A 143,448-nucleotide genomic window follows, 5' to 3' on the forward strand; every position below is an offset into this window, starting at 1 on the left:
TTCTCCTAGGTGCATACTCTATAGAGGTGCTTATACACATTGTGCTATGATGTATATACAAGAATGGGAATAGCCCAGCTATGAAAAATGAATGATACCTGCATAAAACAACATGGATGATATCTTAAAAACTAAGCAAGTGACACATAAGGAATAATACAGTTTGTCCCATTCATATGAGTGGGTTGTCTAAGGGATGGGGAGGGAGATTCTAGAGCACTAGAGCATCTATTTTGACCTGAGGGGTGGGTGATTTTATAGGTGCTTGTTATATAATTGTTGTAAAAGTATATAATTATGTTTTAAGAACTTAAAATTAGGTATGACAACATGAAAATTTAAGACCAATGAGCCCTTTAAAATGCTCATCTTAGTTTACCATGTCCCCCTTTTAAAAAAAAAATATTTTTGTTGATTTCAGAGGAGGAGAGAGATAGAAACATCAATGATGAGAGAGAATCATTGATTGGCTACCTCCTGCACACCACACGGGATTGAGCCCACAACCCGGGCATGTGCCCTGACTAGGAATCAAACTGTGACTTCCTAGTTCAAAGGTCAATGCTCAACCACTGAGCCATGCTGTAACATACCCTTTTAAAAATCATCATTAGAATGAGTTACAATAGTTTTTCTTTTATGGATACCAAAAGGTTGGGGAGAAGATAAACTTAGGAAGAATTTAAATGTGTACATTTTTATTGGTTTACAAAGTCATTTAGTCGCTTATAAGTGAAAGACTTATAACTAAAAAAAGCAATTTCAACATTCATCCTCTGGTTAGCTGTGAAGGAGTGTTTCTTGACTGCTGCACAAAAGTATGTATAAAATGGTGGTCAGTCCATGGATTTAGTTGTGAGGGCTACAGAATTGGAGGGAGGGAGAGAGTGTTGATTCTGAGAAATCATGTCTATTGGGTTCTGATAAATCAGGTGACATTCATTTCTCTCAAAGAGACTTTGTGTTTAGTTCTAAGGTGTTTTTGAGAATGAAAAACACATAATAGACCTGTTTCAGATGTAAACTCTGCTTATTACATGGATATGCTAATGAATCAACCGGACCATCAATTAAAGTCTTCTTCCTTTTGGAGTGTTAGATGTAAGTAAAGCAAAAGATAAACTAATATCTGATCTGACAAAAGACATTTAGATTTTAAAATTTTAATTATAATGTGGTTTCTTTTTCTTCGCTCAAACATGAACTTGAAAAATACCAGAATAAAAGTGAATATATTAATATCCAAAATTTTGAATTCAACCATACTTTATTATGAAATTTGTTGGTCACACAACCACATTTCTGAGAAAATACTTTTTTTTAAAATATGTATTTTTTATTGATTTCAGAGAGGAAGGGAGAGAGAGGGAGAGAGAGAGAGAAACATCAATGATGAGAGAGAATCATTGATTGGTTGCCTCCTGCACGCCCCCTTCTGGGGATCAAGCCCACAACCCGGGCATGTGCCCTTGACAGGAATTGAACCCAGGACCCTTCAGTCCGCAGGCCAACACTCTCTCCACTGACCCAAACCAGCTAGGGCTTTTTTGGTATTTTTAAAAGCACTAAGAATCCATTCAAGATGCAATTATTTTGGTAATTTAATTTTTTTCCCTTAAAATATTCTTTGTAACAGAACAGAAGAAAGATGTTTTAGGATATATATATAAAAAAATAACATTTTCTCCTTAAACTCTCAATGTTCCACACACTAAGCACATCCTGTTAGACTTCTTGAGTATTAAATGCATCTTCTATCCTTGGTCTTTCTGCATTTAGCATTTTTGGGAAGTATGTTTTTACCCACAGCATATGGTATGAGCTGCTGATTCAGTACTGAGTGGTTCTTTAAGCTTGTTAGTTTTTCTGTTGATTAAAATGGATGCACAGAAGAAAACGGTGTACAGATCAGTCAGAAGAAAAACTAGCCCTTGGTCCGAAATAAACGAAACACTGTTGATCAACTTATGGGGAAAACAAACAAGTAAAGGGAATTTTCATATACAAAGAAGATTTTTACTGCCTTCCTAGTGTGTTTGGGTTAAGGAGATAGAGTGGCCAGGGAAGGTGATGAAAATGCCCAGAATGATACACATATTTTTAGACTAAAACGAAGTGGAGCCCAACTTAATAGTTTTCTGCTTGTCCTCCCTGTTCTTGACACACACAGCTGCTGCTTTCTCTGGTTGTGCTGCTTTAGAACTTGCCTGTTTTGCCAGTTTCCCGATGTCTGAGCATTCTGGTGCAGTGCTGAGCTAGAAAATGTCTCATTGTCATGGCAGTGTCTCCGGTTCTCTGAGGGGGGACGGGAAGCCCTTGTCTGGACTTGGTACAGCAGCTTCCCCGCCTCCCTGGAAGCAGAGCGTCCATGGTGTCAGACAACATTCAGAACATGGTCCAAATTCAACGTAAGTTGGCATATTTTTGCTTTGTCATGTGGTTTGTCCAAACAGAAGTGCCCACACACATCTTTAACCCAGCGATCTGGGAAATTCGGCAGTGGCATAACCGTCTGGGATGTTGGCGGCCTTCACTGGACCATCCTGCTCTTATTTTTAGCCTTGGTGAATAGAAGACTACGTTGCCACTGTCTTTGGTTCACCTCCAAGAGTGAAGAGAAATTAGAAACTCCCTGAAAGGGTTAAATTTAGAAGGAGGGAAAATTCTGTCTGGACAGTTTCTTATTCTAACAAAAGAACAATGACAATGAATTTGTCGGCGTGGCAGAATCAACCAGTAATTACAACCATAGCAATTAACCTATATTATACTACTACTAGAGGGCGGTTGCACGAATTTGTGCACTGGTGGGGTCCCTCAGCCTGGCCTGTGGGATTGGGCCAAAACCGGCTCTCCGACATCCCCTGAGGGGTCCCAGATTGCAAGAGAGCTGAGGGACCCCACCAGTGCACAATTGGGGCTGGGGAGGGACCGCGGGAGGGATCCAGGGTGTGTCCGGCCCATCTTTCTCAGTCCTGATTGGTCGGACCCCAGCAGCAAGCTAACCTACTAGTTGGAGCGTCTGCCCCCTGGTGGTCAGTGTGTGTCATAGTGACTGGTTGAACAGTCAAATGAACGATCGGACACTTAGCATATTAGGCTTTTATATATACAGTAGGTCCTCAGGTTACATCGGAGATCTGTTCCAACTGCACAATGTAATGCGATTTTCACTGTAAGTCAGAACCCACCTACATAAGCACCTATGTCACTCACATGGAGCACATACACAGCAGCAATGAAGTGAAACAGTAAAAAAATTTGAAAAGAAAGATAACAATTCCTGACCTTGTGGTAAATAAATAATAAAAAACAAAAAGCACATATGTACATACATTGAATGGCAGAACTTTTTTTTTATAAATGGGAGATGGCAACGTAACCACGAAACGATATACGTCGAGTCCAACGTAACCCGAGGGCTGTCTATATAGATTATGCTTTGATTGGTTGAACCGACAACAGGACGACCATACACTTAGCATATTAGGCTTTTATTATATAGGATTACTATTGTGTTTATTTCCTAGAATTTTGTTGACACCAGTTATAATGATCAGTTTAATATTATGAATAATTTTGAATGGAGATAGCTTAAAACCAAATTAAGTATAGTTCAGTCTAACTAATACAACTATTTTTAGTTCAGCAACTGATCTGAAATTTTAATATACATCATCCATCCAGCAAGATGTCTTTCATTCATTTTTCTTCACATAATGAGCTTTTATTGCTAAACATTTTTCTTCACATAATGAGGTTTTATTGCTAAACATTGCCTGGCTCAGCCAAATCAATCATGAAAATGACTTTCCACATTGAACCCTTAATATTACAATGTGCATGAACAATCCGGCAACATTAAATACTTTGTGAGCATCTGAAAAGGTCCAGGCAGGGGCTTCTGAAAGGTTCCTCCTCTTAATACTAAAAGGCAGGTACGTACTTCTATTATCTGTGCTCCATAAATGAGAACCCTGGGTTCAGATTCAGTAACTTGCCCAGGTCACAGCTGGTAAGTGGCAGAGCTGCGATTTGATCCGCAGCAACTTGTCTCTGAGAGCTGTCTTTTTTTTTTTTTTTTTTCATTCAGAGGCTTAAAATACAGTTAGGAATCTGAGATACACACATGTGATAAATTTAGTCTTTCTAAATAAGTCTAAAAGAGGGGTGTGGGCAATGCAATGGGAGTTGAGCAAAGTAAAGGGAGTGTGGTGCAGATGTTTGTATTTCTGATTCTGCATGGAAGCTGGCACTCCTGTGGAAGGCTTGTCTCCGGGCACCAAGGCATTCACCTGAGCCCCTGCTGCCCACCTGGGAAACAGCAATTAAGAAGCTGCATTGTGCCGAAACCGGTTTGGCTCAGTGGATAGAGCGTCGGTCTGCGGACTGAAAGGTCCCAGGTTCGATTCCGGTCAAGGGCATGTACATTGGTTGCGGGCACATCCCCGGTGGGGGGTGTGCAGGAGGCAGCTGGTCGATGTATCTCTCTCATCGATGTTTCTGGCTCTCTATCCCTCTCCCTTTCTCTCTGTGAAAAATCAATAAAATATATTTAAAAAAAAAAAAAAAGAAGCTGCATTGTTTCTCAAGTCCACCAGTCACCAAGTGCTGACATCGAATCAAGCGATTGCATCACACTGTGTTTGGACAAAGGATTATGTTTAAATGAAAAGAGAGGTCAGCCAGAAGCCTGGAAAATGAGGAGTTAGGCCCTGACTGGTTTGGCTCAGCGGATAGAGCGTCAGCCTGTGGACTGAAGGGTCCCAGGTTCGATTCTGGTCAAGGGCATGTACCTTGGTTGCGGGCACATCCCCAGTGGGAGGAGTGCATGAGGTGGCTGATCGATGTTTCTAACTATCCCTCTCCCTTCCTCTCTGTAAACAATCAATAAAATATATTTAAAAAAAAGAAAAAGAAAATGAGGAGTTAGAATTAAATGTCAACAGTGTTTGGAGGAAGATGCTAAAGCTGGTGGACTCCAATCTTTTGGTCACTTGACTTTGAGGTTATGTTTTGTTCTGTCCTGAGCCAGGAATATTTTAGCCAGCCCATGGGGAATAACCATGGGGGTCTTCTCCATCACTCAATATGTGCTTGTGAGTCTGCACAGGCCTGGACATAATGGATTAAAGTGGGCAGCAATGTGGTGTGTCAGGAAGGCTGTTTGAGTTGTGTTCATCCTTGCTTTGCCACTTAGCAGGTGTCTTGAAATTATCCCTCCTTGGATTTTCACCCCTCTTGTGTAATTTAAGGGGGTTGAATTATTTGAGTTCTAAATTGCCACACCAGGGCAAGGCAGGTGTGGGGTACAGAGAATAGTGGGGTTAAGGTGAATGCCCTAATCTGAAAGCATTAAAAAATTTAAAAACACTGCTGGCCAAGAAAATGGTTTGCAGTTCTGATTTTGTTCAAGGGCCACCACTTTGTGTTCTCTGGGGTGGTATTTAATGTTTCATGATTATATGAAACTACAGGCCCGGTGTATGAAAATTCGTGCACTTGGGAGGGGGCGGTCCCTCAGCCTGGCCTGCGCCCTCCTGCAGTCCCGGAGCCCTTGGAGAATGTCCACCTGCCAGCTTAGACCCGATCCCCAGGGGACATCCCTCTGGCAGCTCGGGAGCCCTTGGAGGATGTCCGATTAACAGCTTAGGCCCGCTCAGCCTAAGCCACAGTTGGACATCCTTAGTGCTGCCGCAGAGGCGGAAGAGGCTCCTGCCACCACCACTGCACTCGCAGCCATCAGCCCGGCTTGTGGCTGAGCGGAGCTCCCCCGTGGGAGTGCACTGACCACCTCTTGCGTTGAGTGTCTGCTCCCTGGTGGAGCGACCAGTCGTTCCTCCATTAGGGTCAATTTGCATATTACTCTTTTATGATATAGGACTAGAGGCCTGGTGCACGAAATTTGTGCATGGGGGAGGTTCCTCAACCCAGCCTGCACCCTCTCGTAATCCAGGACCCCTCGGGTAGGGTCCCTAGGCCTGGCCGGCGATCAGGGCCTATGTCAGGGCTTTCCTTCCCCCAGCTGACGGCAGCTGGCCCTGCCCCCGCTGCTGCCACTGCTTGCCATCTGTGCGGCGCTGCCCCCCCCCCCATCCCTCCACAGGTTGCCTCCCTCTGTGGGTGACAGGCATAGGGTGCGATTGCTTGGCTGGCCTGGGCCTCCCTCTGCAGGGAAATTGTTGGCCAGCCCCGCACACCCACCACAGTGGCTGGTGGCCTAGGCCTCCCTCTGTGGGGCGATCGATCGCGGGGCCCCTAGATGGATCGCCCCATAGAGGGGGGCCCCGCCCACCTGCCACAGCGCCACCAGCCAGGTGGCTTGGGCCTCCCTCTGTGGCCTGGGCCTTCCTCTTTGGGGCGATTGATTGCGGAGCCCCCCCATCGATTGCCCCGCAGAGGATGGCCTGGGCCTCCCTCTATGGGGCGATCGTGGGGCGATGGCGGGGCCCCCGACCAATCGCATCGCACCCACCTTGGCTGGCCTGGTGCCAGTGCTTGTCACAGAGTGGTCGTCTGGACGTTCAGTCGATTTGCATATTACACTTTCATTATTATAGATGATTTTTCCATAGATGCTATAAAAGAGCTCAAACCTTGGTTGCAATTATTCTATGCCAGCATCCGAGTGGTCCCTGCCCTCATCCCTCCCTTTTTTAGTGCCGTGTTAATAATCTAACTCCCAATGCTCTAATCAGCAACAGAACACTTTGCTGCTTTACTTTTTTTTATTCACTGTGGTCCAAGTACGTTGAGGCCTTGGAAGTATTCACTGATAATTCTTTTCCCTGAAATCCTTTTAGTGGCCCCTTCACTAGACTCAGACATGGAGAAAAAAAGACCCAATGAATTCCAAGCCGACAGAATCGGGGAGGATCTCTGAGATGGGCGAGGCAAGCTGGTTAGATCAGAGCAGCACTTCCAAGCCTCAGCTCCAGGAGCTTAAGTCTAGGTTTGGGGCGAGTCCATCGTAGGGATGAGGAGATAGTGCAGGATTGGGTATGACATAAGTAACCTTCAAGATTGAAAACTAGTAACTTGAAACAAATCTAGGCAGCAACCAGTTGGAGGACAGGAATCCTGGGAGGATGGATACCAGTCACAAATGGAACAAACGGGCTTGCTGTGTTTGTGTTAAGAGGAATTTGGGGTTGAGTTATTAAAAGCTACAAAGAAACAGCAATTGGGGAAAAGGGGGGAGTGGGTGGGATTATTAACTCCTGGAATATCAAGATGTTATTTTTAAAAGTAAATATCATGATAGTAAACTGTGAATTTACTCATTTAGTTATAATAATTTAAACACCAACAGTGATTTAAGAAAAATAGTTAACAACTCTGCATATTGGGATGGGGAAGGGTGTAAGAATAAATCTGCCACTCTGTGTAAGATAATGTCTAAAATTAGAAGTTATGAAATAACAGTATACGCATGTAATTTTAAAGTGTGGGAATAAATGCTAGAGTATTCTCAGCCGAAAGTGGCTGCCACTGGGGCAGCATGAAAAGGAGCTGCTGTTTTTCATTATAAATCTCATGTTACTACCATTAGATTTTCAAAAAATTATGTTTACTACTTTGATAAAAGTCAAATTTAAATTGAAAATTAACAGAAAGAAAACCGTCTAAAAGTATATATAGTGATCTTTGCATGTTAACATTTTTTGCATTACTGCATAACATGTACTTTTCTTGGAGACCATCTAAATTGATAGAGAAAAATCTAAATTAAATCAAGGAGTATTTAATATCACAAAATATCTTCAAGCACCCTTAAAATTGTGATTAAAAATAATTTACTTCCCTGGCCAGTTTGGAGGAAGGTGCAAGGATGCAATTTCCTACCTTTAAGAAAACATGAAGGTTGTACACATTGCTTCCACTTGCATCTTGGCCAGAACTGAGTTACGTATCCACACCGAGAGAGCTTGGGAAATAAAGTCCTTTAGCTATCCTCTCTACCCCGTAGGGGCAGTTGACCAAAGCTCATTTTGGGAATGGTAAGGGATTTTAAAAAAAAATACATTTTTATTGATTTCAGAGAGGAAAGGAGAGGGAGAGGAAAATAGAAACATCAGTGATAGAGGGTCATTGATTGGCTGCCTCTTGCACACCCCACACTGGAGATCGGGCACATGCCCTGACCGGGAATCGAACCATACCTTCTGGTTCGTAGGATGACGCTGGACGATGGCAAGGGATTTTTAATTTGGTGCTTGTAAATGCTTTGGATGATGATGTTTCCTCTTCTAACCACTGTCTTTGCAGCCCCACCTGGTATACTTCCCCTCAAGGCATCCTCTGGCTTCTGTTCTTCTCTTTTCCTTATAATTAACTTCTTCGGACTTGACTCCACTCTGTGATCACTGTTTCTATGGAATCCAACTAATCTAAAAACTCAGGACCTTGTCTGTCTCGCCCACAGTTCTGAGCACAGCAGACATGAAGTCCCTTCTCAGGAAACAGTTGTACACAGTGCAATCCCTGTGGACCTGGATTATTGACACTGATACCCCCCAACATACATAAGTTTCCCTCTGTCAGAGGGGAGGGGTGTTGGGGGCTGTGTGAGAAGGGAAGGGATTAAGAAAACAACTCAGACACAGACAACAGTATGGTAATTATCAGAAGGAAAGGGGGTGGGGGAAATGGAGGAGAGTACAGGGGGGATAAAGGGTGATGGAAGGACAATTGACTTTGGGTGGTGAACACACTACAATATACAGATGATGGATTGTAGAATTGTGCACCTGAAACCTATATAATTAACTAATGTCACCCCAATAAATTCAATTTAAAAATTGGTAATACATTTTTATGTATTCGGAAATTATTTCTCCCCTTTTCCTGGGATCGATTAACTTAGCTGGAAATAAGGAACCTGATCTGATTTTTTTGAGCACCAGATCTACGTGGTAATTACTGAGCTTCACCTTGCTTGTAGACTTTCAGAAGGACCATTATACTTATTAAGATGATCCCCTTCTCTCATCCCTCCTCCCACCAGGTTTTCCCTTGGTCTGAGAACGAGTGGTCGGCAAACTGCGGCTCTCGAGCCACATACGGCTCTCGAGCCACATGCGGCTCACGAGCCTCGGTTTGCCGCTCTGTTGACTAATGAGTTTGCCGACCGCTGGGCTAGAAAATAAAGGAACTAGAAGAAAGAGCAGTTTCTTTTGTCTAGAAATTGTGCCATAGTTCTAAAGGGCAGCGCTGTAAATACTGTAGTCCCTTTGGGGAAGAAATTGTGCTTCAAGGACACCTCGCTGCAGAGCAAACTCTGGGGGAAGTTCAGGACTTACATGTCATTGGCCAAATTCCTCCCTTCCCAGAATCCTGCTGACAATCTCAGGGTTACCTCACAGGGTTTTTTGAGGCCATTTCTGCTTTCTTCTGACTTCTCAGTAGATATTTGTGGCTCTCTTAATGACATTATCTCTCAGACCGCTTGGAATCAATCCATGTCTGTCTCTTGGTTCCTCCTTATCTGAGACAGACTCCTGTTTGTCCTCAGCTGGTCTTACTTGTTTCAAAGGCAGCCCTTCCTCCGTGTGTCTCGGGAGTTAGTGAGCAATTCCATCTACATGGCTAGGGACACTTGGTGAGCTGGTGGAGGCATCACAATGACAGAGCTAGTCCCACGGTGACTCCTGCTCAGATTCTATGGTCACCAGAGGTCCCAGCTGACGGCTCAAAAGAGGGCACCGTCCCTTGGGAGCCCTGCTGACGGAGCCTCTTCCGGCTTTAAGACGTCCTCTTGTGGGCTAGCAGCCCTACAGCCGTGTTAGGAATGGCCCAACTTCCTTGGCTTGAAGCGGAGTTGCTTTCATTCCACATGTAGATTTTACCCTCTCAGGTTCCTTTTCTGGGGCCTCCAAATCTACCATCCTGGCCCCATAGTCTTCCCAGGCAGCCTACGGACCAAATTTCTGAAACATCCTGACCACTTTGAATGGTCTGATGTCGGTTCTTTCTCATTCACAAGCAATTTAATCTTGCAATTAAGCCCAGGCCCAGCGACTTCCTGATCTTCACTCTGCGTGGCCTCCTGTCGTGGCCTCAGTCCTTCCCTGCCTGCCTCTGGCCAGGCCCCACTTTCATTACTTTAGCGCCAGCTCCAACACTGGCTGGGGCTCAAGCCCAAGAGGGCTTCGTTTCTTGCAGCTGTGACAGTCCTTGGATGATCAGAGCTGGGGGGGGTCTTCAGACGACACCATCACATTCAAATACTTGACCAGATATGAGGAAACCGAGGTCGCACCGGTGGTCGGAGGTGGAATTGCCAAGAATGAAGATGGGAAGCACCTGTGTGCCACATCCCTCTGTGTCGGGGCAGGCTGTACTGGATGACCTCCACTAAGCCGTCCCCAAATTCTAATCTGTGTTGACAGTGAGGTGATAGCTGATATTTTGTCTGTTCACCATCCCCTCCCAACATTTCTTGGTGAAGCCTCTCAATGCAGATCTGAAGGGGCTGCCAGTCACTGGGCCTGCTGTCCTGGCCACAGAGATGGGCCAGTGAACCAAGCTGTGCCGCCAGGTTATAGGCCAGTGATGGGCAACCTTTTGAGCTTGGTGTGTCAAACTTCGCCAAAAGACTGAGCATAACTCGGGTTGTGTGTCACTTTGAGGAAAAAACATTATTTCGCGATATTTATAGTTTAAATAACATAACTGTATAATTGTTATGTATAATTGTATTTAATAAACCTCAGCGGCCGCGTGTCATCAGAAATGGCTACGCGTGTCAGTGCTGACACGCGCGTCATAGGTTCGCCATCACTGTTACAGGCTCTCCTTCCTCCAAGATGGTGAAATTGGGGTGTGGCTTGCCTGGAGCTGTCTGTGGGCATGCCTCTCACCTCCCTTCCCCTTCCCCTACCCCACCCAGCCACCCCAGGGAGCCCATCAGCAGTGGGGAAACAAATTGAGTGGGCCCACAGAGGGGAGAGCTATTAGGGGTGGGTGGGGGAAAGGTGCAAAAGTGAGCTGGCCACGGTAATTGGAGTCCTTGGGGTTTCTGAGTCACTAAGCCCACCAATTTCCTTTTGGCTTTTGTTGCTTGTGTCCAAAGGGTCCCTGGGTGACTCATGTACTAAGTGAGCCAGAATGAAAAGCCATGACCACCAACTCCTAATGGGCCTCAAAAGAGGCTCCGAGACTCATGCTTCTGTGAATTACTCAGATTCCAGATGCACCACGTACATCCACTGATGTGAGGGTTTTTTTTTTTATTATTGATTTTTTACAGAGAGGGATAGAGAGTTAGAAACACCGATGAGAGAGAAACATCGACTCAGCTGCCTCCTGCACACACCCCACTGGGGATGTGCCCACAACCAAGGTACATGCCCTTGACCGGAATCGAACCTGGGACCCTTGAGTCTGCAGGCCGACGCTCTATCCACTGAGCCAAACCATTTAGGGCTGATGTGAGTGGTTTTGCAGCATCGTGCAAACCATAAATATGGCATCCCATACATGCATTTGATCAAGTGGGGTCATGTCAGTAACATGTGACTGGACTTCTAGATTGTTACTTTTAAGAGAAAAATAACCATTTCTACACTGTTCTCTCTGTACAGCATCCAGCACATGGCCACACGGGACACTCAAGTAGAATGGAACACAGTCATGCACGGTCTCTGCTCTGCTCTGGACCTCAGGCACCTACCTTCATTTTCCACATCTGTAAAGTGAGGATAGTAACAAATCTATTTAATTTACTTGTCTATTTGCTAATTATTTTGCTTTCAGGTGAGAGAAAGCCAACCCATATTAACTTACACAAAACGAGCTGTCTGGGGTAGGCGCTGCTGATCTCAGGCAGTGGCCTTGCCTTCCCTCTCTCCTCCCGGCCTCGGTGGTGTCTGCCTTGTCCTTGGGTTCCTTTATGTGAGGGGGGTCATGGCCACCAACAGACAGCAACGGGGTCAAATCCCTCCAACTCTCAGTCCAGACGGAAGAGGGCCTCTCTCTTCAGGGTCCACGTTTAAAGTCCCAGGAAGGATTCCAATCACCTTGAAAGGGCAGCCCTGCCAGAACCATGCCAAACAGGGGTGGAGAGGTTCCCCAGGGGTGATGGGGAGGACCGTGCTCCAAAGAAGTGAAGAAGGGGTGCTGGACTGAGGAAATCAGCCCATAGCCACACGTTTCCTTTTTTATATGTATATATTTTTATTGATTTCAGAGAAGGGAGAGGGAGAGAGAGATAGAAACATCAATGATGAGAGAGAATCGTTGATCAGCTGCCTTCTGCACGCCCCACACTGGGGATCCAGCCTACAACCTGGGCATGTGCCCTGACTGGGAATACGAACCGTGACCTCCTGGTTCATAGATCAACACTCAACCACTGAGCCACGCCAGCTGAGCTCCACACACTTCTTTCTAGGAGACTTGAGAGGTTAGAACAGATGCTGCGTGGGAGAAACTGAGTAGTGTCTGGTTCCTAGCAAGTGTCAGCTGCTGCTATCATGGTGGTGGTGGTGGTGGTGGTGATGGGGGACGGGGAGGAGGAAGAGGCAAAGTAGAAGGAACAGGAGCAGGGATGTGGTATATCTGCCCCTTGCATGAGGGCAGCCAGCTAGTGGCTGAGTGGCTACACTCCAGCCTTCCCTCCACCATATGCCCTGCCCCAGGCTTTGTGCGCTCAGAGGGCACCTGGTTCTGACTCCCACAGAGGCCTGTATGAGCCAGCAATGGCCTGAGGAATAAGAGTATCTCTTTGTGCTGAACTCACAAAAGCCAGCACTGAGAAAATGACTCGAGTCACGTAAAGGCTGAACTGGAGCATGAGTGTGTCGTGAAACGAGAAAGCATTTTGGGAAATCATTCTAGGAGCCAGAATCATTGAGCCCGGGGTGTTAGTGAAGGGCGTGGGCCTTAGCTTGGGGACCCAGGGAGGCCCTGGACCCAGGGGAACTACTGCGTGTGGACAGCAAAGGGGAAGGGAACAAGAATCAAGGAGCAGCCTGGTTTGCGCCATTACTTCTGCACATAATCTCATTTAATCCCCACACAAACCTGTAATCTATTCAGACACAGAAATGGAGGCTCAGAAAAGGGAAGTCGCTTGCTTGGGGTCACTGAGCTACTGAGTGATAGAGGGACCGGCTTCCCACCATGCCTTGTGCCTCCTGTGCTCCCAGAGAGCATGCTGACGTGGTAAGGTGGGCAATTTCCCCACTTACCTGCGGATTAGACTCAGAGAGCGGAGGGGCCTGCCTGAACACACGAACACATGGCTGGTAAGTGGCAGAGCTGTGTCTTCTGTCTCTAAATCCACAAACGAGCAACTCGACCAGCAGCATCTGCGGCATTTTCTTGGCAGCGTCCTACAGGAATCTTGCAGTCAGATCCCTCCTGCAGGGGTGACTCGTGGCCTGCAGAGACGATGCAGTGTTCCATTCATCATGTTGGCAGGTACTTGCTTTTCTGTGGCAACAACATTTCTCTTTCATCTGCTGAGAAATGCAACTCCATGCTGTTTATGAGGCACTTTTCGTAGGGAGATATTTTCCCCCTAAATCTTACTGGGGTTGACTTAAGTGTGAGCAGGACTCAGGGGGTGGGGAGAGGAATTTAAGGGGCTGCTGACACTGCAAAACTCTCCCTTTACTGACTCACCTGCACCCTGTTGTGTGGGGAATCTCTGGCCTGAGGCAGCTGTCTTTAATGTATCCATCATCTCCTCATTTAGCTCATTTTGTTGGCTTCGAAATCCCTCATGGACGGTCCAATTAAAATCTTGGAAGGAATCTGGGCTCTGAACACAGTCCTCAGTGGAGCAACTAATTGCTGAACACAGTAAAATAAAAGGGGAGACAAAGCCATGGCCCAGGTTAGGATAATTAGAATCTGAGGCTTCATCCTTGTGTAAAACGGGGGTAAATGTCCTATGGTCTCCATTAGAGAAGGAGAAATGTTTTATCAAATAAAATGTAATCCTGGTAATTTTCTTCTATTGGAGTTTGAAGAGAGGCCTGGGAGTGCTTAATCTCCCAACACTTTCTCTGTGCCTCCTTTATACTTTTCACTTTCTGCCAAGTTATTTATATCCTGGTCCTAACGTTTAATTTTTCCTTCTAAGATCGTATGTTTCTATGATCTGTGTCTCTGGACAACTTGCAGAAGCTTTTACATGGAAGGTGCTCAATGAATGATGTAATATAAATGCAGGGATGGATGGATGGATGGATGGATGGATGGATGGATGGATGGATGGATAGATGGATGGTTGCATGGATGGATGGTTGAATGGATGGTTGGGTGGGTTGATGGATGGCTCCTGATAGTAATATTGACACAGGAAAAGTAGAACTTGTGGATTGATAAGGGGAGGTAAGAAGGGGAATTGATATTCATTCGAATGCCTGTGCCGGACACTGTGTCTGGCATTTTATAACCATCGTCTCAGTTAATTCTCACACTGATGGAGTAAGGTAGGTCCATTTTCCCATTTCAAGGTGTTGAAACTGATGCTCAGAGAGCTTAAGAAATTTGCTTAATGGGACCCTCATCTAGGTCAGTCTGAATAGAAAAACCCACCATTCAGGCTCAGATATGATGGAGGGTCTGCAGTAGGGGCTGAGGGAAGAGCCGGCCTCCCCAAGATCTGGTCACTCAGGTGTCAGCCTCAGAAGCCTGTTCCCCTCCTTGGTGTGAGAGGAATCTGAGGACAGGTGTGGCCACGTTCTCAACAGACCTGTCCCAGAATGCTGTGTGCTGGGACAGGTGGAGCCCAGGCCAGGGCTGGCTGGCCCTGCCTGTCTTGGCCCTTCTCCCCTTCCAGGCCCCTCAGCCCTGCCCTCCCCACAGGCAGCAGACTGCACCCTTCCACATGCTTCTCCCAGAGTGTAAAAGCTGAGGGCAGGCCTCAGAGGAGGAGGGAGAGGAGGCCTCATTGCGGGACCCGGGCTGCCCAGGAGCACTGTTGGCCAGGCCTGACTTCAAGCTGATGTCACTGAGACAGGGCCGGGAGCCAACGGGCAGAGGGCGTGGGAGCCCGGACTGCGTCCTTGGTGTGACTGCCCAGTGTGACTGTGGTCTGCCCTGCCAGAGCCTTCTGGTTCCAAAGTCTCCCCAGCCTGGCCGTGAGCCTGTCCCTCACAGAGTCCTGTCTCGGCTACGGGGGGCTGATGCTCTGTCAGCGGGCCCAGCGCTGGTGGAACAAGCGGCCGTGACTGCTCTGTCCCCTTTGAGGCTGGGCCTGTGAGCCTTTGACAAACCACAAAGCTGCTTACCTTTGTGCCCACCCCACCCCTCCCCACTAGCCCCCTTTCCCGTCCTCTTGAGGTACCAGCGAGGCCTACTATTTCTGCCTGTAGCTTTGTCATAAACAGCCCTCTGCAGGGCTCTGTTATCAGTCATTTATTTGCTTGGCCATGTAAGTGGAAACCACAATATCTCCTTTCTCCCTGGTTGTTTACACCTCCAGTCACATTATGGAGAGAAATGTTTCTGTCAGTAAAATCATAGTAATCCGCCTCATTTTTCTTCATATGGCCTTTAAAAGTAGACATTATTATTTCACACATGTCATCTTTTGGGCATGGATTATTATAACCCAGTGGGGTTTTTTTGGAGGGGAGGGGGATTTGGTTTTTATTTTAGAGAGAGAGGAAAGAAGAGGGGGAGAGAGAGAGACAGACATCGATAGGGAGATCAGTTGCCTCCCGTATGGCCCCCAACTGGGGATCCAACTCATAACCTAGGTATGTGCCCTGACTGGGAATCGAACTGTGACCTTTTAGTGCATAGGATGATGGTCCAACCAACTGAGCCACAGCAGCCAGGGCTATATAACCCTGTTTTACTTGTGTCCTTGTGGGGGCTCATTTGCTTACCTGGCGACTCTGGCAGGCCCAGGCAGGACTGGCATACGTGTGTGTACAGGGACCCTCAGGGGTCCTTGTGGCCTTCTACTGGGTGCGAGGTGCCTGGTACACATCCCCAAGATGGAGGAAAGAGATCGCCCCTCCCGTCCAGCAGGGATTGACAAAGGCAGAGAGGAAAGTCCCTGTGAGGCTGCAAAGACTGAAGGCTCTTGCACTGGACCTTGGAATTCTGTGGGGAGAGGTACTTTTGGGTATGACACTGTGTAGAGCCAGTGGGCAGAGGATTTAGGAGCCAGGTGGACTAAGGTTACCTGGGGTTAGACCTTGAAGGCCTTGAAGTGAGCAATGGAGATGAAATGTTAGGAGAGAGGTAACCCACAAACCCAAGAGTGTAGCATCCCTTTGGGGGTAGGGGTCAGGGCCATGTTCTCCTGGCTCTGACTGGTGTGGTGGGAAAAGCAGAGGCTCTTTGCCAGGGGTGCCAGCTGATCTGCTTCTAGTTCAGCTTTTCCCACATTCAACCAGGAGGCTGGGCGCGTCGCTTCTCTTCTCTGCCCAGGCTCCTCCTCTGTGACACAGGAGGGTCAGACTAAACCAGGGCTGAGGGTGGCCTGTGCCAGCATCTCCCTTTCGGGAGAGAGTGGCCGACCCAGGCTGGAATCTGGCCTTGTCCACCGGCTGCTTTCCTGTGTGGCTCTAAGCAGCGTACCCAAGCAGGGAATGAAAGGCCAGTGATGCTTGGCTTGCTCCTCCCGTGGCCAGATGGCTTGGAGGGGGTGGGGGGTGTTGTTTGCTCACATGAGGCTGCGGGGGGGGGGGGCGGGGGGGCGGGGGGGGAGTTGATGCCTTCAGGGAAAGAGGTGAGGGGGACTGCCACATCCAGACAAGGATGCACCCTAAGACGTCTCTGGACCCCAAAGCTTGGTTCTGCCTCCAGTGCTTTTGCAACATTCTTGTTGACTTGTTTAGGATGAATAAAATGGCCAAAATAATAATTTCTCCCTTTTTATTACTTTGATTTTTAACCAGTGGAAATGGAAACCCCTTATTAGGGAGGGTGGGGTGAGGATAGGCGAGCTGAGAAGGGCAAACACTCCAAGGTTCTGAAATAGAGATGCTCTCTCTCAGGCTCTCGGCCAGTAGAAATCTCCCTCCCGCCCTCTTGCTCTGGATGCTCCAAAGAGAAGCAAGGAAGTTGGAACATGAAGGAGGCAGACAGACTGAGAGACTCATGCGAATGTTGGGTATTTGGTCAGTAATATTAGAAGCTGGGGGTGGGGGGCAGAGGCCTTGTCACATAAATATGAAGTCAACAAATATTAAGCATTTGTTAGAAATTTATCAGGGGATGACTAGAAATTTGTTTTTTAAGGGAAGAGCTTACATTCAGCTTCAGTTCCCTGAAGCCAGAAGTCAGCAAGATTGATCCACGATGCCCTCAAATGGCCTCTTCCGTGGCCTTTATCTGAGTAGTGTGGTTCCCTTCCCCCTTTGCCAGGAGCCAAGGCTCTTCCCTCCCGCTCCATCAGAAACTGGTCTCAGGGGAGGCTCCCCTGTCAGTCATTTACACTTTAGTGTGAATAGGTCACTGTACTCTCTCCCGGGGATGTCTGCATTCCACGACTGGACTTGCCCATGAACGGGGCTATTGCTGTAAAAGGCATTTCAGACCTCAAGGAGCAAGGAAGGAGTTTTTTTGGGGTGGGGGTGGGGGTGGGGTAAAGAAACAGTGTTGGCCCTAATTTTTTCAGTTTCAAGGTAACCTAACTCACCCCTTAGGCAAAGGTGGAAATTACTGGCTCACACCGGTAGGAAGAAAGCTGAGGAGGCTCCCAGATGTGGAGGGAGAACTGCAGGTGCCAGGCCTCCGTGGCCACAGCTGGGCTCAGGCTGGCAGCTAGGCCTGCCTCTGCTCCCCTTTGCACAGTGGCCCCCCCCCTGTCTTCCTACAGGCAGACGCCCCACATGGCAGACGAGAACTGTGACCTGGGTATGGAAAGATGGACTTGACGAACCTGATCCGGAGCAATTTTAGGTGGAGGAGCAGAGAGGATGGGGTGTGGGTTAAAGGTTATAAACTCTGGTGTTAATTGCCTGAGCACTTGAAATGTGGTTAGTGCAACTGAAGAGCTAAATTTTACATTTAATTTAAATTCACTTAAAATGAAATAGCACTGTGTGTGGTCAGTGGCTGCTGCCTTGAATAGCATAGCTGTAGAGACTGGACTTTATTTGCTTTAGAGCAGTGGTCGGCAAACTCATTAGTCAACAGAGCCAAATATCAACAGTACGACGATTGAAATTTCTTTGGAGAGCCAAATTTTTTAAACTTAAACTTCTTCTAACGCCACTTCTTCAACATAGACTCGCCCAGGCCGTGGTATTTTGTGGAAGAGCCACAGTCAAGGGGCCAAAGAGCTGCATGTGGCTCGCAAGCCGCGGCTTGCCGACCACTGCTTTAGAGGAAGCGGAGACCAAGGACAGTAGAGACCTGCAGCTCACAAGGCCTCGCGCAGGGTTGGGTATGTGTGTTGAAGCCACAGCTTTCCGCAGGAAGCTGGCCAGTCCTCAGCGGGACACGTGTCCTTCCCTCCTGCATCCAGATGGCGGGCCTGCTCAGCTCAGTGTGTGGAGAAGGAACTGGCACAAACTGTGCACGTTGGGTCAGGCGCTTGGCAGATATTTGCTAAAGGTGGTTCTTCATAGGAACCCGTGGAACACTATTATTTCTCCTCCCCTCCCTCCTGAGCCTCGGAGTGAGAGTCAAGAGGCCAGCTCGTCCCACCTGCCCCCCTGTTTTGCTGACATGGGGAGGAGCCTTGGTGAGGGGAAGAGATCTGCTCAAAGTCCCAGAAGTGAGCAGAGCACTGGTTGCCTACGGTTAAGCCTTTAGAGATTCTACCAGCCCCTCCTGTGAGCATTTCCCTCAGAATGGAGTAGGCAGGGCCAGGAGTGTGATGTCTTTGCCCAGACGCCAATTCTTACAGTCACGGGAGCACTGTGCGGACTCCAGGCCTGTGGTTCTACACACGGTTCCCGTCCCTGTCTCATGTCCACTCCTTCTGCCTGACACTTCCTGGCCCACCAGCAGGCTCACTGGGGCGCCCTCTGGGCTCAGCTTGGACAGCTGTCTCTGAGAGCCTTCCCTGACCACCCTGACCGGCCTGCCCGTCCCTGGGTGCGCCAGCAGCCCAGACGGCCCTGTGACCTCCTGCCATACTCGGTGCCCTGTCGGCCTCTCATGAGTCTGCAGTTCAGGGACAGTGAGTCTTTCTCACCCTGTCTCTCCAGCCTCTAGCACGGGGTGCCTGGCCCCCAGTTAGACAAACACTTAATCTCTCTGACCGAGGACCAAATGGGAGAAAAGTACCAAATTCCTAGGATTGATAAGGGGTAGTGAGATGAATATGCAAATCTCTTGACTGGGCCTGACTGGGTAAACGGAAGTTCTCTTTTCCTATCTTCTCATTAGGAAAAGATATTTTCACAGAAAGCTAACTGACCGTGGAAGGGAGTGGGCTGGTGGTCCATCCAGGGATGCTGGCTGGGGGTCTAAACTGCCAGAGGAACCACAAATCACGGGCCTTAGGTCTTGGAAGGCAGGTAAGCACCACTCCCTGCAGCCGGAACACCTGCCTGAGCTGATTACACAGCTGGGGCAGGAGTCCCGAAGGGAGAGGAGGGCTGTTGGGTGACCTGAGCCCAGACCCCCCTGCTGCCTGCCACAGCTGGCTGGAAGCAGGACCTCAGCTGGAAGCAGGGAAATGGGGAGGTTTCTTTCCAGAAGGACTGTAGGCCCATGTTTTACAAACGGCTGGGGGTGATTCATAGGAAGGTCATGAAATCAGTTAAGTACCTTTGACCAGCATTAAAAAGACCAAAAGACCAGCGTGGACGTTACTGCAGTTGAATGAAATGTTTTGGGTTGCAGGAGGCTAGGGAGTGATTTTGCAGATCGAGGTGGGTAGTAGGGTCAGGACTTGCGTGACCTGCCAATTACTTCTCATCTCCAAGACAACCTGAAGGAAAAGGATGATGGCCTGGGAGGGGGCTGTGGAGGGGAGGGAGAGAGCCTCGGAGGAGCGTGCACTATTTGGCACTACTCTGATGGTGCTGAAGGGGGTGCCAATAAGGACAGGTTTGCAAAGGCATTGTGGGCAGCCTTCTTCCCAGCCGGCCCTGCAGAAAGGCTCCCCTGCAGAGGTGACAGGGACTGCCTGGTCCCTTATTGGTATGAAATTCCTCTAACCATGGTGGCACTGCATTTATGGAGCAGTTTATAGTTTTCAGACTTCCCAGCCTCTCATTTACTTTTGATCAGACTCCTGGGAGGTGAGGGACACTGCGGGTCTGAGCAAGCACAGTGACGGCCCGGCGCAGGACTAGAAATCAGACGCCGAACGTCAACAGGAGAGCTCTTTCCACACCACAGGGTGAGTGCTCTGTGTTCAAGTGCAGGTTCAAGACCTCGGGTGACCATTAGAATCACCTTGGCAGCTTCCCCCAAATTCCAGTGCCTGCCTGTGCTCCTCCTCATGCCATTGAAATCGGAATCTCGGGGGTCGGGGGTGGGGGAGGGAGGAGCCGGGGCATCAGTATCTTTAAAGCTGCCTTTGGAAAGACCAGTGCACAGCCAGAGCTGGAAGCCAGGGCCACTTCCTCCAACTCCCCCAGCTCGTTTCCTGGGCACCCCTGCCTTCTTTCCGGCCCTGGCTCTCCGATGCTGGCCTTGGCCCATCTGCCCAAGCTGCCCGCAAGGTTCATTGTTGCCCCCACCAGCCCCTCGGGGAGCTGCCACCCAAGCCCAGTCCTCCAGACAGAAGTCCCCGGGGGGCCCAGAGAGGAGGTGTGAGCAGGGAGATGGGAGGCAGGTGGCTCCCACAGACAGAAAGCAAACAGCTCAGGGGGTGGCAGGCTACATTTTATTCACCGTTAATTCAGACACCAAGCCCTCTCTTGGAGTGCTGCTCAGAAAAATAAATGTGTTGTTTAAGAAACCCTGCAGGCCTGCCCCGCATGCTCTACCCACCCCTCCTGAGAGAACATGAAGCATAGAAAATAATTTGTAAAGCCAGGGGGAGCTTCCCTAAGGAGGAGGGGGACGGGGAGAGGCTAGAAGACAGGGGAAGAGGGCCTGGGTCAGGTTAGTGCAGAAATCTCTTGCTTCTCAATGCATAACGAGACCGGCTGGCTGCGCGAGCCTGAAGGTGCGTGCCACGCTGCTCCAGGGGCAAGAGTCCAGGCCCGAGTCCACGAGTCCACGCTGGGTTCAGCAGCTCTCCGGCCCTCCCCACCCCAGGGAATGGAGCGGGCGAGCGCGTTATATAACCACTGCGACAGAGGCCCCAGCAGCCTCTTCCGGACTCAGCAGTGCCTGCCCGAAGCGATCTGTCCGGAGGTGCTTTCCAGACAGTGTGCCTGTGGAATTGTGCTTTTTGTTGGTTAAGAATGTAAGAAGTTACAGTAAGATGAAACCACCTGGCCCACAGCTCTCTGTGGGCTGCCCTCAGCCTCGGTTCCCCAGAACCTCGGGGCTCCTTTGGCCATGAGAACTCAGTCACCCCTCACCCCAAAGCACACAGGAAGAGGGCCCCTGCCAGGAGGCCTGACCGAGGGGTGCAGGAGCCTGGGTGAATTCAGCAGCTATTTGCCAGGGCTTGACTCGGGTTTGGACGCTGGCTTCTGTGTAAAACACAAATTCATGCAACGTGTGCGTGGAACTCCCCCAGGCAGAGAAGAATTTTCCAGGCTCTAGTAGATCTCCGGGGAGTTAAAAATGAGAAATCTTTCTTCTTAAAGTGACACAGACTAGGATGTTTCCTTGGGGAATGGAGCTAGTCGCTCTTTGTAAGGCTGGTGTGTGTGTGTGTGTGTGTGTGTGTGTGTGTGTGTGTGTGTGTGTGTTACTGTGATGTGTGAGGCTCCTGGCAAATGCTCAGCACTGTCAGGCATTGTCCACTGCCCGAGACCTCTGCCTCCTTTACCAGGCCAGGAGGCTCCGGCTTCAGTCAAAGGACATAAGGGCCTGACCTCCTGGCCTTATTAGTAAGCAAGGGCCCCATGGGTGAGTCGTCTGGGGTCAGAAGACCCGGCTATTCGCCAAGACTCTCTGAGTGGCCATAGAGGGTGGCAAGGGCTCCTTAAGAGGTCATGCCATCTTTGCCCCTCAGCCCCAGCATCCCAGCATTGGAGGGGGTGAGTATGGGCCTAAGGTTAGGAAGTGACTCCTGGTGCCTGGGGGAGTTGTAGACTGCAGTGAGCAGACAGCTGTGGGTCAAACAATCCCTTTAGGTGTGGTCTAGGCTCCATTAATCCCCCTGAACTTGGGAGCCTGGCTTTTCCCAGGAAGCATTTCCTGGCATCTGGGGAGCCTTTTGGCCTGAGGTGACGGACCATGATGTACCGAGATGGGGGAGGGACCAGAAGAACATGGGCAAAAAAACACACGTGCCACTGGATCCTGAGCTGCCCCTGTACGTTGGCGGACGGGTGTTCTTCTGGAGGTGGCTTAGAGGGAAGGGTTATTCCCGGCCCCCTCAAACCTACGGTTCCTTCAGAAGCTTGCCCGAGCTGCCCACCGTGGCCTCCTCTCAAAGGCAACGTGTCGGGAAAGAAGTGAAAACAGCGAAGGCAGAGGCATGCGCACCGTAGGGTAGACTTCCGGAAGCACTGCGGACAGAGAAGCCTGCCAAAGGGGCTTCCGAGTTGTTCTTTTCTGGAGGCAGGTCCTGTTCCCTTCGGCGGGGATGGGATCCTGCACAGTCATGTGTGTGGTCACGGGGATCGCCTGGGCACCTCTTCGGCCTGTCTGCCTCAGAGAGCCTGGCCCGCTGGGTCTCCGGCCTCCTGGGCTGTCCCTGGTGCTCACTCCCTCTGGGTTGGCTGCTGTTTGCCAGCTATTCAGACCTCACCATCTAGATGCCTCTATCATGGGGATCTCTACTTCCCCCTCTGGATGGCTCAGATCCCCAACTTGTTTCTCGTTGCCTAGGTGACACGTCTAATTGGGTGCTTTTTAATCTTTCCTTCTTTTAAGGGATGAATCTGACACTTTGTTTCTAGGCCCTGTGAGAGGGCCCTGCCCTAGAGAACGTGTGCCTGTGTGTGCAGTCCCTTCAGTGTGACCACAGCGTCCCTCAGACTCCGGGCGGGGGTGGGGGTGGGGGTGGGGCAGGCTGGGGTGGGGATGCTCAGGAGCTTGCCTGACAGTCACAGTGGGTCCTGGAAGCATGGCTCTCCAGAAGCCTACCCTTCAGGATTTAGCAACACGGACCTCTCTCCTGGCCACGCTGCCTCCTTGGCTTCGTCCCCAGTTTAGGGACTGTGCTTAAAAACCTATTTCAGCCCAAATTAGAAATTATCCAGAGTAGCTGGAGAGTCATTTTTTTTCCTTCTGCCATGAACTAGAAGGGAAAAGGGGAGGCTGACATTCAAGTGTGACTCTTAATAGTGTATGTGCATGGTGTGTGTGTGTGTGTGTGTGTGTGTGTGTTCCAGACACATATGCTTTCCTCCCTGCCAGGGAGGGAGGTTTCACAGCTTTCAATGCCTCTCGGGCAGACGGTGGTGTGAGGCGTCTGGTGCTGTCTAAGACTTCCTGTCAGAAGCTGTATATATGTACATTGCTGGGTCATACCATGTCTGACTAAACTCTGGCATTTGTCCTTGGGCTCATCATCTTTCCAGATGAGGAAAATGAGCTGAAAGTTTTGTTCCTTCATAGTCCAAGACCTCTCCCGCCCTTCCTTTCAATACAGGAGGGGGATCTGGCCCTCCTCCAGGTCAGTGACCCCTGTGTGGCAGAGGGAGCGTGTGGGAGAACCTGTCCCTCAGCTTGAGGATCATCCAGAGCAAAGCTGGAATCCTAAAATTGTTTCCATCTACCTGTTCCCCAGCTCCCTCCCTCCCGGCTTCCTCCACCTCCAGTACCGACTCTGTGGGGGAAACACATTCACTTGATTATCTGTGGGGGCCACATAGGGTTTAGAATGGGATGTGCCCCCAAAACAGGATGGGCTCTGAAGCCCAATTCTCTGACATGTGTAAAATGGCTGCTTTGGGTTCCTGGTGCCCCCAGGGTGCGGCTGGCAGAGCCCTATTCATCAGAGGAGGAGGGTGGGCTGGGGCTGTGCTCTGCGCCCTCAGGCTCTCTCTAAAAGGGAAAAATGTTGAACTGATCAAGAGTTAAGGAGGAAACAGAACCCACACTAACAAAGCAGAGCCTTGTCTGAGAAGACGCACATTCCTGGTTAATGATGAGAAGCGATCTGGTGGGTGGTGCTGGTGAGAGAAAGGAGGGTTTGGGGGGGGGGGGGGTTCAGAGATATGCATGGAGCCTCTGAGATCAGGCAGGTGACGCAGAGCGGGGCTCCTGCCGCCCAGAGCTCCCCTCCGGCAGGCCACCCTGGTTTCCTTCATTACAAGTAGCTGCCCTGGGTACTGTGCTGAGGGAAATACAGGCTGAGAAAGGCCAGCGAAGCCCCTTACCCCTGCCATTTCCAAAGCTCGGAAACGCCACAGTCTCCGCGTTGGTGCTTGTTTCATCTCATTGCGTAATACTACACCGCTTGTGTGTAGCGGCTGTGCTATATATACACATCAGGAGGTAACAGATGGCTCTCCCCACCCCCACCTGTCAAAACTGTGACTATATCACTTCTGACGACCAGAAGGAAGCTGCTAGGCTGGGCCAGGATTCTAAATGCTGCGGAGGTAACTCAGAGCCATGTGAAGTTGCACCATATGTTTTGGGGTTGCCGGCTGCTTATGCCCATGGGGACCGGGTTTAATGCCAGTCTGCACAACCCAGGACTGGCACTCTCCTGGCTGCAGTATGCCTCGCGTGAGGGTCTGGGTGCCACTTTTTCTCTCCCTGGAGGAGAATCTGCTGGGGGGGCCACGGTTCTCCAAGAGGGGACCCACAAGGAAAACAGGTTCCCCCAAAACCTGCCCCTGATAACATCAGGCCTGTCCAAAGAGTATTTCCTTTTTTAAAAAAAAAAAATTTTTTTTTTGGTTTCATTTTATTGGATAAAGATTAAGAAAGCGCCAGCGTCTGAGAGAAGGAAAGCAAGCCACGCCGGGTGGCACGCCAGCCTGGGGGTCCCTGGCGCACGCGGCGCGGCGGCAGGCGGGCGGGCGGGCGGTCTACCTGGAGGCACTGGTCTCGGCCAGGCGGTTGTTCATGATGCCCAGCGCGCCCACGCCGCCCGAGAAGCCGTTCTGGCGCGTGTTGACGCACACGCTGCGCGGGTAGCCGTTGGCCGTCTCGGACAGCTGCTTCTGCAGCAGCGCCAGCGACACCTTGTTGGAGGCGGTGAGGTCGCGCATGGAGATGAGCTCGCCCGACAGGCGGCGGCCCTCGGCGTCGCTGTCGCAGGTCGCGGGGTCGACGCCGAGCGCAGTCAGGCGGCGGCGCAGCCTGGAGCCCGGGGTGATGGCGTTGCGCCGGGCCAGGGGCGCGCCCGGCGCCGGGCAGCAGCGCGCGCAGCAGCGGCAGCTCAGCTTGCGCAGCATCCAGTTGAGCACCTGCTTGATGAGGATGGAGATGACATTGAAGAGCGAGTAGATGCAGCACACGCCGAGCAGGATGAAGAGGAAGTTCCCGAGGCGGTACAGCCCCTGGTTCCGGTAGGCGGCGTGCTGGCTGCTCACCAGGTCCCCGAAGCCGATGGTGCTGAAGGTGACGAAGCAGAAGTAGAGCGAGTCCACGTAGTCCCAGCCCTCCACGCTGGTGTACATGGCCGAGGCGCAGCACGACAGCAGCACGGCGAACAGGCCCAGAATCAGCAGCACGTGGTACACCGACGGCTTCCAGCCCGCCAGGCAGTCGGCCTCCGAGAGCGCAGAGCCGCGGCCGAAGGTGGCGGGCAGCAAGCCGCTGCGGCGCAGCTGGTGCTCCCGGCAGGCGCGCATGATGAAGGCCAGCAGCGAGATGATGCGCTCCAGGAAGAGGTTGAAGAACAGGATGGTCCCAGCGCAGCCGAACAGCCCGTAGGCGATGAGGAAGGCCTTCCCACCCACAGTGGCGGGGGTGGTCATGCCGAAACCTGTGGAGACAGGGCAAGGGTCAGGGAGGTCCTGGCTGGGCCGGAGGCCCCTGCGGGGTGGGCGCTATGTGTGCGCAGGTGATGACATGGCTCCTGTCTGGAGTGGTATCATCACTCAAGTGGAGGGGAATCCGTGTTTAGACATGTCTCTCCCTTAGAGGCACTAGACATTGTTTCTGATCTTGGCAGCCCATAAACTGTTGGAGGAGACATGGCCCCTCCTGTTGGGGATCTATAAACCAAAATGGGCGAGGCAAGATGGTCACCAGGAAGGACCCATCAGGACACAACAGAAACCACTGCACAGGTGCAAACCACTGAGATGCCGCAAAGCAAGTGTCACCGGCTCTTCCACCCCATCCAGTCGGTTTTTTTAATGTAACAGTGGCACACCTGGGCCTTGTTAGGGATAGAGTTCCATAAAGGCTTCATTTTATAAGGGATTTCTGGGGACCAGGTAGAGTGTGTTCAGTCCAGGTAGCTATATCTGATGGTCTCTGAAAAGGGGTTTATGAAACTGTGAACGAAAGAAGCCACCTGCTAACCTGACAAACTCAGGGGAGGCCTGTGTGGCAGTCTTGAAAACTCAGAGACCTAAAATAACCACAAAAGATGGTCTGAAAATTAAATATTTAGCTACAAACAGGTTATAGTGGACAGTCATGTCCTAGGCCGATATTTTCCCTGACAACGATCAACTTAGATCTTTCCTGAGCCCATTTGCCTTTTTGCCTCTAAGATAACATATCTGTGAGATGTCTGGGTAGCTTGTAACTTCCTTCTTTTGCTGGAGCCCCTGGGGCACAACCAAATGTAGTGGGCGCCAGGACAGATGCCTCAAATTCCTTCATTATCATGTTAATTGTTCCTGTACCCACCTAAGTATGTGTCCATCATTTTACTTTTTATCCAATCCCAGGGGTTTCCCACCGTTTGACTTTACCCCACCTCTTTAATCCGTCACCAATGAATTTCATGTAGCCCACCTATGTCCCTCCTTTGATGGCAATGTATAAATACAGATGTAACCCACCATTCTTCGGAGCATTATCTCAATTCATTGAGGTTCTGCTTCCCGGCATATGTCGACAGTTTGGCTCAAATAAACTCACTAAAATTCTTTACAGGTTTCAATGGTTTTTTTTCGTTAACAAAACTGACAAGAGGATTGTTTGAGAAGGAGGCCACAATCCTCAGCGAGTAAACATGGCTGCCACTGAGCGTCAGCTTCTTCTCGCCCAAGGACCACGTCATCCTTGCTCACACTTGCCAAGGGAAAGGTTTTGGTCCAATGCGGGCCTGTGCTGTGTGTGTCTGGGGTCGCGTTTGTCTTGGCAGGGCTGTTCTGTGCCTGGGCAGCTGCTTATTTGCTTTGAGCTCTTATAATTAAGTCTTCACTTACCCACTTATTCAAAGCACAGTCTTGAAAGGAGATTCTTTATCAATTGATTTCTGCAGAAGGCTCTGCCCATGCCATGCAGGGCAGCACAGAGTGGCAGCTCTGCCCCCCCCCCCCCCCCCGCCCCCCAACCTGAGCTCTCAGCCTACTGCTGGCTGTGGTCTCTTTGTGGGACTCAAGGCTGCCTGACTCTGGTTACAGGAGGGGGTTTAATCTCTTTGTTGCTGCTGCTTGGAGTCTGAGCTGAAAATGAATCATCTGTCTGAGTAGCACTATAGCACCTTTCAACACCTCTGCGGCAAAGGTCAGGGTTTAATTCATACCCAATGTCAGGAGGCTACCTGCGCTGCTAGTAGGGTGGGGCCAGCCCCAGGAAGTATGTGTGTGGGGTGTGTGTGTGTGTAGAGTTTTGTCTCCCTGGGCTTACTATTTCCTTAAAAGGGTCTGAGAAAATATTTTTTTCAGAGTAATTCCTTAAACCTGTGTGTTAATCGTCCTCTAGATTCCCTGGAGGAAATACCCACTTGCCTGACCGTGGTCTTGATCTTATGCCTAATGACTCAAGTTAGGAGAAAATCTTATGATCACGACCCTCACGTCGAGGAAGATGGATTATATCCCTAGATTTAGAATTTGGCCACAAGAGAATGAAAAACCAAATTAGCAATGTAACCAGGAATTTGATAGAGGAATTTTGCTCCTCTTTAAAGCCAAATTCAAGTTCTTAAGTTCATTAAAAAGAAAAATCACCTCTGATTTACTTCTTATCTGCAGGTTTGCTTTCAACAGTTTTAGTTACCCATGGTCAACCATGGTCTGAAAATATTAAATGGAAAATTCCACAAATAAAAAATTCATACGTTTTAAATTATCCACCATTCTGAGTAATGTGATGCAATTTCATGCCATCCTGCCTAGGACATGAATCCTCCCTGTTTCCAGCATATCCACTCTGTATACGCTTCCCGCCCATTAGTCACTTAAGTAGCCAGCTTGGTTATCACATCAACCAGTATTGCATGAGCATCTGTCCTCCTGGATGTCCCTGAATGATGGAACCAGAACGCGACCTGTTTCTCCACCCCCTGTTCTCCTTCTCTACCGAGGTAGGGCCTCTACAAGGCAGCACCACCAGATATGCAGCTGGAAGATCAACTGCCACCCATTCACTCATTCCTCAGCAGACATGTACTGGTGACCTCATACTAGGCTCAGCGATATGGTGGAAAACCAGACAGATGCAGTCCCTACCCTCACAGAGTCTCTGGGTTGCCTTCTTTTGTACAGATGTTCACCCTTCTGCTGCCAGCAGCTCATCCCTGAGCCAGGGCACAGCTTTTCCCTGCTGCCCCCACAGAGAGGCTGGGCCAGAACTTGTCCTGGGGTCTCCTCATGGTCGTGGCTGCAGGCCTAAAATGATGTCAAATGCTTGATTGGCTGTGAGTGTGGCACTGTCTGCCCAGAAGTGGACAGGCAGGTCACAGGGTTCTCTGACAACACAGAGGGCACCCAATGCAAATGCCCCTCTCACTGGCCCAGTCCCTGAGGTCTGAGCTCTGGGGAAGCTGAGGCCCTGGGGTCAGGCTTCCTGCCGAGGGCAGTGGGGTCCCTGCCTGGGCTGCCGCTTCCCCGCGTAGAGGAGTGGTCCCCCGAGCTCTGACAATCTGTGGGAGCTAGGCTGGCTCTGGAGAGGGGCCTTGAAGCTTTAGGCAGAGAAAAGACAAACCCAGCCATCCTAAGAACCCCTCCTTCCCCAATCACACCCTGCGGAGGCGTAATCTGTCCCCGGGTTTGCACCAAGCCTGCTATTTTGTTTATGCCGCAATTGATCTGCCATCCCAGTTTGCAAAGAGCAGACACTTGGGGGCTTTATTGTGCTACTTTGACAAAAGCTGTGAAGCTCATTCCCACAGCCTGTCTGGTGCCGCCTTCGCAAATGGGGCCCTAGTGACAGGGCCTCCAGAGTTCAGCTCAAGGAATCTGCAATCGAGATAGGGAGGCCAGCTCTGATCTGTTTCGGTGGCTCGAGGTGGAGCCTCTTTGCCAGATGCTGGACACGTCAAATCCCTCCAGCCACCCTGTGAGGGAAGCATCATCAACCCAACAATGTAGGCCAGGACATGGGCCACCAGAGTTGAGGGTACTTGCCCACATTAGAGTTTGTAAGTGGCTGAGCTGACCCTGGAGCCCTTCCCACTGTCCCAGAAGACGGGAAGTCTTGGCTCACCACCTCAGGCACCTTGTCCTGTTGGTTCTGTAGTATCAACTCCGAGGAGGAGAAATATAATTGACAGGGTAGAGTTAGAAGTACCAATCCAGGGTACTTCATGTATATCAATGCATTTCATCCTTTGAGAGTAAAAAGACACTACTAATAATTACCCCCAGAATAGCATGTGTAAACCAGGGCTGTTCCAAGCTACTGAAATGCATTATTAAAATGCAGATTCTGCCCTAGCTGGTTTGGCTAGAGTGTCAGCCTGTGGACCAAAGGGTCCCGGGTTCAATTCCAGTCAAGGACAGGTACCTTGGTTGCAGGCTCCTCCCCGGGCCAAGGCCCTGGTCGGGGCTCGTGCAGGAGGCAACCAATCAATGTGTTTCTCTCACATCAATGTTTTTCTGTCTTTCTCTTTCTCTTCCACTCTCCCTAAAAACCAATGGAAAAATATCCTCAGGTGAGAATTAAACCCTCCCTCCCCGCCATGCAGATTTCAAGGCAGGTTCCACTCCAGAGTTTTATTTAGGAGGTCAGGAGAGGGGCCCAGGAATCTGCATCTAGCAAATGTTCCCTGATGATTCTGATGCAAATGGACTAAAGCACTTCCTTTAAAAATGTTATAAGGGCCCTGACCGGTATGGCTCAGTGGATAGAGCGTTGGCCTGTGGACTGAAAGGTCCCAGGTTCGATTCCAGTCAAGGGCATGTACGTTGGTTGTGGGCACATCCCCAGTAGGGGGTGTGCAGGAGGCAACTGATCGATGTTTCTCTCTCATCGATGTTTCTAACTCTCTATCCCTCTCCCTTCGTCTCTGTAAAAAATCAATAAAATATATTTTTAAAAAATGTTATAAGGTATCCCCTGTGCCCCTTCTGATTGGAATCTGCCCAATTTCAAATACTTTGATTGAAAGTTCTGTTCTTAATTTCAGGTTTATTGAGATACTAGAGGCCCTACGCACGAAATTCCTGCAAGAGTAGGCCTTCACAGTCCCAGCTGCCTCAGCCCTCGAAGCCCTGGCTTCATCTAGAAGGTCGTCCAGAAGGACGTCCGGACGGTCGTTCCACTGTTCATACGTTTGATTGATTTGCCTATTACGCTTTTATTATTGTCGATAGTTGACATAGAATGGTAAGCTATTTAAAGTGTACATCATGATGCTTTGTTGGTCTTTCCTGACTGGCTAGAGGAGGGGTTAACAGCCTCACTTTAATAATCAAGCAGCCTGAAGCTCACACCCAAGGCCAGGTCAGCAGCCAGGCCTCCCAGTGCCCCTCCCTCTCCAAACAGGGAACAGAGGGAGCTGTGGGTGGGCTGTGGGGTGGAGGGTGGAGGGTGGGGCTGCTGTCAGGCTGCTCTGTGGCTGGAGCTCAGACACTGACTCTCGAGGAGAAAAAGGGAGGGTTCTGGCCACGCTCCACGGAGGAGGGCTGGACCTGAGAGGACACTGGGCCCGAGAGGCTTCCCTGGACCCTCAGGGCTGTCCGTGTCACACTTTTCCAAGTCACTCTCCTGGGGAGGACAACCAGCTTGGATAAATCCAGAACCTTTGGGGAGAAGAGGGGCTGGGAGAATGGCTGGGAAAAGTCATTAAAGCATTCAGTGAGGAGTGAAAATGTGGAGGGGGATAATAGTAGCTGACAGTGTTGAGCCCTCACTATTTCCAGGCACTTTGCCAAGACTTCACGTATATCCATGCATTTCATCCTCACCACAACTCTGAGGCACTCACTCATTCTAAGTCACAGCTTTTCCCCTTGAATTTCAACACCCCTGGAATCGGGATGGATCTTGCAATCAATGACCTGACAGTTTTATTTGATAGCGTTTTAAATTCTTAATGGTATGTAGTAGTGGTACATTTGTAATCGATAGCGTCTTAGATTTGACGAATGACACTGAGAATGATTATCCTCCCCAATTGTGAGATTAATAAACAAAGTCATTTAATAGATAAAGATACTGAGGTTAACTAACTTGCCCAGATCACAGAACAAGCAAGTGGCAGAGCCCAGATTTCAAAGCAGAGGAAGGAGCTCGCGATGTGATAAGGGAGAAGTCAAACGCACGAGAGTTCGGGAGAAAAAGAAGCAGGTTGCTTCTGGCTGGTACAGCAGTTTTTACTCCGGCTGCACAATGGAATCACCTGGGAAACAAAACTATCCCCAAGGCCCAGGTGCACCCAGACCAGCCTCTTCGTACAGTGCCTGGGAAAGACCGAGAGGAGAAGGTACTTGTATTCAGGCCTGAAGGTTGGGTGGTGGTTTGAGAAAGGCGCACCCCACTGGGAGAGTGCACAGGGCCGCTGTGTGTGGGGGTTCAGCTTGGCTGGTCCCCACGGGCAGCTCGGTGCCTGCCCCACAGACAGTGTGCAGTAACTCTTGCCGATGGAGTGGGTGAGCCGGTGCAAGAAGGGAAAGGACACGGCTGAGGGACTTCCCTCCACCTTGTACTGGGGCTGAACTTGAGCTTCCTGGGAGCGAAAGCTTCACCTCCAGGAGAGTCTCCAGCTCCTGAGCTGGGCATCTGGCAACATGCTCCGCCCTCTAGAAACTGACAACCCTGAAACCTCCGGCTGCAGAAGCCAAGCTCAGCAAGTCTCCATTCCTGCCACTTGGGAAGGGCAACGTCACCTCCTTTCTTGGAGAGGTGAGAGCAGAGGAGGCTGCTACCTCTCCCTCTAAAAACGGCCTGATGACCGTCCACCTCGGAAGGTTGTTGTGAGGAGTAAGTGAGGAGCTGGTCTCCCCATGCTCCCCGCAGTACCTGGGCCATGATAAGTGCCTAAAACACAGCACCGCTCAATCTGGAAGCTCCACGTGCGAGGCGTGGCCTTTGCATCACAGCTGAAGTGCATCACGACTTTACCTGATGCGAGATACAGACAGGCCATGACTAGGAATTTTGGACGACAAGGAGAAACTCCCCCAAGACAGACTCTATCACGGACCTGCTGTCCTTTCAACCTCCCTGGGCCTCCGTTTCCTCAGTGGTTCCAGGTGAGTGGCAACATCCCCTCTGGGTTTGCCCTGAGCTGGGGGAGAGGCCCCGCTAGGGGGAGGCACCACCTTCTCCGGTCCCCAAACTGAGTGTGGCAGCGGGCGGGGTGCTGGCAAATGGCACTCTTGTGGGAAAGTGGGGGCCGGGCTGCTCTGTTCATTGGCGCGTGTGGATTGGTCTAAGTTGCACACTAGATGGACAGACAGCTCCCCGAGGGCCGCGTGAGTGGTTTCCGTTGCTCCGGAGCCGGTGTGAGGCTGGGCTCGTGCTGGATGCTCCATGGCTCAGGCCGAAGAGGCAGCGGCCAGCAAGGTTATGGAGGAAGCGGCCTTCCCCATTGTCCTGTTTGCTTCTGGCTTGTTCGGTGGGGCCTTTGGGAGGATGTTCTCTGTTTGAGGAGGGCAGGAGGGCAGGGATCTAGGAGAAGACTGAAGCCCACAGGCTGCAGGCGGGTGAGTTTTTACATCAGAAAAGTTTGGGTAAACTGTGAGCAATGGGCAAGGGATCCTGAGAATTGCCTTTGGGCCTTGGCACTGCTTTCCGCGCCAGAGGGGTGACTTGATCCAGCCCCGAGACCCTGTGCTTCGTCTCTGTGATTAAGGCTTTCTCTCCTCCCCACAAATCATCCAGCAAAGTGAGTTATTGAAAGCTGGGTAACCACTCCTGCCTCCGGGGCGGCTCCTCCTGAGCGACCTCCCGGGAGCAGCTGTCAAGCCCTGGGAGCTGGAGCTGGCAGGAAGGTGACTCACTTACAGAGCCCAGCCTTGCCCTGTCCTCCCCCCCAGATCTGTCCCTGTCTCTGTGACTAATTCAGAAGTGAGATCACCGTCCCCCCCCCCCCCCCCCGCCCCTCACAAAAAGAGCAGAGCCCTAGCCTCAGCCCAGAACTGTGGTAGGAGACTAAATCCAAGGCCGGGGAAGACAGGGCAGGCAGTAACTGAAAGCCTGCTCTGTGACAGGCCCTGTGGGCGATGAGGGGAGCAGGACAGGCAGAGCCCCAGCCTGCACAGCCCAGTGCCCAGCAGACGTGTACCACGCACGGTCTCTCCTCCACGCCTGTGCACCTGCCATTCCCACCTTTCGAGGTCTGCGACAGCTTTACATCCTTTCCCTTCCCCTCTCTGCATCGACTCATCCCCTAGCAGCATGTTCACTTAGTCATGTGCTGCTTGCGGTGGCCGGGTACCAGTGACTGCTGTCCCAGAGCACCATTTAAGCCTTTGCTGTGTTGTCAATAAGGACACAGCCCCGGTCTCAGATGTCCTCTCAGCCTCTGTAATGCAGGCGCCCAGGGGACAGCTGCTAAATTCCTGGCAGCACTGGCAGCTTGTCTGGTGGTCACCAGCAGGCATTGTACCAGAAACTTGGTTCCATCTTAGTTTTAATGAATTCACCTAACGTATTCCTGAGGCCTGCCATGTGCCAGGAAAGGGCTGGGAAAGGAACATGGTAATGTGTGATATTGTCCATGCCCCGCAGCCAAATAACACACCTGAAGTTGAATACAATTGGGTGTACTGCCCTAGCCGGTTTGGCTCAGTGGATAGAGCATTGGCCCATGGACTGAAGGGCCCAGGTTTGATTTCGGTCAAAGGCACGTACATCAGTTGCAGGCTCAAAACCAATCGGTGTGTCTCTCGCGCATCACTGTTTCTCTCTCTCTCTCTCTCTCTCTCTCTCTCTCTCTCTCTCTCTCTCTCTTTCTCTCTCTGTCTCTCTCCCCCTCCCCGTCCCTTCCACTCTCTATAAAAATCAATGGAAAAATATCCTCGGGTGAGGATTAACAAAACAAACAATTGAGTGTATGGATTCACTGCGACAAGGGAACCGGGGCACCACGGGGAGCTGTGGGGCATCTCAGCCGGCGGGCAGCAGAAAGGACTTGGTCAGAATTTGGGCTTGAGTTAGGCCACGCTGGGGAGGGCTCAAGGAAGCAAGGCTGTGCTGTGGATTGGCTGCTGCCAGGGAGCAGGGATATTGCTGGGATTGGGCCTCCTGATATTTCTTGCCTAGGAGGTGGGAATAACGAGGCAAGGCCAGAGCTGTGATTGGAGAGGAAACAGCGGTCGCTCATCTTAACCAGAGAGGGGTGCGGGGCCATTTCTGTGTGTGGTGTGGAAAATGTTCTTCGTTGGTCTTTGTTCAGAGATGGTTATGGGTGAGTGGTCTTGTTTCCCTCTCCCTCGGCGATGGTCGTGAAGCAGCACGTCAGGCGGTGTGCCGTGCCCTGGAGGTGGGACGTGCCACATCCGAGCCCCCAGCCCAGCTGTGAGTGCCAGGCCCGGTCCCTGCTCGCCGGGGCTGCTTTCGACTTCTCAGAATGGTTCCGCACTCAGCATTTTAGTGGATGCCACTCATTATTGGCTTTTAAAGAAACTCCTTCCCATCTTCTACTTCATTGGGCTCGATCTGTGCATGTGTGTGAGCACACAGGTCTTTAATTCATAGGCGGGGCATGCCTCTAGGTTGTGGAAATATAGGTGATTCTTATTTTAATTATCTTCTGTGTGTTTTTATAAATATTTCACACTTCCTGTGGTGCAAAACGGGGCAGTTACTACTTTTAAAACCAAAACTTCTCCCGCAACAAGCATGGTTATTTTTTTAAATTTACAAATAAAAATGAATACGGCAAGGACCCTGTTCTCAAGAGAATGATACCCTATGAAAATGACAGCATGGGAGACATCGCAGGAAGCCAAGACACAGAGAAGAGGTCTGGGAGGGCTTCCCAGAGGAGGTGCCACTGGCCGAATAATAAAGGTGCCTTAGCCCAGTGGTCGGCAAACTGCGGCTCGCAGGCCACATGTGGCTGTTTGGCCCCTTGAGTGTGGTTCTTCCACAAAATACCACGGGCGGGCGCGCACGTACAGTGCGATTGAAACTTCGTGGCCCATGCGCAGAAGTCAGTTTTCGGCTCTCAAAAGGAATTTCAATCGTTGTACTGTTGATATTTGGCTCTGCTGACTAATGAGCTTGCCGACCACTGCCTTAGCCAAGCAGGTGGAGGTGGTGGGGGAGGGTCTGTGGGTTCTGGATTGGGATGTAGATTCAGGGATCCTATGGATAAGGTGTCCCAGGGAAGTCTTCACACAACAAATATTTACGTGCCAGGCACCGGCTCTCCCCATTAAAGGCCCTGAACGAGAGCGTGGAGGCCCTCAGCAGTAAGGATGCTATCTCTATATGAAGTCAGGTCATCAGAAAATAGCAACGATGGACCACATTATCCTTGCTTCCCACTGCGACTGAAATGCTTTCACTGTGATCGAATGTTTCACCTCCTGCCTTTGGGAAGGAATGGTGGGAGCACCCGTTTGCAGATGATGTCTGTGTCTTCTGCAAAACCAAAGGAAAGAATCATCTCCCACGTCCCTGTTTACAGATGCACTAGATTCGTTTCTTCTGGAATTCAGGGTCTGGAGTGCTGGCTTTCTAGGCGCACTGGTGCCCTGGCTCCCGCACACTGAGTGCCAGGGTTTGCCGGCTCCGTGGACACGCAGAGCCAAGGTAGTGTGAGCAACTGCTCAAGGACTGTGTCCGGGCAGCTGGTACATTTCTCATCAATTTTCTATTATTTTTTGGCTTCCGTAATCCGTCCCTCCCCCTTCTTTCTCCTGTTCACAACATCTGTTGAATACCTGCTATGTGCAAGCACCGTGCTAGGTCACCACCCTGACCTCTTCGAGCATACAGTTCGGCTTATTCTAGTTTTATCACTTAAATCTGTTCACCTCCTTTGTGGAAGTAAGCCGGCTTTTAGTCACATGTAATAAGCAACAGCAATTTCCGGAAATCTCCAAGTTAGCGTAGTCCCACCAAGTATATGGAATCTCTTTCTCCAGGGTGGCCTTTAGGATGCAGACTGACCCTCCTTTGCCCAGGAAGGTTCTGACATGTGTCCGTCTGAAGGCAGAGGGATGGCATGGCCTCCAAGGCCTCTTGTTCCCCCAAATTCGTAAGTTGAAGCCCTAACCCTGCAGTAGCTCGGAATGTGAGTGTGGCTGCTGGGCTTGCAAAGAGGTGATTAGGGTAAAATAAGGGCGTAAGTAGGCCCTGCCTATGCGTGGTGTCCTTTTTTTTTAATTTTTAAAATATATTTTATTGATTTTTTACAGAGAGGAAGGGAGAGGGATAGAGAGTTAGAAACATCGATCAGCTGCCTCCTGCACACACCCCACTGGGGATGTGCCTGCAACCAAGGTACATGCCCTTGACCGGAATCGAACCTGGGACCCTTGAGTCCGCAGGCAGACGCTCTATCCACTGAGCTAAACCGGTTTCGGCCGTGGTGTCCTTATAAGAAGAGGAGATTAGGACACAGACATGCACAGAGGGAAGACCATGTGACGACACAGAGATAAGACAGCCACCTACACGTCAAGGCGAGAGGCCTAAACACCCCAATCCTGCTCCACCTTGAGCTTGCACTTCTGGCCCCCAGAATTGTGAGCCAGGAGCCCCCGGGCTGTGCACTCCTTCGTGGCAGCCGAGCGAGCAGACATGCGCCTGTGCTCGGCTGCAGAAGCCATGTGCGTGCTGCCCCTTGCGCATCCTGTTCTACAGCAGCGGAGGCAGCAGGGAGCTCAGATGCAAAGCTTAGTTTCCGAGCCCTGATCAGGAGGCTGTGTTTATATTTATCCTGCTAACTGCAGGGGACTATTTATATTCAGAGAAATAACCTCCCCGGCAAGATGGGGGCAGCCAAGGAACCAGCTGCTTCCGCCGGACCTGCTGGGCTCCCCGAGCCAGGCGCACGCGCTCAGGCCCTGCTCAGGCCCCTGGTCCTCAGGTGCCCCCCCCCCCCCCCCACCACCTCAGGTGTCTCTGATGCCAGCTCTCCTCACCACCACTGGGGGCTTGGGCTGCAGGGGTGGAGTCTAGTCTTCTTAGCACAGGGGCCTGCCCAGAGCTGACTGCTTTTCACAAGCTCTCCAGGATGTGCACGGCCCCAGGAGCAGTGCCTCTGTACACGAGTCACAGTTCTAGTCTCACTCAGATCCAACACAATCCCAGGTATTTAGTAGGAGCTCAAGAAACAGAATCAGTGGTGTTGGGTTGTGGAAATCACAGCAGTCTCCCCTTGTCCATGGCTTTGCTTCCAGTGGTGTCAGTTACCCACAGTCAACCACAGTCTGAAAATATTAAGTGGAAAATTCCAGAAATAATAGATAAGTTTTAAATTGCAGGTACTTCTGAGTAGCATGATGAAATGTCATACCATCCTACTCTGTCCGGCCCAGGACATGATTCATCTCTCTGTCTGGCATATTCAGGCTGCATACGCTACCTGCCTGCTTTGTAGCCCTCTCGGTTACCAGATGGACTGTCATGGTATCGAGGTGCTTGTGTTCGAGTAACCCTTATTTTACTTAATGGCCCCGAAGTACAAGAGTAGTGATGCTGGCAATTCAGACCTGCCAAAGAGAAGCTGTAAAGTGCGTCCTTTAACTGAAAAAAAAAAAATACGTATGTATGTATGGGAAAAATCATAGTGTACATGTGGTTTGGTACAGTCTGTTGCTTCAGGCATCCCCTGGGAGACTTGGAACTTATCCCGCGTGATGAGGGGGCTACCATAGTCTAGACTCAAACCTTCATAACTGTAAGGTGCCTCTGCCACGGGCCTCCCTTTCTGCTCCGCTTCTGCTGTCCAGTTAATTAGAACTGGGGACATGCCCTGCATTCGTTCCAGGAGAAAGTTAAAGGTCAGCAGCAGCACAGTAACCACAGAGGGGACCTGGGAGGGTCAAGTCCTAAAATTCCACCATTAGCGCTTCATTCCTTAGGCTGAAGTTTCCCCCTGTCCTCCTGACATTAACAAGGGCTTCATTACTCTCTCTCTCTCTCTCTCTCTCTCTCTCTCTCTCTCTCTCTCTCTCTCTCTCGCATTCTCTCAAAATGTTAAGAATAAAGTGACACAAAATCATAAATGTAAAAGCAATGTACCAAAAAAGGAAAGCTATACAGGAGTGGACAGGAAAAAGCAAGTCTCCCTCCGTTCTTCATGCACAGACCCGCCCCAGGAGTAACTAATTTCTCATTTCTACGTGAACGTGCTTTGAAAACTTTTACACAAATGGTAAAATGCCACTATTTTCATATTTACTTTAGACATGACATGTTTGAAATCAGCTTATATCAGTACTGAAATAATTTTGCTGTCCTTATTGTGGATGCAGAGGTAACTCACTGCATGGGAGGACCATGGCTTATTTAACCCGCCTCCAGGTGGTGTTACCCCTTCTACAGTTGCCATTACAAATGCATCAGCACGAATAGCCTTGTACAGAAGGGTTTGCACACACGTGCAAGCACACCGGTAAGAAAAAAATTCTTAGGAGTGAAATTGCTGCAAAAGGGCATGAGAACTTGAATTTGGGGTGGGTACTTGTGGTCTCCATTTAAAAATGCAGCGTAAAGCCTGCTGCCAAGGCGGGCAGATAGCTGTCTGAGGGGAGGGTCTCCTGGGGGTGGGGCCAGCCACCCTGGGCTTGTTCCGGGGTCTTGCAGCCGGACTGAGCTTTCAGAAGCCTACGGGAGGTTTCAGCTGGACCCTGGCCTCATTGCACAGAATCTCGTTTTATCAGAGAAATCACCGAGGTCCTCAGCAGGGACAGCGTGTAGGACGAGAGTACCAACGTCGGGGGGCGGTGCCCAGGCTCCTGCTGCTGCAGAGCACTCAGGGGTGGGGAGCCAGTGCCTGCCACCGTGACCAGCAGGAAAGGCAGGACAGCTCGTAGGCTTTCAGCGCTGGCTGGTGGAAACACTTTATCCTCCTGGTCAGTCTACACACTGAGACGTGGATGTGATGTCAATAAAGGCATTACGTGAGGTGGGGACTTGAACTTCCTTGAGCAGGTGTGTCAGTGTCACTGTGGGAGAGGGCGGCCGGGGCACTGTATCGCAGACCCTGTCACAGCCACCACCGCAGCAAAGAGCAACCCCAGCAACAGCACAGATGACAACGGCCTTTTAGCTCTGATCGCTACACTGTGTTGCTGTCCTTACAGCACTTCTATGGGATTTATGGCTTTAAAGGTAATTTTCACACACAGTTTATTTCCTCCCAATTATCTGTGAGGCAGGTGCTATTATCTTTAGTTTTCAGATGCACAGTCTGAGCCTCTGAATGGCATGGTCCAAGGCAAGAAAGGTGGGGGAGATGGTGTGTCAGAATTTGGGCGGTGACCTCACAGTGGCTGACCCTCCCTCTGCAGGTCTCTGATCTCTGACAGCACTGTCCAGGGCTCTCAGAGTAGAAGCCTGTCAGAAGCTCAGCTGTCCTGCTACGTGCTCCTGCTCCGTGGCTGGACAGACACCCCAAAAGGCAATGGGGTGTATTCCCCACGTGTGGGTTCTGTTGGCTCCTTGGGAAAAAGGACATGGGAGATCAGGGTGGTCATGAGGCTGTGGACGCTGCCCAGGGACTGGTCTCCTGGGAGCTGGCCAGCAAGCTGGGCTGGGGTGGGTCCTCCCTCCTGCTCCTCCCCGCTGCTGTGACTCCAGAGGTCTGTAGAAGGGTGTGGAACATCTTTAAAGTCTTTATTTCCCACCTCTCTGCCAATGAGTGAAGCACCGTCCACCCAGCTCTGATTCTCAGAGCTGCTTCTGCTGATGATGGTGGGGGGGGGGGGGGGGAGAAGGGGGCGAGGTTCTTTCCACCATGAAGGCAGGAAGACGCCCCTGGGAGCGGGGGACCCCCAGATGTGGTCCCGGGTCCCCGGGGCCTGCCTTCCCTCCGCTCTGGGTGGCAGTGAAAGGCCAAGCAACATTCTAGAAACACCACTAATTTCACCCCTCCTTTCGGACTGACTTTCCCTTTTCAGACGAAAGCAAAGACGGACCTTCACCCTGACGACAGGCTCACAGGCATGCCAGCCCTCCCCTGTACTGCCCCGTCCCCGCCCAACCCCCCTAACACTCACAGGGTGTCCCAGGGATAAGCTAGGCCAAAGGAGTTCTCTGGGAACCAGTTGTTACTAGTAGTGTAGTCCCAGCCTGTGCCTCAGCCTCGTAACCCGGGAGCCCTGGCGCCTCTGTGCGGGCCTCCGCCCGTCAGCTCCGCGTGTCAGGGACTCTCCTGAGAAAGGGGTTCTCAGCCTTTCTCTTTCCAACCCCACCTTCCCAGGCCCTCGAGATGGCCAGCACCATTGTTCCAGTGTTCTCACTACACACACCAGTCCCGTCTGCTCTTCTGCCTGCGTGGCTCATAGACTGCAAACGCTAGAATTCCATGAGATACACTTTAAATGCCCTTGTTGGCAGACACGGGCCCAGCATGAGCGCTCTGTAATTTTCCAGCCTCCTGAATGGCCCCCCTGTACCTAACACGTATCAGGCACCAAACATCACCCACCTTCTTTCCACCCCCAGACAGCCCAGTGACTCACTCACTCACCGGGTCTTCACCAGGGCTCTCCTTGGAGGTCCCTGGGCTAAGGCTGAGGGGGATGGATAGTCCTTCTGACAAACTACAGCACACCGCTAAGGCTACTGTGCTTCCAAAAACAGGGATGCTTGGGAGAGCGTATGTGTATATCACATATCAATACAGGAAAAGAAAGATCCCAAATTTTGTCCAGAAAAAAAAGACTCAAAGGCAAAATCTCTGTAGTAGTTCTACTTTACTGGTGGAAATATGTGGGAGTTTTTTTCTTTTACTTCTTCCTTTTCAGGTGTTCTATAATGAGCAGATATTATTTTAATGAACTAAAGATGATTCCTTTTGTCATTATTTGTTAGGGCCGGGTCTCACAGGCTGGTGGGGAGGGACGTCACACATGTGTGGTCAGATCATCAAAGGCAGAACCGAAACGAAGAAGGAGGGTCAGTGAAGCCTGAACTGTCAGGGTGGGGTCTGCAGAGGAAGTGGCCCTTGACTGCTACCTGGGCTTGGGCTGAGGGAGGGGAGAGGACAGGAGGGGGCATTCTGGGCGGAGGGAGGTACTGCTGTTGTAAACACCCACAGGTGCACGGTACCAGGTTCTGTTTTACTCGAGCTGAGGGTGCAGCAAAGGGGCGTGCTGACCACACTCGGGCGTGGAGGGTCTGAGGCCCGTTTGTAGAATCCTGGAGGAGACCAGGCAGGCTGCTGCCAGAGGATGGACCCCGTGGGAGGCCTGGATATAGCTCAGTGTCCTTCCCCAACTCAGTCATTTGGAACCTTTTATGTCTCTAAATTTCTCATCATTCAGACAGTGCCAACTATGTCGTGGGGGGGCGGGGTGGGGGTGGCATGCTCACTAGCTCTTCCATCTGAAAAAGCCCTTTAACTTCTCTTTGCCTCAGTTACCTCATATGTAAAGTAAGGATATGAGTTGTGCCTACTTCCACAGGACGGTGAGGAGTAAATGAGACAAAGTGTGTAAAGTGCTTCACACAGGACTTGGACATGTGGACCACTTGACCTGTGAGGGAACAAGGAACAGAATTTCTAAAGATAGGGGATAAGGAAGACGGGAGGGAAGGAAGGTGGTAGAATAAAAATGCCTCGATTCCATGAAAATTCCTCTGCTTTCTTTGGGTAAATAATTTGCTCAGGAGGCCAGCTGGCTTTATCGACATGCTCTCTTGAGGAGGAACCCACCCCACACTCATCTCCCAGAGGAAGAGACCACTATGGACAGGGAAAAGCGGTAAAGGAAGCAGGGACTTAAGTGCCGTCCTGGCCGGTTTGGCTCAGTGGATAGAGCGTCGGCCTGCAGACAGAAGGGTCCCAGGTTCAATTCCGATCAAGGGCAGATGCCTGGGTTGTGGGCTTGATCCCCAGTAGGGGGCATGCAGGAGGCAGCCAATCAATGATTCTCTTTCATCATTGATGTTTCTCTCTCTCTCTCCCTCTCCCTTCCTCTCTGAAATCAATTAAAAAAATATATATATATGAACTTAAGTGCCCCAGGAACATCCCCTCCCCCATTCTAAAACTTCCAATGGCTTCCCAGGGCCTAGAGCTGTGGGGCCGTGATAAGGTGGACTCCTACAACTCTGCAGTGATTGCAAAGGTGTCTGAATCCATTTGTTCACTGAACACTGTTCTCAGCCCTAATAACTCTCTCCTACATGCTTGTGCTATTAGTTTCCAAATATATACAAATGTAAAACCATTAATGCATTTAAAAGTGGTAGTGAGTTGATTCAGAAGACTTTCTATCAATATGCATTTTCCCTGTTAATGGATACTGAAAGTATATGTAACTTCCATCATATGGATTCTGTAAAAACATTTCTAGCATTTAAAGTGATCCTCACATTTTAAAAGGCTGGTGGATTTCTGGTTCAAGATAATGATCTAATCACCTGAATTTATCTGCTCTCCCTCTGAGACCCTAGGAAAATGATGTTAAAGGGACATAAATGTGTAAACCAGCAACAGCACTGAGAACGGGGAGGGAGGTTTGCAGTGGATAAGGAATTTCAACATGATCTGTGAAAGGTAGACAGCCGGGGAATGAGTGCTGAGTGACGAGAGAGGATGCAGCTCAGGGAAGGTGAGGAGGGGAAGGAGATGAAGTGCCCAAAGAACCTTGGGAAGCACCCACTGACCTACAGAGAAAACATGAGTCCACAGCCTCACCTATCACACTGGTCTTCTATTTGTAATTCTTAAATGGGGATGGACAGCCACAGTTCAGACATCTGGGGAAGCCTGCCACCCCTCTCTCTCCTGGTTCTCCTCCCAGCTTAGCCACTCTTCCATCTTTCAGACACTAAGGTTCAGTCTTCAGATCTCTTCTCTTCTGGGTCCCCTGCTCACTCCCTGGAATCAGGGGTTCAACCTGGCTGTACATTGGAGTTATCGGAAGAGTTTAACAAAACACTAATTTCTAATCCCCACCACCAGAGAGTGTGATGCAATCGGATTGTTGGAGGGTGTGGGGAGAACAGCCTGGGCATTCAGACTTTTTAAAACTCTCCAGGTAATTTTAATATGCAGCCAGGGTTGAGAACCACTGTCCTAGCTGATCTTTGGCAGGGCTTTAAATAACCCTTAGGAGTGGTTCTCACCCCTGCCTGCACATTAGAATCATCTGAAGAACTTTAAAAAATATCAATTCCTAGGTCGGATCCCCAGAGATTCTGATTGAATGGGCTTAGGGTCAAGTCTGAACATTGGTTTTTCTCTATCTCTAAGTTTCTTAAGTGATTGTGGTACCACTGCAGTCAGGGTTAATAACCAGTGGTTCATCCTATACAATAAAATGCTAATATGCAAATTGACTGAACAGTGGAATGAGAATGACTGGTCGCTATGATGAGCACTGACCACCAGGGGGCAGGCGCTCAATGCAGGAGCTGCCCCCGGTGGTCAGTGTGCTCCCACAGGGGAGCGCTGCTCAGCCAGAAACCGGGCTCATGGCTGGCGAGCACAGCCCCACCTCCACTGCAGTGCTAAGGATGTCTGACTAACGGCTTAGGCGGGGAGTGGGCCTAAGCCGTCAGTTGGATATCCCCTGAAGGCTCCCGGACTGTGAGAGGGCGCAGGCTGGGTTGAGGGGACCCCCCCCCAGTGCACTAATTTCGTGCACAGGGCCTCTAGTAGGCTAATAAGTTCCAAATTTGTATCTCAGCTCCATCCTCTCCCTTGAGTTCTAGACTTGCGTATCTAACTATCCAACGGACATGTAACTTGAAGTCTAAGTTGAATAACATGTCAAAATTAATATTTTCAAGTAAGTTTTTGATTCTCATCTCTCTCCCCCAGCCACCCTCCTCCTTGATTCTACTATAGTCTTCCTCATCTCAGTAAATGGCAAATCCATCTTTCCAATGGCTAATGTCAAAAGTCTTAGAGTCCTTTTGGAGTCTTTTTCCCCTCGTATCCTATATCTGATCCAATAGCAAAGCCTGCCAATCTACTTTCAAAACATATCCAGAATCTAACCACATACATTTTTACTTAAGGCCATGAGGGTATACCTGGATCTAGATTTCCCTCCTACCATAAACAATGAAGAAATTGGATAAAATCTACTAAACAATTATTTTCAGATACTGGAAAACTAGTAGTATAGGATTACGATACCTGAGAAAAGGGAAATAAACAATGTGAGACCTTTGATTGCCCTGGTTTTATGCCTAGAGGCAATTTTCAGGTAGCAATCAAGGGAGGGGTACCCAGAGTGGGGCAGTTTCACTGAGTTGAGGAGACAGATTTAAGTTCAAGGAGGACAAGGCAGCTATGGCAAAGGCAGTAACCAGAGAGGAAGGAACCATCAAGAGAAAGAGCTCCTGAAATTTGCACCAGGGGTTCTTAGAATCTCTGGCTGAAGAACAGTCTGTGCAGGTAAAGGGTGAAGCTCCTCAAGACCAAGGAAAAAACATCTTCCAGGAAAGAACAATTGCTAGAGTTGTAAGCCAAACAATTCCCAGAGCTTTCACAGATCCAGAAACCACCCCAGTTCCAACCTGCCAGGGTGCCAAGGTTTCACTACATACACTGAAGAGGAGAGACCCCAGAAAGGTTACGCCTGAACAGTGTGGCTAAATTAGTTCCAGAGAAAGGCTCCTTTAGACTGGCCTATAAAAAGCTTAAAAACAAGCCTGGAAAATATCAGACTTATCTATAAGTAACCTAAGTTTCTGCCAGAACAAAGTCCAACCCGTTTTAATGGAGTCCAACATAATCAAGAACCAACAATGTAAAATTTACAATGTCTCTAATAAATTATCAGACAAGCACAGAAGCAAGAAGATGTAATCTACAAACAAGAGGGGAAAAAAAAATTGGTCAATGGAAACACACCCAGAAATGCTAGCGATCAGGAAATTAACAGCAGAGACATTTAAACAGCTGTTACAAATATGTTAAATATGCTCAAGAACATAAAGGAAAAGAAAGATAATGAGGGGAAAAAATGAGCAAAATGAAAAAGAACTAAGTGGAACTTGTAGAGATAAAAAAAATACAATATCTGAAATTAAAATGTCACTGGATATGATTAACTATAGATTAGACACTGCAGAAGAAAAGACTGAACTTGAAGACATAGCAATAACAAAAAAAAAAAAAGAAAGCAAAGAGCATCAGTTACCTGTGAGACAATATCAGGTGGTCTAACATATGTGTAATTAAAGTCCAAAAATAGATGGTGGGGTAGCAATAAAAATATATGAAAAAATATGATAAAATTTACAGAGAGGAAGAGAGAGGGATAGAGAGTTAGAAACACCAATGAGAGAGAAACATCGATCAGCTGCCTCTTGCACACCCCCTACTGGGGATGTGCCCGCAACCAAGGTATATGCCCTTGACCGGAATCGAACCTGGGACCCTTGAGTCCGCAGGCCGACGCTCTATCCACTGAGCCAAACCGGTTTTGGCAAAATATGATAAAATTTAAAAACACAGATCCAAGAAGTTCAGTAAGTCCCCAGTAGGATAAACACAAAAAAATACCAAAGAACATCAAAATCAAATTGCTGAAAATCAAGGATGAAAAGAAATCTTAAAAGCAGCCAGAGAAAGCCCTGGCCAGGTAGCTCAGTTGATTAGAACATCATCCTGATACACTAAGGTTGTGGGTTTGATTCCTGGTCAGGGCACATACAAGAATCTACCAAAGAATGCATGAATGAGTAGAACAACAAATCGATCTCTCTCTCTCTCTCTCTCTCTCTCTCTCTCTCTCTCTCTTTCTTTTTCCCCATCCTCCTCCCTTGCCCCCTCTGCCCAATCACTCTGCATTATAAACATTCAGCATCCTGAGTTCCCACATAAACAAATGAACAAACATTGATTGACCCTCCGCCTATTATGTGAGGGTCCTCCCCATGACCCTGTGAGGCAGACGTCATTGTCAGAGTTGTATATAGCTGCTAACATGCCAAATTCTGCTCTTTGTTCAAAGTGTGTATGCCAGTAGCTATAAAACACAATTATAAATATTATAGATCTTGAGCCACTTAGAGCTCATGAAGAAATCACACACACTGGCAATCCTTTTGAATGAGTTTGGAACCACACTGCAGTTCAGAGCTGAATATACAAACTAAGTACACACTCCTCAAGGATTTACTACCCAGAGAGACACGTAAGCTCCCCATAAAGCGGAGGGACAGCTGGTAGTGGGCTGATTTAAATGTTCGAGGTGAACAGCCAAAACAAGGGATTTCACAATTATCTGGATGTTTCCAGGCAGTCTAGAGACCAACAATTAGACTAACTAGATGCCTGATTTAATGGTGTAACTAAATAGTGACTAATCAGCCAGAATGCTCTTCTAAAGCACTCATCATCACGTTACACTCCTGCTCAAGAACATATAATAGCTAAGCCTTATTGCTCCTAATGGCCAAGTCGAAACAGTTTCTGTCTGGCTTGCAAGGTCCTCTGATCTGACCTAAACCTACTAAAGCAGTTTTACCTGTCATCAGCTCCGCATCCAGCTTTGCCATTTGTGGCCTCAGCCAAATTATTTATTAACTAGAGGCCCAGTGCATGATTGAATCATGCACGTGTAGGGTCCCCTACACGCTTTCGCTTTCGATCGCAGGGGAGCTGGGTGCCTGTCCGCTGGTGCACCAGGTCTTTCAGAAGCCTCTGGTGCAGTGAAGGCTTCTGAAAGGCCTGGTGCTGGAGCGGACAGGCACCCAGCTCCCCCACTTTTGATGGTCTGCGGTGGGACGTGAGCTCGCTGCCCCAGAGGCCCTTTCTGTGCCGCAGCACAGCCATGGCGCAGCCGCCGCTGGCGACACGAGTTCAGCGTCCCGCCGGCCCAATCGGCCACCCCGAGTCCCGCCCCCCCGCGCCTCCTGGCCAATCGTGGGCATAGCGAAGGTACGGTCAATTTGCATATTTGTCTATTATTAGGTAGGATTAAAAGAAACAAAACCTAGCTCACTTTAGAGTGCTTATTAAATGCCAGGGCCAGACTAAGCACCTACATTCATTGTCTCATAATTCTCCCAACAACCATGTGAGATAGGCACTATTATTATTCCCACTTTATAGATGTTAAAATGGAAGCTTTGGAAGTTCATTCATTTGTTCAACCAACATCAGGTGCTGGGCTAGGCCGTCGAGAATATAACAGTGAATGAGAGAGACGAGAACCCTGCTTTGGTAGAGCAGGAAGTGGCCAATCAGACAACAAACAAACAAATACATGAGCCAGATTGTTCACGTAAGTGAGATGGACAGTGGCTGGAGGTGAGTGGGGGACATTCTATAGTCATGGTGGTCAGGGAAGGCTCCTCAAGATGTGACATTTTAGCCATAGACACTGAGGCTTGAATGCAGTTAAAAAGTCAGTCTAAGAGTCAGGGAGCCGTGCTCCAAGGAGTAAGTACAGCAAGTACAAATGCCCTGGGGTCTAATAAGTCCAGTTTAGCTGTAATGAGTTGAGCGAAACAGAGCAGTGCCAGTAAGGCTGAGAAGGAGCAGGGCCAGACGATGCAGGACCTTGCAGGCTATGGTGAGGAGCCAGATTTTCTGCAATGGGAAGTCATTGAAGGGTTTCAAGTTAAGGAAGGACTTGATCTGATTTACACCTTGAAAGATCGTTTAGGCTGCTGTGTGGAGAAGAGGTGGTCAAGACGCAGAGAGGAAGCTGGGGGTTGATTAAAAGAGACTGACCCAGTTGCCCCAGCAACAGACGATGGTGGTGGCTGGAGTAGACCAGTAGCCATAGGCATGGACACAAGTGGATGGAATTGGAATTCATTTTGAAGATTAAACTGAGAGAATTTGATGATGGTTATGGGAGATTAGGGAGGAAGAGGAATCAAGACAGTTACTCATGTGCCATTTATTGAGGTGAGGAAGGCTGTGATAGGATAGAGTCAAGAGTTCTATTCTGGTCTTTTAAGTTTTGACACATATTAGATATCTACACGAAGATGTCAAGTAGGCAGTTGGACCTGTGGTCTTGAGGCTTAGTGTGGTGGAGGATCGGAGTTTTTTTTCACCTGGAAGTCATCAGCAGACAGATGGAATTTAAAGTCATGGGTGTGAAGGGATCAGAGTATGCACACCTAATAGATACAGCTTTGGCATAAGGGTTATTTGGAGCTGAAGGCAGTGGAGAAACACCAGACACAGGAAAAGCTCTCTACTCTCTCCCCTATATGCCTAAATGTAGGGCATACATTTCCCTTTGTGAAGATGCCCCCTCCCTTCAACTGTACCAGAAACTCTTCATCACCAGAGATACTCTTGTCACCTGAAACTGCATGAGACTTAAGTCTGCAAAACAAACCTTACAAAAATAACCCTTATCTTCCATTACTTCCCTATATATTTACCTTCCACAATTTACCACTCCTAAAAGCCCAACCCCCTTTTCCTTTGTCTTATAACTTCTGCACAATTTATTGCTCTTCATTAAGCTGGTATATAAGCTCCTGGCCTAACTGCTTCTTTGGGTATTCAATTCTTTTCTATAAAGCGCTCCCTATATACATACAAAATAAGCCCCTTTTCCTGTTACTCTGGCTTTGGTCAATTTAATTTGCAGGACCCCAGAAACAGAACCTAAGAGGGTAGAGAAAAGAAGTTTTTGCTCTCCTACCCTAGGAAAGAGTCTGAGGAATAAACATGGGGCCCTTCACAATGAGGTCACACAGAGGAGGGAATTCAACAAGGGAAACTGAGGCCAGCAGCCAGTGAGGATAAAGGAGAGTATGATGTCCCAGGAGCCAAGAGAAAAGTGGAAGTTAAGAAGGAGGAATGGTCAGTTGTATCAAATGTTACTGAGATGCTGAGAAGGTAAGATCAGGAAGTCACCCTTGAATTTGCAGGAGGGAGGCCATTAGGGGCCTTACAGGAGCAGAATCAGTGGCAAAGTGGGGTGGACTCTTGGTTGACGTGGGTCCAGGAGAGAAGGGAGGGGAGGAAGGGAGAAGTTGACTACTCTTATGAGAAGTTTTTCTGCAAAGGAGAGCAGAGAAATGGAGAGTTGGTGGAGGAGGATGCATAGGTCAAGAGAGGGTTCTATTAAGAAGAAAGAAAATACAGTATGTTTGCATACCAATGGAGGACAAATTCACAACGAATGGGAGTGGGTAATGACAAGAACAGAGTCCTTGAGAAAGTTAGAGGAAATGGGACCCAGTGCAGTAGGCATTTGAAAGTGGATAATTCATCTGCTATCGTAAGAGAGAAACCACTCCACATGATGAGTGGATTTGGGGTGTGAAGATCAGAGTCCCTATCTGATTACCTTTATTTTCTCAATAAGGTTTGGTTAGAGAATGAGGGGTGTGGGAGGCTGGAAGTGGGAAGGGGGGCACACAGTAAGAAATGGAAAAGGAGAGTCGACAGCTGGAGTGGTCACTGATTTGAATTCGGACCAATCAGCATCTTTGCGTGGTTTTCTTCCAGCCACATTAGCAGCTTGAGTGCCGGGGAGGAATAGGGGGAAAGCTGGCATTCTGGTAGCGGCAGAGTGGGGACAGAGGTATAGCACAGGAAGCTAAGGGCCCCTGCAGAGGAAGTACAGTAAATCTCAGCTGGATTAGAAAAGAAGCAAGGACCCAAAGATGCTGGAAACATAGCGGCAGGAAACCGCAGGTCTTGTGGCCCAAGGATATTACATCGGAGAGCTGGAGGGATGAGAGGTGGGCGGTCAGAAGGAGAGGTGTTCGGAGTCAAAAACTTTGAAGGCAGTGCGGTTACTGGTCACAGCAAGGACGCAGGTAGAACAAAGTACCTCCTGGAGTGGCACGAAGAAAAAACACTGTGGATGAGATGGTCCAGGAACGTGAGCTCGGGGTCTTGGGTGGGCCATGCATGGGAGGCTGGAGAGCGGTGGAGGGGGAGGCAGGGAGCCCGACTTCTTCAGCGAATGAGCAACAGACATGCCCTGGCCACCCCGCTCATCCATGACAGAGCTGAAATTCAAACCCAGGGCCAGGCCCTCAGCACCTCTTCCCAAACCCTACTTCACACGGCAATCTGTCTCCATAATGCAGATGTTCTTATTTTAACTTGAAACAATTATTTATTAACTAGAGGCCTGGTGCATGAAATTCATGCATGGGTGGGGGGCGGTCCCTCAGCCCAGCCTGCACGGTCTCCAATCCGGGACCCCTCGGGGGATGTCCAACTGCCAATTTAGGCATGATCCCTGCAGGACCACTGGCTCCTAACCGCTTGCCTGCCTGCTTCATTGCCCCTAACTGCCTCTGCTTGCCCACCTGATCACCCCCTAACTGCTCCCCCTGCCAGCCTGGCCACTCCCTTACTGCCAGCCTGACACCCCCTAACTGCCCCCCTGCCGGCCTGGCTGCCTCCTAACTGCCCCCCTGCCGGCCTGGTCACACCCTGTCTCCCCTGCTGTCTTGATCGCACCCTAACTGCTTCCCTGCTGACCTGGTTGCCCCCTAACTGCTCCCCTGCTGGCCTGATCACCCCTAACTGCCTCTGCCTCGGCCCCCACTACCATGGCTTTGTCTGGAAGGATGTCTGGTCTAATTAGCATATTACCCTTTTATTAGCATAGATTTGAGAGAGAGAGAGAGAGAGAGAGAGAGAGAGAGAGAGAGAGACAGGGAGAGAAACATCGATGTGTTGTTCTATGTATTTATGCATTCATTGGTTGACTTCTTGTAAGTGCCCTGACCGGAGATCGAACTGGCAACTTTGGTGTGTCAGGACAATCCTCTCACCGCCTGAGCTACCTGGCCGGGGCTGTATTTGTTCTTAAAGTGGAGCTATGAACAATACCCACCTGCCTGGGTGAACAATGTGACTCAAAGGGCTTTGTAAGGTGCTTTACGTTAGGCACACAGTCCAGCTGCCCCACCCGCTCCAGCCAGTACAGGGCACTCTACCAACGTGAGCTTTTGTCATACTCGACTCTAAATCGCCCACTGGGTCAAGGGTAGAGCTCACTAATTTGACCGCCCCCCGACATTAGGGACTGTGCTGCCTTAGGGATTCGGGGTTTGTGTGAGGGTGGCAACGGCAGTCCAGGGGACGTCAGGCAGCTGCTGGCTTTCGGACACACGTTGCACGTGGCAGCTCACTTTGAATGCACTTGGGCGCTGGCTTACTTACAGAAGCCTGGAGCGAATTCTTTTTCCCAAACGGAAGGTTTTTTTACAAAGTGAATCATCCTCTGATTTGTAAGTGGGGATTTTCTTAAACTGGACCCTAGGGAGATTTGGGAATCGGGGAGGCAAACATTCATTCCCCCAAAAATTCCTGGAGCCCCCTGGATGTGCCAAGCCCTGTGCCAGGCACTGGGAGATACAGCAGAAGAGGGCAGAGCCAGGCTCCCGGATGCTGGGAGGGTCAGGTTCTGCAGTCCCACTCCAGGGCCCACAAAGGCAGGGTCCTCTCTCCGGCCTGCCTGCCCGGCTTCCCAGACCTCCCTCGGAGCAGGCTCATGTGCCATCTCAGCGTTCCTTCCTCGCCCTTCCTTCGAAAACAGAGTCCAATAATCAAAACCTGCATGGTCTCCAAAATGCGCCCTGCCCCCATAGGAAATGCCAACCAACTCAGCATGGGCGGCATTTTGTGTTTTCCGTTCCCTCTGGGCCTGGGCTGGCCCTGCAGCATTTCTGGCAGGTCCTGGTGTTAGCAGCTCAGAATTCAGAACACTTGGCAGCCAGGAATGAGAGCGTGGCCACTTGGAAAGGACTAGGGAGAAGTCACGCAGAGTGAGATTCAGGGTTTGTGTTTATGTCTAACTGTAACTTTCCAGAAAGCTGGGACACCCAATTCCAATAAAAGCCTCCCTTAGTATTTTTGGAGGCATTGTGACGGTGTGGGAGGAGGCGGTTCTTCCTGGTCTGTGGAACTGTGTTTAGTTACTGATAAAACTTTGGTCCAATTTGTGAGCCAACATCTGTTTCCTAAGGGGTGGGCCATGGACAGGTGAGGGACAAAGTGGAACTACTGGGCTAAGAGGCAGACCTCAGCCGGCTTTAGGGCCAGGGGGCTGCGGCCAAGGCCAGGCCCAGATGGGGAACCTGAGTTGGTGGGAGAGCTGGGACCAGAAGCCTGGCCTCCTTTTCCAGGACTTTTCCCACCACTCCTGGGCGATAGGGGCCGAGGCTCAGAATCCTCTGGTTTGGTTTCACTGGCAGGGTCCTGCCGGGCCCCAGGCAGGGTGGGAAAAGGACCAAGCTGACTCAGAGAGCCACGGAGACAGCAGTGTCCGCCAGGGGAGCCCCAGCCAGAATGAGCTGGCTGCCTGCTGCGTACCTGCCAGCCATTGAGAGATCGCTAAGCCAGGTCCCGCAGAGGGGCCGGTGCACAGCCAGCCCCTCTGGCTCCGGGGGCCTGGAGGGAGAGCAAGGAGCTGGGAGGTTCTTGGAGCCTGGCCTGGGCCCAGCCTTTTCCACCCCCCACCCCCACGCCCCAGCAGTCACACTCGTTTATTTATTCCCTCCATTCAACATACGTTGATCAATCACCACTTCGTGCCAAGCACTATGCCCCGTGATTTACAGAAACTACCTCTTTGCTTTCATGATCTGCATCTCCAGACACAGGGCCCACTTCATAAGCAGTCATTCAGTGCACAGCTGCTGCTATTATGGCTATTACTGTTATTAATCGTGGCAGTGACAAACACTGCTGAGACACAGCTCCTGACCTGGAAGAGGAAGAAGGAAAGGGATTTCTGACACTTACTATGTGCTGGGTCCTGGGCCAGCTTTTGACATACCTCACCCCACTGAACAGAGGCTTATATGATGGCCAGGGAAAATGGCATAGAATCAAACACTTAGCACTGAGTCTGGGGGCAGTAAGAGGGACTTCACAGAAGGTCTCATTCTAGTGGCCCCGTTTGAGCTGGGCCTTGAAGATCAAGTTCACTCAGTAGAAGATGGAGAGAGAGGGAAGGGCATTCCAGGTGGAGAGAACAGCATGAGCAATGGCCTAGAGGCTTAAAATGCCAGGAGTCTAGGGGTGGGGACTGAGGGGGTGACTCGGAGGGGTTGGGGTGAAGTGGAGCAGAGGGTGAGGGGGGATGGCCAGCAGTTAAGTGACTGGAGAGGGTAGTGCACTGGCAGGTGCTCGGTGTCATGCCTTCTCCTAACATCCAGGTAGTTGTGCCTCAGGACCTGATCTTGGGCAGAGTCTCTCATAAACCAGTTGGCTGTTGGGAGGCTTGGCCTGAGCTGGCTGTGTCCCCAGACTTTCCTGGCTTATTTGGGTTTCTGTTTCTGCCTCTCCTTGCCCACTGCTGCTATCCCAGAGGCAAGGCTAAGAGCCCTGCAGACACGGGGTCCCCTCTCTGGGCAGCATCTTGGTGCACGGCCTCCAAAGCTCACTCCAACACGGGCTCCAGAGCTCCAGTGAGCTGCACAGAGCACACGTCCTTCCACCTCTCCTTCTGCCTGGCGGCCTCCCTCACGGAGAGGTGAGGGCTGTGAAGGAGAGAAAGAAGGCGGCCTCCGGTTCAGTCTAGCCACTGGGGCTGTAAGGGGCACAGCACAGCCAAATCCAAGTTTCTAAACTGTGCTCGAGCCCTTGTTTCACACCCTCACATTCTCTGCCCCTCCTCCCAGCTGCTCTGAGTGGGATGTGATTCTGCTCCCTTTGTGGTAATGCTCAGGGCAGCAGGGAGGATGCTGAGCATCCTGAATCCTCTATCCTGGCACTGACTCACTTGCTGTGTGACCCCAGGCAAGTCACTTTAACCTCTCTGAGTCTCTCTCTGAGTCTGTGAAATGGGATAATAGCATCCTCCTTGGTCCTGGGGAGGTTCCCGAGTAAACATGGGTGAAAACACAGTACAGTAAACTGGCAGGCAGGTCCCACACGTGTGGGGAGACAGCCAGCGAGATCACTGATGCTTCGGCCACCCCTCCTGAACCCTAAAACAAAGGCCTGGCCACTGGCATGGTGGAGTCTGGAGAGGGGAGATGCTGGCAGGCCACAAAGCCTCCCCTGTCCTGCCCGCAGAGACCTCTGACTGGGAAGCTTTCTCCACCCACCAGGGGGGCTGTGTTAGCCCAGAGTGAAGGGTGCAGGGTGAGGCCTAGGCCTGGGGGCCTGGAGCAGCACCGTGGCTCCCACCACAATGAGGCTGTTTGCCGCAGTGCCATCCTCCGACCTCCACTGCCGTCTACCCCAGAGTGGTGTGGCAGGGCCTGGCCCCAGCCACCTCTGGCTTCTCTGCTGGTCTCAGCTCCACAACCTCCCCCTAAGTCCAAGCACAGCCAAGAGGCCCCAGCCCACCCGGACACCAGGACAGTGGGTGGGGTGGCTTCCCAGGGCACTGTTCTGGGAGTGGGGGGCACAGAGAAGCACCGGGGGGTTAACCCACCACGCCATCACTCCATTCATTATTTGCCAAACATGTTCTTTAAAAAGAGGAAAGAGACACACACGTGAGGAATTATTAATACATTCTAGTTGAGGCACCAAAGAAAATGCATTTTTCAAAGCACCCTCCCAGGCCAGTTATATAACAAAACACATGCCCCAGAGACAGTGGCCAATCAGAAGGAGGCAGATGCCACACTGCAGGGGTGGCTGAGACCCAGAGGCTGGGCACAGAGTGCGGTGGCCAGGGAGCCGCAGGGGATGAGCTGTGCCCGGTCCCTCCTGCGCAGCGAGGCAGCGCAGGGTTCACCAGCGGGGCGAGCCCAGCTCTGAGCAGCTAACGCTTGCCGAGGGCTTGCCAGGCACTGTGCACAGAGGAGCTCATTCATACTTAAAGTTACCCCACGGGGCAGGAAACACGGTCATCTTCACTTTACAGAGGAAACCCACGTTACAGATGCATCCACTCGCCAGGAGCCCATGTAAGTGGCCGAGTTGGGACTGGAACCCAAGCCCAGGGAGGAGGTGACATGCACAGACAAGGGTCTAGAGCATCCTCCACCAAAGCCACAGGTGACTGGCAGAGGCGGCCTAGATTCCCCTAAGGAAGAGCTAGGCCTGGTGGCTGGCTAGGGAACGGCAGGCTTTAGGATAGAACTTCTGGGGCCAGAGCCAGGTAGGAAGGGTGGCAGCCAAGAGCTGGCTGGAGGTGTGGGCCAGTGGACTTCAGTTCTCTCTCTACCCTCTCCCAGCGCCTCCCCTGTACTGTGCAAAGGTCTTCTCCATCCCGTGGAAAGTCTTATGACCTCATAGTCTCAAGACCCTCTCCCTCCCAACCTTCCTTGCATAAAAATCCTGCCACTGCCTCAGGTGAGGTCAGAGGTCAAGATTGTACAGGGTGCTCACCTCAGTGTCCGCCCACCCCTTCTGGTTTGCTGACTGGCAGCCCCTGTCCCAACGCTGGATCCTGAGAAAGTCACTGGAACTGGGTAGAAGCAAAGGGAGGACCAGAAGTCTGAGGGAGACTGTGGGCAGAGGGTGACCGCAGGGGCACATGGCCTTTTGCTCTGTCTCCCAGCTCTTCTAAGTCTGAGGCAGCCACACAATGGCAAGGAGTCCTTCTATAATTGTTGGGGTGGTGCGGGCACTGACCTTCACCTTTGAACAGACCTAAGGCCCTGGCTGGGTGGCTCAGTTGGTTGGAGTGTTGTTCCATACACCAAAAGGTTGTAGGTTCGATTCCCAGTCAGGGCACATACCTAGGTTGTGGGATCAATCCCCAGTAGTGGGTATGCAGGAGGCAGTTGATTGATGTTTCTCTCTCATCACTGATGTTTCTATCTCTTTCCCTCTCCCTTCCTCTGGCAAGTGCTCGGTGTCATGCCTTCTCCTAACATCCTCTCTCTCTCAAATCAATACAAAACATATTTAAAAAGAAAATGAAGAATCCATGGAACATTTAGCTGCATAACTGTCCAGTCTCTGCTAGGCTTTGTAAAGGTATAGGCTCAGCTCGGGAGAGAGCCCAAGCAGTTTCATTGACTCAGCAATTTCACTGCTGGAAATTCAGCCCAAGGAGATACTGCAAAAAGAAAAGGCCAGCTGCATAAAGATGATCACTGTGGCATTACTAAAAATAGCCCCAAACAGGGAACCACCCAGCTCCTCAGCAACAGGGGTAGTAAATTACAGAACTTCAGTCAAATGGAATACATATCACGCACCCACTAACATTGGTATGTGAAGGCTATGCGGAAACAGGGAAGCATTGATGATAACACCTTGGCACAGATCAGTTAGTTCCCTTCTTTTTCCCTACAAAAGGTGTGACAAAGAACTGCAGAGAACCTGCAAAAATGAAGAGTTGGGTTAGGGCAGTTGGATCAAGAGTGACTTGCTGTCTTACTCATTGAATAAATAATTATCGAGTGTTTACCATGGGCTGGGTCCAGTGCTGGGGGCTGAGGATGGAGCAGTGAATGAGAATGCATTTCCTGCTCTCCATCTAGAGCTTCAAATCTAACACTACCGCTTTTCCCCTAAGTGTCCTTCAAAGTTGTCATAGCATCATCTAAAATAATAAAAGCATAATATGCTAATTAGACTGGATGTCCTTCCAGATGACCTTTCGGACGAAGTGGGGCTTCGAGGGAAGTCCAGATCCCAGGTGCTGGAGGGAAGGAAGGCCTACTCTTGCACAAATTTCGTGCATCGGGCCTCTAGTCTTTCAATAAAAAATAGTTGATGAGACTAAAATAAGCGACGAAAGGTGTTGCTCTCCTTCTGGGCAATGTATTTCACTCCTGGTATCAGAACCACTTCTGTCTGGATTACAATCATATTAGAAGAAAGTCTAATGCAAATGTGGTAGCGATATTCCGGTCTTATAATGTTTCCTTTGAAGCCAAAAAAAAATTTTTTTTAATCCCCATGTTAAAAAAAGAGGGAAAAAGTTAGGACTTGTTACTAATCTCACAATTGAATAATTAAGTGTGCCTAATTTTGAATGCCGCAAGCTAAATTATGCAGTGCTGAAAGTGACAAGTCTCATACCTACACCATCTCGTCTATGGAGCCATGGCTTTAGCTTTATAGCTGAAACATGCTGCCAGAAAACCTAATAAAAGGAAGCAAAAAGATTTCTGTTTATATCAAGCTGCCATTTGAGAAAGACTTTTAAATATGTTCCTCCCTACGTGTAAATCTGACAGCAGTTGCATAATTAAAACCCCACTGGAGAGTTTCCTTTTAATCTTTTCAAAGTAAACCAATAAAACATCCTTTAGGATGTCAAGTGATGGATTAATACTCTTTGAATTGTTTAAATGTCTTTGAGCGAGAGCATTGCCTCCAAGAATATTGCTTACTACTAAAAAGATACAAGCCACCATCTTTATCTTCAGGAGTTCATGTAGTCACAGGGCACGCAGATAACGACATGCCCACGGACACACATGCATCTATGATAAGTTACTTTGTTAAATGGAGGGGTGAATAAATGGATACATTCACATTAAAACAAACTTGATTTCAACCCCTTCGGAATATGTGGCATAGCATAAGTGGGATAAATAATAATTACCTAGGGTTCAGTTCAGTGTAAGCAATCAGTATGAGTAATGTAGACCGCAAAATTGGATTTTATTTGCTTGAGCTATTCAGATTGAGCTATACAGCCTCAGCGACTATTGAACAATCACAGGCAAATTTTCTCACGGGGTCTGTGCTGTGTGGACACACATTTGTGTCTACACAGTTGCAAGCTGCCCAGCTCTGGATATGGGACGCTGTTCACGCCAAATGTCAGGACAAACATTCCATCTCATCATGATGTTCCATTTAACCCTCAGTACATACAGCCACACCTGAACTTTTCTTCTATGTCTCCCTCTAGCTGAAGGTCCAATTCTGCCCCTAAACACACACACACACACACACACACACACACACACACACACAGAGCAAGTGGCTTCTGTCCTTGGACCAGAGTTCACTAGACTGTTTCCCACTTGCTAGCATTGCAGTCTCTGATGACCTTTTCAGTTGGATCTTGCCTTCCCAGCTGTCTAAGACCTGCCAGATGCTTCTAGTCAGACTGACCTTTAAGATAAGCCTGTTCCTTCAAGTTTTCTCTGGACTTAATTAGTTGGCAGCCTGATCAACAATGCATCCTCCTGCCCAGCCCTGCCCTGATGGCTCGAGAAAGGGCACACAAACACCCCCACACATCAATTATTTTTATTGTTGTTGCTAATCCTCACCTAAGGATATTTTCTCCATTGATTTTAGAGAAAGTGAAAGGGAGGGAAGGATGAGGAGAGACAGAGAGAGAGAGAGAGAGAGAGAGAGAGAGAGAGAGAGAGAGAGAGAGAGAGATGTGAGAGATTGGTTGCCTCCTGCACATGTCCTAACTGGGGCTGGGGATCGAACCTGCAATCCAGGTACATGCCCTTGATCGGGAATCGAACCCGTGATCCTTCAGTGCCCAGAGTCAATACTCTAACCATGGAGCCACACCGGCCAGGGCCACACATCCATTATTAAATACTTCAGTCTCAAACAAGAACATGCAACCCAATGATATGCATGAAATTGGTAGAACAAACACTATATAACTCGGATTCTGGACCCAGCGGAACACACAATTAACTGTGATCTGAGACAAGTGCCCTAACATTCTGAGCTACATGGGACTGGACCAAAGGTCCCCTCCTTGTTCTAATCATCGATCCAATGGCCCGTGTTGGAATATGCTTTCACCTTTGCCTTGTAGAGTAAGCTTTAATTATTCACAACATAGCACCAGGTCTGACATACACAATACATCATGCTTATGTAATGAATGAAGGAAGGGATTTTTCTATACTAAAGTCTAGATGAATCATTTAGCTGGGTCTGCACAACACACACTCAAAATGTTCACACGGCTGCACGGGACCATCCATGCTGTGATAGTCACTAATCAAATAAAACTGAGTGCATGCTAATCTCTCTCTTCACTGGACAAGGTAGCAGATAGAGAATCCCGATGCCCATTTTGGACTGAGTTTTGGCTCCCCGAGCTGCTGAATCCATAAAAGCACCAGTAATAGTAAATCACCGTCTCTGAAGACTCGGGGCATTTAAGGGGAAGGAGCGATGTGAGCAGAAAGATGATCACTGTGTACATAAGTAGGTCTTTACTTAAATCGCGTCCAAGTACATTTTGCAAGAGAAGGCTGAAATGACAATCATGCTACTTCGGGATTCAGCAGAACCTGTCTGACCGCTGCCCCAGATCACGCTACTGGTGCTGCTCTCTTGGCAGCCCCTGCAAGGGGCTCGTGCAATGCTGAGCTGTCCCCAGGCTGGTTCTGGTCCCTGGGTGCAGCTCCTCTCAGAGATGAATGTTTTCCTGTAGCAGATTTTGGAAAACAATGTTGGGTCATTCGTAACACAGCCACACGCTTCCGTGTAGCCCTCCTACGCTACTTGCCTACATCCAAAAAAAACAACAACACACAAATCGAGAAAGAGAACATAGTTCTTTTCCACTTGACTGAAGAACAGCCATTCCTGCCAGTAGATTAAAGGCTGGGGCTTGGAACGATTTGCCAAAACACTGCCTTGATTTTTGTGTGCAAAAAGCTAGAGAGAAGCTTTCGAAGCTGTGGCTGGGCAGTGAATGAAAAAATGGATGGGAGCTTATCAAAGAAGCCCAGAGACAGCAGGTCCCAGGAATGAGGCCCGATCTGTATGAACTCACAGCCCACAGAGAAAGAGGATCCGGCTAACCCCATTTCCTTTGTCACCGGGAGAGAAATGCTGTGGCCTCCCAATATGTGCACAGGTGAGTGTCTAGGTGGAAGAGAGCAAAAGGGTGTGTTTACAAAAGGAGGCGCACAAATCAATACTGAGCTATGAACACATGATGTCATCCTTCAGGACTAAGCATCCTTAGTACTTTTAAAGCACTTAAAAAAACACACTTTAGTTGCTATAGCAACTTGATGCAGCTCTTCAAAGGGGATTTTTTTGAGGGGGTCATTTTATATCTTCAATCACCATAACAACATGATATGGCCTTTAAAGGGTATTTTTATCCAATTTGTGCATTGGAATTGGGCCATATTTGCCTTTTCTGGTTTAAAATAATCAGATCAAGCATGACACATGAAAAATCATTGAAGGAAAGGAAGCCCTTTAGTAAACGATAAATACACACTGAGCAAAACATCTCCAGCTGCTCACATCCTGCGCATGGATGCCATCTTTCTGCCTCCCCGCAGCCATCTGTGATGGCTTACTCTGGTCAGTTAGTCCGTGACCCCGAGCCTAGGCTGGCATACCAAGCCAGACCAGAACCCACCCATGGGAGGCGTGTCTATGATTTCCCTCACTTCTCAGCCCAGTGAATCCAGCCCCCTCCACCCAAACTACTAGAGGTCCAAACAGCCCAGTGCCTTCACCTCCTCTGGGACTCCAAGCAAGAGTGGATTGGACACACACACAATTTTGCCCAAATGAAAAGCTTGTGTTTATTCTGCACCCTGTACAGTAACTGGAAAGGAGGTCTTGTTTCATGTGACACTCAGGGGCAGGGAGAGGGGGAAATGGGGAAAGTGCGTGAAAGGAGAAGAGAGGGTGGGGGTGGAGTGGGGAGCAGTGGTGGCTCCTGGATCTCTACGGAAGAAGCTCAGAGGAGGGGGGAGTGGGAAAAGTAGGGGGCCTCAAGGAGTACTTGCAAAACATTTTTTGTCAGGTTGTGAAACCATGAGCTGTTTACACCAAAAAGAAAGAGGGAGCCTGGCCAGCATGGCTCAGTGGTTGAGCCTCAACCTATGAACCAAGTTCGATTCCCGGTCAGGGCACATGCCCGGGTTGAGGGCTTGATCTCCAGTGTGGGGCATGCAGGAGGCAGCCAATCAATGATTCTCTCTCATCATTGATGTTTCTATCTCTCTCTCCCTCTCTGAAATCAATAAAAATATTTAAAAAAAAAAGAGGGAGAGCGAGAGAGCCCTAACCAGTTTGGCTCAGTGGATAGAGCGTCGGCCTGCGGACTCAAGGGTCCCGGGTTTGATTCCGGTCAAGGGCATGTACCTTGGTTGCAGGCACATCTCCAGTGGGGGGTGTGCAGGAGGCAGCTGATTGATGTTTCTCTGTCATCGATGCTTCTAACTCTCTATCCCTCTCCCTTCCTCTCTGTAAAAAATCAATAAAATATATATTTTAAAAGAGAAAGAGAGAGAGAGAGAGAGAGAAGGCATGATGGAAAGTATAGAGATACTACCCCCCCCCCCCCTGCCCAAGTTACCCCTTGGTGCCACTATTGACTGGAAAAAGTGACAAGATAATACAGAAGAGAAGTCGAGAAATTGGAGGGAAAGTTGGGGGTGGGGGGAGGGCGTGCAGAGGAGGGAGAGAAAACCAAGGGTGGCCGGGAACAAGAGCAGCTTAAGTCCGGCCTCCAAGTCGCCCAGCTTTTCTGTGAGGAGGGGGCAGTGTGAACTCTAGGAAAAGCAGGCGGGAAGGGGATCTAAGAAAGAGATTCTGGGGAGAGTGGTTGCATTCCTCCGGTAAAAGGGCTTAGACTCTAAGTCTTAGAGGATGCTGCGGGGAGAACGCGTGGAAAAAAGGGAAAAAGAGAGAGAGAGAGGAGAGTAAAACGCTGTGAGTGGAAAGAAAGGGCTTTCCAAATTATTTATATGAGGAAACTGAGGCCGAGGGGGAGGAGGGAGAGTGAGAAATAAGAAGGAAGCAGAAGGCCCATGTGCTCACAAGTCCTTTATAGAGGAAAAACGGAGTCGCACAGAGGTTCATGCATGGAGCTGGCAGGCGCTGGAGCGCAGGCGGCCCCCGGGTCTGCCAGCGCCCCTGCCAGCGCCGGGGTGAGGGTTCCACCCCATCCGGCCACGCTGTCAGGCGAGTTTTCGCTGGGTAAGCTCCAGGGATGGGCTTCCCGCACCAAAAGCCAGTTAAGAGAGAGAGGAGGCCCGAAGGAGGGGACCCGGCGGAGAGGAGAGGGCGAGAAGAAAGTGGGCAACGGGGCATTAGAAGAGACGGGGCAGCTGATGGACCGGACTCAGCCGCCCAGCAGCGGAAAGGGCAGCAGGTGACAGGCGCGGAGAAGAAACGCGCGCGGGGCGTGCTGCTCACCTATGGTGGATACCACGGTGCCCACGAAGTAGAAGGCGCCGGGGAAGTCCCAGCGCGGGCGCAGCGCGTCGGCTCGGACGCCGGCGGCCAGCGCGGCCTCGTAGTGCCGAAGGAAGGCGCGCAGCTCCGGCTCCGCCACGCCGTGCGCCGCGCTGAAGTTGCGCAGGGTGGCGCCCCAGCGCGCCCGCGCCTCCGCCTCGCCCGGGCTCTCCAGCGCCGAGAAGACGGTGGCGCCCGCCACTAGGTAGAGGCCGATGAGCGCCGCCAGCAGCACGAAGCGCCCCGTGTCCTCGTTGAGGTGCGAGCGGCGGCAACAGCAGCAGCAGCAGGAGGGACGCGGCAGGCGGCGGCGGCAGCGGCGGGGCGGGGGCCGGGGGCTGCGGGAGGACATGGTCCGGAGCTCAGCCCCGGGGCCGGGGCGGTGCTCGGGGCCCGGGCCGCGGCATCCCCCCCGCGGGAGCAGAAACGTGAGGATGGTGGCCGGGGGTCCGGGGCTGCTGCGGAGCCCCTCGCAGTCTCTCCAGAGCCTGGACGGCGGGCGCCTCCGCCTCCTCCTCAGCGCTCAGGCCGCACGCGGGTCCCGCGGCCCTTCCGGAGCCCGGGCTGGGGCGCTCGTCTCCTTGCCCCGACGACTCGCTGGCCCCCGCGGTTCCTCACCCGCCGCCCTCGGGCGCGGGGCTCTGCAGCTAGGTCCCCGCCGCCCTGTGGCCGGTGTCCGCGGGGCCCGGGGCCGCATACTCCCCTCCAGTCAGGCCGCGGGCTGCGGCGGGGCGGGCTGCGCGCCCGTGCGCCTAGGACTGGGACTTGGCAGCGGGGCGCGAACAGAACCCCTGGGGGCGTCCCATCAGGCGTTCCCGGGTCCGCAGCTCCCAGCCACGGGCTGCGCGGGCAGTCCGGCTCCCGCCCCCGGGCCTGAGCTAGCGGCGTCGGCTTCTCAGCCTCAGCACCGAGCTTAGTCCTGGGAAGCGCTCCCTTTCCAGCTCCAGCCCGAGAGCCGCCTGGCACGGAGAGGCGGAGTCAGCAGCGCCTGGGGCGGGGTGTTGGGGTGGGGGTGGGGGGAGTAAGGAGGAGAGGAAAGGGGTGGGGAGTTGCGCTGCTGCGATGCCTCCCGCCTCCCTGCCGCTCTGGCGGCACTAATGCGGGGCATCAGAGCAGGTGTCGAGACTGCGGTGCTTGCTGCCACCCCGCCGGGGGCGCTTCGGCTCCAGAATTCCTCCCTTATCTCCAAGCTGCTGCCAAACTTTGCTCAATTTGATGATGCCCTGCGGTCTCAGGGGCGGGGGGGCCCCAAGACACGAGAGTCTCCTCATACCGCGTCTCTCGGGCTCCAGTCCGAAGTTTAAGTTTCCTCTCGCTCGCTTCTCCTTCCTGGATCCATACGCAGTGCCACGTCTCGGAGGGTTCCTTTGGGGAAATGATCCCGTTTGGGGAGGAGTCGGGGCGACCGAGGAATGAGGGCATCTCCTCCCCCTCTCCACTGAGCGGGGCGGCCCGCGTCAGCACCGCGGACAGCGCATCGGTGCCGCAGCCGCGGGGCGGTGGCTCCAGGGCTGCAGAGACCCGCGGTGCCGGGGAGAGGCCAGTCACCCTGCTGCGCTGTGTTCCCCAAACGCTCTCTCTTCCTTTCTACCTCTGATCTCTCCCCAGTCGGGGGCAGGTGCAGTCACTGAAGCAGCGTGCTGACAGGGCGGGGATGCTGAGGAATAGAGACAGGGTTGGAGTCCAACACGAATAGGGGACCCAAGTGCCACGGGAGGAGGAAGCGTCCAGGCCCACCCTGTTGCTTGGACCTCCTCTCCCAACCCAGCTCCCGGGACCCAACAGCCCGGGGTCAAGAGCCTGGATAAGAACCTGGCTGCGTGGAGCAGGGTGTTAGAGGAGGTGTACAGAGAACTCATTGACTGCCCCCCCCCCCTCACCCCGTGCCTGCAGGTGAGGGGTGTACTCTTGGGCGGGGGGGGGGGGGGGGGGGGGCATCATCGCTCCCTCTGCCCTGCGGCTACTAGAGTAACGAGGGCACTCTTTGCTATTATTGCAAGAGTTCTCTGCCGGTGGGTTGCAGGCTGGGTCACAAAGTTCTGTGGTGAGGAACACCCCTTTTCTGTCCGTTCTCCTTCCACAAGAGAGGGAGACCCTGATGATGATGAGACGACACAGATGACAGAAGATAAAAGATAATAATGGTGCCCTAGCTGGTTTGGCTCAGTGGATAGAGCTCGCCCGGGGACTGAAGGGTCCTGGGTTCCATTCTGGTCAAGGTCAGGAACCTCGGTTGCAGGCTGGATCCCTGGCTCTGCTTGGGGCTCATGTGGGAGGCAACCAATGGATGTGTCTCTCTCACATTGATGTTTCTCTCTGTGTCTGTCTCTCCCCCTCCCTTCCACTCTCTCACAAAATCAGTGGAAATTCTTGGGTGAGGATTGACAAAAACAAAAAGGTAATAATGGTGACTGCTTAGATACCCTAGGTGGGTGAACTGTGGCAAAATGCAAACCTGACCCACCACTCCAAATACCTGGCTGTCTGGTCTCCACCCTAAAAAACACTCAAGCTAAGGTCGACCCAGACTGGCAACAGTGTCAGTCCCCTAAGGATCAGGGTGCTCACAGTGGTCCCACCACTCGCTGGGCCCTCTGACCCCATGCCCCAAGTGGATACAGGGGGTAGAGGGAGGAGGAGCTGTCTGAAAGCTGAAAGGCATCTGACTTGGAACGATTTTTTTCAAACCAGGACACACTGGAGTCTTGGATCATCCTAGAAACGTTTCCAGTGTGTAGATGGAGCCAACTGCTCCTGTGTTAGGGAGGGGACCGACAGGGAGAGACTTCACCACCACCGTAGTCAGAACCAGGCATCTTGGCACTGGGTGGCATGTGACTAGTTTTGCAATGATTTTCTTAGAAAGGGGCAGAGGAACCTTTGTGTGAGGGGGGGAGAACATCTCATCAGTGGAGGGAGCCTTATACAAGCACAAATTATTGCCTCTGCAGCAGGCTATTGTTACTATTGGCAAAATGTACTTCAATCTTCAATCTCTCTCTCTCTCTCTCTCTCTCTCTCTCTCTCTCTCTCTCTCTCTCTCTCTCTCTCCTCTCCCCCCAACCCAAGACTTTGGCTCCCCTAGGCTCTTCACTGGTATCATCCCATCAGTTTCCCCATCCATACATACCCCCATCTTTACAAGCTCCTTCAGGCAGGGAGGATGGCCCAGACATGAACCTCTGAGGCCAGATTCCACTTGACTGGCCAAGCTCTGACAGAAGCCCTGAGAAATGTCACTCGAGAAGCTTGCCCTGGAGTCCCTGATGCAGTTGAAAGACACTGTCAGACCTCCCAGACTCCCAGGACAGGGACAGAGTGCTTCCCTGCAGTGTTCTGTGCCTCTAGACCAGCTCCTTGCCCAGTTGGCAGGGGCCTGCCTCATTCCCCAGCTTGTTATTCTAGCCTGATTAACGTCAAACCTCTGGCATCAATTTCCACTCTGAATGACCTAATCAATTTTTATAATAGCAAAATGATGAGTTCCCTGCACATAAGCATAGGTCCTTTGGGGAACCAGCCCCATGATGAATGACACTTTTGCCCGCTGAAGCAACATTTAAGTCACTGAATTCCAGCTGGCTATCCTACTGCTTTTGCTTCAGCCCTGAATTGCTACGATAGCTTCCTAAGGATAGGGGCTAGCTACCTCAGGCCTCTCCCCACTTAGGTCCATCTTGCTTGCACCTGCCAGTCTTTGCTGTGATCATGCCCATTTGATCTGATTAAGTGACTAATGCCCCTAGACCACAGTCTCCAATGGCTCCCCCAAAGCTATAAAAAATTTAGTCCTTTAACACTTGAGGTTATGATTCCCAACAAATCGTTCCAGCTTCACCTTCTTCTACCTCCTACTTATCCCCCAGGTACTCCATACTCAGCCCAATCACCAGCCCTTGGCTTCTCTTATTGACCTTGATAGAATGCCATCTTCTTTCTCCTCCTCTACTAGCACAGCTCAACTTAGGCTAGACCTTTCTGCCAGTAAGCTTTTTCCTTGTGGGATATCTTGACCCAAACACTTTGATACCATCACTGCAACCCTAAGATCATTTAATTCTGCCATGCCCTCGAGAACTTTAGGCAAGATGTGAGTTCTCCTTCGGGGAGCATGCCCATGCCTTTCTCTTCCCCCTCTGCTTCCTCCACAGGCACACATCTCCCAAACTCTAAGGGACCTCCTGAGACTTGCAGCCAGGGGAGCAATGGGCAGCGGCAGCTCTTTCCAGGCTGATCCCCTAAACCTGTTCATAAGGCCCCCTTTTCTCTGACTCTCCAGTGAACCAACAGCAGCCCCGCCTTGGCTCACTTCTTTCCCATAACATTTCCAGGGAGCCAAAGCAGCCCTGCCTAGTCTCTCTCTCCTGCTGCTTCTTCTCTCCTAGGCCCTTCCTTGTTTCACTGTCTTCAGCTTTAATAAACGTATCCCCCCCCCAAAAAAAAAATAACTTCAGACAAGACACCTAAATTATAGCCTCTCTCTCTCTTTCTCTCTCATAAAAGAGAATACAATGGCAGAAGTCTTAACCAGGAAAACAGGAAGATCAAATGCATTCAACTGGCAATTTTACTCTTAGATATATACCCAATATAAATCAAAATATACATCACACAAAAATTTATACACGTATGTTCATTGCAACATTATTCATAGCTAGAGGCCCGGTGCATGGATTCGTGCACCAGTGGAGTCCCTCACACCCATGCATGATTGGGGTTGGGGAGGGACCGCGGGAGGGCTCCAGGGCGTGTCTGGCCCATCTTGCCCAGGCCCAATCGGCCAGATCCCAGCCGCAAGCTAACCTACCGGTAGGAGCATCTGTCCCCTGGTGGTCAGTGTGTGTCATAGCAACCGGTCGGACGGTTGGACACTTAGCATATTAGGCTTTTATTATATAGGATTAACCCAAAGTGGAAGCAACCATATGTCCATGATGAATGGATAAGTACAATGTGATATAACAGCGATTTTCAATGAGTGTGCCACAAGAATTTTTAAAACTTGCAACTATTAGTCAGGAGCACTGACCTCTTTTTCCGTTAGACTTTCAAATAAAAAAATTAAAACAGCCAACGCAACAATAGCCATCTGGTGTGAATGAATCAAAATTATACCTATTTTCTTTGGTCAGATCAGCAAAAAAGGTTTTATATGTGTGTGTGTGTGTGTGTGTGTGTGTGTGTGTGTGTGTGTGTGTCTGTTATTTACTTATTTTTAATGTTTTTTATTGACTTTTTTTTAAGGGAGAGAAATATCCATGATCAAGAGAGAAACATCAGTTGGCTGCCTCCTGCATGCCCCCCCAATGGAGATCTAGCCCACAGCCTGGGCATGTGTCCTGACAGGGAATTAAATGGGCAACTTCTCAGTACATGGGATGATGTTCAAACAATTGAGCCACACTGTCCAGGGCAAAAAATGTCATATAATTTTTGGTGTGCCACAGAATTTTAGTAATTAGTTTATGTGTGCCATGAGATGAAAAAAGTTGAAAATTGCTTTGATATAACCATACAATAAAATATTCAGCAATAAGCCGAAACCAGTTTGGCTCAGTGGATAGAGCGTCGGTCTGCGGACTGAAAGGTCCCAGGTTCGATTCCGGTCAAGGGCATGTACATTGGTTGCGGGCACATCCCCGGTAGGGGGTGTGCAGGAGGCAGCTGGTCGATGTTTCTCTCTCATCGATGTTTCTAGCTCTCTGTCCCTCTCCCTTCCTCTCTGTAAAAAATCAATAAAATATATTTTTAAAAAAGAAAAATATTCAGCAATAAAAAGGAATGAAGTACTGATACATGCTACAACATGAGTGACTCTTGAAAGCATTATACTAAGTGAAATAAGCCAGTCACAAAAGATGACATATTATATTATTTCATTTGTATGCAATGTCCAGAATAAGAAAATCCATAAAAACAGAAGTAACTTAGTAATTGCTAAGGGCTGGAGAGTTGAGAAGGAATGGGAGTGACTACTAATAGGTATGAGGTTTCTTTTGAGGGTGATAAAAATATTCTAAAATTGATTGTGGTGATGATTGCACAGCTCTGTGAATATGTTAAAAAGCATCAAATTGTATTGCTAAATGGATGAGTTGTATGGTTTGTGAATGATATATCAATGAAGCTGTTAAAAAAACAAATACAAATGTGAGCAAATCTTTTTTGAAAAAAAAAGAAAATAGAAAATCATTTATCCCAAAGAAAATGATTTCTTTAAAATAGAAATATAGAAACAATTTAATTGTGCTAAAGAGAACATTGATAATGAAACTAAAGGACTTTGCTCCAGAAACTACTTTCTCTTAAAAATTAATCTGTGTTGGTAAAATTTTGATGGAAAATTATGCATTCCAGGTAGCAGATGCAAAATGTCCTGGGTGGTTCTAAACTCTTTGATCTTCCATATGTCAGAACTTCACTAATATTCATTGTCTGCATTACTTATTAGCAGTTAGTTGTGTAACAAGATATAATAATTTATATAAATGTTATATATATGTGTGTGTGTGTGTATATATATATATATATATATATATATATATATATAGTAAAAGTATAATATGCTAATTAACCAGACAGCCGAACAACCTTTCGGACGTCATTCTGAATGTCCTTCCCAACAAAACCGCGGCGGTGGAGGCCAAGGCACAGGTGGTTAGGGGTGATCAGGCAGGCAGGCAGAATGGTTAGGGGCGATCAGGCAGGCAGGTAGGTGAGCGGTTAGGAACCAGTGGTCCCAGATTAAGAGAGGGATGTCTGACTGCCAGTTGGACTGGCAGTCAGACATCCCCCGAGGGGTCCCAGATTGTGAGAGGGTGCAGGCTGGGCTGAGGGAACCTCCCCCCGCCATGCACGAATTTCGTGCACTGGGCCTCTAATATATATATGGAGAAGTTGATCATTTCTATCCTGTGAAGGGTCGCTTGAGTTGCCTTCTTAGTTGTGCAAATGCAGAAATCCTCCTTTTTCCATTCTCCTGAAATCAGGGTTTCATAAGACCTTTCATGTCTTCTGAATTTATGTGATTTGGCAAAAATTTCTTCACATCATGTTTTACAGAGCTGAGAGCTGGTGGCTGAGGAGGAGTGAACCAGCTTTTCCTAGGGCCTTCTGGGACAGAAGGAAAAGATGTCTGATCTGTCTTCCTTGAATTCAAATTGGTGCATATGTTTTTTTGAGGTCAGAGCGCTTAGCTGAGGAAAGATACGGGCAGTGTCTAACTGCCGCCCCGGAGCCAGAAGAAAAGTTCCTTGAAAAGAAATTATTGAAGAAGAGGAGTCTGACTCGAAGCGAGGCTCAGACAAGGGTCTACATGCTTCGGTGGCAAAGGATGTAACGGATGCTGGGTGGCCCATAGGTCCATCTCCCTGGCACTGTGTGGGATTTGAAAACAAGAGCTGAGCCTAGACTTATGACCTGAGAGCAGAGCTGCTTTGGTGCCTAAGGTTGCCCTTCATGGAAAAGTGCATCTGAACAGCCATAGATAAGCGATGGCACAAACAGTGCAGAGGCGGTTACTATAACAGGGGTGGCCTTGCTTCTTCTCTCTCCGATTGACATTTAGAGGAGGCGGTTCCTTTTGGACTGAGTACAACTCTATTTCCTTACTTATCTTCTATCTAGATGTTCTTTACATTATTAAAAGTGGGTATGAAAGTCTCCAATTATTATTGTAAAACTGTCTGTATCTCCCTTCAAATCTCTCAGTGTTGATTAATATATATATTTTTTAAACATATTATTTTTATTTCAGAGAGGAAGGGAGAGATAGAAACATCAATGATGAGAGACTCGTTGATTGGCTGCCTCCTGCATGCCCCCGACTGGGGATCAAGCCTGCAACCTGGGCATGTACCCTGACCGGGAACTGAACCGTGACCTCCTGGTTCATAGGTCGATGCTCAACCGCTGAGCCACACCGGTCGGGCAATTAATATATGTTGGGGCTCTGTTATTTGGTGCATATGTTTTTATAATCATGAGGTGACTTTGAGGATAGAAGCCACATTGATGAAATGAGCTTGCATAACAGAGGAAAGACCACCTCTAGTCTTCTTTGACGGGAGAAAATGAACATTTATGTATTTAACCCATTGTTGCCACTAGTATCCCAAATATTCAGAAGTCCCAGCTTGAAATCAGTTTGCTGTAAGAATTTAGACCTTCAGATGTGGTGAAACAGGCCTGACTCCTTCATCTGTTTCCTTTTTTCCCTCCCATTCCTGAATATCCCTTCTCTCAGGTTTCTTATGCCTTGTGGTCTCTTTATGGCTAACTTTGCTATCAAGTCGATTCTTCCATGTTCTTGCAATTGAGAGAACTGAAATGTCAGCAGCTATTCTAATTCAAAAACACTAGGTTATCAGAAATAAGAGCAAAAACAAAGCAGAGAAGGAGGGCACGAGGAGAAAGATGCTTTGGGGTTGCCACAGCTAATGTCTCATTGTTCCCATGAGTCAGAGGTCTAAGAATATTGAACTGATCTTTTGAGATGAGAGCATTTGTTTCAGCGAGGCCACTCTAAGAAAGAGGACTGAGCCCAAGAGGAAAGAGGAATGGAAGGCGGCATTGGAAACCAGGCAGTTTTTGGAAGCAATTGTTCTCATAACCAAACCATTCTTCATATTATTAACTTGTCTGCAGGTTGCAAAACACAGGCAAAGACAAGAGACTTGTTCAGTAGACATCAATTAAAACTCCTGGGCTGAAGATGGGTCACAGTACAGGTCACACTCAGCTTAAAGCACTGACAGGGAAATGTGTTAACTCTTTCCCTTGCTGTGGTCTTGGTCGGTAGGGATATTAGCGGGTCGGGGGGAGTGAGGGTGGTGTCCAGAGAAATAGGATTAATAGAGACAGGTGTGGGGATGGGGTGGGGAGAAGAGTCTTGGGGACCCCTTTCAGATATTACATAAGTAAATGGGGTTCTGGGGAAACAGTGTTACCTGTGGAGATAAATTCTTCTCTACAGATAAAGATGAGAATGTGGTCAGCCTGCTTTGATTTCTCCCTCTCTCCCTCCTTCCCTTTCCTCCTTTCTTTCCTTCTTCCTTCCTTCATTCCATCTATGCAACAAATATTTCTAAACATTTATTCGGTGCCAGGAAATATGCTATTAAGGATCCTGACTCATTACAAATTGCCTTTATTTTAGGATGGGGCAGGAAGGAGGGTGGGAGTGCATTGAGGGCAGTCAGAATCACAGATAAGGAAGTTTAGGCCCCCCAGAGAGGCAGTCAGAGCTGCTCACATCCTCAGTGCATTTGCAATCTTTTCTCTTTTTTTGCATTTGCAATTGTCACCAACCCAAATGCCCACTGGACTGGCTGGGCTTGAAGTAGACTGCATTCTACCTCCACATGATCCTAGGCCTTCTGCATCCAATATCTGGGCACTGGGCCTGGGGACTTGCAGGCTCACCGGACTTCCCAGGTGAGTCTCCTGCACCATGGCATTTGTGGGCTTGGGCCCTTGGATCAGTTGGAATGGGCCTTACAGGGTTAGAGTCTGAAAAAATACTTGGCCATTTTCCTGTGTTGTGAGGAAGGTAAATGAAATGGAAAGCGAGGTCCAGGGCCAGTTTTACCGCTCTCTTCTATGTGACCTTGGCTAGTCTCCCTCCACCCTCCCTTCCTTCATGCCACCTATGGGTTATTGCTGGAGCCGGGTGTACCAATAAATACCACCTTCTTTGCTGCAGAATCATAATTATGACCAAGTAACCTGGATGCTCAGCTCAGGGGCAACAGGGGGGATGTCATTAAAACCTTTCTGATGACTAACTCAATGAGACACCTCTTCAGAGTTTGAAGAAAACATCGTTTTTATCCCAGACTCTCCTACCCTGCTGTCAGGGGGGTTCCTGGAGCCTCAGAACCTGGGATTTTGGCTTTCCCAGGAGGACAGCCATGAGTATGCATTTGCATCAGCTCCAAGGCCCCTGAGGAGGGTGGCCTGCAGGCCCAGGGAGTGGTAGTTTCCAGACCCTTCTGCTCAGCATTTAGCTCACTGCCTTTAATAGAACAATTGAGATTTGGGAGATAAGGGAGAAGGAAAAAAGGGAAGGGAGGGGCCAGCTCTAGAAAGGTTTGCCAGAAAGTTCCAGTCTCTTCCCCGCTTGTAGAACAGGGATGAACATGCTGAATAAATGCCTTCTTGCAGGTTGGTTACAATCTGGGAGGTGTTTTCTCATTATACGAGTCCTCATTATGTTATATGTAAAAAGCATAATATACTGTAGCCTGAGAGTAAAAGGCCAGCGAAGCACTGGCTGGATTCACCTTGGGAACTGTGGCTGCCCTTGACATTTCTCATGAGCAGATTTTATCAGGAGTAAAGCCCAGATGGGGGCTAGGGAGGCCCCATGAAAATGCCAAGATTCCTGTGACTCTCTCCTCTTCTCCCTGCCCTGCACAGAGACGATATCTCAAAGGGCTCATTTGCTCATTTCTTTTCCCAGCAAGTATTATAGGACACCAATCACGTGCCAGGTATGCAGCTAGGTGCTGGCTATAAGAGCCAAATTGTTCCTGCCTTCACAGAGCTTTGGGCCACTGGGGAATAAAAAAAAAAATCACACAAGTATAAATGAAAAACAAACACGTGACAATAGCTATGAGGGAGAACTGCATGGTTCTGTGAAAATGCAGATAGGGGAGTTGGGCAGGGCCAAGATGTGCAGGCACTGACCAGGAGGAGGGTGCGTGAGTTCCAGAGAGAAGCTATCTAGCCCTGGTGTGTCATCTTTAACACAGCCATCATCCACCTTGCTGAAGACCAAACTTGGACTGCTAACAATAAGAAAAGTCATCATGTCCTAGCCGGTTTGGCTCAGTGAATAGAGCGTCAGCCTGCGGACTGACGGGTCTCGGGTTCGATTCTGGTCAAGGACACATGCTTGGGTTGTGGGCTCAATCCCCAGTGGGGGGTTGTGCAGGAGACAGCCGATCAATGATTCTCTCTCATCATGGATGTTTCTCTCTCTCTTTCCCTCTCCCTTCCTCTCTGAAATCATTAAAAAATATATATATTTAAAAATAAATAAAAGTCATCATTAGGATTGTTTGTAGTTAGACTATGACTAAAATAAATCTTCAAACCCTTTCATGGACACAGGCTCATTGGTTCATCATAAAAACCTTCTGGGGAGGGGCTTCCTTTTGGTGGAGAGAGAAATGTGCCCTGCCCGGCTGGTGAGTGGCCCTAGGGGACTGAGCTGTGGGTCATTTCTGTGGTGAGGGAGAGGGAATGGGCTAAACATTTTAAAAAATGTGTGGGTTGTATTTGTTACTCTTGTACTTATTACTTGGATTGTACTTGTTACTCTTGAGTAGAGTGGCCCGGCCCTGGGAACATCAGGAAACGCTACAAGGTAGAGCCATTGAAGACTTCACTGTGGCCATTTCAGCAGAGAATAACAAAGACAATTAATGGAGTTGCTTATGTTGACTGCACTTCAAACAACCGACTCAACCTCTCCTCTTCAGCCCCAAGAGACACACTATTATGTGGAAATTACAGCAACCTCCTTCACCCCAAGATGTGACAAACATCCTTGTAATCAGAGAATTCTCAGCTGAGAAACTTGAGATGTACTTTGCAAAAATGGATTGGGCAACCAGCTAGTCTATGAAAAGTTCTGTAAATATTTCCCCTGGATGAATAAGGAAATCCCCACTCACTCATATTATAAAAGAGAATTTCAACCGCATTGCAGACAAATTATGTGAATAATTTGGTATAAGCTAACATTCTCTTAGAACATATTCTAAATGCTTTAGGTAGATTAATGCATTTAGTCCTTATAACAACCCTATGAGGTGGATATTCCTGTTGCCCAGATTTTATAGATGAGGAAATTAAGGCACAGAGAGGTTAGGCAATTTGCCCAACGTTACACAACTAGCAAATGGCTGAGCTAGAACTTGATGGGTTCCATGGGGCTGTGATTAGTGGACAGGCAATCAATGGGAACATGCGATTCTGGCTGAAACATTCCCAGTGGGGGACACAGCACACAGAAGAAAATCTGCACTTAACAGGATCTCACAGGAAGTTAATTTGTGATTGTGAAAGGCTTTCTGTTGTGCAGGTGCATTTTCCCCTCAGAGAGGAGATCGTCTGCATGGACTACTTTCATACATTTGTGAACTGACCAGGTGGGCCAGGTTAAGGGTTGGGAGCTGGTGGGGGTTGGAGTGAAGCTTAGTGGGCTGGGCAACAGTGAAGGTACAGGCATTGAAGCCATCACACTGGAATCAACATAAGCGCCTTCACTAACTGGGCCTTGTCTTTGTTGTTCTCTGCTGAAATGGCCACAGTATTGTCTTCAATGCCTGTACCTTCTAGTGTTTTCATTAGTCAACTCCCACCCCAGCCCCCATGCAACTATAGTCTTCATCTGCCTCCTGCCCTTTCCACCAGCACACTAGACAGATTCCTCTCATATTACAGAACGGCTGCAAATCGCCTCCCTTGTCCTCTAGAGAGAAGTGCCCTGTTTCTTAGGCAAAGAGCTGGACAGTGATGGTTAATTAAATTTTCAAGTCAGTAGACAGTGGCTTCCTTGGTTCCTGATGGGGGAGAGGGGTGTCAGCACTAATTATTTAAAAAGAGTGCTGTAGAGACTCAGCTAGTAAATTGGATGCTTGCCTGGCTTGGGCCCAGACAAAGGCCTGGTACCTACATTCTCCTTGCCCAGCCCTATTCCCACATCCTTACTTCCTCAGAAGCTCAGAAGAAGGGCACTAGAACTCCTGCCCTTTATATACTGTGGATGTTGGCCAGGGGATGAGGGGGTGGGCGCAGGGGGTTGACTACCTGACCCCCAGGGAGTTCCCCACCCCAAGATTCTGTGAGAAAAGCTCTTTTTCTTCCTTCCTTCCTTTTTTTCTTAATTTAAATTCTTTATTGTTTAAAGTATTACATAAGTCTCCTTTTCCTCCCTCTCCCCTGCCACCCCCAACCCCCAGCACATGCATGTCCCCCCCCCCCCCAATTTGTGTCCATTGGTTATGCTCATATGTATGCATACAAGTCCTCTGAAAAGCTCTTTAGGCACAGCCGGTGTGGTTCAGTAGTTGAGCTTCAACTTATGAACCAGGAGGTCACAGTATGATTCCCGGTCAGGGCACATGCCCAGGTTGCAGGCTTGATCCCCAATAGGGGGTGTGCAGAAGGCAGCCGGTCAATGATTCTCTCACATCATTGATGTTTCTACCTCTGTCTCCCTTTCTGACATCAATAAAAATATATTAAACAAAACAAAACAAAAAAAAATCAGAAGAAGAAAAGCTCTTTAGGACTGCAGGCCCCGAGGGTTTTGTGCCATGTGGCTTCCCCTGCCCTGGGAGACACTCAGGCTCTCATCTCTAAAGCCACCTGTATCTCCCCACAAATGTGCCCTTCCCTGCAGAAGGTGGGCCACAGCAGGCACACAGTGTCTACAAAGAGGACTCCCTTTTGATTGGTTCATTGATTGTGCGCATCAGTATCAGGAGTGGGCAGGTGTGCAGCAGACCCCTGTCCCAGCATTATCCTTATCCCTCTGGCCTCCAAACGCTCTGCCAGGCGCAGGGCAGGATAAAGACCTAGAGAAGATGGAATTCCGTGTGTGTGTGTGTTGGGGGAGAGGGGCTGGGGACATCCATCCATCAATCCGGCCGACCCGCGCAGCCTCCTCTCTGGCCCCGCACTGCTCTCTGTCCCTCAGGCCAGGGGTATGGACGGACGAGGGCCAGTCTGTACAAAGGGGAAAGAGAGAGCAGAGTCCATCAGAGCCTTCCTTCCCACTCTCCAGGGCGTCAGGGGTCTCTGCCCAGTGGAGGACCCTCCCATCATGCCGGCCAGGAGTCTATGTTGCCCTTCTGCAGAGGCAAAGCAGATGGCTGCCTGTGCGGTATGCATTAAGGCTTAGAAAAGGGTCCAGTGCCACCCCCAGTCTATGCCTCTTTTGTGCCTGATATCCCGCCATTAGCAGTTCTCACCTTTGGGTTTTAATGGTTTAAATGTTGATGGAAAGAGGAGAGTGTAACACTTGAAGACCCCTGTCTTCCGGCATTGTGTTTCTCCTAGGGGAGGCACACATCTCCCCTCCCAGGCCTGGAGCAGGGGGGAGTGGAGTCCCCTCGATCGATTGGGGCAGGTCTGTAGGAGACTAACTTATTTTGCTGTGAGTGGCACAGCAGTGCATGAGGAGCAGAGAGGCAGGGAAAAGTGGTAGGCTTGTTGTGAGTGGCTGCTGTGAATTTTAATTCAATTCTGTTTAGCTGGCTTATTGAATCAATGTTGGGGAAACACAGTGCTCTCCTGGGAGGAGAGGTGTTTGTTATAAATAGAAGGTATTATCTCTGCCAGGCAGTGGGGGGACGTCCTGTCACTCAGCAGAGCTCAAGGCAGTCTGGAGCCCAGCCGTGGGCTGCAGGGCTGCGAGTTACTGCTTTCATTTGCTTGTCCCAAAAGATAGAGCCCTTCCTCCATTCAGGGCTCACCATCAGGGACCCCAGCAAGCCCAGCACCCTCTCTGGGCCCTTAGCCCTTTCTCTGCTGGGCACATTGTGCCACCTGCATTCTCGGGGGCACTTGATAGGGTCCTCACCCTGCCAGTGAACTGACAGGAATCAGAGATTAGCACTCTCCACTCAAACCCTGAACCAGAGTGCCTCCCCTGACACGCCACCGTGTTCTATATTTATTTAGTTAGTTAGTTTTAATATATTTTAACTGATTTCAGAGAGGAAGGAAGAGGGAGAGAGAGATAGAAACATCAATGATGGGAGAGAATAATTGATCGGCTGCCTCCTGAACACCCCCTGCTGGGGATCGAGCCCATAACCTGGACATGTGCCCTTGACCGGAGTCAAACCCAGGACCCTTCAGTCCGCAGGCCGATGCTCTATCCACGGAGCCAAACCAGCTAGGGCCATGTTCTAGATTTTAAATAGCTTTATTGAGATATAATCTACAAAGCATACAACTCACCCATTTAAGTTTATGATTCAATCTTTTTTAGTGTATTCACAGATACGTGCAACCATCATCACAATTTTAAAACATTTTATTACCCCCAAAAAAACCATTGTACCTTTTAGATTTTACCTGCCACCCACTCCCAACTCCCATCTCCCAGCACTATCTCTGTAGATTTGTCTAATACGGGCATTTTGTGTGAATGGAGTTGTGTAATATGTGGTCTTTGTGCCTGGCTTCCTTCACCTGCAATACGTCTTCAAGGTTCATCTATGTGGTAGCATGTGTCAGTGCTTCACTCCTTCTTATGGCCAAATAACATTCCATTGCCGGATACACTACATTTTGTTTAATTTGTCACTTGATGGACATTTAGGTTGTCTCTACCTTTTGGCTATTATGAACAATTTTTTGTGTGTGTGCGTGAACATATGTTTTTATTTTTCTTGGCAATATATCCAGGTGTGGAATTACTGTGTCAGGTGGCAACTTTATGTCCAATTGTTTGGGGAACCCCACCTTGTTCTTAACAACTGTTGTCAATGGTTAAATGAGGGCCTGCTAAGCAATCATTCAGGAAATACTTATTTGGCTTTTTCTATGTTCCGAGCACTGTTCTGAAGCTGAGGAAACAGCATGAGCAGAGGTCAGTGGCAGCTTTGCCACTGTAAGGACTTCGGCTGTTACTCTGGAATATAGAGAACTTGGAGGTTTTTCCCCAAAAAAGGTATATTGAGGTGTAATTTACAAACAACCAACTGTACATATATAAAGTGTACAACGTCACGACATCTAACTTGTGTGTGTATCCATGACATGATTACCACAGATAGTGAACATCATCCCCCAAAGTTTCCTGGTGCCCCTTTGTAATTCCTCCCTCCTTCCCCTTCCTCCCCACCTATCCTCAGGCAACCACTGATCAAACTACAAATTAGACACATTTTCTAGAATGAAACAGTGTGCTCTGTAGTGTGGCTTCTTTCACTTAGCGTAATTACTTTGAGGTTAATTTTTATTGTTGCTTGTCCTAATAGTTTATTCCTTTTTTATTGCTGGATTTATATGGCTTGTCCATTGAATGGATGTATGACAATTTGTTTATCTATCCCCAGTTGATGGACATTTGGGGTATTTCTAGTTTGGAGCTATTATAAATAAGGTTGCTATGAATATATGTACACAAAATAAGGCTGCTATGAACATATGAATATTTGTGTGTGTGCGCGCGCACAAGTCTTTGAATGGACATATGCTTTGGTTTCTCTGGAGTAAACACCTAGGAGTGGACTGGATTTTATGGTTTAACTTACCAGAAACTAACAAGGAGTTTTCTAAAGTGATTGTACCAATCCCTATACCCCCACCAGCAGCGTATGAGCGGTCCAATCACTTCACATCCTTTCCAACACTTGGGATGGTCAGTCTCTTTAATTTTACCCATTCTAGTAGGGATGTAATGATAGCTCATAGTGATTTTAATTTGTATTTCTCAAAGGCTAGTGATGTTGAGCATCTTTTTATGTGTTTATTTGCCATCTGTGTCTTCTTTGGAGAAGTGTCTGTTCAAATCTTTTTTTAAAAAATTTTATTCCTCACCTGAGGATATTTTTCCATTGATTTTTAGAGAGAGTGGCAGGGAGGGAGAGGGCAGAGGATTGATCCTACAACTGAGGTACAGGCCCTTGAGCAGAATCGAACCAAGGACACTTCAGTCCACAGGCCGAAGCTCTATCCAGTGAGCCAAACAGGCCAGGGCTGTTCAAATCTTTTGCCAATTAAACAAAAAAAATGGGTTGCTTGTTTTCTTACTATTGAGTTTTGAGAGTTCATTATATATACCAGATATAAGGCTTTTATCAGATATATGATTTATAAATATTTTCTCCCAATCTGTGGCTTATCTTTTCATTCTTTTACATGTCTTTCAAACAGAGGAAATTTTTAATTTTGATGAAATCTAATTCTTTTGTTTCTTTCTTTTTTGAGTCATGTTTTTGGTGTTACAGAAAACTTTGCCTAACCCAAGGCACGAGATTTTCTCCTGTTTTCTTCTACAAAGTTTCTAGTTTTAGACTTACATTTAAGTCTGATCAACTTTGAGTTAGTTGGTGTGTTTCTAATATGGTCAGAGGTATGGAGTGAAGTTCATTCTTTTGCGCCATTTGTTGAAGACTGTTCTTTCTCCTCTGCATTGCCTTTGCACCTTTGTTAAAAATCACTTGTCCATATACATTTATGTTTATTTCTGGACTTTCTATTCTGTGCCATTGATCTACTTGTCTATCTTTATGCCCATACCACCCTCTCCAGGTTAACTTTACAGTGAACTTGAAGTCAAGCAGCTTTCCTCCAACTTTCTCAAAGCTGTTTTGGTTATTCCATGTAAATTTTAGAATTAGCTTGTCTATTTCTACAAAAGAACCTCCTAGGATTTTGATTGGAATTTCATTGACTCTGTAGAAAAATTTGGGAGAGTTGACATCTTAGCAATACTGAGTCCTATGAGCCATGAACACAGTATATCCCTCCATTTGTTTGGATCTTTGATTGCTCTCAGCCATGTTTTGTAGTTTTCAATGTGCAGGTCTCTGCAGGGTATCTGTGCTCTCACATATCTTAACACGGAATGGTCACCGACTAGGTAAGCTCCAGGTCTGTAGCAATAGTTATTCAGGCTGACTGATAGAGCAGAACACCTTCTGGGGCCACTTGCTGGGAGTAAACATGTGATATCAGAAACTGCCCATTTTCCATGCCAGAGAGCGCCCTGGGGCTGCCACGTGGGGATTGATGAGCCGTTCCGGCCGCCATCCTGCAGAACTGCAAGATCAGCCTAAATTCCTTGGAGCTTCATACCCAACCCAAGCCTGGCGCTCGGATCCGCAGGAACAGGGCTGAGCCTGTCTTGCAGAAAGCCTGCGCCTTCCTCGCAGTCAGCTTCGGGAACATCTTTCCTGACACGGCTCGTCACCTCAGATCCGCATGTGTCCACTGAGTCATTTTCTTGGAGACTACTCGAAGTTTTTCCAGGAAAACACCCACAGATGAGAAATAGCCAGATCAGTGCCGTTGATGCCAAAAACCAAGAAGTAGTGGTGTCAGAGTGAGTCTGGGACCCAGAAGAACTTCTGGGGATTCTTCCACCGGATGTTTCTAAGATTAATTAGTTCCCCTCACCCAGGCCCCATCAACTCATGCTGGGTTAAAGCCATAGATGCCAGGCTGGCCTCTTTGCCCCTAGACTCTCAACTGCAAATAATTTCTGCATGGAGTGGGCTAGTTTTATCCTGATACTTCACTATATGCATCAAATTGATCTTCTGCTCAAGAACCATCTGTGACTCCCTAGTACCCTCAGGGTAAGGTCCAAACTTCTTGGCCTGATAGTCAAGGAAGCCCAACATCTGGTCCTTCCCCATGTGCCCCAAATACTCTGTTCTAGCTAGACCAGTGTTCTCACTGGCCCCGGTGTGCTCCCACCTCTAAGCCTTTGCTCATGTGTGCCCGGTCCTGCCTGTCCCTATACTTAACTGCACAAATCTCATCTTTCCTTAAAGATCAACAGACAGGGCTCCAGGCTGCTGCTATCACTCAGCCGCAGACCCTGCTCAGCCTTATGCAGGTCAAGCCATATGCAGGCTCTGTGGGGGTTGGGCTTGCACCCTCTCCAAGGTTGTACTGCCTGGACTGGGGTTTTCCCCGAGTGTGAAGCTGCAAGAAGCTGCTTGAATTTTCCTCCTACTCTCTTTTGATTCCTCAACTTCCATGTGAAAAGTGTCAGCCATAGGTGTGAAGGCTGATTAAGTCTGGGGCTGGTGCTAATACAGACACAGCGGCTAGATACTGGGTTAAATGAGTGCTGCGGTCCTCTGCCGACTCGACACCCGGGGGAGCAGGTGACACCCTCGGGTCTTCAGGAGAGCACTGCCCCCCCCCCCCCCCCAGGTATAAGCTCTTCTTTCAGCTTTCCTACCTGGAAAGCAATCCCCAGCCATTCTTGCCAACCTATTCACTCACTAAGCCAGAGAACATATTTTGTTATGAGGGATTTGAGCATGATTTTCTGCTCTCAAAGGGCCTCCCACATCAAGTTCAATAACTCTATCGCCTGAACCCCACCATACAAGGGTAGAGGGTCTTTTTGGTAGAGTAAGGCACTGACCTCTATATGCTCCTGGTCTAAGTGCCTACTGGTAGCTGTGAGGGTGGTGAGTTATAATCTCCATCCTAATATATATAAAAACCCAGGGTCCATAATGACCGAAGGCTCAACTGAACACCGGAAGTCAGACTGCCAAGGGGTCTGTGGATCAGGCCCGGAGAGAAGCCCAGAGAGAGAGGCAGGGTCTGATCCACAGCCTCGTGGCAGCTGTTGATCAGCCCTTGCCTCTCTCTTTCTCTCTGGGCTTCACCAGCAGCCATGCCTCTCTTTCCCTGCCTGTGCAGGGGCTGCTGATCAGCCCTGCCTCTCTGATCAGGCCCGGAGATAGGCCCAGAGACACTGACTGGCATAGAAACTAACCAATCAGAACCAAATCTGGGTGAACTGCGAGGAGGCAATGGCTGCCTAGGAGGCGGAGCTTCTGACGCTGACTGGCATAGAAACCAACCAATCAGAACCTAATCTGGGTTAACTGTGAAGGCAGAACCTAAGATGGGGGCTGAGGAGGGATTTTAAGGGCAACAGCTGTTTGGTGTAATGTGTAAGAAAGCAGTTCAATTTTTTAATGACCGGTTTGGCAGTATGGTGTGTATGGCTGGCTATCAGTCCAGATATAGGGATTATTATTTTTGTCTGCCAAGAGCATCTCCTCCTGCTGAAAAAGGCTTTCCCACCATTTAAGCAATCATATCCTATATAATCTATGTATACTAATAAAAGGGTAATATGCTGCCCTAGCTAGTTTGGCTCAGTGGATAGAGCGTTGGCCTGAGGACTGAAGGGTCCTGGGTTCGATTGTAGTCAAGGGCACATGCCTGAGTTGTGGGCTCAATCCCCAGTAGGGGGCGTGCAAGAGGCAGCCAATCAATGATTCTCTCTCATCATTGATGTTTCTCTCTCCCTCTCTCTCTCTCCCTGCCTTCCTCTCTGAAATCAATAAAAAATATATATATTTTTAAAAAGGGTAATATGCTAATTAGACCCCATCGACCGGCCATCTTCCAGACATCCAACTTCCTTCCAGACAAAGCCATGGTGGTGGGGGCTGAGGCAGAAGCAGTTAGAGGCAATCAGGCTGGCAGGGGAGGGCAGTTGGGGGCGATATCAGGCCAGCAGGGGAGGGCAGTTGGGGGCGAGATCAGTCTGGCAGGGGAGGGCCTTTGGGGGCGAGATCAGGGTGGCAGGGGAGGGCCTTTGGGGGCGAGATAAGGGCAGCAGGGGAAGGCAGTTGGGAGTAAGATCAGGCTGGCAGGGAAGGGCCTTTGGGGGTGAGATCAGGCCAGCAGGGGAGGGCAGTTAGGGGTGATCAGGCAGGCAGAGGCAGTTGGGGGCAAGATCAGGCTGGCAGGGGAGGGCAGTTAGGGGCAATCAGGCAGACAGGCAGAGGCAGTTAGGGGCGATCAGGCAGGCAGGCAGAGAAGTTAGGGGCGATCAGGCAGGCAGGCAGGTGAGCGGTTAGGAGCCAGCAGTCCAAGATCACGAGAGGGTGCAGGCTGGGCTGAGGGGGGACCCCCCCCCATGCATGAATTTCATGCACTGGGCCACTAGTTTACAAATAAAAACACTGACACAGCTCCACCCAAGTCCACCAGCTTCCTCTTCAACCAGATGGCTCTTCCTAAGCCCTTCTATGTAGATATCCCTGAGCCACCTCCAAACCTCAGAATACATGAGTTTATCTGCCCTTTCCTTGGGTGGGAGACAGGTTGCAGGTCTGTTCTAGTTGCTGGGTTTCTGCATCTCAAGTTCTGGGCACAGAGGTGATATTAAGTTCATCACCTATGTCCCGTGCCTCTGTGTACCTGTGAGCAGGTGTGCAATGAACAGATGCAGGCTACTGCTGTTTGCCCCTCTTGGGCATCTGGTAGACTTTGCATCGTGCATCTGGCACTGGCTTAAGGAGCTGTGTGGGTGAGAGATGCCAAGTGCTGCATTTGGCTTGAGGTCTCCCGGCCTGGAAGAGCTACTGGCATGCTTCCTCCCTGCTGCCTCGCCCTGAGTGTGACCTGAGAGTCAAGTGTCTTTACTGGGCATTTCATTTGTTTCCAATTCTTACACTATTATTATAAATGAGCAGCAAGGATCATCTTTGTGCATTCTGTCTGTCTTTGAAATGGCCTCAGTGGGAGCCAGACAAAGACAGGAGGGATGTTCAGAATCCAACTGAATTTAAATATATTCAAGAGGTGTGGCCCTGCCAGTTTGGAAGAGCATGAAAAGAATTCAAAATAGCATTAGAGGAGTTTCAGTGGAATGAGGAAGGAATGGGGGTGGAGGTTCAAACCAAACTTGATAATTAGGGAAGGTATAATCCAGGGCCCACAAGCTGAGACCACCCCATTAGGAGAGTGTGAACTGGGAATCACAGAGTTTAAGCACAGCTACTGTATAATTGGGCTCAAATTGTCCCTATTGTCATGAGAAAAATCTCCTTAGGAGTCTATAGCTCCAGATCTCATGTCCCACCCCCAAATGTGGTCTAGGGGTAACCTCAGCCTAGCAAGAAAGCCACCCCAGTTTGCATGGAATGGTGAAATCTTTGTTCCCTGAGTGAGTTAGAGTTTTTAACCCAGGAAACTCTTAGAATTAAGTATGACCGTGAAAAAGCAAATCAAAATCATGTATTAGTAAGCTTCTTTTATTATAAAGGTTAGACATATCCTATGTGTATTTGTGGTATTTTTGTTTGTTTGTTTGTTTTTAATATATTTTAATTGATATCAGAGAGGAAGGGAGAGGGAAAGATAGAAACATCAATAATGAGAATTATTTATCAGCTGCCTCCTGCACTCCCTCCCCCCCTCCACAACTGGGGATTTGCCCCGACCCGCGGGGCAACAACACAGTCGCTAGAGACGAACCTAAGAGAATGAGACAAACAAGGAACGCGAAGAATGGAGGCAAGACAAATGGGTTTCTGATCAAGCCTCGAAATTTTATTCTTACAGTGTTCCTTATATGTGGTTTCTAGAAGGGGAGGTGCCTAGGAGGGGTGGGGGCTGAGCGGGTCATGTGGGCTTAGATAATTTGGCTAAGGTCGTAAAGGGTGTTGACTATAGATAAAGGATGGGGCGGTTGAAGGGCAGCTATGCGAAGAATGCTTTGTCCTCAGGCATGAGGAAGTAGGCCTATGGTGAGGACCAAGTTTCCATGAGGTTCTGTTTCATTAGCTTACTGAAATAATGTTAGAATTAATTTGTGATTGACTCTTGGCTCCTGACAGGGATTGAGCCCAAAACCTGGGCATATGCCCCCGACCAGAATCGAACCGGGACCCTTCAGTCCGCAGGCCAACGCTCTACCCACTGAGCAAACCGGCTAGGGCTGTATATTTGTTTTTTAAAGTGTTTGCTTAGAGTACTGATAGATTATCCCATGAGTCCATCTTTCCCTGCCCCTCCCCTGCAGTAGCTTTAAAACAGTGACAGTGTTAATGTTGCCCTATTCCATCAGGCAAACTGGGGCCTGCTCATTTCAAGGGGAGGAGTGCATGGGGCAGGAAGCACTGTTGTGGGCCGCCAGGGCCACCCAGCTTGCCCTGACAGTCCCTTTGAAGCTATTTAGGTTTTTATTAGCCATTTCCTCCAGGTCCTTCCAGCCTCCATCAACCCCCCCCCCCCCCATGCCAAAGTCCCATTTTTAGGCTTTATTCTGTAGCACCTTTCACGCAGGCACCTTAATCTAAATCAGGTAGCTATTGCTGCACAGTAAGCCATCTGTAAACATAGTTGTTTAAAGCAATGACCACATATTTTTCTCATGAGTCTTTAATCGAGGCAGGCCTTGGAGGGACAGCCCATCTCCTCTGCACTTTGTGTCAGCTGAAGGCTGACGTGAAACCCCCTGGGGTCTTACTCTCATGTCTGGCAATGCATCCCATCCCAGCTGCAATGCGTCCCAACTAATTCATCCATACATTCTCCCTGTGGCCTCGGTGGCTGAGTTCCAAGGCCAGTGAACAGAGAGGCAGATGGAAGCAACATTGCCTTTGCTGGCCTAGCCTCAGCCATCATACAGCGTCACTTTCTCCACATTCTTTGATGAGGTCCTCACAGAGGCCCACCCAATTTCAAAGGCAGGGCAGGGGAAATAGACTCCAGCTCTCGGAGCAGCCATACGGTTCCCGAAGACCATGTGGGACCAGAGATATTGCTATGACTGTTTTTGGAAACTATAATCTTACCCATTTCTGCACAGGTCTGTCATTGGCTATGGGCTACCCCAGGGGGATGCAAACTTTCAGCTGGGAAAAGTAATGACCAGGGCTGTCCGCCTAAGATAGTCACTGGTGGGGCTGTTCAAATAAAGGCACATGAACGTTGGGGAAGGGGTGCACAGAAACTCCTAAGAGTAGGTCTAGGAACTCTGAGAAGTGCTATTTCAGGATAATAATACAAACAACCGATGAGTCAGAAGTCAAGGTGAATTATATCCTTATCCCTTACCTCATGTGACCACAGGCACCTCAGTCTTTCAAGAAACACTAAGTGACAGAAAATGTGAACCCAAGATCAGCTAGAGGCTCATTTGTAACCAAGAGCTGGCCTGACGTGGCCTGTCCATCTCTCAAATCCGATGGTCTCTGACCACTGAAGGGATGGACCAGGGGCCCTCCCTTAAATCATACTGTTACTCACACATGACTCCTTTTGATCCGACGTAAGATAAAAATCAACCACTTTTTTTTTTAACTCATGGTCCTATATGCAAGCAAAACGAAGTCTTTGTCCACTGAACATGCTGTTTCAATAAGGTTTTGTTAATAGCTAACAAGATACAGATATGTTTTCTTATGTTGATCTCACAATAACTAACATGTGGAGTGGGTCTTACCCCCATTGTACAGATGAGGAAACTGAGGCCCAGCAAACAGTTTGTCTAAAGGCAGTCAGCCAGTAGCAGACACGGCTGGGACTGGAAGCCAGATTGGACTGGCCCAAAAGCTGTGAGGATCCAAGGCCGAGGCGAGAAGGGGGCCAATGCTGTCAGAGGGAGGGTGGGAGGACTCAGGCAGCAGGTGAAACACCATTAGGCTGTGAGCATCTTAACGCGCAGCCCCAGGGTTTGACAGAGAAGCTCTCCGATTGACCCGCCAGGCCTCGTGTGTGCTGCACAGTGGTTGGTGCTCTGAAAATAGAAGGGAAAAATCTAGAGCAGTGATTCTCCATCTTGGGTGTGCCTCAGGGCTTGTTGAAGCACAGGTTGCAGGGCCCCGTCCCCACAGTTTCTGACTCAGTAGGTTTGGGGTGAGGCTGAGATTTGTAATTAAAATAAGTTCCCAGCTGCTGCTGCTGCTGCTGCTGCTGCTGATGATGATGCTGATGCTGCTGATGATGATGCTGGTCTGTGGACCACACTCTGCAAACCACTGACCTACTGTGTGTCTCGGGACAGGATATGCACCTGTAAATGAGCATAGAGAGCTTTGTTAGATGGGGGTAGGAAGAGGCTGCTGTGGTAAAGAGACCCAAGGAGACATCAATGGCTTAAAGAACATAGACATTTCTCCCACAGTGACGGCTGCAGTGGGTGCTGTGGGGCACCCAATCTCCCCTCCAGGACCGAGGCGCCATTTCCCCCGTTTCCTGAGGAGGCGTTGATTGTTGAGGGCTCATAGCTGAGTCCCTCTCTGGGAATTGCCCTTGGTCAAAGGAAGCTGCCTCAGACGAGCTACACCTCTTGCAGGGGCAGCTTGCATGTAAGAAGGACTGGTGGATATGGAGGACAGAGTCCCACCCACCTGTCCCAATCTAGGACAGCTCTGAAGGGCCATCTCGCTCCAGAGCTCCCTGCTGGGCCAGCTGAGCCTCTCATCTCACTTCACTGCCCTTCAGCTTCTGCTCTGCCACCTGCTGGTGCTGTTCCTGACAGAGCGTCCCGGTGACCTCCAGGGCAGAATCTGTTCCTGAGACACCGTCCAACGTGAGCATTCCTGGTTGGCAGGTTCTTTCCTTCTTGTTTCTTTACCATCCCCTTGGCTTTGCCTTTGGCTGAAGCCGGGCTGTAGGCCTCTCCATGCTCCAGTTTGTAGGAACTGGAAAAAGAACGTGGAGGAGGAGGCGGCTCCGTGTGCCTTCCACCACCAGCCTAGAAGTGGCATGCCTCACGTCCACCACAACACTAAGTCTCTTAAACTTAGTCACATGGCTACACACCACCCCAGGGATGCTGGGAAGTAGCATGCAGCCGGGCAGCCACACCAGGCTGTAACTCCTACTTTGGAAGAAGCGGAAAAGAGATAGTGGTGGACAGTCAGATGTCTCCATGACAACCTCCAATTATGAATTTGTGTGGCCCTAACTCCATGCCCCACAAAACTCGGCAGCAGGAGCAGCAAACATGAGTCGGTTACCAGGCACCAAGGCCCCTAAAGCATTGCCATTCACAAGGACAAAAGCCCCAGAGTCACTTGGATGTCGCTCAGGGCGAGCTCTGCCTACCAAGCTACACTGCAGATTTTGTCACTATCTGGAGTGCTGGCTGTAACTCCAGTCATTTCTCTCCCGTTCAAGAGAGCTCATCCGAATGTAAGTGAGATAAAGTGACCTGATCAGGATAACCTCCAATAGGCTCGATGAAAGGAAATTCATTCCCAAGCTTCAATCTTTCATTATTAGCCACAAATGACATGTAAAAATCTTCCCTAGGATCATGACACACAGTTGCCTGCTTTCGCCTGTCCCCTTCCCCCTCCAGGAAGGGGGTAGGGAGGGTGGCCTTGACATTGCTCAGGTGAGGAACTGGCTTATTGCACTTGGATGGGGCAGGCGGTCCTCGGTGGTCCCAGCAAGTCTCGCCAGTAGGCCTAGGGCACAGGGTCACGTCATACTGATGCTGCCATTCCTTCTGCCCCCGCCCCCACTCGGCCTAGAGTCCACGGCCCATTTTATGATGCTTAGGTTGCAAGTGCCCTTAACTTCCTTGCCTCCCTCCCCCTGTTAAGCCCTAGCTCCTCCACCCTGTGCTGGAGAGGCCGGATGCTGCTGGGAAAGATCGTATCCTGGGGCTGACTGTGCTGCCTCTTTCTGTTTATGATCCCAATCTCACATGTGCACTCAACGCCATCAGGCAGCCTGTCCACCTTCCTCAGGGATCCCTGTCCTGCCCGCCCAACACAGTGTGCCACCCCTCCCTCTGCTCACATCCGTGTTCCCTCTCCTCCCCAGTCATCAGAGGTGCTCTGTCTTCACAGAGGAAGCACACCTTTAGAGGGCACTCCTCCACTGACCCAATGTCACCAGCACCCATCTGCCCCCATCTACCACAATTGGAAGAACTATCCCTGTTCCTATCTGAATAACAGCTTACTCCCAAACTTAGCAGCTTAAAACAGCAAACACGTGTCACTTCACACTGTGTGGATAGGGAGGTATTTGGAAGCAGTTGGTCTGGATGGCCTGGCTCTGGGTCTCTCAGGAGGTTGTCAACCTGTGGCTGAGGCTGCATCATCTGAAGGCTTGACTGGGGCAGGGAGACCCCCTTCCATGATGTCTGCCTCACTTGCCTGCCATTAGTACAGGCTGTTGCCTAGTAGCTTCAGTTCATCACCACGTGAACCTTTGCATAGGGCTGCTTAAGTGTCCTGACCCTTAACCTGGCAGCTAAACTCCTCCAGAGCAGGCAATCCAAGAGAGTCTGAACCAGAAGTCCCAATGTCTTCTATGACCTTGCCTGGGGATTCACACTATGTCATTTCTGTCCCATCCTAGTGGTTACACAGGTCAGCTCTACCTATTGAGGAAGACTAATGGGGGAACGTGTACCAGGAGGTCAGGATCACTGGGGGACATTGGAGAGACCAGCTACCAAGTGTTGAAGTCTAGTGCCCTGTATGTACATGTGAATCCAGAGAAGGGGTGAATAGGATTGGTTTTATGGGAGAGGCTGACTTGCTCTGTATCCTGAGGAATGACTAGACATGGGAGAGTTGTCGATGAGGGGAGGGAAGGCAGGCCAAGTGGGAGCACAGCATGAACCAAGGCCCCGAGGCAGGACCTGGGCAACATGAACTTGTTGATCAAAGAGCGGAGTGGTCTGGCTGGGACAGAGAGTGCACGTAGTGAAGTAGAGGTCTTACAGTGCAGTTGGGGGATGTTGAATTAAAGAGAGCTTTGGGAGCCAGGCAGTGGCATTCGTTTTGTTAATAAGGAACAATGGTGAGTGCTATGATGACCGACTATGATGAAAGCAGAGCTTTAAGAAGCCTGATCGAGGGGCAGCGTGTTGGATGGCTTGGTCTGTGGAGAGACTAAAGGCAGTGACAAGAGCCTTGGCCCAGTGAGAACCTGAATTAAGATGTTGGCATCAGGAGTGGAAAAGGAGGCAGAGTTCTCAGTGTTGTTACAAGAAGAATCAACACTACCCCAAGCGCCCGGGAAATAGAGGACGAGGCAAAGAGATGGGTCTGGACCTCACTTTTCATGTACAAAGGGAGGCTTAGCACCTGTCCCATCCGTCCCCAGGACTGAGTTGAGCATCATGTGGTACGGTGGATATGAAACCACTTTGATAGAAGAGAAGTTGTAGATGCTGAAAATATTACTATTGTAAGAACAATTCACTTGGTGGGAGCAGTGTTTATTTTAGGACAGAAGGAGGTAAGGTTGGGAAAAGAATAGAGACTATTTACGGACATGTCTGCCCAACTCTCCACCCTGATAGATCTAAACCCCAGAACACCTCTCTTCCCCTCTCTCTGTCTGTGCCCCACTGTTCTCCCAGTTACCCAGCTGCCATCTGGGCCTTTGACTCCATGTGTCCCGGGGTACTGAAATCTCCCCTTCCCCTCTACCACACAGCAGTCCGCAGACTGTGCCAGGCGAGCAGGGCCCTGGCCGGCCCAGCCAGCTACTATTATTGGCTGAACAGCCTGAGAAACTGGGTCTCGTGGAGCCTGAAGCTGTACCCAAAGTGGCCTGCTCAGAGGAGAGGCTGACCCAGACAGCCGACTCTGACCTGCAGCATCTTAGCCTCCACATCTGCCTCATCTCTCCTGGCCCACTTAGCTCCTTGCCCCAAATTCAGGTGCAGAGAAAAACCAAGCTATTTCCTCCTTGCTGTGCTCATGGCACAGCGTCCTGTGGTTACTTATTCCCATCAGGTTAATAACCATGAGATCCTGGACTTGTATTGTCCCTATCATTTCCAACTACTTCCACAAACATTCACCCTAAGGGGCATATAACAAAGGACAGCACCTTTGTGTATTAAGTGCCAGCTTCACCACTTACCAGCTGGTTACTTTTGGCCCGTAGGCCTCAGTCTCCCCATCTGTGAAATGGGAGAGCAGCAGAACCTACTTCATGGAGTGACTGTGAAAACTGAATGAGGCTGGGGTCACTGACAGGTCGTGGCCATGGGGCAGAGCTCCCTTTCAAAGTGCCTACGGGCTGCTTGGAGAGACATGTGCAAAGGAAAAAGTCTGCTTTTGGGGCCTGCCTGGGCTTTTGTTAATAAATTTCCAGCGGGCCGTTTCCGCCGCTTGCCTTTTTTTAGAGACAAGAAGAAAGAGGAGAATTGAAAACATTTCCTACGTGGAAATGAAAGGTACTGTTTAATCTTGTCACCATCTGCCTTCACTCCAGGCTGGGAGCCCAGAGGCCCTTCCCTGTTTCCTAGCGACGGGGCAGGCACACCTTCCCCAGGAGAGAAAGACACCCACTTTGGAAACGCTCTTGCCCCAGGCAATTGAGAGACTCTCCAGACCAGGGGGGCAGGCCCTGCCTTCCCTGGATGTGTGTCTTTAAACAGGCCACCCTGTCCCTCCTTCCCAGGCCACCCCGCAGCAGGGCCAACCCTTCATGTGCACCATAAGGTACACCTCGGTGCCCTAAGGCCCCCCCGCCCTCCCACCGCCTCTTCCTCAGCAAAACTCACAGGCTCTCTTCCTTCCCTAGGCTTCCATAACAAAATACCACAGCTGGGGGGGTTGCAACAACAGAACTTTATTTTCTCACGGTTCTGCAGGTCACAGGCCCAAAACCAAGGTGTTGGCTGGGCTGCTCCCTGCCCGAGGCTGAGGGAGAGCCCGCTCCGTGCGTGTCTCGTTCTGGTGGCTCTGGCACCCCTGACGTTCCTTGGCTTGTACATGGCATCACTCTCCACCTCCACCCCCTCTGTGCATCCTGTCTCTTTCATAAGGACACTGGTCTTCGGATTTAGGGCCCATCCTAATCCAGGATGACCTCATTTTGTGATCCTTACCTTAGTATATCTGCAGAGACCCACCTTCAAAAAAAAAAAAAAAAAGATTGCATTCTGAGGTTCCAGGTGGACAAATCCTGTTTTGGGGGGTGGGGGCCATTAGTTAACCCCCTGCGGAGGTGATCCTGACACCAGGCTCCTCCTGTCTGGTGTGGTAAACTACAGTTAGGAACGGCATATGGGATGCCTCTCAATCCACAGCCAGGGGGTGTATATTTTGAAAGTGGAGCTCGGGACAGGGTGACCCCTTAACCAAAGAGGACGTGGCCCCCAAGGCTGCATATCTGATGCAGCGATGGAAATGCTCTCCCACCAGGTATCTTCCTGGTGACTCGGTTTAATCCAGCCCCGGGCAGCGGCCCTGCCTGTGCAGCTGTGCAAATAGGAGTCACACCTGCGCTGTCCTGGCAGGAGGGGCTCCTGCACCACCTCCCACTTCCTGCTGGGCTCTAGAGCCCTTCTTCCCGGGGGTGGGGGGGTGGGGGGGGCTGGGGAGTAAAGACCAGTGCAGTGCCCCCCAGTGGTTCTGGCCCACGGGGAAGGGGGTCCCTTCCCCAGGCTCTTGAGCTCCCACTCTAAAACAAGACAGCCACCTGCAGATCTGGGAGGGTTTCCAGCTCCCCAAATATCCCCCTGACTGATGGCTGGAACCTGACCACCTGAGATCTATTCCTTTTAGTTCTTATTTTTATTTTTTTAAAACATCATATGCAACAACAAAAAAACTATCACAGGCATTTTTATGGGTGACATATTCTCATAGTTCCAGATTCCAGAGGAACAAAAGGATATTCTGTGAGAATTGTCCCTCCCACTCCCGCCTCCCATCCACCCTGTTCACCTCCCCAGAAGCCACTGACGTTTCAGTCTTACGTATTCTCCGGAAATACACAGATAGTCATAGATCTTCTTTTTCGAACCTTTCTGCATTTTTAAAACATCTGTGTTTGTTTTGTTTTTTTTTTATTGATTTCAGAGAGGAAGGGAGAGGGAGAGAGAGGAACATCACTGATGAGAGAGAGAGATAGAAACATCAAATGATTGGCTGCCTCCTGCATGCCCCGGATTGGGGACGAAGCCTGCAACCTGGGCATGTGCCCTAACTGGGAATCCACCGGTGACCTCCTGGTTTATAGGTCGACACTCAACCACGCCGACAGGGCTTTTCTGCGTTTTTTAAAGTGGCTGACGCATCCACAATATGGAAGTACCATAACACATTAGCCCTGCTGAGGGGCATGAGCTGTTGCCTATGCTTCCAGCTACTATGAACAAGGCCATAGTGAGTAACCTTGTGTATGCATCATGTCGCGCGTGTGGGAACACATTTCTAGGGGAAATTGCTTGAAGTAGCATTGCTGGGCTCCCCGTGCCTTTGCCATAAACCTTCCAGGCTCTCCAGCCCGGACTGAGTGGCGCAGTCTCCAGAGCCTGGCTGGTTTATTTTAAGATAGTGCACGCTCTGCAGGGGAACGTGAGGCCTGCCTGGGTGGAGTTACCGATGCAGCATATTAATTTGGGTGCCTGAAGGCCGTAGAATTTTTATACTGCTGTTGAACCTGCCGCAAGTTCCTGAAGCCTTCCTCCTTGCACAGCCTGTGTAGAGGACTGGGAGCCCAAGTCTGGGCTCTGGCTCTGCTCCGTGTGACCTGGGCAAGTCACGCCCCCTCTCCGAGACTGTGGGTACCTCAATCCCTGTCACTCCTTCTTTTCCAGACTTGAGAATGGATAGGAAAATGTTTTCCAGAGCTCACTGCAAGCCATACCCCAACAGCAACCACACCCTGTTTATTAATAATAACCATCTATATAATAAAAGCCTAAGCGACCATTATGGCAGAAGGACCAGAACAACCGGTTGCTATAATGCGCACTGACCACCAGGGGGCAGACGCTCAATGCAGGAGCTGCCCCCTGGTGGTTAGTGTGCTCCCACAGGGGGAGCGCTGCTCAGCCAGAAGCCGGGCTCATGGCTGGTGAGCACAGCAGTGGTGGCGGGAGCCTCTCCCGCCTCCACAGCAGTGCTAAGGAGCAGCAAGCCAAGGGGTAAGGAGCAGCGAGCGGGCGGGTGGTAAGGAGCAAGGGCTCTCGGACTGCAAGAGGGATGTCTGACTGCAGGCATAGGCTTGCTTCCATGGGGTGTGGGCCTAAGCTGGCAGGTGGACATCCCCCAAGGGGTCCCGGACTGCGAGAGGGCGCAGGCGGGCTGAGGGGTCATTCCCCCTCCAGTGCACGAATTTCGTGCACCAGGCCTCTAGTATTTAATAATAATGGCCATGAAATAGAATGAACTCCACTTCAGCCTTCCACTGTGTATTTATTTCCAATTTTAGGTCCTTGGCTCTCTGAAAGGAAGATGTGGTTGAGGGAACATCTTCCATTCTGGGATTACCTGGCCTGCCAAGGCAGTGCAGACTCAGGCGGGCAGATCTGTGAGGCCCAGCCCTGCAGACCGTGAGGGGAGGAGGAGGGTTGTGTGGGAGCTGCCAGGGCAGGTGAGGGTTGGGGCATCTGTGAGAGAATTTGCTACCTGGAGGCCTTGAATATTGACAACTAACATTTTCCTGGTACTTTACGAAGTGCTTTCTCATACGCTTTCTGTTAATGCATGATTCAGTCAGATTCTTAGTAACAGCCAGTTTAAGCAGACAAAGAATCTAGTGACTATTTTTAGGGGCAGCTCAGAAATCAGGCGGGAACTCATGGAAGACAAAGCTACCAGAAGCTCAAATCACTCGCCGGGAATGAGGAGGGGAGGACCCCACAGCCTCAGACACCAGCTGTCATTACAGGCAGCAAGGCCACTCCAGGCTGGACACAGGACCCCAGAGGCTGAGGGGAGCTGCCACCACAGACTGTCATCGCCATTACCCACCTCAGCCACCCATGCCAACTCTTTTAAGTCACTGACCTCAGAATCAACACCCCTTCTTCCCAGGATGCCTGGAGTGAAGCCTGGGTCACAGCTCCCACCCTGATCACCCGAGGTGGAAGAAAGTGGGTGGTCTTTTCACCTTCTTGAGTGGGAAGCCAGCCAGCTGCCATAAAGGTTTGTGGAGGGGGACCCCTCCATCCTAAGGAGGGGAGTCAGACAGAGGGCAGCAGAAGGCCACTGTTCACAGCCGTCTGCACCAACCTTCGGTTGGGCGAGCACATCCTACTGGTTGAGGGATGCTAGGGATGGGGGCTTTACCTGATGCATGACTACCAGGATCTTTATATCAAGAGCTCTGTGTAGTCCTGTCCTGGAATTGTCGTTTATTGCTCACAATCAACATGCCATGAGGGGGTTATTGGTTGATGCCCCATCTTTTCACCATCCTTTCCAATGTTGCTAATGATGGTGGAGCCTGGAGCACAACCCACATCCATTTGAAACGTACACCCCTTAAACTGTCATAACCACCCCCTTTAAGCAGGAAAAATGATGCTAGGTTTGTTTGTCCTTTGCAAAATATTGGCTGGGAAACAAAGACCTTCAGTAGAAAAACAGGACGTTAGAGACCCGGGAGATGCAGCTGAGGGACATCTGGCAGACTGCTGCCTGGGGCTCAGCCCCTGAGGGGCGGGGTGGTCACTCTTCTGGGCTCAGCTTCGGCACCACCTGGAATCAGCTCTGTAGGGACAGCATGAGGAGGGTGCCTGTGCTTCACTGCCGATGGAAGGACACAGCTCTGTCTGCACTTCATGGGCCCCAAAAAGAGCAGGCGGCAGGGGCTTCTGAGGGTTAAGATGGGTAGAGCCTGCCTAAGAGGGAGACAAGGAAGGAGGCAGGTGGGGAACTGTGGAGCAATGGTGGGGAGGCAGCAAACACTTTGTGTATTCAGGGCTTAGTGATTTGATTGAAGGTGCCAGTTTGTGGGGGCCAAGAGGGGAGGGCATGGTGGGAGGTAGCTTGGGGCTGCCTTCTGGAGGTATTTCAATGCCAGGCTAAGGGGTGTCTCCTTGGATCTTTGGGCTTGAGGAGACACTTCACCATGAAGGTGTGTGAGGTCACCAGTGTTTTAGATTTTACCAGGACTGCCTGCCTCCCTACCGCTCCTTCCTTTCATTGACTCTTCCCCACTGAGAACACCTACGGAAAATCAGTCTTGATGGAGGTTGCAAAAATCACATTGAGACCCAGACCCACATTCTAGGAGCCCACATCTGGCTGAAGAGATCATAGGCAATAAACACTCTTTAATGTGGTCTAATGGGAGCATAGGACAAATCTGGGAGCACAGAGGAGGGAACCCCCAAATTAGCCAGGCTTCTCAGAGCTGGGGTCACTTGGACTGAGTCTTGGAGAATGAGTAGTTATCCCAAGCAATGAAAGAACTAGAAAACATGTCTGATGAAGGGAATGGTCATTGTCAGGGTTTCTGAGACCCTGTGGTGTGTGCTTATGGACGGGGTGTGTGAGACAGTAGAGATCAGACTAGAAGTACAGAGCAACACCAGATGGTAAAGGGCCTTGACTGCATCACAAGGGACTCTGCCCTTATTTGTAACCCATCAAGGTCCAATACAGACCTTTTCCCTTCTGCCCTTCACCAACTTCTCAATTCTTTGTCTCATGAATGATTAGCTAAGATTAGAACTGTTTGTCCCCCTGACATTAGCTAGAGACAGATACACACTGCCTGTTCAGCTGAGACTTCTGCTGACTGCACAGCTCCAACTATAAATCACCTGTAACTTGTTCACTCCTCCCTATAAAAGTCTAAACCACTGAGACACTCTGATCTTTGCATCCAGGGTGCTCTATTATGCTACAATAGCCTAAATAAAATTAATCTCCTTACTTGTCTGCTTTTTTATCCCCGTGCTATGCTTTTTTCAATATCCTATCATTTTACCTTCACTCCTGGGAGCTTCTGAAAGGGCTCCTGAGCGATGATGAGGTCTGGGCTTCATTTTTTAGAAGTGCCAGCAGACTCATGAGGTTTCGTAACGTATCCAAGGTCACACAGCAAGACAGGTCTTCCACAGAACAGGCGTGAGCAGTGGGATTGAGGAAGACACCTCAGGAAGAGATGTGACCCCTGACCTTGCAAATTACCTCCCAGCCTCTGGATCAGCCATTAGGACACAACTTGCTCTTGGCCCCGCCCAACCCATTCCTACCAACCTGTTCTCAGGGTTTGGAGGAAACTCTTCCTTCTAGTTGGCTAGTTCAGCCCACTCACATAAGCTACCTGGCATCTCCCAGCCCCACAACTGCAAAATGGGTTCTACCTATACACATACCCCTCAAGACGAAGGACCGAGGGACACTCTCTGTCTCTCGAGCATGCCTGAGCCTTTCCCTTTCTTCCCCCAGGCGTCTTACCTCTGCTTTCTTTCTCCTGAGTTCCAAGCGCCCTTCTTTAGCCTCTGTAACTTGTTTCCTGAGCCCATGCAGCTCAGCTGGCTCACTTCTTTCATGGCTCATGTCTACCTCTGTGACTTTCTAAATAAACTTTTGCTTGTATTTGAGTCTTGGCTCTGAATTCTTTCTTAGCCAGAACTCAAATACTGAGGTTGCTGAACCAAGGCCCAATCACCGGTAACATTCTGGTGCCATTTTACTGCTAACAGTTTCATCACTTGCCTAAGATCACACAGCTGGTGAATTAGCACGTCAGCCCAGGGAATCTTACTCCAGAATCCCTGTTCTTAACCACTGAGCCTGTGCCACCTAACACCCCCCTACTGCTGTGAGATTATAAACTCTGCCTCTCTCCTCCCTCAAGAATATAGAGAAGCCCTGGGCAGGGCTGTGGAATGGGAGTTCAAAGCTATTGTAAGATGACTCCTTAGGGGAGAGAGTGACCTCAGTTCACACCTGGTCTGTACATTGTCCCGTGTCCTTTTCCCAAACAGGCACAATGTGGCTTTGCTAAATAATACTACACCCGAGCCCTGGCTGGTGTGGCTTAGTTGATTGGAACCTTGTCCCATCCACCAAAACGTCTCAGGCTCAACTCCTGGTCAGGGCACATATCTGGGTTGTGGGTTTGATCCCCAGTTGGGGCACATAATAGGAGACAACCAATCAATGTCTCGCCTCTTTCTCTCTCTCTCTCTCTCTCTCTCTCTCTCTCTCTCTCTCTCTCTCTCTCAAATAAATGAAACATATCCTCAGATTAGGATAAAAAAATAACAATAATACTATACTCAACATTTGTAGAGGGCTCCATACTTTCTCTGTGTACTGTCTCATGTACAGCCTAATTCAATCTACATAGTAGTCCAGGAAGTAGACAGAAATCATTGCCTCCTTTACGGATGAGGAAATTGGAACTCACAGAGCCTGTGGCTTGCATGGGTCACCTAGCTGGTAAGCGGCAGAATTCTGAACTGGAACATGAGATTTGTTTTCTTTCTACCCCACTCCTCAAGTTAACTACTTTAAAAAGCAGTACCACCACCCCCTCAAAAAGGAGCCCACTCTCCAATTCTCTTTCCATGTTGAAAGCACAGGCCCATTTGCAAACAGCCGTGAGCTGGAAATAGCACAGCACCAGGGTAACCTCATCGGGTCCCAGGGCAGGGCTCCTCTGCTCAGGCATTAACCACTACCTAATCTTGGGTTTGTCCTTCCGGAAAAAAGGACTCTGGTCTGGGTAATTGTTGCATATTCATCCCCAAGGTCCTTTATATATAAATACAGAGCCAAAGGCCAAGCTCTCACTCTTCTTATTAACACTGTTCCTTGCAAAGAAAGAAAACAGCCTTGGATTAGTTTATTCGAACAGGCGAGTGCAATCAAAACCCACTTCAGCTACGGAAGAAACAGATGGAACAGAGCAGTGATCTCCCTGACCCTAACTGACTTCTTTTCAATTTCTCTTTTACTTGAGGCCCTCTTCCTTGCAAGTGACTGATTGATGTCACTGCCTTGTGTCCTGGGACTTTCTCAGCACATGCATCCAAAGCTCAGAGGTGAAGGGCATCCGTCCGTCTCTCACAAGGGGTGCTGCTTCTCCCATAAAACCTGAATTGAGCACTTACTGGTTCCCATGCTAGGGGAGGCCAAGACATGGTCCTGCCAGCAAGGAACTCACAGGCAAGCACGCGGGGATTGGGCTGAATCCGTGCCCCGGGCCTCCGACATCCCCCGAGGGGTCCTGGATTGTGAATCTGTGCACCGGGTCTCTAGTTCCTTAATAATGGTTAAACCACCCATCTCCACCTGCCCATCTGATTCTCTGGATGTGTTACTGTCATCCCCAAAGTCCAACTCCTAGGCCAGGATGAAGGAGCCGGCCGGGGTGGGAAGCCCATCTCTTCCCTCAGCATCCACCAGGGCCTGGCCTGCTGGGCTCTCACTTGCCTAACAGCTCCAGCCTCCCTCCCCCTGAGCCATCTCCCAGACTCTCCCAGAAGAGCCAGGCCCCAAGCACAAGAGCCTCTGGCAGCTCAGAGCCAGGTTTGAAAAATGACAGAACTGCCCAAAGGGCCTTCTCCTTCCCGCTTCCCAGAAACCTCCCTGAGATCAATGATCTGACACGCAGGACCGTAAGCCACCAGAACACCCAGTCCCAGAGTCCAGAGAGCACATAGCTCTCCTGAGAGGCCCAGGTTCCCAAGGCCAGCTGCGCAGGACGCTGCACCGGGCGGTGCAAAACAAGGGTTCTTGTTTTCATGTGAACTACGTCACCTCTCTGTGTTGGCTTTGGAGGGGTATTGCTGGAACAGAGAGAGCATTTAACTTGAAGTCAATCGATGCGCCTTGATCACGGGCCAAGGGCACCTGGGTGCTGGTTCTGTTCACTGGGGAGAAGGTAGGAGACAGAGAGGAAGGCAGGAGGGCAATAGAGGGAACTGCCCTCCCACCAGAACCTGCAATTCCTGTGATGAGTGTCGTTCTCAGTCTTTCTTCCACCAAGGATGCCTCTCTAGAAGGCAAATTGGATTTTTTTCCCCCTAATATTTCATTTGCTTCCAAGTTTTAATTACCCAGTCCAAGCTTCTGGTGAATATGAGATGAGCAAGATTGTCACACAGGCAATGTCATTCCAGCAAGAATTAAGAAACGGGAGCTTTAATTAGCAGTAGAGCCTCATCTCAGAGCAATTCAAGCTCCCACTTAGGCTTTTTCAAATATTGCATAAGTGGGGCCAGTAACAACCGCCACCATGTTCACTCCAGCTCTTGCCCAGGGCCCAGTTTGAGAATCAGTGCCTTAACTCTAAGAAGTGCTGCTTGTACTGCAGCCCTTTTGTTTCAGGCGAGACAAGGAGACCTCGGTTCTTGTCTTCTTGAGGGAAAGATTTCAATCAAGAGACAAAGTGTAGAAAAGCAAGAAAAGGTATTGACCGCAGCGAAAATATACTTAGGACAGTGAAACAAGGAAGGGCCTAGAAGAAGCAACAGCAGAGCTTAGGCTGGGCTGCTGTGGCTCACTGGAAAGTCAGAGCAAAAGGGGGCCTTGGAAACAGGTTCAAGGAGTTAGCCCTGGACGAGCTGCCACTGCCCCTGGCTTCCTTGGTTGCAAGTCTCATGGAGTTCTTTATTGGTTAAGAGATATGTGCCTGTGGGGGAAGGAGAGGGGAAAGGAATGGCAGGGGTGTGCTCCCCGGAGGGGGAGTGCTCTGGCACCTTCATTTTCAGGGGTTTTAAAGGCTGGGCATTTAGGGGAGGTCTTAGGGGCAGATTAATATAATATTTATCAGCTTTATGCTGATGTACCAAATGAGATTTATTCTCTTAATTTGTCTGTCCTTGGGTATGGCTGGCAAATGGCACTTAATTGGATTTCTGTATCTGTTTCCCAGAGTAGGGTGATTTAAGCTATCCACCCTCTGGTTGGGGAGAAGAAATGCAAATCATTTACTCTGACGTGTCCTTGGTTTAGGGAAGACAGGATTTACTAGGTGGCTGCACACTGCTGTTTAACTATCTGTCTTAGTTTCCCTATTCCATTTGCCCTGGAATTTTCCTAGCTTCTAGGTATGCTATAACACTTTGAATATTCACGGTGTCCTAGGGTCCTCCAACCACCTGCCTCAGGTTGAGTCTTGACCTGGGGTGTCCCATTCCTATAAATTCCAGCAGGTTCCTCATACCCCCAGAGATGCTGGTAATGGGAAAAGTAGGTGTGTGTGCAGTTGAGGGGCTCAGGTTTCTTGATAAAGCTAATTTTATGACTAATCAAATCCAAAAAGATGTGGAAAATCCTAGCACTGATTTGCAACACTCTTTACAATACTCCTCACACCTTCAGGTCACCCAGAGTGTTGTTTTTATAGGAAGAGGAGCAAAGCAGGCTAGAGATTGTCTCCAGTGAGAGGGACTAAGGATGCTTGGATTTCAAGTTCCTGCCCTTCCTTACTTACTGTGTGACCTTGGGTACATCACTCAACCTCTGTCAGAGCCCCATTTCCTTACCCAAAAAACTGTGTTGTTTTGAAAATCAAAGGAACATTTCATGTAGAGCATTTAATCTCTCAAGCAATATTAGCCATTACTGTATATTTATTACATACTAGAGGCCTGGTGCACGAAATCTGTGCATGGGTAGGGTCCCTAGACCTGACCGGTGATCAGAGCCGATTGGGGCCTTCCTTCCCCCAGCTGCCGGCTGCCAGCCAGGGCCTTCCTTCATTCCGCGCCACCCCCTGGTGGTCAGCGCATGTCATAGCGAGTGGTTGAACTCCTGGTCGGTCGAACTCCCGAGGGGACAATGTACATATTAGCCTTTTATTATAGAGGATGATGTTCTTTACCTTCCCCTTTGGACCAGGGCTCCTGCAGAGCTGAGGAGATGTCCTCTCCTTCTTTACTGTCAATCATACTCGCTCCTTCCCTCAGGCCCAGTGCCAGACGCAGTGTGATGATGAAGGGGTTCAGACTATGCCACTGTAGGAGCAGAAAAACAATTTCCCCTCTCCTCTTATGAGTTCTTGGCTGAGACCTCTGAAATAAAAGACAAATGAACAAGAGAGAAACAAACAGAAGTTTATTAGCATGCATACCTCATGTATAAATGGGAGATACGCAGGAGAAAATGAGTAACTCCCTGAGGTGGCTTAGAATTTAGGTTTATACCATCTTTGTAGAGAAAGGGCAGAGGGAAAGTAGGCCTCTTGGGGGAGAGTGAATGGTTTTTAGGGAAGAGGAACGGGCCCTTAGAAGACTGGATGGGCAGTAGGATCGTTTGTGACAGTTGTCTGGGTGTGGTGTCCACCTCTAGTCTTCCCTCCTGTGATGAGAGTCAATCTTCCCTGGTTGGTGAAACTCCCAGGGTGGAGATCTAGGACATAAATTGAGTTCCTTCTGGAGGATGACTTAAGGAGATCAGGGAGTTCAGAGAAAGCCTCGCCTTGTCTTTGCTGGTTTTCCAGTGCCTACAGCTCAGAATAATCAACATCCCAGAGCAGGGTATTTGGGGGGTAGTGTGTCCTGCTGCCCTTCACCACAGTGGCATGAGGATCATTCTGAGTGAAGACATTTGAGAATGAACAGCTTCAGGAGGAAGCTTTTTCTGAACTTCCTTTATCTTCCTAAAAACAGTCTCCCAAAAGAATTCAGCTGTCACACAAGTCCCCTCCCCAGGACTTTTATAACAGGGCAGATTGACTTGGATCACTAAAGGGAAGAAGTCAGCACAAGTCAGCACCTGGATAAGAAATCACCTAAACAGACAATGTGATAAAACCATCACAGCTCCCATCTAGTCTCCTGAGGGCATATTTATTTCTTCTAACAGTCGTTTGTTCTCCCAGCAGTGTCCCTCTGCCCCTCCCGCTACCCTATTAAGATGGTTTACAAGCCCCAGATTCTAACCACCTCCTCGAGTCACATTTTTTCGGTGCACTCCCTTATATAGGTAAGTGAATAAAAATCTATTTAATAATGAGGGAAGAAGTGAGATGGTAAAGCTGATAAAAGAGCATTCTAGGGATCAGGGCAGGTAAGGTAGAGGGGGAAGGAAGGTGGGTGTGGCTATAAAAAAGCAAGAGGAAGGGTTTTTATGGTGATGGATTTGTTCTGCATCATGACTGTGTCAGTGTCAATATCCTGGTTGTGACAGAGCACTATAGTTTAAAAGATATTACCATTGGGGGAAACTGGATAAAGAGCACAGGGAATCACTACTATTTCTTACAGTGGCATGTGAATTTACATATAGTGATCTCAAAACATAAAGTTGGATGTTTATAGACAATTTAATAAAGAAACGTTAGAATGAGAATGCTGAGTTATGTATAAAAATTGGTTAATGTCCTATGAGGCAATAAACAATAACATTTGAGGTGTGTTTTTTTTTTTTTCTGGGCCAACAGTTTTTTTGTTTGTTTGTTTGTTTTTTATTAAGGTATTATATGTGTACATATCTTACCATTGCCCCCCACACACTTATTTTTTCTCCTATATGTAAATCATACACATTTCTACTGGACCCAAATCTTCAGGTTAGTATGCAACTTCCCAGAATATGAGCCCTTAATTAATAGTAAATAGCAAAGCCAAATAATGGTATATTTTCTTTAAAACTTAATCTTTAGTCCTGGCCAGTGTGGCTCAATTGGTTGAGCATCATCCCATGCACTGAAAGGTTGTCAATTCTATTCCCAGTCAGGACACATGCCCGAGTTGCAGGCTCAATCCCCATTTAGGGTGTGTGCGGGAGGCAGCCAGTTGATGTTTCTCTCTTACATCAATGTTTCTCTCTATCCTCCCCGCTTCCTCTCTCTCTCTCTCTCTCTCGCTCTCTCTCTCTCTCTCTCAAATCAATAAAAACATGGCTTTTTTAAAAAAAAAAAAAAAAACATCCTTTAAAAGAACATGCTATCATCAGGGAGGAAAACCTTTTCCTCCACCCTCTTAGGATCACTCTTTGGGGGCCTGTGAATTAAACTGGCAAATAGCATATTAGAAAGAAAGACATTTTTATTCATGTATGTATGTGGGAGTTCATAGAAAAATGTGACTCAGAAGGTTAGAGTTTGGGGCTTATATACCATCTTAATAGGGGAAGTGGATGAGAAAAAAAGGGTCCTTACGGGAAAACAAATGACTTTTAGGAAAGGTGAATAGGTCATCAAGAGAATAGACAGGAGGTATGAAAGCTTTGTGACAATGTCTGTGTAGGTGATTTTTTATCCATGATCACAGAGCTCCTAGAGGAGGAGATTTATAACAGCTGAATTCTTTTGGGAGGCTCTGCTTTTAGGAAGATAAGGGAGTTCAGGAAAAAATAACCTCACAGTAATATATTCTAGATCCTTTCCCAGTCATCTTCTTGGCCTTATACAAGTTTAAAATATAGTATATGCCCGGCCAGTATGGCTCAGTGGTTGAGCATCAACCTATGAACCAGGAGGTCAGGGCACATGCCCGGGTGACAGGCTCAATCCCCAGCAGGGGGCATGCAGGAGGCAGCCAATATCAATGATTCTCTCTCATGATTGATGTTTCTATCTCTCTCTCCCTTCTTCTCTGAAATCCATAAAAACATATTTAAAATAATACACACACACACACACATACACACACACACAACACACACAGTAGTCCCCTTATCCATGGTTTCAGTTACTCAAAAATATTAAATAGAAAATTCCAGAACTAACCTGTAAGTTTTAAGTTGTGTGCCATTTTGAGTAGCCTTATGAAATCTTATGCCATCCTCTCATCCCTCTGTCCAACATATCCACACTGTATACTAGCCCCACCCAGGAGTCACTTGGTAGCTATCACGGTATCTTGGTTTTCAGATCATGACTATCAAGGTACCGCAGGGCTTGTGTTCAGGTAACTCTTATTTTACTTACTAGTGGCCCCAAAGTGCAAGAATGGCAATGCTGGCAATTTGGACATGTCGAAAAGAAGCCGTAAAGTGTATGTGTGTATAGGAAACAACGTAGTGCGTATGAGTAGGGTTCAGTACTATCTGCAGTTCTGGGTGTCCGCTGGAGGTGCTGGAACACACCCTCCCCAGATAAGGGTAATACCGTGTGTGTCTGTGTGTGTGCAGGTGCACGCATTTTTCAAAACACCAAGTCCTGAAATTCCAGCTTTGAGGACTGCCCACCTCCCTCACACCTAGTGATTACAGGCCCAGCCCTGGCCCCCATGGGCCAGCACTCCCTCCCACCCGCGCTCATCACAGCCCTACTATGTTCACCCACAGGTAACCCTCCTCAGTTGAAGCCTGTCTGGTGGGGCTGGGTACCAACAGTCCTCTCTGCACACACCTTGTATGCTCAGGAAAGAGAAACTGAAACCCTTTTCACTTAGTCTCTCAAAACAAAGGTGATACCAATCCAGGAAGACATGCATTGCCCAACTTCCATGGGGAAGATGACTACACAGAAATCATTCCCTCATTCCGCCCCTCCCTCTCTCCTTCCCTTCCTCTCCGCCTCCTTCCCCCCCCCCCCCCCGTCCCCCTTTCAGGAAAGCCCACTGGGCTCTCTGTCCTGCCCCGCGTGACCCTGGGCATCCTCATCACTTCTTCCCAGACTTGCCCACACTGTCAGCTCTCCCCAGTGTCCAGATCAGCGCCGGCTCACTGGCCTCTGGGCATCCCAGCCTTGAAATCAAAGAGAATCTGTTAGAAAAATTAATGTGTCCAATAACTGCTGCCTGTATTTTTATTAGAACAAACTTGCTCAGGAGTGGGGAAGCTGTCCCTGCAGGCAGCTTTTCCCGACAAGTACACTGTCTCCATCTTGTTTCTGAGATTAAAGCGGCCTCTTTATTAGAAAGAGGTGATTCCAGTAGAGGTTTGTCTTCCTCAGGCACTGCTCATGTCCAAAAGGTCCCAGTTACCCCGCGTCTGCTCCTCTCAGAAGGGGAAAGGGCGTGGAAGCTCAAGGGCGGGCCTCCTGCTGGGGGAAGGGTGGGGGGGGTGCATCCTGAGTCCCTGGCCTGCCTTCTGAGCACCCAAATCTGTGTCCCTGGATCTTGCTCAGGGCTTGGAAACAGTAGACACTCACCAGGGAATGATATTCAGACTTATCTGATCTGTTGTACCCAGTCCATTCCTGGATTCGCTCCCCAATGCAGGTCTCTCAGATCCACCCTCAGCGCGGATAAATAAAGGACACTTCTCTTTTGGGGGTTCTATTGCTGGTACCGGGAAATGTATGGGCTGATGTATACATTCATTACTTTGTTTATGTTGGTGGTGTAGGGGAGGAAAAAGATTCCCTCGAATATCCTTAGGGTCCCTGGCTGGGTCTGCAAATTTAACGGACAAAGACAGATTCACTGGAGAAAAGCATACACGTTTATGCCTATAAGTTTTATGTGACATGGGAGCCTTCATGAGGAAATGATAACTCAAAGAAACAGTTAGACCTGAGTGTCTTTATTGGAGAGGGGCAGTCAAGGCATTCGCTAGCCACCTTCGCCAGCCACCATTCAGCTGTTATAAATTTCCTCCTCTAGGAGCTCTGTCAAAGTATGACGTCAGGGTAGGAAACCCGGGGAAACGGAGCGAGGATTTTCCGCGTTCCCGGGTCTTAGGAGACAGGATGCTCCTTCCCTCCAGGATAGGGAGGGCACCCCTCACACCAGGGTTTTACCTGTTTCAGGAAGAAGAGTGCCATTTTCACAAACTCCTTCAGCTTAAAATATTCAGTATGCCAGGGTGCCATGTTTAGGGGTTGCATGTCCTGAACCCCATCAGTGGCTTCAGGGGCATATACAGGTAAGAATGATCAATCTGAACACTTTAAATATATCTCAATTATTCCTCCACAAAGCTGTTTTTTAAAAAAAGTCAGTATCGCCCTGGCCTGTGTGGCTCAGTTGGTTGGAGCATCGTCCCATTCAGTTCCCAGTCAGGGCACTCATGCCGAATGAAAGTGGCTTTATTGTATCCCTTGAAAAACAATGTATGTGCTTACAACTTTGATAACCTGCTTTTTAGGATGGAGGGGTAGGAATGAGAGAACGAGTCTGCTTTGAACAGATTTGCCTTTTCAAGAAGCAGCTTTCTAATCTTCATCTTGTAGCCTTCGGCCCCAGTTCATCCTGTGCAGGCAGCTCATTTAAACGCCCCCCCACTTCACTTCTCTACCAGAAATAATAGAAATTAGTCACTGAGATTACTATAGACCTTTATCAGCCTGGAAAAGGCCCTAGAGGAGCTGACATAATTTTTACTAACTAGCCCTTATCTTCCATTAGTTCCCCCATATATTTACCTTTCCAAAATTTGCCAGCCCTAGAAACTCAAAGTCCTTTGTCTTTGTCTTGTCACTTCTCTAGAAATGTATTGTTCTTTTGTTAAGATGCTACATAAGCCCAAGTTCTAACCACTCCTTTGAGGTACTCATCACTAAGTTTCCTCCCACACGTTGTGCATTGTACGTGTTATTAAATCGCTTGCTTTTCTCTTGTTAATCTATATTTTGTCAGTCTCATTTACAAGGCCACAGCCAATGAACCTAAGGTGGGTGGAAGAAAAAGAGGTTTTGGTTTTTTTTCTCCTTGACATCACTGACTTCCTTTGGGACTAAGGCAAGTCCCTTGAGCTCTCTGGGCCCTACTTCCCAAATGACACAGCCTGAGTGAGATCCATGCAAAGGTCCCTTATAGGGGTTCTATTTGCCTGAGAACATAAGGAAAGAAAGGGGCTTATATTATATTGTTACTAGAGGCCTGTTGCATGAAGAGATTCGTGCAATAGGCCTTCCTTACCTTGGATTCTGGCACCGGTTTTCCTCCGGCACCCAGGACCCAGGCCTTCGCTCCGGCTGGAGTCTGCCATCTTCGTCTTCGCTACAGACTCTGAAGTCTGCAGTCTTCGTCTTTGCTGCGGCCAGAGTGCCGCTCCCATAGATCCCTTCGCCCCCCACCCTTCCTCTCGTAGCAGGCATCCTGCCCCGCCCGGCCACTCTGTGCCTGGAGCAACTGGGCAGCTGCCATCTTTGTCCTTCTAATTTGCATATTCCCTCCTGATTGGCTGGTGGGCATAGTGGAGTGATGGTCAATTTGCATGTTTCTCTTTTATTAGTGTAGATTATTTTGGTGACCTCGTCTCCTTCATTTAAAAGAGCAACCACAGCAGATACACCAGGCCAGAATCCTGACGTTTCAAGCTTGCTGACTCCATCCCAGATAGGTTGGTCCTCCTACTATATTTTTTGCCCACATTATAGCTTCTCTCTCCATTAATATTAATTTAACCAACGTATACTGAGTGCCTAATATGTGCCAGGCACTGGGATACAAAGAAGTGGACTCTCAGGTCTGCTTCGGAATTCATCCATGGGACATGACCCATCTATGCACAGACAGCTGCAATGCAAGGTGAACAAGTTGGTGAGAGATCTCTGCTTGGGTAATGGAGCAGCAGAGACCAAGCATGGGCTGGGGGGTCAGGGAAGGCATCCGGGTCCACTTCCTGGTTCATTTTCCTGGCCTCCCCCTTCCTCCTTCCTGGGTCAGTGAAAGTGCTAATTCCTGTTTGCAGCCTCTTTTGGACTCCAGCCTCTGTTCTCTGGCTGGATTTCATGCCTCCCACCCCCACCTTCAAGTCATCAGCTGTGATTCACCTGTGGGCTCCTGAACGTTGCAAGCTTCCATGGTGAGGCAGGAAATGAGTTCTGAGTAACTGGGAATAGTCCCCAGCTCTGGGATTTGGGTCAGGAAGCATCCATTCTGTCTGATCGTTGCTTCCTCTAGACTGGTAAGTTATTCTAGCAAACTCCAGATGCTCTGCAGTGAGATGTTCCAAATAATTAGTATTTTTTCCAGAAATTACCTTTTAAAAGTGTATGTGTCTTTACTGGCTTTGTGGCAATTTCCTTCCCCGGCAGGAGCCATGTATAATTTTAGATGAAAGTAGAAAGAAAATTATGATTCCATGATCGTAAGTCTAGTTTTAGCAATGGACCTACTTTGGAGAATCTCAGCCTCCCTGAAGCAGGCCCTGGGTGCAGAGAGCGAAGCCGCTGAGTGCAGGCAGGATTTGGGCAGGACACGCACACAATTCTGGCAGGTGCCCATCTCAGGCCGGAGACATGTTCCACTGCTTGGGAAAGGAGAGCTGTGGACAGATCTGCTGATTTTGAAAGTCTACAGACAGATGGGGCACAACTAGCGTAACCACTCAGATATTATTAGTCCACTAGAGGCCCGGTGTATGACATTCATGCACTGGGCGGGGGGGGGGGGGGGGGTCCCTTAGCCCACCCTGCGCCCTCTCACAGTCTGGGACCCCTCAGGGGATGTCCGCCTGCTGAACATCCCCCGAGGGGTCCTTAGCGCTGCTATGGAGTCAGGAGAGACTCCCACCACCACCTGTGCGCTCACCAGCCATGAGCCCGGCTTCTGGCTGAGCAGCGCTCCCCCTACGGGAGTGCACTGACCACCAGGGGGCAGCTCCTGCATTGAGTGTCTGCCCGCTGGTGGTCAGTGTGCGTCATAGAGACCCGTTGTTCCGCCATTTGGTCAATTTGTATATTAGCCTTTTATTTATATAGGAAGATCATTCCATTTTCTGTGGCAACTCACTGCCCTTCTGGGTTTCCTCTCACCTGAGAGCCTGTTGCGGCCACTGTCAAGGCCTCACTATGTCCAGAAATCACAACACGATCAGTACTCACAGAAACAAGCTGGAGGTTTCCTCCCCATTGGTGGCTTCCCATCGCCAACCAAGGGACGGACCCAACAACTATTCTCATCCCACAGATGGACTTTCAGGCATTTTTGTTGTTGTTATTTGTCATTATTATTCCCTTTGCCCAAGGGGAAAGAAAAAGGACCGACTATGTACTGAATGTATCCTTCCCCCAAATTCATATGTTGAAGCGCTAACCCCCCAATGTGACTGTATTTGTAGACAGAGCCTTTACAAGGTAATCAAGGTTCAATGAGGTCGTAAGTGTGGACCCTAACCCAATAGGGCTGTTGTCCTTATAAGAAGAGGAAAAGACACCGGAGTGCTTTCTCTCCACCAGGTGAGGACCCAGCGAGAAGGAGGCCCTCTGCAAGCCAGGAGGAGGCTCTCACTAGGAAACAAACCAGCCAGTATCGTGATCTTGGGCTCCCAGTCTCCAGAACTGTGAGAAAATTAATGGATGTTGTTTAATAATTTTAGCCTATTATTATGGCAGCCTGCGTAAAGGAATCACAGGGCCATTTATTCTTTCATTCTCTATTTATTGAGCACCTTTTTTGAGGCAGTATGAGGTCTAGCCTTGCCATCGACAGACCTGGATTGAGTCCTGTAGGACAGGAAAAAACGTTTTCTCTACCCTCCTAGGTTCTGTGGCTGGAGGCCTCAAAATCAAACTGACAAAAGACAGTTTAAACAAGAGGAAAACAGAGTTGATTAATGCAAACAGTATGCTTATACATGGGAGAAACTCAGTGACGAGTGACACAGAGAAGTGGTTAGAACTTGGGGCTTATATAGCAACTTAACAAAGGTGTAGAGAAGTGACAAGACAAAAGAAAAGATGTTTAGGCTTTTAGAGATGGCAAACTGTGGGAAGGTAAATATATGGGAGGAAACTAATGGAAGATGAGGGCTATTTGAGTACGATTTCTTATGAAGATTACCTTTAATTCCATCTCTGGGCTGATAAGAGTCTAGAATTGTCTCTGGTGATTAAGAGGAGTTGTTCTCCTCTTCTGGTATGGAAAAGAGAGACAGACATCTTTACAAATGGAAATGAATATCCTGCTTTTAGCCAGTTAGGAGGAGGGCAGAGAGTTTTTTTCTCCCTGTATCTGCTGTTTCTTAATTGCCTTCAACTCACAATAATCCTTATACCAAAGTGACATATTTCTAGCTCCCTTCATTCCTGACTCCACCAGCTAAGTGATCTTCACCAATTTATCTGGCCTATCTGAGCCCCAGAGAGGTTTATAAAATGGATTAAATTAGAGTGTTTTCTTCACAGAGCTGTGATGAGGAGTAAATGAAATGTTGCATGGACACTTTAGAACAGAGCCTAACACAGTTTGTTATTTTGAGAGGAAGGATGGTGCAGAGGTTAACATGGCTTGAACCTCAGCTCTGTCACCATGTGACCTTGGGCAGATTACTTGACCTCTCCAAGCCTCAGTTTCTTCATCTGTAAAATAGGAAATATACTTCATAGGGTGTTGAGTTATGTAAAAAGTGAATAGATGAGCCCAACCAACATGGCTCAGTGGTTGAGTGTTTACCTATGAATCAGGAGGTCATGGTTTCTTTCCTGGTCAGGGCACATGCCTGGGTTGCGGGTTCGATCCTCAGTGTGGAGTGTGCAAGAGGCAGCCAATCAATGGTTCTCTCTCAGCATTGATGTTTCTATCTCTCTCTCCCTCTCCCTTCCTCTCTGAAATCAATAAAAATATTTTTTTAAATATCTTTCTTTTTAAACAATTAATTAATTAATTAAAAAGTGAATATACGTAAAACACTTGAAACAGGACCTGGAGTACAGGAAGTTCTGTGTAAGCTTAGCTGGTCCCATCTCCAGGGCTCAGGGGAGGGGAAGTCAGCCAGCAGCAGCAGCAGCAGGTGGACCTTTCTGGCTGAGGTCAGCAGAGGGACAGCGCCTCCTGCTGTGAGTCAGGATCCCTCAGTGAGTGTTCCCACCTGCCACCCAGGGTGTATGTAACCTTGAGCAGTCAGTCCCTGGTCTCATTTCGCCTTCTGTGAAATGTGGGGACTGGTTGAGAGGGCCTCAGAGATGGGGCTCTCATTTATATATATAAAAGCCTAAGCGACTGTTTGACCATTCGACCGGTACCTATGACCCGCACTGACCACCAGGGTGCAGATGCTCAACACACAGGCATGGAAACATGGAACAGACTGATGACTCTCAGAGGGAAGGAGGGAGGGGGAGGGCGCGAAGAGATTAATCAAAGATATTTTATGCATACTAGATGCCTGGTGCATGGATTTGTGCACCAGTGAGGTCCCTCCACCTGGCCTGTGGGGATCAGGCCGAAACCAGCAGTCTGACATCCCCAAGGGGTCCCGGGTTGCGAGAGGGCACAGGCCAGGCCGAGGGACCCTGCCGGTGCACGAATTTGTGCACCAGGCCTCTGGTATTCAATGATGGGACAGAAGCAGAGACAGGGTCTAAAATGACAAAGCAGAAATCCAAGTGACGTTTTGGAGCACCCAAAGGTGGACCAGTGAGCAGGAATGACTGCTGGCCTGGTGACAGCCACCCACTCACGTTGCTGGGGAAGGTTGGGTGCTCCAGTGAGGGATCTCATTTCTGCACTGGACTGGAAGAGATGAGATGCCCCATCCTCTCCCACCACCTCCATATCCCAGCTCTTTGCCAGCACGCAGCTGTGTGGCACAGATACTCCTTCCCTGCTGTAAAGATCTAGTTCCCTGCAGGAGCGTAAAATATTCATGCTGTGAAAGGCCTGGGAAGCGGCAGTAAATGCCTCCCAAGGGGTTATTTGTGCCAGGGGCTTGAGTTTGGGGGTGTGAGGGCGGGGAGGGGGGGAAATAAACTGCCTCTTCCTCTGGGAAGTGATGCTGGGAGAAGCAGGACACAACTCTCAAGAGGACCCAAGGCCCAAGACAACCCTGAGCAGTGGCTCCCTAAGGAAGGGCCCAGAAAAAAGCCAGCCGAGGGCCACAGGGATGGGCTGTGAGAGGTCTTCTGAGATCACACTCATGGTAACCTGGAGGACCCAGGAGATAGTGGGAGGTGGCTGCCTCTGAAGGGGTTAACCTGCCAGCTGGACCAGGAGGAGGCAAGAATTAAGTAATATATTAAATTAAATTAAATTAAATTAAAGCTGGGGAGATCCTCCCCTGGAGAAGGAGCAACCTGGAGGACTAGAATCCAGTCCATTGCTTTTACAAGGACAGAGCCAGTTGCTGGATATACAACCAAAAATAAAATGCAGCCCTTGTCCTCCCCGGTTAGATTAAAAACACAGTCCCAGACATACAATTAAAATACAACTCAGCCCCGTGGCAAAAGATAGCACCGAACTAAATGTCCAGGAAGAGAGGGCTGAAGTAATCACCTCTGTGCACCCACCCAGAGGGACACCAAGCAGTTACTGAAAAGAATGAGGTGTCATATCTGCAAAGATGTACAAGGCCCATGAATTGGAAAAAGCAAAGGATGTAATGATTTGTAGAGCAAGGTCCCATTATGAAAAAACAAAAAAGAACATGTGTGTGTGTGTGTGGGGGGGGTTATGTGGTGTGTGTGTGTGTGTGTGTGTGTGTGTGTGTGTGTGCACATGCACATACATAGCTAGGCATATAATATTTCTTAGAAAAATCACAAGAAAATTAAAATGGTTCTCTCTAAGATAGCACCAGGTTGTCTAGGGAAGAACACTATAATTTCTTATTTGTACCCTCCTTCATTGCATGAATGTTTTAATCACCAACAAATTGTGTTCATCTACTCAAGCTCCTATAAGAGAATATCATACACTAGGTGGCCTATAAACAACAGAAATTTATTTCTTACTGTTCTGGAGACTGGGAAGTCCAAGGTCAAGGTACCAACAGATTTAGTGTCTGGTGAGAACCTGCTTCCTAGTTTGCACATGGCTGCCTTCTTGCTGTGCCCTCACATGGTGGAAGGGATAAGAGAGCTCTCCGGGGTCTCTTTTACAAGGACATTAACCTCATTCATGGCCTCATCATCTCCCAAAGGTCCCACCACCTAATACCATCACCTTGGGGGACAGGGGTAGGATTTCAACCTATGGATTTTGGGGAGACACAAACACTCAGACCATAACACATATATCACTTTAATAATTTTAAAATAATTTAAAAGATTAAAGTAATGTGATAAATGCAATGACAGAAATGTACACAGAACACTTTTGGGGAGTACAGAAGTGGGAAGTAGAGGGGCTGGAGTCTGTAAAAGAATTTTTCTATGAAATTGAAGAAGTTGGATAAGAGCTTAAAGTGAGGAAGTTTTGCCTTCTTTTTCCCCTGGGATTAAAGAGGTTGGGCAGGCAATAATGTTTGGAGAAGCCAGGGAACAGGGCATGGAAAGGTTACCAACTTTTTCAGGTAAAAGAGATTTTGAAGACCCAAAGAGACACTGGGCCAGGGTCGCCGATACCTGTAGGAGCATCAGGATGCAGATTATAGTCAGGACCAGGAATGCTTAGGGCTTCCTATTTTAATTCTCTTAGCAACCTTTAGAGATAAGCAGTATCTTTGTTCATCAAACGATATCATTAAGAAAATGAAAAGGCAGCCCAGCTGGTGTAGCTCAGTGGTTGAGCATCAACCTATGAACCACGAGTTCTTGGTTAGATTCCTGGTCAGGGCACATGCCCAGGTTGCAGGCTCATCCCCAGCAGGGGCTGTGCAAGGGGCAGCCAATCAATGATTCTCTCTCATCATTGATGTTTTTCTCTCTCTCTCCCTCTCCCTTCCTCTCTGAAATCAATAAAAATATTTTTTTTAAAAAAAGAAAGAAAATGAAAAGGCAAGTCATGGACTAGGATATGTCTATATCCTACTCCATATTTGTAGCTCATGTTCCGACAAAGGATTTATATCCTGATTATATAAAGAATTAACTCATACATCAATTTTTTAAAAAACACACAATAAAGATAGTGAAAACACTTAGACATTTCCAAAAGATATGCAAAGGGCCAAAAACCATTGGCATATAGCATCATTAGTTGTCAGAGTAACACCAATTAAAACCATTTTATACTCACTCAAATTATTAAAACTCAGACTGACAATAACAAGTGTTAGCAAAGATGTAGAACAACAGGAATTCTCATAATTGCTCATGGGAGTGTAAAAATGATATAACACTTTGGTAAACAGTTTGCAATTTCCTAGAAAGTGAAACATACCTACTCTATGATCCAGCAATCCCACTCCTAGGTACTTACCCAAGATAAATAAAACTATCCCATCATAAAAAAAAATTATAGCCAAAGGTTCATAGCGACCTCATTCCTACTAGCCTAAACCTGGAAACAACCACTGCCCTTCAACAGGTAAATAGAGAAACAGGTGTGGTATATCTATACAATGAAATACTAAACATTAAAAAGGAACAAAATGTTAATATATGCAACAACATGGAGACACCTAAAAAACACGTTGAGTGAAAGAAGATAGAGATGAAAGAGAGCATAGTGTATGAATCCATTTCTATAAAATTCTAGAAGAGACAAAAGTAAATCAGATGATTGAAATCACATCAGTAGTTGCCTGGAAGGGGGAGAGGGGTATCATAGATTGACCACAAAAAGTCAGGAAGTAACTTTCTAGGGTAAAAGTTCTGTATCTTGATTGGGGGTAGTGTGAATTACATGGGAGTATGCATTTGTCAAAATACAATGAGTATACAGTGTACTCTAAACGTTCATGTTATTGTTTGGAAATTATACGTGAATAAGTTTGATTTTTAAAAAGGTGTATTGAGCATCTACTTGATACCAGGTTTGTTGGCTGTGAAGAAAGAATGAACAATGAGGAACTAGTGAAGACATACAAAAGAAGTCACTGACAGGGTTCCCACAGAAATGAGAAGGCAGGAGGCGCATTGCCCAGATGGAGGAGTTAGGCACGGCCAGTGCAGTAGACAGAGAGGCAGGGTAACGGAAGAGAGAGCTGACAAGAAGCAGGTAAAAGTCCCTGGCCCATTTGGCTCAGTGATTAGAGCGTTGACCAGGAATGGAACCCGCAACCCTTTTGGTTCTCAGACCAAAGGGTTGCGGGCAGGTTCCATTCCTGGTCAAGGGCACATTCCTGGGTTGTGGGTCTGTTCCCTGCCCCAGCTATGGGTGTGTGCAGGAGGCAACAACTCAATGTGCCTCTCACATTGATGTTTCTCTCTCTCTCTTTCCTCCCTCCTTCCCTCCCCTCCCCTCTACGGTCTCTGAAAAAGCAATGGAAAAAATATCCTCTGGTGAGGATGAACAACAACAAAAGAAACAGATAAAAGGATTGTCAGGCCAGGCCATGCACCCAGCTGAGCCTGGCTACCTGCGATCTGTGGTCTCCCCAAGCGGGGGCTTCCCCAACATTGTCCCGTAACCTGAAGGAAGGAGCAGGGAGAAGGTACAGGTTGGGATCTGCAGAGCAGGTGGCTTGGAGGGGGAAACTGGTCAGAGCTGAGGGCAGTAGTTGAAGTGATACACAGGGGCTCACCTGGAAGGAGAAGGCAGGGGAGCCCGGAGGGCAGCAGACTGAGAAGACGGAGGCCGAAGGGGCAGGTGGAACAGGGGAGTGGACTGAGGCGGGAGGCTGTGGTCGGGCTGGATTGGAAGTGAAGATGTCTGATCTGCTCCTCTTCGCTTACAGACAAATTACTTAACGATTTTCTTGGCACTGTTCACTTCGGTGAACTCCCCACATTTCTTGAAAGCCTATTGTATAGTAATCCAAACTGTCTTGTAAAGGGAAGTGTGTGTAGGCTGCCTCCACCCAGCAGGAAATAAATTCTCACGAGGCTGCATTCATACAGCTATCTGCCCGCCTTGGCAGCAGGCTTTACGCTGCATTTTTAAATGGAGACCACAAGTACCCACCCCAAATTCAAGTTCTCATGCCCTTTTGCAGCAATTTCACTTCTAAGAATTTTTTTCTTACCGGTGTGCTTGCACGTGTGTGCAAACCCTTCTGTACAAGGCTATTCGTGCTGATGCATTTGTGATGGCAACTGTTGAAGGGGTAACGCCACCTGGAGGCGGGTTAAATAAGCCATGGTCCTCCCATGCAGTGAATTACCTCTGCATCCACAATAAGGACAGGAAAATTATTTCAGTACTGATATAAGCTGATTTCAAATATGTAATGTCTAAAGTAAATATGAAAATAAGTGGCATTTTACCATTTGTATAAAAGTTTTAAAAGCATGTTCGTGTAGAAATGAGAAATTAGTTACTCCTGGGGCGGGTCTGTGCATGAAGAACGGAGGGAGACTTGCTTTTTCCTGTCTACTCCTGTATAGGTTTTCTTTTTTGGTACATTGTTTTTACATTTATGATTTTGTGTCACTTTATTCTTAACATTTTGAGAGAATGCGAGAGAGAGAGAGAGAGAGAGAGAGAGAGAGAGAGAGAGAGAGAATAATGAAGCCCTTGTTACTGTCTGGAGGAGGACAGGGGGAAACTTCAGCCTAAGGAATGAAGCGCTAATGGTGGAATTTTAGGACTTGACCCTCCCAGGTCCCCTCCGTGATAACTGTGCTGCTGCTGACCTTTGACTTTCTCCTGGAACGAATGCAGGGCATGTCCCCAGTTCTAATTAACTGGACAGCAGAAGGCTAGCCTGTGGAATTGGAGTCCACAACTTATCTCTGTACAGATACCTAACCTACCCAGTACTCAGCTACTTGGCAACGTCACTACTCAGAACTCAGGTGAGCCCAGGCCCGTGTGGCTCAGTTGGGTGAGCGTCACCCTGTGTACCAAAAGGCTGTGGGTTCCATTCCCAGTGAAGGCACATGCCCAGGCTGTGGGTTCAGTCCCTGGCATCACCATAGATGCCACTAAAGCTCAGGCATTTCTCCGATCCTCACCCAGAGCCCATTTCCCCTAGTGGGGACCCACTTGACCCCTCTCCAGAGCTGGTATGAAGATTATTTTAAACGGAAGACAATTGAGATAGAGCAGGCGCAGAAAGAAGCCTTTCCGGGGCTTCTCTGTCTGACCAAACGGCAGAACCTTTAGAGAATGAAGCTCCGTGAGTCCCCTCCCTCTGGGAGCTCCACTCCGAGGACCCACCACTCTCACTGACGAGAAACTGCACCAATAAACATCCTCACAGATTGTCAGACCGCCCACCTTTTCCCCTAAAAGTCCATTTGTCTTCCCTAAAAAACACATAACCCTTTGTTCTTCCCCTAGAAGCCCTTTCTCCCCCTCCCCTCCCCTATGAAGTTGGCCCCTATTTCTAATGTCCAATGAGCCCCGTCATCTGAATGCTGGTGGGTAACCCTGTTCTCTTTTCTCCTGTTACTCTGTCTACGGTCAGGTCACTTGCAGGCCCCTGACCTCTGGACCTCAGTCAGCAGAGGGAAAGGTTTCCCCCAACACCTTCCTTGCGGGGTTTTCACCAAGCTTGCGTAACAGGTCTCCAAGCCCAGAGCGGGAAAGAGCAAATTACAAGGGGAGAGGGCTGTTAACCTCAGACAGAGAGAGGCCTTCCTTCAGCTTGGCTTCACAAAACGACAGTGGACAGCCTCACTGCTGAGGAGACAAAATTATCCATTAAAAAATAAAACAACCTCTAAGAAGTCCAGGTCATCGAACACTCCTCCACACACCTTCTTGGATGTCACGAGGGCATCTGGAGGGCATCAGCCCAGCCACTGGTGTCTGTCACCAAGGTTCTCATTTTAGCGCAAAGAGCTACACTCTCCTCGGGGTTCTCCGGTGGAGGAGACAGAGGCAGGAGCAGTGAGTGCACTTCAGAAGGTTTCTGTACAGACCTTGAAAGCTGTCTGAGGCTTAAGGGATAAACTGCATTGCCTGGAAGTCTTGGATTTTACAGAATGACTTATTCCTCCATGATTTTGCATCAGATAAATGGGAGGGGGCAGAAGGCATGTTCAGTGCTTAGAGATGAGATCACAGAAGGAGCAGCAGCAGCAGCTTGCCTCTGTGGGGCCTGCCAAACAGCCCGGCCAGGGAGACCATCCTGCCCAAGCAGCTGGAAGACAGGGTCCAAATTCCTGCTCAGCAACAACCCCGAGATAAACAGCCACTTACTCTCTGGGCCTGTGTTGATCTTCTGTGCCATGGGAATAACAACCTCTAAGCTTCCAGTGTTGCCAAATCATTGTCATGATTTAATTCAACTCAACTCATTTTAACACACATATGTTGAGAATCTACAGTGTGCCCTGCAAGCGGCTAGGCAAGCCTTGTAGGGAACAGAAGAATGAATAAAACACCGTCTTTAACCTCAAAGGGCTCGTAATCTGGCGGGACCACATTAATAGGTGGGAAAGTGCTTTAGAGAGGAAACCCTTCTCTACAGAAGAGAAGTGTCAGTACTTTTCCTGGATGCTTAGAGTTTGTAGTGATATGATTATCAAAGGAGCAGCATAGCTCAAGCGGCATTCAGCATATGACGGCCCCTGCGCCTAACGCAGCTCACAAATTGTTCTTCACCCATTCACACTGTCTGCGGCTGCTTTCACATTCTAACAGCCGAAGTGAGTGTTTAGTACAGAGATTGTATGGCCCTAAAAGCCAAAAATATATTCTACCTGGCCCTTGACAGTGGGGAAATAAACACGGTGGGTCAGCTGCCATCACTGTCATTGGCAGAGACTCAAAGGCGGGCAGAGGAAGCAGAAAGCTTCCTGGTGGAGGAGGGGCATCTACAGGTGTGCTCCAATTGGAGCTTGTTGCCATGGGGAGGCTGAAGATGAACTAATGAGAAGTGGCAACCTATGTGATTGGTTAGGGACCCATATTTGGCTTTCTCTGGTTGGTCGTCCATTGGAAGCAGGGACAAACATTAGGGAAGCTGTCAGCTATGAATCCGTCTTTGCTGCGTGGGGCCGTTGTTGCTGGATGATTGTTTGGTGGGTAGAGATAGTGGCGTAACTTCCTACTCGTCTGACTTATTGACAGCAAGCTGGCTTCCTGGGCTGGTTACTGTAGATACTGAGTTGGTTTCCTGGGCTGGAGGCTGCAGATAATGGGCGGGAGGTCTACTTTTATACATGGTCTAGCCATTGTCTATTTGTATATTTAGTCTCTCAACAGAAAATATCCGCCTACTTCTGGGGTTTAGGATAAGTACGTAAGTGAGTGGATTCTGGATACTTGAGTAAGTTACTTAGGTCTCTGTGCCTGAGTTTTCTCATCTATCAACTGGGGGTCATCACAGTTCCTACCTCATAGGGTTTTAGAAAGATCAAGTCGACATAAAACGTTGAGTGCCTGATGCATAGTGAGTCTCAGCGAATGTTTTTCACTGTATTATATCATCTCACAAAACTTAGAGCTCCCTCAAGGCAAGGTCCATGGCTTTTGTTCCAATAGGCCCAGTAGAGGGTTGGCACATAGTAGCTGTTCAATAAGTATTTGATGAGTGAATGAATGAATCATGGGAAACGAAAGCTGGAGGGGACATTGGTAGCCCATCTCAGAGAACAATGTCTCCGATTACTTTTAAAAATTACTAGGCTTGGGTCTCCCATTTCCACCCTGAAATCCAGGCCACAGCCCTGTCCTGAAGCTCAGGGGAGTGTGCTCCCCACCCATTCCACCGAGGCGGCCCGGTGAGTAGACAGTCTCTGACTCTCCGCGGTAGTGACTTTACTAAATTATTCAGGTGTTCTCTTAATTACCAAAGGCCTTAAACTGCCTCTCTGTTTCTTGGGAGTCTTCCCACTCCTGCAATTGGTACTGTGGAAATTGGTATTAATATCTGCAATCTGACTCAAAGCTGATAAGATCCTTCAAATTAACAAGAAACAGCCCTAGCCGGTTTGGCTCAGTGGATAGAGTGTCAGCCTTCGGACTGAAAGGTCCCAGGTTCGATTCCGGTCAAGGGCATGTACCTTGGTTGAGGGCACATCCCCAGTAGGAGGCATGCAGGAGGCAGCTGATCGATGTTTCTCTCTCATCGATGTTTCTAACTCTCTATCCCTCTCCCTTCCTCTCTGTAAAAAAATCAATAAAATATATATATTTTAAAATTAACAAGAAACAGTAGCCAGGCAAGATGTCTCTTTGACTTACATCTTTGACCTTGACAGAGCCTGTCTTGTAGGGAAGTGGGGCCTTGAAATTCAGCAGCTGCTGCAGGACTCTCTCCAAACCTCCCTCTGCCTGGGAGCAGCACCCCATCCAAGCCCACCACCTAAGAGTCCATCTTTCTTGTAAACCTTCCCAAGAAGCAGCTGCAACTCCACCCTCCAAAACCAAAGACTACTTGCTCCTGCCAATTCTATCCTCTTAAAGCCTCAGGAATCAGTCCCCTCCTCACCAGCCCTCTGCCTTTGCCATATTTCAGATCCTTATAACTTCTCCCTCGGGCTATAGGGAATGTCCTCTCTTCAGTCTTCCTCTGCTCCATCCAGGTCCTGGTCCAGGTCACTTTTCAGCCCTCCAAAGACTTCTCATCGCCGACAGGTTAAAGTCCAACACCCTTAAAATGGCCTCTACAGCCCTCTGCTGAGCTCTCCTAGCCTATTTAGCCCCTTTTCCCTCCCTGCCTCGCAGGTGCTGTCTAGAGCTGCTACGCTGTCCAATATGGTAGCCACCAGCGCATGCGGCCTTTAAATGTTAATTAAAATAAAATCAAATTTTAAATTTAGCTTCTCAGTTGCACTCTACATTTCAAGTACTGAATAGCTACAGGGAGCGTAATGGACAACATAAATAGGACATTTTTCATCAACGCGGAGAGTCTCACTGGACAGCACCCCTCTACAAAAACCCAAAGGTTTGCATTTCTCTGTGCACATCATGCTGTTCCACTCTGCCAGGCCTTTGCTTATGCCTCTGCCCAAAAGACCGCCTTCTCACCTGGGTGATGCTTCAAGACTCAGCTCAGCTGTCACGGTCCCTGCCCTGGAGGAACTGACAGTTTCATAGAGGAGACAGATGTGTCAGCTGCCCCAGGCTAGGAAAGTGCTGATGCATCTGTCTCCTCTAGGAAATTGTGAGTTCCTCCAGGGCAGGGACCCTGTCTTCATGGGCCCTGTGCCCTGCGTGCCTGGCCCAAAGCGGGTGTCCATGTCCATTGGCTGAACTCCCCTGAATGGAACTCGCAGTGCATGACCACGGGGAGTATTTAACTGTGACCGTGAAGACTCAGGTAAAGGGAAACCAGCCAACAGGAAAGGTTACTTAACGGTTCGGTAACTGGGGAGTTCAGAAGTGGTTCTTGCTTTCTGCAAAATGGGAGCCAGGGGCGCAGAGTATGTTATCGGGGCCCTGGCCCCCTCCCCATGTCTCAGGATTACCCTCTCCAGGCAAGATGACCACGAGGAGCCTTGGTTCTAAATATCCCCAATTTTGCCCAGCCAGTGTGGCTCAGTGGTTGGGCATCGATTTATGAACCAGGAGGTCACAGTTTGATTCCCAGTCAGGGCACATGCCCATGCTGAGGGCTCAATCCCCAGTGTGGGGTGTGCAGGAGGCAGCCAATCAATGATTCTCTCTCATCATTGATGTTTCTCTCTCTCCCTTCCTCTCTGGAAGCAATCTATATTTGTATGCCCAATTTTACAACCTCTGCGAAGGGAGAAATTCTCTCTCCCAACTACTGTCCAGCAGTCTCCAGGAACATGCTGTCTGGCCTTGTTGGGGTGATGCACCCTCCCTGAATGAGTCAGGATGGCCTGCGGAAGGGAGTAGATGCTTAGCTCCATCATCCTGGCTCCTGTGTGTGTTCCGGGGGTGGGGATGGGATGCCGTACAAGGTCATCATGACTGAAAGCTCCCCAGGCCACTTGGAGAAGGAAGGAGTCACTCAGAGGAATCAGAGAAATGCTGGGAGACAGGAGGGTCAGCCAGCCTGGCTGCTCGCCCTGAGAGCTGGACTCCTGTGTGCTCTCTGCTGCCCTTAGCACTTTCCCCATATAAACCAGAGCCTCAGGGGAGCCCAGCAACCCTCAGGTTTCAAGCCACCAATTTGTAGTCGGCAAACTGAAAAATCCTCTGCCCTGAAAATACAGTTGATGGAGCTTCTGAGGACACTGGCTGGATTCTGGAGAGATCCCTAGAATTTACCAACTGTGGTCAGTGCCACAAAAGCTGCTGAACCTACTTTTTTGTTGTTGTTTCTTTCATTTTAAGAATTAAGGTATATATAGTAAAATTCACCCCTTTTAGTGTCTAGTAATGTGAGTTTTTTTTTTGTTTTGTTTTTTTTTTTAAGAAAGCTCTTGGCTTTTTCTTTAAAATACTAGAGGCCCGGTGCATGAAATTCATGCACAGGGCGGGGGGTGTCCCTCAGCCCAGCCTGCACCCTCTTCATCCCTCTCATAATCCAGGACTGCTGGCTCCAAACCACTTGCCTGCCTGCCTGCCTGATTGCCCGTAACTACTTCTGCCTGCCAGCCTGATCACCCCCTAACCACTCCCCTGCCAGCCTGATTGATGCCTAACTGCTCCCCTACCAGCCCGATGCCCCTAACTGCCCTCCCCTGCTGGCCTGGTCACCTCTAATTGCCCTCCCCTGCCGGCCTGGTTGCCCCTAACTTTCCTCCTCTGCAGGCCTGGTCACCCCCAACTGCCCTCCTCTGCTGGTCCGGTCACCCCTAACTGCCCTCCTTTGCTAGCCTGGTCCCCCCCAACTGCCCTCCCCTGCAGGCCTGGGTCCCCCCCAACTGCTCTCCCTTGAAGGCCTGGTCCCTCCCAACTGCCCTCCCCTGCTGGCCTGATGACCCACAACTGCCCTCCCCTGCCGGACATCTTGTGGTGGCCATCTTGTGTCCACATGGGGGTGGCCATCTTGTGTGTTGGAGTGACGGTCAATTTGCATATTACCTCTTTATTATATAGGATATTTTTATTGATTTCAGAGAGGAAGGGAGAGAGCTAGAGAGACAGAAACATCAATGATGAGAGAGAATCATTGATTGGCTGCGTCCCGCATGTCCCCCACTGGGAGGGATTGAGCCCACAACCCAGGCATGTGCCCTTGGCCAGAATTGAACCCAGGACCCTTCAGTCTGCGGGCCGACGTTCTACCCACTGAGCCAAACCAGCCAGAGCATAATGGGAGCTTTGACTACAGTCATTTACCACAGCAAAATATAGAATAGTTTCATTTAACCGCAAAAAATTTGCTGTGTCCCTTTGTAGTAAACCTTCCCCCAAATCCAGTACCTGGCAACCACTTATCTGTTTTCTGTCCTATAGTTTTGCCTTTTCCCAAGTGTTACATAAATGAAAGCATACCAGTATGTAGCCTTAAATCTGGCTTCTTTCACCTAGCCTAAGGCAATCGAGATTCATCCAAGCTGTTCCGAACATCAATAGTTCATTTCTTTTTATTGCTGAACTAGAGACCCAATGCATGAAATTCGTGCATGGGTAGGGTCCCTAGTGGCGGTCCGCTGCTGGCTGGGGCCTTCTTTCGTTCTTTGCCGCCCCCTGGTGGTCAGCACACATCATAGCGAGTGATTGAACTGGTCAGTGGAACTCCAGAGGGGACACTTTGCACATTAGGCTTTTAGATAGATAGATAGATAGATAGATAGATAGATAGATAGATAGATAGATAGATAGATAGATAGCATTTCATTGTATGGATGCACTACATTTTATTTATCTATGCTCTGCTTTAGGGGCATTGGGTTGTTTCTAGTTTCTGGCAATTATGAATAAAGCTGCCATAAACAGATTTTCATTTCTCTTGGGATTTTTGGGTGTTATAGCAAAATGTTTAACTTTATACAAAACTGCCAAACTGTTTTCTGATGAGGCTGTATTATTTTGCATGCCTACTAGCAACATAGGAGCATTACAGCCACTTTGCATCCTCACCGGAACTTGGGTTCGTTAGGCTTTTAATTTTAGCCATTCTAGTAGGTGTAGTGGGTCTCATTGTGGTTTGAATTTGCATTTCCCTAATGACTAATTATGTTGAACATTTTTGCACGTGCTTTTTTGCCAACCACATATCTTTGGGGAAGTGTCTGTTCAAACATTTTACCCATTTTTAAAAGTTGAGTTGACTGGGTATTTTTACTATTGAGTTTTATGAGGTCTTTATATAACTGGATTCAAGTGTTTTATCAGATATATGTTTTGCACACATTCTCTCCCGGCTTGTGGCTTGTCTTTTCATTCTTTTAACAGTGTCTTTTGAAGAACAAAAGTTCTTAATTTTGATGAAATCTAGAGTTATTAATATTTTTTATAGATTATGCTTTTAGTGTTATATGTAAAACATCTCATCCTAACTCAAGGCGTTCTCTTAGTTTTACATTTATGTCTAGATCCATTTTGAGCTCATTTTTTATGGGGTATGAAGTATGGATTGAGGTTTGTTTGTTTTCTTTTTTTGGCATATGCCTATCTAATTGTTCCAGCACCATTTCTTGAAAAGCCTATAGTTTCTCCATTGAATTATCTTTGCATCTTTGTCAAAAATCAATAGACTGTGTATATGTGGATCTACTGCTGGACTCCCCATGCTGTTACAATGATCTGTGTGTCTCTCCTCTCTCCAATACCACCCTGTCTTGACTACTGTTGCTTCTGGTAAATCTGGAAATCAGGTAGTGTGAGTTCTCCAACATTATTCTTTTTCAAAATGGTTTTGGCTATCCCGGTCCTTTTGCCTTTCCATATAAATTTTAGAATCAGCTGGCAGGCAGCAGAGGAACCCGGAGTCTCACAGGGGCTGTCTGATCAGGATCCACACCACTGTTCATGATTCATCAAGACATGGTTCCAGTGTAGGGTGATAGTTGGTACAAGACCCTGGAACCAGAATGCTCGGACTCCAATCCTAGCTCCAATTCTTACTAGAACGTGGGAAGGCTACTTGACATCTCTGTGCCTCAATTTCCTCTCCTGTAAGATGAAGAAAGTGGTAATGCTTATTTCATAGGGTTTTTTGTGTGGGGCCTGTACTAACACGTGGAAAACAGCACAGTACCCAGCAGGTAAGTCTTGATAAGTCTTAGCTATTATTTACATTGTGGCTACTTATCTCAGTCTTTTTCCTTCCCTCCCTGTTTGTATCCCTCATTCGGGCACCATAATGCGGGGGTTCTTGTCCCAGCCTTACAAAGGGTTCAGCATTCTGGAGAAAGGGGCTGCGCGTAGATGATTAAAGAGTCCGAGGACAAAAGATATTTTTGAAAGGCATTGGGGGTCAGAGGAGCTTCAGCTAAAGGGAACTGAAGACTCTCCTCTTCTCAGGACCCATGCTTTTATTAAACACAATTTGTCCCAAGGCAAGGTGGAAATATACACTTCAAAGGGTAAGGTATCAAAGGGTATTATACAGAAGCATTATCTATTTGGGGAATAGCCTACAGCTGTTCAGGTGTTTGGCCAACAGGAGGCAATAAAATGCCCTGAGCTGTCTCGCAGCTAACAATTATCCTATTCAGGTTTGGGGGAAGTGCCTTAGCCGTTTCCAACAGGTAAATTACACATGTGGCTCACCCTTGTTGAGCCTACCAAGTCCCATCAACCTTTTGATGGAACTCCTGTAATTATTACATGCTGGAATTGGTTCTCGGCACCTCCCCACTCCCGCTAACGTTGCACAAACTCTGAACTACTGATATTTCTCCCACGGGCACTTGGCATGTTCTCAAGCCTTCTGATAGCCAGCTTATCACATTGCCATGGCGCTCCTGGAAGTCCGTGTACAGAACTTCCTTGGCTGTTTCACCTTAGCTGTTCCCCCTCATTGTGACATTTTGTAGGACATCTGCTTTGTGAGCCATACACTCTGGCTGGTAGTAAAAGGCCAGGCTGAGCTCTGCCGACTGTGTCCCACGCTACCCAGGCTAAAGGGCAAGGCACAGTTAGGGTCCCCACCACTGCTGGCCAGCAAGGCCTGTGCCTCCCCTGTCAGACTGGTTCCATTCTCCCTCCATCAGCTTGGCATATCCCCAAGGGCAAGAACTTGTCTGTTTGGTCCCATCAGGGACTTCTCAACAGTGACCAGGAGTTTGAGAGGAAGAGTCCCAGGGTCCCTGATCTACCACAGATCCCCAGCGGGGTATTAGACCTTTCCCACTGGAACGGGATGGCTGAAGGTTGAGGGCTGTACCTACTCCTACGCTGAATACATTTTTTTACTAAATATTTTAATGATTTTTACAATCATAGTTGTGAAAAGGGATTGCTTTTTTACTGCCTTCTTTAAAAGAACTCATGGGGCCCTAGCCGGTTTGGCGAGATGGATAGATCCTGTGGACGAAAGGAGCCACATGCTAACCTGACAAGCTCAGGGAAGGCCTGCGTGGCAGTCTTGCAAACTCAGAGACCTGGAATAACCACAAAGGATGGTTTGAAAATTAAATATTTAACTACAAACAGGTTATAGTGGGCAGTCATTCCTAAGCTGATACCTTCCCTGACAAAGATCAACTTAGATCTTCTTTCCTGAGCCCATTTGCCTTTTCGCCTCTAAGATAACATATCTGTGAGATGTCTGGGTAACTTGTAACTTCCTTCTTTTGCTGGAGCCCCTGGGGCACAACCAAATGTGGTAGGCGCCAGGACAGATGCCTCAAATTCCTTCATTATCCTGTTAATTGTTCCTGTACCCACCTGAGTATGTGTCCATCATTTTACTTTTTGTCCAATCCCAGGGGTTTCCCACCGTTTGACTTTATCCAATGAATTTCATGTAGCCCACCTATGTCCCTCCTTTGATGGCAATGTATAAATACAGATGTAACCCACCATTCTTCGGAGCATAATCTCAATTCGTTGAGGTTCTGCTTCCCGGCATATGTCGACAGTTTGGCTCAAATAAACTCACTAAAATTCTTTACAGGTTTCAATGGTTTTTTCGTTAACAATCCTCAGCCTGCGCACTAAATGGTCCTGGGTTCTATTCCAGTCAAGGGCACATGCCTAGGTTATGGGCTCCATCCCCAGGGTGGGGCGTGTAGAAGGCAGCTGATCAATGATTCTCTCTCAACATTGATGTTTCTCTCTCTCCCTCTCCCTGAAATCCATAAAAATATGTTTTTAAATATTTTTAAAATAAAAAATAAATTTGCCGAAACCGGTTTGGCTCAGTGGATAGAGCGTCGGCCTGCGGACTCAAGGGTCCCAGGTTCGATTCCGGTCAAGGGCATGTACTTTGGTTGCGGGCACATCCCCAGTAGGGGATGTGCAAGAGGCAGCTGATTGATGTTTCTCTCTCATCGATGTTTCTAACTCTCTATCCCTCTCTCTTCCTCTCTGTAAAAAAATCAATAAAATATATTTTAAAAAAAAAATAAAAAATAAGCCCAGCCAGTTTGGCTCAGTCATTGAGCACTGACCCATAAGCCAAGACATCACCGTGTTCGATTTCCAGTCAGTGCGCGTGACCAGGTTGCAGGCTTCATCGATTAACTGCCTCTCTCCCTCTCCTCTTCCTCTCTCTCTAAAATCAGTAAAAACATATTTAAAAAAATAATAAAATAACTCACTGGGTATCATTTAACTTCTTCTTTTTTTTTTTCGGTAGAAGAAAATGGTTTAATGTGTACTCCGTGTTCACCTGTGCGCCCATCCAGTGTGAAACGTGACTTGGATATTCTGTGTGGAGGAAAGGGCCTGGAAGGGAACGGTACCCAGGTCCCACGGGAGCCGGCACGCGGCCCTGCCAGCGCATCCCCCGAGCAGCACAATGAACTGCAGAAACTGGAAATGTCCGGGTTGTTGGTCTCTTTCTTCAAGGGTTCCAGTCTCCCAGGACCGGTTTCCCAGGTGAGGTCTGAAGTTCGGAGCAGCCGGGGGCCTTTGGCTCCTCCACATCCCGCCCGGCTGGGAGGCCCCGGGACCATCTGTGCCCAGGACATCTCCCTCTTCCCGGGGAACTCGGGCTTGGCTCCCTCCGCCACGTGAGGTGCTTACAAGCAGCGCTGGGTTGGCAAGTCCCAGAGTCGCTACCACAGTTCTCTCGGGCCAGCGATTCTCTCTGCTCTGGGTGGGCTAGTACTCGCCAAGGCCCCGGGAATCCCGAAGACACTGGGGATGTAAGAACATCGACTCAGTGCTGTGTGACGAGGAAACGGAGCCTCAGATAGAGGGGAACATACGGTGGAAAAAGGAAGTGTAGCCGGCATCCCACAATCCAGGACCTCCCGTTTCTCTGGCGCACGGTTTTGTACCATCTGTGCCAAAGACCTGCATCAGGGGCGCACATTCGACACAGCCCAGGCAAAGAGCCCCAACGGCGTCAACAGCTCTGTGGAAAGGGCAGCCCGCGTGTTCCTGCGGGAGAGCTGCTCCCAGCGCCGTGAGCATGGCAGGCTGGACGGAGGGGGCGGGGGTGCCCTGTAGGGGAGTAAAATTGTACCATAGGAGTTTTAAAAGATCACATTAATCAAGTGCATCCGAAAGGTAACCACGGCTGCCTCGGTTTTCTAACGCTGCCTCGGTTTTCTAACGCTGCCTAGGTTGACAACGCTGCCTCGGTTTTCAACTGGTGCCTCGGTTGCCGACGCTGCCTCGGTTGACAATGACTGCCTTGGGCGGTGCACTGCTTGCGTGTCGTTGCCTCCTCTACACGTGTGCACGTGCTGTTTCTGTCACGAGCACTTGCTCCTTTAATGCGGCACCGGTGCAGCGCGGTGGCGTGGCTGTGGCCTGCGGACAGGGTCCTGGGCCGTGCTGTCTTCTGCAGAGGCTTTCCCTGCGCTGGGTGGCAGGGCTCGGCTGTGCGATGCCAGCTCCCAGGGCATGTCTCTCAGGAGAGAAGCCACCGGCTCCTGGACTGTGAAAGCAGAAGGCAAAGCAGACACGCTCAGTACCAAAGCCCAAGGAGAGACTCTGCCCTGGGCGGTAGGCAGAGTTCTGGGGAGGAGAAGGAGGTGGAGGTGCCGCCCTCCAGTCGCCCAGTGGGGAAGTGGCAGGGGTGAGCCTCAAGTTGCTGCCGGGCCCAGCCCCGGGCGAGCCAGAGCCTCTTTCGGGCGTCCAGCCGGCCTCCCGGTGGCCCTGCCCGCTTTGTGACAATCGCTCCCACAGACGCTCGGTTGTCTGGGCCCGCGGGTCAACAGCTCTGTGGAAAGGGCAGCCCACGTGGTCCTGCGGGGGAGCTGCTCCCAGCGCCGTGAGCAGGCTGGACGGAGGGGGCGGGGGTGCCCTGTAGGGGAGTAAAATTGTACCGCATGAGTTTAAAAGATCACATTAGCAATTGCATCCGAAAGGTAACCACGGCTGCCTCGTTTCCCAAAGCAGCCTCAATTGCCAAAGCCGCTTTGGTTAACGATCATTTAACTTCTTTTATTTTTTTAATATTTTATTGATTTTTTACAGAGAGCAAGGGAGAGGGATAGCGAGTTAGAAACATCGACCAGCTGCCTCCTGCAACACCCTCTACTCAGGATGTGCCTGCAACCAAGGTACATGCCCTTGACCGGAATCGAACCTGGGACCCTTCAGTCTGCAGGCCGACGCTCTATCCACTGAGCCAAACCGGTTAGGGCGATCATTTAAGTTCTTGATGACTCAAAGCCGTCAGCATGTGCACCAATGGCTGTGCAGTGATGTCATGATGGGCCCTTTAAGGAACTCGGGCTGTGTATATCCTGCCCTCACGTCCTGCATGGGTCCCTGTAGATTAAGGGCATGGGCTTCCTCCTCTGTCTATGCTTACCTGTTCCTTACTTTGTTTCTCTAAGCTGAGAATGAACCTGAACACTAGCAGGATCCATTATGAGTGGCAAGAACAGTGAGAAAGAAACAGCCCCTGAGGGTCGGGCGCTGGCCTGAGCTGGGCGCGGGAGGTCTGCTGTTGGACATAAATACTCTCACAGAATATCCAGTCTGCCCAGACCTCCTTGTGAGCCAGGTGAGAGCTTGACAACACACAAGACTGCTCACCTGGCATCATGGCTAAGCACGGCCCAAACAAGAGTATGGTCCAAACCACAAAGACATCCTTCCTAATCGTCTAATGCGAGTGACGGCTGCTTCTTTATCAATTACAGATTTTGCTTCAGTTCATTCCTCCCATTGTCCAGGTAAGAAATACTAGGATTCCCAGTGACAGAATTACCTCTACTTTGACCCTATCTTATTCAGAGCAAACCCCGCTTCTTTGAATAGCCCCCAAAAATCACTTAACACAAATCCTTAATAAGCCCTTAGGATACAATTCTGCGAGGTGTGAGATACACTGCCTTAATCCAAAGAGGAGGCCCATCTGGTGTGGCTCAGTGGTTGAGCATCAATCTATGAACCAGGAGGTCATGGTTCAATTCCCAGCCAGGACACATGCCCAGATAGCAGGCTCGATCTCCAGTAGGGGGCATGCAGGAAGCAGCCGAAAAATGATTCTCTCTCATCATTGATGTCTCTCTCTCCCTCCCTCTCCCTTCTTCTCTGAAATCAATAAAAATATATTTTTAATTCAAAGAGGAGGATCCCAGTGGAATTACAAGAATGACAGCAGGGCCCTGGCCAGTGTTTCTCAGTGGTTAGAGTGTCAGCCCGCACTCCGAAGGGTGGTGGGTTTGATTCCCAGTCAAGGGCACACACCTGGGTTGCAGGTTTGATCCCTTGCTCCAGTAGGGGCACATGTGTGAGGCAATCAATTGATGTGTCTTTCTCACATCAATGTTTCTCTCGCTCTCTCTCCCCCTACCCCTCCCTCTTTCTTCATTTCCTTCCACTCTCCCTAAAAATCAATGCATAAAATATCCTCGGGTGAGGATAACAACAACAACAACAAACAAGAATGACAACTGGGCCATTGGGAAGCTTTCTGTGTCTCTCAGGTCTCAAAACTTCATAGAAACCTGGTTATTTGTGTATCTGTATACATTTTGGATCAATACAAAATCCACTCGGGAACATGAACTCTCCCTCTTGCACCCTTCCCCGCCCCCCCCCCCCCCCCCCATTATCCTGAGAGGGATGTGCTCAATTCTATTGCATTAAGAAGAAAAAAAAATTAATTTCTCAAAAAATTATTGTTAGAACAATGTCTACCAACAGAAATTGCTTCAATAATGGAGCCCAAAATAGAATGAACAAATAAAGCTGTGAGACGTCTATGGGTTTAGTTTCAGCAAGTGTTCCCCACTACTTAGAAGACATAAAAGTGATCTTTGCAATGAGCGAGTAGTGTTTTATTTCCGTAAGGAAATTTATCATTTAACCCATTTTATTTCCTTTATGAAACAGGAAGTAAACGTCTCACTCTTTCAGAGGGTGGTAGCCATATAAAAATGCATTTGAGTGTAAATGTGAGGCTATTCTGATCATTATAGTTAAAATTTTGAAATCAGAGCTGATGTTTTAAATGTAAGAAAAGAGAATTGAGCCCTGGCCACTGTGGTTCAGTTGGTTGGGCGTCGTCCCATGAGCCAAGAAGTTGCAGGTTCCATCCAGGGGACATGCCCGGGTTGCAGGCTCCAGCCCCGGTGGGAGGCATGCAGGAGGCAGCTGATGGATATTCTGCTCTTGCACCAATGTTTCTCTCTCTGTCCCTCTCCCTTCCTTTCTCTCTAGAAATCAATAGGAATGTTAAAAAAAAAAGGGGGGGGGGGGGGGAGAATTGATAGTATAGACAATGTGCTTCAATTCAGTCTTCTGTTCTGAGGTCGTCCAGAATGTATTTAGGGCCTTTTCAGCACAAAGGAAGTTTGCATTTCATCACTAGTTGGAGCTGGGAGCCAGCCAGGACCCCAGCCAGGATGCTACTCACTCTTCTCTTACTATCTCAGGACCTGGTGGATGAGGGAGAAACCCAGACTGTAAGCCCCTGGTAATTTTCCATTCTCCTACAGACTGCATTCCCAGCTGCTACGCCTCTAATGCCTAGTATCTGCCTACAAACAGGAGGAAATCATTATTTTCTCCTATATGGCAATGTTTTCCTTTTCATTCCTTATTGAGCTATCAAGTCCTGGTATTTTCTGGGGAAATCACTTTAATCTCTTTGGGGATGTCTTGCAAGCCCCTGGAGGTGATTAAAGTACATCCAGGCAATATTTCACTACTGAATCAGGATGAGCTGTTAGGAAAACTCATTTGCTGTTTCACTTGCATCTCTCTCTCTCCAGCGGCGGCTCTCGGCTGCAGGGCCTGGCTGACAGGCGCGGCCTCCTGCTGCCTCTGAACAGTCGCCTTCCCTCTTGTGCTTCCACTGGCTGGCTCCTAATCCCTGCTACCGTCTCACTGCTGGTGGCCAGAGGCTCTGGGGCACCGCAGTGGGCACGACACCCCTTTCGGGGGTTTCTGCAATTAAAGACACAAGAAAATCCTGCCAGAATCAAAGTGGGAAAATACCTTTGACGTTCTGCCCTTCTAGGTTCTCTGCGGGGTCTCTGTAACAAAAGACCGATTGACAAAAGAAAAGCACACACTTTTCTGTCGTGTAAGTTTTAAGAGACAAGGGAGTCTTCCGAAGGCAATGAAGACCCAAAGAAGCCATCAACATCGATCTATTGGCCACTTCTCCAACGCCCGGCTGGGGATCGGCAGGCATATGCATCGACCAGCAACCCTTCCGTGCCAGGATGACAAGGCACAACCAGCTGACCCACCCTGCCAGGGCTCAATCATGTTTAAATGAGCCAGGGCAGGGAGTTGGAACTTCCTGGGTGAACAATGGGAGCCATTCCTGGCCTCCCTATCGTCAGAGTGTCCCCCCACCCCACCCCACCCCCGCGCCCCGACTTTGTATGTCAGTGCAGGGATCTTGGTCTGCAGGCATGGGCTCAGGGAGACCTGCTAGGGAGCTCCCGTGAGTTAACTGGAAAGTCGGAGGTAAAACACAGAACCCAAGGCTCTCTCCTGTCGTTCACTCTGGATTTGGGTGGGTCTGCACAGCCTGAACACCTGGGCAGACCCAGGGACGGAAGGGAGGCTGTGGTGATGGGTTCTGCCCATTCTGGGGTCTGCGCCTGCCTGGAGGCCTGGGCTTGGTCCCCTTTCTCCTCAGCCCCTCACGCAGGAATGGAGACCCATGAGCAGCCGACCTTACGACCAGGGGAGGTAGGAAGGTGCCTGTGGGACACTGGCTCCTCGAAATGAGCGCCAAAACCATCTTGAAGACCAAATTAAGTTTGTTCTCACTGCGCTGAGGCCGAACACTACCGGGGTCTCAGGAGCATCTTGGAGGAGGGAGGGCAGAGGCTGGTTGAGGTGGGAATTTCCATGTGGGGACTTGATTAGAATTGAGTGAGGATCCTGTTGCAATGGTTGAGAACTGAAGAACCCAGCAAGGCTAGAGTTTTTAAGGCAACGATTCTGAAGAGTCTTGGGGAGTAAACGGTCTCTTGAGGTTTCAAACTGTTAAAAAGTAGAATGAAGCATGTTGAAATTTAAAAATGTATTTGAATAGAATGGATTTGACTGGGCAGTGCCAAACCAGAAGTGGTTAGAAGCCTTCCACGGCCGGGAGCTGGAGGAAAATTTTTATTGGAATAAAAGTAGAAGCAGACGAAGGAAATTATTGATTGGCTGGTTGTTTGTGATTGTTGTTCTTAGGTTTCCATTTCACAGCCTCGAGGCATTTCCTGGCTTAGATTTCGCTCCTCTTATTCAGGACTCCTCAGTATGCGAGCCACCTCAGTCTACGGGCCTCATCGTTTATTTATTTGACTTCTCACTACTGAAGGGTTGAACAGTTTGACGTCCATTTAAATCAGAGTTTCTCAACTTCCGCACTTTGGACTTTTGGGGCTGGCCTGTGCCCTGAAGGATATTTAACATCATCCCTGGCCTCCAGCGTCTAGATGCCAGTAGCCCATCCCACCCACAGTCATAAAAACCAAAACTGTCTCTTGCATTGCCAAATGTCTCCTTGGGGATATGTAAATGTAAATGGATCTTTCAGGAAGCTCCTAGCATTGACAATCAAGTTATTTGTAACTTTTCTCCTCCTTGGCAACCCCTAGCCTCCAGGCTCTTGCAGTCTCCTTTATGGTCAGCTTTTAGCTAGAAGTGACCGCATCTGTCAAGTCAAGCTTCAGTGGCATCTAAGGAGTGAAAAGAAGACATGCTAAGGTTTATTGAGCCCATACGTGAACACAATAGACTTTCTATTACCCCATGAAGAAGTGCCATGACCCAGTTTACAGACTGAAAACCTGAGGCTCAGAAAAGTGAAGAGGATTGCTCCATCGGCCTAGTGAATGGTGATGTTGGAATCGGATTGCTTGGGTCTGCCTCCAGATCGGGTCGCCAGATTTAGCTAAACTTTGTGTGGGACATATTTATGCACAAAAAGTACTCGGAGTGTATCTGAAATTCTAATTTAATTACGTTTTCTTGTATTTTACCTGATAATGCTACTTCAATACCCCTTCTCTGATCCCACAGCATCGAGGCAAGGAGTGTGGGGGTGCTGGCAGCTGAACTGTTGGGGGGAGGGCTTGCCGGGGAGCCCAGGAAGCGTTGGCGAGAGAGGAGGTGGGGTGAAGCCGGGCCGCGTGGTCTCTGGTTTGAGCGCCTGGAGAGGAGTGACCCCTGGTGGCCGCGCGGCGCCCTGCAGCCACAGCCAGCCCAGGCCCTGCACTGGGAGAGGGCTTCAGGGGCGGACGCCTGTTCTGTTTCTAACCTCTACCCCAGAGCGGAGGTCCTCCCAGGAACTATGGGAAGGAAGCCAGGAAGACGGGCCCCACTAAGAGCCACCTCGGGGCTTTTTTCCAAGCCGTGCAGTGGGACTGGAGGTCCATTCCCGGACTGAGCCCGCCTCTCTGTCGCCCCCAGGCGGCTGGTCTGCAAAGAGCAGATCCTCAAGCCCCTAAAACTTGAAGGACCAAATGAAGGACTGCTGAAATCTCTGCCTCCCTACAGAGCGCTCTGCCCACTCCAACGTGTGGAGAGTCAAATCCAAACGGAGGGCGGCACTGGAGGGGAATTCTTTAGTAAAATCAGCGGGAGGCCGTGTCTAGGGTGGAGTCCTATAGTTACCTTCGTGTAAATCTGCTTTTTAGTAGATGTGTTTACTGCCATACAGGCTCCACATGTCCCCTTGTGGGGACTCATTCCTGCCCCAGACTTTCCCTGTGCCAGGATATGTCCAGTGCTGAGGGTCGCAAACATGAGCCACGGTGGCCTGCTTTCTGGGCTGTGAGGAGACAGACCTGAGCGCAGTCACACGACAGGGGGGCCTCCCAGCCAGGCCCTTCCCCCTGAGAGCTGCAGAGGCCAGAATCACTTGGGAAGGTGATGGGGGTGTCTCCCCAGGAGCCCCCTCCTCTGCCTGGACCCGCTGACCTTTTGCACTCTTTGTTTATGTATTTGGCCAAAGGCCTCTCACGGGCAGTGCCAGCTTGGCCAGGACGCATCCTGCTGTGTATGGCCCAGGCTCTACAGGACTCTGGAGGGCCCACACTCAGTGCGATGCTGCTCCTCCTTCTCCTTCCCTCCACATTCCCTCTCACCCTGCTCTCCTCCTCCTCTGGCTGCAGATTGGGTTCAGCCTGAGGGGTAAGAGGGTTGCCCCCCCCTCCCCACGTTCTCACTGCTGGTCTGAGGGTTGGCAGTGGCTGTGTTTCTCTACCTGAGGCCACAGCTTTACCGACGACCTCTCCTGCCTCCCCCATTTTTGGTAAGGACTCTTTTCCTTGCCCTTTCAGAGATAAGGGGTAAAGAAAGGAGAGGGTGCTTAGTTAATCAGTAACCAGGAGAGAACAATGAGCCTTTCTCAAATCCGTTCCTAAGACAAGCCATGGGGACAGTCAGGTCTGTGTTCCATAGCTTCAACACCAAAGATCAATGACTACAGAAAACAGTGCCTGTTCTGAAAGCATCCTGATAAAAATCACCTCAAAGAGTTTTGAAGGGATTTAACTATTCCTAAGCCCTGTCCCCAGACTCCCTGATGCCGGGGGGCACCAGGGCCCCACCTTATCTTCCCCATACATTCCTTGCATTTGATGTAAAACTGTTCATCTTGGAACCATATGTACCTAAATTGGTTCACACCAGATGTACTTTTGGCTTACTCCTCTGCCTATGTAAGCACCCCAACATTTCCAAAGTTAGAGCCACTATTTCAAGGTTTCTTGACACTCTGCTCTTGGGCTATGGTTCTCAGTTGGCCCAAATAAAAACATTCTAATATTTTCAGAGATTCGGGTTCTTTTCCTCGATAGGGGTAGTGGCTTGACAAGAAACATTTCCTCTATGCTCTCTTAGATTAAGTTCCTGAAGGCTTGCAAATTAATTTTTTTTTAAAGATAGGAAAACAGTCACACAAGTTTTATTAATATTTCTATGCACAGGAGTTCACAGAAAAGAAACATGGGGGGGCGCGGTTTCAGAACAAGACACCCAAAGCTGTGCTTCTGTGATTCTAACATAAGAAACATTCAGCTCTAGCCGATTTGGCTCAGTAGATAAAGTGTTGGCCTGGGGACTGAAGGGTCCCAGGTTCGATTCCAGTCAAGGGCACATGCCCAGGTTGTGGGCTTGATCCCCAGTGGGGGGCATGCAGGAGGCAGCCAATCAATGATTCTCTCTCCTCATTGATGTTTCTATCTCTCTCTCCCTTCCTGTCTGAAATCAATAAAACTATATTGTAAAAAAAAAAAAAAAAAAGGTAGAAACATTCAAACCTGTAAAGAATTTTTGTGAGTTTATTTGAGCCAAACTGTCAACAATTGCTGGGAAGCAGAATCTCAACACATTGTGACAAGTCTCCAGAGAATGGCAGTTTTTCATCTTGTTTAATACATTACAATCAGCCCTGGCTGGTTTGGCTCAGTGGATAGAGCATCAGCCTGCAGACTGAAGGGTCCCAGGTTTGATTCTGGTCGAAGGGTATATGTCTGAGTTGCAGGCTCGATCCCCAGTAGGGGGACATGCAAAAGGCAGCCAATCAATGATTCTCTCTCATCAATTGATGTTTTTGTCTCTCGCTCCTTTCCCTTCCTCTCTGAAATCATTCAAAATATATATATTTTAAAAACTTACAATCAAAGGAGGAGATGTAAGTGAGTTACAAGAAATCCATTAGTGTAAGTTAGACAAGGAAGGGGGGTACCTCTGGAGTTGGATAAAAAGTAAAATGATAAATACTTCTTAAATAAGTGGGCATCGTATAGTTAACAGTCAACAATTAACATGATAACAACAACAATGAGGGAATTTGTGGTCTTAGCCCTGGTGCCATTTGTTGTGCCCTGAGGGGTCCGGAAACAGGGAAGTGACAAGTTACCTTGACATTCCACAGGTATGTTATCTTCAATGCAAAAAGACAATAGTCTCAGTAAAGATCGAAGTTGATTTTTGTTAGGGAAAATACTGGCCTAGGACAGGACTACCCACTACAAACTGCTTTTTTGATGAAAAGGTTTCCATCTCAGACCGTCCTTTGTGGTTACTGTAGGTCTCTGAGTTGGCAAGACCCTCACGCAGGCCTCTCCAGTTAGTCAGGTTAGCACCTGGCCCCTTTCTGTCCACAGTGGCAAGTGGATTGTTTTGAGCTAAGAGCAATTTTAGTTTCAGGCTCAAGAGAAACTTCTGCTCCTCCCTTTAATTACCGAGAAGACTTGAATTAAGGTCCTTGTCCATAATAAGGGATGATCAGAGATAACCTTTTTGAACCTCCTTATATGACAGGGAGAAGGTTTATTTACTAAACATCTGCTCTTCTTATCCTGCAATGACCCTTTGCAGGCCCCAAAGCACCTTCCCTTGTCCCTAGCTCAGGGTGTCTTACAGACAGTGTTCTCTTTCTGTCTCTGATCCTCTCGTGTATGTGAGGTTCCCATGTATATGTATTAAATTTGGTTATTTCTCTTGCTAATCTGTCTCGTGTCTGTGTGATCATTAGACCAGCCAAAATAATCTGGAAGGTAGAGGAACGTTTTGTTTCTCCCCCACAAGTGAAACTCAAAGAAGTGGTTAGACGTGGCGGGGGGGCGGTTATATACCATTTTAACAAAGGAAAGAAGAGGGTTTGGGCTTGAAGGGATGATAAATTGTGGGGCAGTGACGAGGAAATATCTGAGGGAAACCAGTGGACGATAAGGGGGTATTTTAGTAAGTTCTGTTTGTGCGGATTCGTCTTAGTGCTGATTCTGTCTCTGGTGATGAGTCGCTCTTTTCCTGGGAGAGGGGACACCTTCACAAGGGAAATGCACGGCCTTTTAGGCAGAGAAGAGGAGGGCAGGGAGCTTCCCGCGCCTGTTGATTCTCAATCGCCTTCCGCTCAAAAACATCCTCACGCTAAAGTGGAGTGTTTGGGGATAGCAGGTCCTGATCCCCTTCACTTCTTTTCCCTTCTTTTTTTATTTTGAGAGTATGTTCATTAAAGCTGGGGACAGTGAGACAAGGAAGGGCCTAGGAGAGAAGCAGCAGCAGGAGAGAGCCCAGCTGGGGGCTGCTTTGGCTCCCTGGAAATGTTACGGGAAAGAAGTGGGCCACTGGAGAGTCACAGAAAAAGGGGGCCTTGAGGACAGGTTCAGGGGGTTAGCCCAGGACGAGCTGCCACTGCCCACCGCTCCCCTGGTTGCAAGTCTCCCGGGGTCCCTTAGGGGTTAGGAGATGCGTGCCTGTGGGGGAGAAGACGTGTAATGTGTGTGAGTGTTGGGGAGGGGTTCAGCCATGCCCATTCTCCCACCTTCCAATGCTGTAGAGGTGAGTTTCTTCTCCCACCTTTGTTCTCTGGGGGCCAGCAAACGGTGTCCCTTCTGTCTTCGGATCTGAGCAGACCTCAGAGGCTGCCCTCAGGAGGCTGTGGCTGGTTTCTAGTCTGGGCCGGGCTGGCTGCCTGCAGGAAAGAATGGCTTCCAGAGAACGCTGAGGTGGAAGCCAGGGGCTTGCTCAGGCCCACCCTCAGCTCTGCAAATCCCACTGATGCCTTCTGTCCTCTTCTCCTCCCAACATGGTGAAATCCTGTCAGCGGCTCACGGAGAGCAGCTGAGAAAGGAAAAGGGAGTCCGAGAGGGTATGGGAGGAGGGCAGCGAGAGAGCTGCTCCTCCTTTTTTCCTTCTTGCTGGAGGCAGGGCCCTGGACTGACTCAGGGGAGTGTGTCTCACACCCAGTGCTGTTTCCCCCGGGAGTGTGAGCAGAACCTGTGACCGTGAGGGAATATCACTCCTGTGATGCGGTCGCTACTCCACTGACCTTGAATTAACCGGAAGGAAGACCATCCACCATGGGCATGTCCTGATCAGGTGAGCCCTTTTAAAGAGGCGAGGCATCCGAGAGAGCCTCTGGGGGCTAAGAGTGACCCCTGGCCAACAGCCAATGAGAAAGCAGGGGCTTTAGTCCTGCAACTGTGGGCAACTGAATTCCGCCAATAATCCGAGCTTGGAAGAGCGCCTTGAAACGGGGGAGATCACAGCCCTGGCTGACAGAGACCTTGGTTTCAACGGGTGAGATTGCCAGAGGGCACAGGCACGCACAGAAACTGTGAGATAATAAGTTTGTGTTGTTTTAAGCTGCTAAGTGTGTGGAAATTTGTTATGCAGCAACGGGAAATTAATACAGGCAGTGTCCATGGGCCTTACGCTCATCCTGGGTACCTCCATTTTAGAACATTCCCACTAACCCCTGGCTTTCTTCTTAGCCAGAAAGAGCAAGAAAGCTAACAACCTACAGAAAGTCCCCTCTTCCCCCACCCCCACCCCGCCCATGGGATGTGCTAAAAGGAAGGTCCCCTCAGCCCAAAGGAATCTGCCATATCTCCTGCCTGGCTCTAGTGTCTAAAACTCACCAGTACTCACGTGGCCAACAATTATTCGTCGAGTGCTTCAGCAATTACCTATTTTCACAGTAATGCTGTATAATAAATTACACAAAAACATAGTGACTAAACGTATAATTATTGTTATCTGTAGGTCTGTAGGCTGGCTTTTTGGGTTTTGTGGTCTCAGATGGCTCACTGATGAGCCTGAAGTCCGCTGTGGGTCAGGTAAGTGGCTCTGCTCCTCTTGCCTGGCTCCCTGGCATATCTGGGAGTCAGCTGGCCATGGATGGCCTCCGCTGGGCTGACTCAGCTCTGCTCTACATTCCTCTCACATCCTCTCAGCAGATCAGCAGGGTATATTGTCAAGAAAAATAAGCCCAATTGTTCAGGAGGACAAGTGGGAGTGCATATGTGCTTTCCAAACCTCTGCTTGCAGTCATGTTTGCTAACATCCTATTGGCCAAAGCGGGCACACATTGACCCCAGACACAAAGTGCCAGGGGCCTATACAATTACAGGAAGAAAAGGAGGCCAGTGATGCAATCAACATGCCACAAAGGCTAACTATACACAGGCATTGTTCTGGGCTCTGAAAGGGAAAGGCTCTGAGCATAGCTGGCAAGGCTCTGTACAGTGAGCAAGGACAGTGATGGCATGAAAGGACCAGGGACAGAGTATTTGGATTGTTTTCCAAGTGTGATGGGAATCCACTAGAAAGTTGTAATGGGGGGTGGGGTGACCATGTGATCTGATTGTGCTTTTCCCTTTGGCTGTTACATTGAGACTGGACGAATGTTAGGGAGACAAGAGCTAAGGCAAGGAGATGAGTTAGCAGGAGGATACTAGAAGTGGTGGAGAAGGGAGGGGACCGTTTTGTGCTGTGTTTGGAGGTGGAGCTGGTAGAAATGACTGAGGCTTTGGATGTGGAGATTAAGGGAGGAGAAAGAATCAAAGTTTCTGGCTTGAGCAACTGGGTGACCAGAGAGGTGCCACTTACAATGGCAGAGTAGAAGCACAGGACAGGTTGGGAGGAGGGATCAAGAGTTCAGCGTTGAATGTACAGTCATGCACAGCCTAATGGCCTCTCAGTCTACGGCAGACCGCCCATGACAGTGGTCTCATAAGATTATAAGGAAGCCAAAATATTTCTATCATGTGTTTATGGTGATGCTGGTGTAAACAAACGTGTCATGCGGTCAGTTGTATAAAAGTACAGCTCATATGATTATGTACAGTGCATAATACCAGTGACAATGATAATAAACGACTATGTTACTGATTTATGTATTTACTATACCATCCCTTTTATCATTATTTTAGCGAGTACTCTGTCTAGTTATTGAAAAATTGTCATAAAACATCCTGTGTTATGCAGGCACCATCCTCAGATATTTCACATTTACCATGTCTCTCTCTTTTTTCTTTTTTTTTAAGAATATTTTATTGATTTTTTACAGAGAGGAAGGGAGAGGGATAGAGAGTTAGAAACATTGATGAGAGAGAAACATCGATCAGCTGCCTCCTGCACACCCCCTACTGGTGTTGTGCCCGCAACCAAGGTACATGCCCTTGACCGGAATCGAACCTGGGACCTTTCAGTCCGCAGGCTGACGCTCTATCTACTGAGCCAAACCGGTTTCGGCCATGTCTCTCTTTTTATGTATTGATTTGAGAGAGGGAGAAACATCGATTTGTTGTTGCACTTATTGATGTATTCATTGGTTGATTCTTGTATGTGCTCTGTCCAGGGATCGAACCCACAAGTTGGGAGTATTGGGACAGTGCTCTAACTGAGCTACCTGGTCAGAGCTACCACGTCTCTTGATTGCATCGTTTTCTCTTGTGCCTGATTTAATCTTGTGTTGTTTTATACATATGCTGTATGGGCTTGTAGCCTAGGAGCAAGAGGCTATATCATATAGCCTACGTATGTAGTAGGCTATACCATCTAGGTTTGTGTAAGTGTACTCTGTGATGTCCGCACAATGATGAAATTACCAAGTGATGCATTTCTTAGAACATATCCCAATTGCTAAGCAACAGGTGACTGTACTAAGTGGGAGGTGCTCGTGAGACAACCCAGCCATTAGACACATATGGGTCTCGATGTGAGAGAGATATATTGATGGATTGCCTCCCTCAAAGGCCCCAACTGGGTATTGAACCCTCAACCTAGGTATGTGCCCTGACCAGGAATCAAACTCTCGACCTTCCAATGCATAGATGACGTTCCAACCAACTGAGCCACACTGGCCAGAGCAAGCAAGCTGTAATCTTGACAAATCAACTGCTTAGTTAGTTTAGAACCTTATCTTTTTTAGGAGCTGATATTTCCTGAAGCAAGCAGCTGAATTATTTTTGCTTGGTCCTAGTATTATTTAACACAGGGACAGGAAAGTGTGTTCATTCAGTTCTCATTAAGAATGGAGTATCCTCAGGCAAGTGCCTTTTTTTAAAAAAAACAACAAAACTATTATATTGTGTTTATTCTGCTGGGCAGTTCTCAGTCCTTTATGGATATTAACTCATTTAATTTTTACAACAACTGAGTGAAATGGCCACTGTTATTTGCCCCATGTTGTAGATGTTCCCCTTCAAACACAAATTAAGTAGCCTGTTTGAGGTCACACAACTGGTAAATGGCAATAAATCTGGGCCCCAGAGTCCAAACTCTTTATCTTTCCCTTGTTTAGCTGCTTCGCTTCTCAGTTTTTCCTCATATACAGTGAGGGGGTTGGCCCAGATGATAATGGCTGGGAATTGGGGAAAGGGGAGGTATAAAGAAAGAATCACCCATGACACTTGTGAAAGTTGGTAAGGCAGACTTTATTCAAGATGGGCTATTACAATGGCGTTTTGTAGTAGGGGAAAGATCCTGCTCAACCTTGAACACGATAAGGAAAAGTAGAGATTTATCGCCTAGGCCAGTGGTCGGCAAACTCATTAGTCAACAGAGCCAAATATCAACAGTACAACGATTGAAATTTCTTTTGAGAGCCAAATTTTTTAAAATTAAACTGCTTCTAACGCCACTTCTTCCAAATAGACTCGCCCAGGCCGTGGTATTTTGTGGAAGAGCCACACTCAAGGGGCCAAAGAGCCGCATGTGGCTCACGAGCCACAGTTTGCCCACCACGGGCCTAGGCCTAGGTGTGTGTGGGAGGGTGGGATCAGTGGGTAGAAAATTACTAAGAGGCAGGGTCTTTCTTGGCTTAAATGACAGAATTTTTCTGAAGGCAGGCGATCGCGAAAATATATCAAGGTGGTCAGACAACAGTGGGGGGATTCACTAAACCGACTCAGCAGGATTCTTGATAAAAGTGGACAATGCAAAGATGAACTGGAAACCCAAAAGTCAGGGCCTAATTGAGAAGAGAGTTCAGAGGAGTCTGGCTAGAGTTTGGTCAAGGAAAGAATCTTTGTTAGGAGGAAAAACGTTTCCTCTTTCATCTTACGTTAAGAGACAGGGGCCTGCAGCTGCCGGGCAGCGGCTCCTGCCCGAAGAAAAGATATGGAGTGGGCTGCTCCCTCCT

The 143,448-nt window shown here is 49.1% G+C and overlaps 1 protein-coding gene and 1 pseudogene across 2 annotated transcripts in view; one reads left to right on the forward strand and one right to left on the reverse strand.

The window, feature by feature from the left end:
* Positions 1 to 24,893: 24,893 nt before the first annotated feature.
* Positions 24,894 to 63,354, reverse strand: KCNK12 (potassium two pore domain channel subfamily K member 12). Its single transcript, XM_079791702.1, has 2 exons — positions 62,369 to 63,354; positions 24,894 to 25,888 (listed from the first exon to the last, which is right to left on the reverse strand). Exons 1-2 carry the CDS (start codon positions 62,757 to 62,759, stop codon positions 24,987 to 24,989), a joined length of 1,293 nt encoding a protein of 430 aa, XP_079647828.1. The 5' UTR covers positions 62,760 to 63,354; the 3' UTR covers positions 24,894 to 24,986.
* A 79,896-nt stretch (positions 63,355 to 143,250) lies between these two features.
* Positions 143,251 to 143,448, forward strand: part of LOC307111621 (protein FAM204A-like) — an 883-nt pseudogene continuing 685 nt past the window's right edge. The window contains exon 1 of the transcript in view: positions 143,251 to 143,448. This exon is cut by the window's right edge and continues 685 nt beyond it. The product of the transcript in view is annotated as a protein FAM204A-like (transcript).

This window comes from Cnephaeus nilssonii (assembly GCF_951640355.1).
Source record: "Cnephaeus nilssonii genome assembly, chromosome: 15".
Taxonomy (NCBI): Eukaryota; Metazoa; Chordata; class Mammalia; order Chiroptera; family Vespertilionidae; genus Cnephaeus; species Cnephaeus nilssonii.

Coding starts and splice junctions, on each gene's coding strand:
- KCNK12 (XM_079791702.1), bottom strand. CDS start 62,759: ATGTCCTCCCGCAGCCCCCGGCCCCCGCCCCGCCGCTGCCGCCGCCGC. Junction 25,889..62,368: donor CACCGTGGTATCCACCATAG/GTGAGCAGCACG, acceptor CTGTCTCCACAG/GTTTCGGCATGACCACCCCC.